This window comes from Haliotis cracherodii, unplaced genomic scaffold (genome assembly GCF_022045235.1).
Source record: "Haliotis cracherodii isolate W230 unplaced genomic scaffold, xgHalCrac1.p SCAF_4, whole genome shotgun sequence".
Lineage (NCBI taxonomy): Eukaryota > Metazoa > Mollusca > Gastropoda > Lepetellida > Haliotidae > Haliotis > Haliotis cracherodii.
Window position 1 is genome coordinate 57,642,067 of NW_027266297.1, and position 122,155 is coordinate 57,764,221.

The 122,155-nt window shown below is 39.9% G+C and overlaps 2 protein-coding genes across 7 annotated transcripts; one reads left to right on the top strand and one right to left on the bottom strand.

The window, feature by feature from the left end:
* The first annotated feature begins 4,033 nt into the window (after nt 1-4,033).
* LOC139478313 (uncharacterized) lies at nt 4,034-35,485 on the top strand. 2 transcript variants are annotated; one of them, XM_071260735.1, is made up of 15 exons: nt 4,034-4,253; nt 10,574-10,644; nt 10,807-10,942; nt 13,058-13,239; nt 13,601-13,740; nt 16,063-16,207; nt 16,432-16,523; nt 20,089-20,314; nt 23,116-23,264; nt 24,022-24,235; nt 24,451-24,606; nt 25,433-25,585; nt 27,556-27,643; nt 29,742-29,811; nt 30,009-35,485. In XM_071260735.1, exons 3-15 carry the CDS (start codon nt 10,812-10,814, stop codon nt 31,947-31,949), a joined length of 3,687 nt encoding a protein of 1,228 aa, XP_071116836.1. In that variant the 5' UTR covers nt 4,034-4,253; nt 10,574-10,644; nt 10,807-10,811; the 3' UTR covers nt 31,950-35,485. The 2 variants fall into 2 exon arrangements, with proteins under 2 accessions (XP_071116836.1, XP_071116838.1); XM_071260737.1 differs by lacking the exon at nt 4,034-4,253 and adding an exon at nt 4,337-4,407.
* Nucleotides 35,486-46,113: 10,628 nt separating this feature from the next.
* Nucleotides 46,114-119,830, bottom strand: LOC139479789 (phospholipid phosphatase-related protein type 5-like). Of its 5 annotated transcripts, none has more exons than XM_071262666.1 (9): nt 119,744-119,830; nt 74,435-74,644; nt 66,527-66,689; nt 62,311-62,428; nt 58,261-58,438; nt 57,060-57,117; nt 54,241-54,417; nt 51,204-51,302; nt 46,114-49,762 (listed from the first exon to the last, which is right to left on the bottom strand). In XM_071262666.1, exons 2-9 carry the CDS (start codon nt 74,626-74,628, stop codon nt 49,565-49,567), a joined length of 1,185 nt encoding a protein of 394 aa, XP_071118767.1. In that variant the 5' UTR covers nt 74,629-74,644; nt 119,744-119,830; the 3' UTR covers nt 46,114-49,564. The 5 variants fall into 5 exon arrangements, with proteins under 5 accessions (XP_071118767.1, XP_071118766.1, XP_071118764.1 ...); XM_071262665.1 differs by having other exon boundaries at nt 119,740-119,804; XM_071262663.1 differs by lacking the exon at nt 119,744-119,830 and adding an exon at nt 98,690-99,280.
* Nucleotides 119,831-122,155: the final 2,325 nt, after the last annotated feature.

The following is a 122,155-nucleotide window of genomic DNA, read 5'->3' on the forward strand; positions in this document are numbered from 1 at the left end:
ATACAATCATGTGTCAACCGTACAGATGCTTCTTATTACAGTCATCCAACATGGGAGAGGTGATACAATCATGTGTCAACCGTACAGTTGCTTCTTACTACAGTCATCCAACATGGGAGAGGTGGTACAATCATGTGTCAACCGTACAGATGCTTCTTATTACAGTCATCAAACATGGGAGAGGTGATACAATCATGTGTCAACCGTACAGATGCTTCTTACTACAGTCATCCAACATGGGAGACATACTACAATCATGTGTCAACCGTACAGTTGCTTCTTACTACAGTCATCCAACATGGGAGAGGTGATACAATCATGTGTCAACCGTACAGTTGCTTCTTATTACAGTCATCCAACATGGGAGACATACTACAATCATGTGTCAACCGTACAGTTGCTTCTTATTACAGTCATCCAACATGGGAGAGGTGATACAATCATGTGTCAACCATACAGATGCTTCTTACTACAGTCATCCAACATGGGAGAGGTGATACAATCATGTGTCAACCGTACAGATGCTTCTTACTACAGTCATCCAACATGGGAGAGGTGATACAATCATGTGTCAACCGTACAGATGCTTCTTATTACAGTCATCCAACATGGGAGAGGTGATACAATCATGTGTCAACCGTACAGATGCTTCTTACTACAGTCATCAAACATGTGTCAACCGTACAGATGCTTCTTACTACAGTCATCAAACATGTGTCAACCGTACAGTTGCTTCTTATTACAGTCATCAAACATGGGAGAGGTGATACAATCATGTGTCAACCGTACAGATGCTTCTTACTACAGTCATCCAACATGGGAGAGGTGATACAATCATGTGTCAACCGTACAGATGCTTCTTACTACAGTCATCCAACATGGGAGAGGTGATACAATCATGTGTCAACCGTACAGTTGCTTCTTATTACAGTCATCCAACATGGGAGACATACTACAATCATGTGTCAACTGTACAGATGCTTCTTACTACAGTCATCCAACATGGGAGAGGTGATACAATCATGTGTCAACCGTACAGATGCTTCTTATTACAGTCATCAAACATGGGAGACATACTACAATCATGTGTCAACCGTACAGATGCTTCTTATTACAGTCATCCAACATGGGAGAGGTGATACAATCATGTGTCAACCGTACAGATGCTTCTTATTACAGTCATCCAACATGGGAGACATACTACAATCATGTGTCAACCGTACAGATGCTTCTTATTACAGTCATCCAACATGGGAGACATACTACAATCATGTGTCAACCGTACAGTTGCTTCTTACTACAGTCATCCAACATGGGAGAGGTGATACAATCATGTGTCAACCATACAGATGCTTCTTACTACAGTCATCCAACATGGGAGAGGTGATACAATCATGTGTCAACTGTACAGATGCTTCTTACTACAGTCATCCAACATGGGAGAGGTGATACAATCATGTGTCAACCGTACAGATGCTTCTTATTACAGTCATCCAACATGGGAGAGGTGATACAATCATGTGTCAACCGTACAGATGCTTCTTACTACAGTCATCAAACATGTGTCAACCGTACAGATGCTTCTTACTACAGTCATCAAACATGTGTCAACCGTACAGTTGCTTCTTATTACAGTCATCAAACATGGGAGAGGTGATACAATCATGTGTCAACCGTACAGATGCTTCTTACTACAGTCATCCAACATGGGAGAGGTGATACAATCATGTGTCAACCGTACAGATGCTTCTTACTACAGTCATCCAACATGGGAGAGGTGATACAATCATGTGTCAACCGTACAGTTGCTTCTTATTACAGTCATCCAACATGGGAGACATACTACAATCATGTGTCAACTGTACAGATGCTTCTTACTACAGTCATCCAACATGGGAGAGGTGATACAATCATGTGTCAACCGTACAGATGCTTCTTATTACAGTCATCAAACATGGGAGACATACTACAATCATGTGTCAACCGTACAGATGCTTCTTATTACAGTCATCCAACATGGGAGAGGTGATACAATCATGTGTCAACCGTACAGATGCTTCTTATTACAGTCATCCAACATGGGAGACATACTACAATCATGTGTCAACCGTACAGATGCTTCTTATTACAGTCATCCAACATGGGAGAGGTGATACAATCATGTGTCAACCGTACAGATGCTTCTTATTACAGTCATCCAACATGGGAGACATACTACAATCATGTGTCAACCGTACAGATGCTTCTTATTACAGTCATCCAACATGGGAGACATACTACAATCATGTGTCAACCGTACAGATGCTTCTTACTACAGTCATCCAACATGGGAGAGGTGATACAATCATGTGTCAACCGTACAGATGCTTCTTATTACAGTCATCAAACATGAGAGAGTAGTGTGCAATATATTTCAAATACAAATTTCAAAACTTGATTAAATTTTGTAACAGGAACTATATAAATGCTCACAACAAATTACCTGAAACCTGCTCAATAATCATGATGAATAGATCCTCTTGCAGATATTCTGCAATTTCCTGAAACAACTGATATAGATTTGCAGCATTAATCTCAATAAGGGATTATTAAGTGACATCTTATTCCCTTTTATAATGCTCAAGAATAATTCACAAATATTTTTATAAAAGAAAATTGTATTTTATTTCAGAGATTAATGAGTCATTTTTACAGCAAACCTGAAAAAGTGTTTTAAGTTTGTTCCATTGCCTGCAGGCACCTTGGAGATGTTGACACATCCAGGATTGATGTTATGTCAGTGCTTGTCATGTGTACATCCTTCTCCATGATATATACAGTACAGGGAGTCAGTGAGGTAGCTACCCCATGGGGACACCAGAGAACAAGAGGCTCCCTGTATCCCATGCTTGTAAGAGCCAATGACAGAGAATTAGGGGGTCAAGTCCGAAGACTGCGCTGATAGTGTGCCATCATGCCCATATTGTGTGTATAGTTATGGTGAGGTGAGGTGAAATGGGGTTTAACGTCGCGTTCAAGATTATTGCACTTAAATAGTGAAGTATCTTTATGTGTTTTGGACTAATGCTGATTTTAAAGTGTTAGCCCACTGAGATACCATGCCACAGTTTAACATGAATACCCCACTCAGACACAGTATACCGACTCCAAACCGACCTGTCCTTGCCGAGCACCAGACAGGGTAACAAGTACCATCCTTAAACGTCTTTTGGTATGACGCCTGGGGATCAAACCCCCAACCTTCCGCTCTCCCGGCCGGCACTCTACCACTCGACTAAGGAGGCAGTCTATAGTTACTAATGCTTTCAGTCACTGGTTTTCCTCGTCCAGACTTGATCATTTTGGGCCGCCATGATGTAACAGGAATACTGCTGACCCTTACATAAAAACATTCATATTTGTTCACTATGTGTACAACAGTATGTACATGGTGTAGCTAGGGGAATTGTTAATGCCATGACAATCATTCAACCATTAAAGAATGCATGTTATTCAAAATACAATTCAAAAACATTCTTTCCAAATTCTAACTACTCAACAGGCCCAACAGGTTAATTTCAGGTAGATTTTATCATAATCAATTAATCAGTTGTCATGGCTTATAGGAGGAATACAAATACCCCTCCATCAAATTGAAAATAATGTAATTCAAAAATTATAAAGAAACAAAAATCAAGGCAGCAAGACCTGAAGTATATACATAAACATGGTTATTGAGTTGTCAGGTTTTTCAATAAAACCCTGGCCTCCGCGTCAGTTTTGATTCCAAATCAGACACAATAAGAACGAAATCCTGATACATCTTCATATTCCAGTGTTGACAGCAGGTAACCGATTGAACAAGATTGACTGTCCACAAGTTTGACAAACACTAAACCCCAAATCCTCTCATTGTATCCGCAGCACTCACAGGACACTGAGCACTCCATGACACAGGGCACTGCTCCTCACACTGAATATCAATGCATGACACTGTTGTGGATTTCACAGGTGAATGCATAATATATGACATGCTCCGCTGACTGTCGAGCTCCCGTACATCAATTGTAGCATACACACAGCTGTGTTTGGCCTACATATTCTCCATGCAAGTGGGACCAGACCGGTTTAACAGAAGCCGACATTAGTGTGGGTTTAGATCAACGTACCCAGGAGAAAGGCCCTGACAAATATGTGCAGAGTGCTACAGCTTGCCATCCCGTGGAACTGTTTGTTATATCCGATGTCTGATTGATCTACCATATTGTATCAAGGTAAGATGGGAGAAGGTCAGACAGGTGGGCAAGCAAGTCCACGTAAATTGGGAGTGTCATTTAAATATAGACAAGGCCTGCATGGCTTGCACTCATGATATACCATTCAAATACATGGCTGTCTCATATCCTGCTGCCAACAGGTTAATTTCAGGTAATTTTTATCATTATTAATTAATCAGTTGTCATGGCTTATAGGAGGAATACAAATACCCTTCCATGCCTTGTGTTCGCTTGTTTTTGGCCCAAGACAGAAGCCCGCCAAGTTGGGTATGGATCATGAAGTCTTCATGCTATGAGTGACATGTTTGTGAAAGGAGTTACTTTATTTTTTCGTTACAGGCTGACATTGTTGTTTTGTCAATGTTATTGTCGTACACAGAATTCTATTTCATTGCCTTGGTGTACATGGTCGAGTGGCCAGCAAGGCTATGGGCCTGATGCTGATAATCACACAGCATAGCTGAACCTGTACTCGTGTAAAACTGTGTGGTGTGTGACGATTCATTGTGACAGTTGTATTTGTCCAAACAATGCTGTGTGGGTGACATTTTATTGTGATAGCTGTAGCACATGGTCGGCCAGGCATTGATGTGTAGACTCCCTCACGGACTGGTACATCAACAGCTGTACACCTGTTGTCATGGTGTTTGCATGGAGAGAAGCAAGTCTAGATTGTACATGAAGTCAGGCTTATAGACCAGGGCTTCTTGTCAGTATTTCATTAATCTTCTCTACATATATTACCAAGATATGCTTTTGCTGCTCATGAATTTATATGATCCTACTACAGATATTATACAGTCCACAACTTTGTTTTCTTTAGTGATTACACAGATGTGTATATATTTGTTTCTGAGTGTTACTAAAGACAGTTGTGATCATTCCATTAAGAACCTCAAGATGTAGATTCAAAACAAGACATGTTCCCATCATGACCCATTGCCTTTATAATAGCAAACAAATACTAGAATGCTGTCTGTAGAATGAAGATATGGTTGTAGCCACAAAACCCATGGTTCTGACAGCAAAACACCTGACATTCTGTGGGACCAGTGGTTACTCTTCATAGATTTCACCACAGTTTACATGGTATTTTATACCAGGATTTGAGATAAATGAAATTTTACTTTCCCCAGTCCGCAAAAATAATCTTCTAAAATCTACCAAATTTCCAAATTTCCCTGAATTTCCCAAGCTTCAGACTGAATTTGTCAATTTTGAAGCCTGTATATCTGTGTCAGTAACTGACATTGGCCTGTATTGCACCCTGAGGCCTCATGTTTGAATAGGTCCCAAGCACACCATTGCTCATCTTTAGAGGTGACATACATGTAATTAGAATGGGAGGCCAGGTACAGTGACTTGACTTATTACGTGACAATGTGCCCCCATGTTATGGGTCATTGCTGATGTTTTCAGCCAACAGTTTGCCTGGTCAAGAATAGTTACAGGCTGCATGGATAGAGCTGCAATGTTGCAGACTATTACACAACACAACACCCAATGTCGTGTTTCAAAATAAGCGCCTGCCCGTAGGCCCGTGGGTGCTAGATCACATGCCGTGCCTTCAAATTTGTATAGGTCCTTAGGGCCTGCATTAAATTTACTTGACTTATTTGTCACAATAAGTTGTAGTTTTTTTAAATGAGGGCTTGAAGACTGACTCACTGGATCCTATATTTTATCATATGTACAGTCAATCTATGGTTTAACAAATGATAGGACTAAATTATAGAAGAAGATGAAGTTTTTGTTGCAGCTCATTGTACCACATTGTATCATAAGCCGGTGGGTCTGCATACAATGCCCAGCCAACATGACCATGGAGATACTCAAATCTTTTTAAAAGCATAAAGTATATGTTAAATACAAAAGCATGCTTCACTTAAAAACAAGTAACAACATCAATATTCATACTTGCATACTGCCCAATCCCTTCCCGCCCCAGCCATGCTTGCACAACAAACTACATACTTATCCACATACGTCCACTAGTACACGCCCTCATTCACACTGAATTATGTCTGTGTTTTAGACCCAGTACATATATCTTATGAATATTACACCTCGAAATCTTTTAGCTTCAACCATTTTCAAGAACTTTAAAAGATGGTAAACAATGTCATAACATATTTCATATTAAAGCAGTTTAAATTACTATTTTAATGCATCCTATTTGAAGAGCTTAGAGCCATAAGCGCCAATTTCATGTAGAGTCTGTTTTGAGAATAGTGATGAAAACATAATATTATGCATTTTAATAAACTTTTTTTTTACAGATAAATTCCTAGACATTAACGCATTCTGACAGCAGACATATAAATGTTGTTATAACAAACATTCAAAGAAGGAAGTAAACTCACGTTTTTAATTTGTGTAAGGGTGGAAAGGGCCAATGTCTGTATTTTGGCCCTTTTTGACCCTCAGGCATTTCCATGGGATTAATATGTGAGATTGATAAACTACTACTGAAAGTACAAACACATACTACTGAAGTACTCTTAAATGATTTAAACTAATGCTAACTTTGTTGAAATAGTTGAAATATAATAATGAGTTGTCCAAACTTTCAAAATCTCTCTCAGACAACCAGTTTCAACCACACAGGGAAAGGGGAGTTAAAAGGGCCAAAATCTAGTAAAGTGACTCTGGCCCTTTTATAGAATTTTAAGTAGCTATATTTCAAAAACGCATCAATGAAAACATACAATATTTTTTCTACAGATAGACAAGAACTCATAGATGTTATTCATGCAATAATTAGCTCTAAACTCTTCATTTGTGTAGACATGTTAGCATTTCATAAGGCACTCACTACTACTACTACTACAACTACAACTACAACTACTACTACTTCCACTACAACTACAACTGCTACTACTACATCGAAGGTCTCCTTGAAATAGCTGAACTTGCACAGCTGTCAATGTCTGTATCTTGAACAAATTAGATCTATCTATAGAGTTGGGTCTTAAAACTAGATAACTATATAACACTGGTAATCTACACTCTTTGGAAAAGGTCAGCTTCTCAATATCTTGTGGCCTTAAAAATGATCACATTCCATTTGTCTGCAAATGTACAAGCTTTAAGGTTGCTGTTTTTTCAGTGAGAATGCAAATGAATATCCAACGGATAATCGTGCAGGCATGGTAAAGAGAATAACCATACCAAATCACATTACTGTAGAATGTGAATTTTGCACTCCACAAATGAGGCAGAGGTATTATATAATTGCCATTTGAATTGTGTTTTGATGAAGGTAATGTTAGGCTCACATGTGTGGAGGTAATCGTGACTCCAGGGCGCAGACAGGTCATGTATTATGCCCCCTGTGTCCCTTTCTCATACAGACACGCTTCATATAGTCTAAGCTAAGGCCTTTAACATGTACTCTTTGAATAGAGCTTTCAGGCTTAGTGAAGCAGTGCTGAAAGTAAGAAACAGTCAAGGGGATCATACAACATGATAAAACTGACAAGGATGTCTCTATTATAAAAATACCATGGCCTGAACACTGCTACCCACACCTAAGTAGGGCAGGCCTCTATATTTCATAGAAGGCTGGGCTAATACAACTTATCTTGATATGTATGTTTATCTCTGCTGACCTATGTGTGAGCTCAGTTAAAATTAGTGTGTGTTTATAGACTGCTATATTAGCAGGGAAGTAGAACAGTTGGGGACACAACACCGGCTTCATAAACTGACCCAGTGTTGGAAACAATTTTAAAACCCAACAAGACAGGCACGTGACCAGCAGATGTTGCCTGCCTATCTTCAAAGTTACCTGCCTGCATTCAGACATAAATATTGAAAAATCACGAAAACTAAGAGATAAATTGTGTATTGATTCAATTGAATTAATGCAAACAATTACTTGAGAATCTACAAGGAGTTATAATATAACCATATAAGCATTCTTAAAATTATCTGCCAGACAGTCGGGCATGGGGAGGAAAATTTCATGCGCCCCGACAGAAAAGTTACCAGCCATGGGCAGCGGGCTGGCAGTTATTTCGGACGCCATTTTACAGACCCATGTTGAGAACAAACTCATACCATCTACTTGATGAAATATCACTCACCAGTAGCATAACAACGTTAATCTACTTTGGATTATATTAAATAGCCTCTGTGACTTCAGTACACCTGGGTTCTTTAAGGACATTAGTATTTAGAGCAGTGATTGCGAATATGTTTTTTTTTTCCCCATGGCCATATAGAGAGTACACTTTGAAGTTAAAGAGCTTGGTTCTGGACATAATGGTTCATTCTCAAACTGGGGCAAGCAGCCTGTTCCAGAAGGAATAGTCTTTGAGTTCATTTGAATTATTTATGACCAGTAAATATCATGTTGAATTGGATAAATAAAAAATAATTTATCGCTGAAATGTCATCTATGTTACACTTTATGAAATATTCAACAGGGACATAAAAGTAAATTATTCAAAATTACTTTTTTCAAATTTCAAGCCAAAGAGGAAAGTGTATCTCTTTTTAAAAGCTGCATGCTGGGTATTTCACAAAACCAATTTACAAATTTGAGTAATCAACCTTACCATTGTTTTTGTCAAATAGCCTCAAGGTCGGAAATCATTCAACCATTCAAATAGGCATAGTTGAGTTGCAGTTAATCTGTAACATTGTTGATTGTGTAAAAGGTTTCAGGTATGAAAGAGCACATGCTTCATTAAGCACATCCTCTCCTCCACATTCCTGTGTAATCAATGGATTATTTGCCCCTCTGCCAATACCTTTCACAATGACTTGAGGGTCAGTGCTGGTTGGATATGTAATACCATTGTAAATACCGCAGATTTATACAGCTTGGCACTTCTCTTGGTACGTTTTTCATATATATTTGAGTACATCCATACCACCAAAATAAAATATGCAATTTTATGTTTTCTTTACATAGCTGTTTAGTAGGTTTTTAATTTAGAGCATTGATTTTGAATTTGTTGTGTTTTTCCCCCATGGCCATATAAAGAGTACACTTTGAAGTTAAAGGGCTTGGTTTTGCACTTTTTGGTTCATGCCCAAACTGGGCATCCTGCCGAGGAAAGAGAGTTAACTGACTGTAAAAGTCCAGTTTCCACCCTTGCCCAACTAGGATGGAATTTTGGGGCTCAATTGTAGCACCACCAGTGACTATTATGAGTCATATCGCTTCTATTTCCCTCCTATTGACCAGTCAGATTCCACCTCTCATATCACTTGCATTTGCTTCAAACAAAATGGCAACGCCCAGTCAGTATGATCTGATCGATAATCTAAATCTATATTGTGATAAAACGGGTCTTCATCAAATCACATGAGCAGCTTGATTAAAAAGATGACAAGATTTGGAAAATATCTGTTGACAAGGAGTTGGCAGGGCACATGCTTTGCAAATCCTGCAATCGAACGAACTCTGCATGGCAGTTTACAAACCGGATGTCGATTTCATTGCATGATTTTGATTAGACTATGTATAGATTCGTTAGTCCAGCCAAAATATAACTCCATAATTTTGTCAGGAACATTTTAGCGGAGTGGATGGACTGGAGGTGTTTGATGTGTTTTGTGTTATCACGGCTGGAGTAGACACTGGATGAAGTATCCCTATTGATCTACCTGTCAGCGTATGAAGTCGATTCAATGCAGCTAACATGACCTGCTTGTTTCTGCTTCATGCAGCAGTGAATACCAGTCCAGCTGAATCCTGACACCATTAATAAAATCAGGGCTGCGCCGGTAACCAGTGGTTGATAGCAGGAGAAACGTCCCATGTTATTGAAGTATGACACACGATCAGTCAAGTCACAGAGTCTTACAACTCGTTGCTAATGTTAGTCAGCCCTTATACAAGCTTCATTAGACATTGGGGACCTATTCTGACCTGAAAAGCACAATCAATGTAACATCTCAAGGGTAAGAAGATGGTAGGCAATTTGGGCAATCACTGTCATTTTGAAATGCATGTTTCCTGATATTCCAAATGGAGTTGAATGTAAATTAGGATAGTGATTTTGTGATTCACAGCTGCTGCCATTTATCCGTAAAAATGGAAGTGATTACTGTTTGTTTGTTTGTTGTTTAACGCTGCACTCAGCACTATTCCAGCTATATGATGGCTGTCTGTAAATGATCAAGTCTGGACCAGACAATCCAGTGATTGACATCATGGACATCAATGCATGCAATTGGGATACGATGACATGCATCTACCAAGTCAGCGAGCCTGAGAACCCGATCCCGTTAGATTACTGATGATGATGATGATGATGATGATGATGATGATTGTAACTTTTCATGAGCATGATCTGTTTCAGATAGCCAATGTTTCAACCTAGATGTGACAACAACACACCGTACCTAACCTAGTCTTTCATCAAAGTGTAACGTAAGTGAATTAATCTAATATTCTCTGAAAAGATTCCCTCTTTAACAGTAACAGAAGAGGATAGGCAAGAGATTATTAGTTGGTTCCAACTTGATTTATCTAACTTGTGTTTTCACAGACACAATACAGTGAGTACAGTTTCACTATATTTTATGTTCCCAGGGAGAATGGAGCCGGTGACAAATGTGTCGTGTGTGGTGGACAACTGGGCAACCATGACATGCAGCTGGCCATGGGACATCGGTCCACAATCAGACTCAAATAATATTCATCTAGCTAAACTTAATTGGGGCATAAAGTGAGTAATACATGCAACTGTCATACATGTACCATTAATGACAACAAGAAGACTACAGATGAAAAACTTCTTTCTTACAGTTATTTCACATCTGTATTAGTACAATGTGTTTGTGTAGTTTCTTCTACCACGGGCAAGCATGACTGGCTTGGCTCCTGTTATCACAAACACCAAGGTACTGATTGATTAGGCTGAGTCATGAAACGGACATTTTGTGCAAGCTGTTTTCCATTATATTTTCGACCCGTGAAGATTCCAGGGTAGAATAGGTCTTCAGCAACCCATGCTTGCCGTAAAAGGTGACTATGCTTGTCGTAAAAGGCGACTAACGGGATCGGGTGGTCAGGCTCGCTGACTTGGTTGATGCATGTCATCGATCCCAGTTGCGTGGGTCAATGTTCATGATATCAATCACTGGATTGTCTGGTCCAGGCTCAATTATTTACAGACCGCCGTCATTTAACTGGAATATTGCTGAGTGCGGCGTTAAACAACAAACCAACCAACCAACCGTTATATTGTCATACTTTTGTTTTTGTAACATGTTCCTGGTGGCTGCCATGACCTGATGTGCAGGGCACTGACATTGTAATGGTGTTGACAGAAGCATGTGTTGACAGAATAATTGTTTACTCACATAGCCTTTGAAAACTGCAGCAGAAACCGGCTTATCATAAAACTATGTGTCTAATTAAAAGTATGATTCTTGTGGAAGGTGCCACTTTAACGAATCATCCATAATGTGTTTCAGAGTGACAGTGCTTAGTCCAACATAAAGTTAGTTTGTTGTTTAACGCCATACTCAGCAATATTCCAGCTATATGACGGGGGTCAGTAAATAATTGAGTCTGGACCAGACAATCCAGTGATTGACATCAAGACCATCAATCCATGCAATTGGGAAACGATGACAGGTCCCAACATAAAGACCTGCTACAGACACCTTTATGTTCGAACAGTTGAGAGTTGACGAGGCCTCAATTATTCCATATAATGGTTTACTGATATTTTTGTAACAAATAGCTTTGGGTAGGTCAATATCAGAATATCATTTGCTTTTTATAGCATAACCTTGTGTCGACTCTTCAGCGTCGACTCTTCAGTAAGAGCATTGCCGAGTTCCTGTAGAGTTGCCACAAGGACGGGGCGTCATGAGAGTGACTCAGGTGACGGGGCTGACCACTCCATGGGGACAGTGGTCTACTGCTCTAAGTAGGCATCAATGACCCTGGCATGATGAGGTCGTGTGTTATCATCCATGAGGATGAAGTTCAGTCAAATTGCACCAGCATACGGTCTCACATCCACATCCAGAATGTCATCCATGTTGCACACATCTGCTGAGATTGGCTTCTCCAGCTACGGCTACGTTGGAAACCTAAAATCTAAACAGTATCTCTATTCATCAGTGAAAAGCACTGGAGCCCATTGCTGGTCAAACCAATATAAGAGATCTGTGATGTAGGGTCAATGGGATGCGAATGCATGCCCTCCGTGACTGGAGGCCATCTCACAGCAATGATGATGCACTGTCTAAGTATAAATGTTTATGCCACTGCAGCTCTGCACGTCATTTCTGAGTGTGGTGGCAGTGACAAAGTGATGTGGTGGAATGCTGTCGACCACCTGCATGTCGCTGGGTAGCTGATCCAAATGTCTGGTATTGAATCCATGCCCTGCTGATCACATGTTGACACCAAAGATATTTGCAACGTGACGCTGTGTTGACTCAGTTTCAAGCATGCCTTTGCATCTACCTAATTCCTCGGTCCTCAAACAACATCTTTGATGCTGAGGATGCAAGAGTGCATTCAGTTATAATCCTCAGTAGCCAATGTTGTTGTGCTCTCTGATAATGATGTGCAACAATTTCAAGCACCTCATGCACTGCATGCCTCTGTCCGTCCATCATTAAATTGAGGTCCTGGAGGGGTTACCAAATCATTGTGTTCCAGGATATTTCAATCTTTATTTGTTGGATGATTTGTTAATATCATCAAAAATTGATCCTCAGCAAACTTTGACTGGTATATAATAGTAACAGGACAAAGTATTACCTGTTTTCACAAAATGATAAAATCTACCATGTCCCTTATGCCTGCCATATCATTGCAGTGGTGTTCCCAACCAGGATTGTGTTGACGACTCTGTACCTGGATCCTGTCACTGGCCAGCAGATAGCTTCAGCATGGGAAGCCTCTACACAATAGTTGTCACTGTCATGACTCTCACCAGCAAGGGAACAGTCAGTGACAATAAAGTGTCTGAACGTTTTAAGTATGACACAAATAACATTGGTAAATATACATTCTTGAATATTGTTATCATCTTTTACTTTTCTTTTCATATTTGATACTGTTGTCATTTTAGGGTGAGTGAGTGAGTATGGTTTAAAGCTGCTTTTAGCAATATTCCAGCAATATCACAGCGGGGGACACCAGAAATGGGCTTCACACATTGTACCCATGTCGGGAATCGAACCCGGGTCTTCGGCGTGACAAGCCAACGCTTTAACCACTAGGCTACGCCACTGCCCCTGTTAGAATAGAAACTGAATCTTTAAAGTGACTTTTATTCAGCAAAATTTCACCCTGATCTACTGCAACACCGATAACAAGATGTATATTGTACTAATTTCCCTGTTTATTCTCTTTACAGTAAGACCACCTGCTGTGACTGATATCAACACCACCAATCTCAACAAAACCTGTGCCTCGTTGTCATGGCAACAAGTGGATACTCATAGACTAAAGTGTCAAATGTTGTACAATTGCTCTGATTGGCAAGAGTATTGTGAGGTGGGTTTAAGTGGGGGTGGTGCACTTAGCACACAACAAGCAAGAGGAATGTAAATAATTAGCAAAACAACTTGTGTTTGGTATCCATGATAGTTTTGTGTAACATATCACCAATGGTTTATCACATGTCTTTTATAGGTTTAGGTGTTTAGTATTCTTCACAAAGAGGTGAAATTGGGTTTAACGTCGCGTCCAAGATTATTGCACTTATATAGCGACGTGCATGCATGTGTGTGTGAGTGTGGCTGCTTGTACTAGACCGGACTGATGCCGATTTATAGTGCTAGCCCACTGAGATACCATGCCGCAGTTTAACATGAATACCCCACTCAGACACAGTATACTGACTCCGAGCCGACCAGTCCTTGTTTTAGCCCCTTAATGCCGAGCGCCAGACAGGGTAACAACAAGTACCATCTTTTAAGGTCTTTTAGTATGACGCTGCCGGGGATCGAACTCCGGACCTTCCGCTCTCCGGGCGGACGCTCTACCACTAGACCACGGGAGAAGGCACTCAACCCCTCTGGATCTGTGTTTGCTTAAACCAATTCTAAATTCATTGCATATGTAATCTGTTTCAGCAGATATTCACGACTAATTATTCCCTAGGGCTGATGTTTTGATTCATGAACTTGCAATACAGCAAACTGTGTTTATAACGAACAAGCTTATAACAAACTGACGAATATAACAAACTGTTATTTTCCCGTCCATTTGCTGTATATATATGCTGTAAATATGTTTATAATGAACTACATTTATAACGAACTAACATTAGTGGTCCCTTTGACTTTGTAATAACTGTTTTCTGTACATCTTATTTTATTTGCTGTTGAATGCTGCAGTCAGCAATATTCCAAGTAGAACACAGCAGCTTGTAGATAATCTACAAAAAAGATGTATTATGAACAATGTCTCCTGTCACCAGGGTACGATGACACACAATAAATCATTGTGTCTGACTACCGGATCTATATAGTAACTGCCTACTACAAGCATAGGTTGCTGGGACACAATCAAATAGGAATCCCAAGGAAGAGTGAGTGAGTGAGTGAGTGAGTGAGTGAGTGAGTGAGTGAGTTTGGTTTAACGCCGCTTTTAACAGTATTCCAGTCATATCACGGCATTTCAGCTTAATGTGGGAGGAAAGCCCGAAGAGATGTAGGTCTCAGACGTTTACCACTTCGGTATGGGTATGGTGCTGACAAAACTTGAAACATAATCGGGGCAAATAGGGATTTGAACCCACAATCATAGGTTTCTGGCATGCCTAAGGGACGCAACTCTGCACAGCGAATCACGGCGCCTTAAACGACTGGGCCACCCGTGCCCCCCCACCCCCCAAGGAAGACCATACAATACAATTTGGACATCTGAACCACAGTGTTTAAGAAGCTGAAGACTTATATGGTCCCATACATTGAATACATGAAGATTTATGATCCTAATTTGCATTATTAATGATTATCTATGATCCAGCAAGTACTCCAGAAGATTTAGGTGAGCTAGATGAGCTACGGCCTCATTTTAATCATTCTTCTGACACTTTTTTCATACTGTGGGCACTAACTTGAGGAGTTCATGTAATTACTAAAAGAACATGTGTTTAGATACATTGTCTTCTTGCTAAGCCCCAAGGATAAGATTATGTTAAATGGGGATGATTCTGATTATAAACTCTTCAGGTCCTCATTTAACAAAAAACCTGCAGCTTATTTTTTCTGACAGATAAATCGTGTCATAAATTTACTGCAGGCCATGAGGAACACTACAAATTTCGAAACTACAGACCCGATACGAAATCTACCTGCCACAGGCCTATAGGCAGGCACTAATTTCAAACTCTGGACTGACATTGCAATGAACATTGTACCCGAAAACCCCACAGGCTCATTTCTTGAAATAGGGCCTCAGTAAAATAGCGAATGGATTAATGAGGTATCACAATGAATAAATGGGAATTATATTAAAAATATAGATTATATACAGGATATGAGTTACTGGGTATGTATCATCCTTTGTTTCCTGTGGACTCTCAGCCTGTGGACAATGTGTCTGATGGGTCTGCCTCAGTGTGTGGCCACACGACACAGGCCGCAAGACTCAAAGTCACTGAAACCATTTATGTAACAGACTTTCAACAGAACCAGAGAGAGCTAAAGTACACAATTTGAAACATCTGCTTAACAAACAACTATTGCAGTGACATCAAACGTGACATGTCAGGGTGACCTGAAAAGTTGGTTGAACACGTTATATCAATGATGACGTAAAGTAAATGTTCAGTGCTCAGTCTTTACATTGTTTCCTGTGGACTTTCAGCCCGTGGACAATGTGTCTGATGGGTCTGCCTCTGTGTGTGGCCTCCTGTCCGGAACCGTGTATCAGTGGAATGTGTCATGTCTGCCTGAAGGAGGGGGATTCTGGAGCAATGTCACCACAGTCCTCCACACCACACAGACTGATGGTAGGCGGCTTGTTACTGAGTTGTCATCGGTGCAGATATCACAACTATTGTCATTCTCTTTTATAAATATTCATAACTACATGTACATCAACACTCCACTCCAAGTATGACCTGACATAAACATTTTTAAATGGACAAAACCAGTTAATGAATTTTCCTGGCATCTTGAGATATATTGTCTTGACACACTCAATCATATTTTAATCGAATGGACTATTTTGTAGTTCCTGCATCTCAGCCGGAAGTGCATTCTGGGAGTTTTCTAGAAGTTGACTGTAACCAAGACAACTGCAGAGGGATCCTGCTGTTCTGGAAGGTATGATCACAGCCATCGGCTTCAAGAATTACATGATTTGATGGAAGTCATTTGTATTTTCACATCATGCTGAAGATAAGGATTCCATTGGAAGCATATTTTTGTTCCACCCAAATGTAATTCTGACCTGGAAAAAATATCAGGATCAAATACACAAAACTGAAGTGAAAATGTTCTGCCTGTGTAGTGAAAAGTTCCCGTTGAGCGATGTTCCTGTATATTATTAATGTGCAACATGAAAAACAGGAAAATTAAGACATATACAAATTAACATAATCTAAAAGAAAACAAAAGAATATGATGAAAAAGGAAAGCATGAAATAAATCCCAATAGTTAATTAACGTTAAAGGCAAATGTGAAATATGTTATTTTGAAAGAGAAGGATAGAATGCAGAGCCCAAAATGCAACCGAAATCGGAAGTACTGCTGCACGAGAATTCCATGAAATGATTATCAAGGTCTACCTTGCCATTATCAACATCTACATTGTCATTATCAAGGTTATCTTGTCATTATTGACATCTACCTTGTCATTATTGACATCTACCTTGTCATTATTGAGGTTATCTTGTCATTATTGAGGTCTACCTTGTCATTATCGAGGTCTACCTTGTCATTATTGAGGTTATCTTGTCATTATTGAGGTCTACCTTGTCATTATTGAGGTCTACCTTGTCATTATCGAGGTTACCTTGACATTTTTAGGTTACCTTGTCATTATCGAGGTGTACCTTGTCATTATTGAGGTCTACCTTGTCATTATCGATGTCTAACTTGTCATTATTGAAGTCTACCTTGTCATTATCGAGGTCTACCTTGTCCTTATTGAGGTTATCTTGACATTATTGAGGTCTACCTTGACATTTTTTAGGTCTACCTTGTCATTATTGAGGTCTACCTTGTCATTATCGAGGTGTACCTTGTCATTATCGAGGTGTACCTTGTCATTATTGAGGTCTACCTTGTCATTATCGAGGTGTACCTTGTCATTATCGAGGTCTACCTTGTCATTATTGAGGTCTACCTTGTCATTATCGATGTCTACCTTGTCATTATTGAGGTCTACCTTGTCATTATCGATGTCTACCTTGTCATTATTGAGGTCTACTTTGTCATTATCGATGTCTACCTTGTCATTATCGATGTCTAACTTGTCATTATTGAGGTCTACCTTGTCATTATTGAGGTCTACCTTGTCATTATCGATGTCTACCATGTCATTATTGAGGTCTACCTTGTCATTATTGAGGTCTACCTTGTCATTATCAAGTTCTACCTTGTCATTATGGAGGTCTACCTTGTCATTATCAAGTCTACCTTGTCATTATCGATGTCTACCTTGTCATTATTGAGGTGTACCTTGTCATTATCGAGGTCTACCTTGTCATTATTGAGGTCTACCTTGTCATTATCGATGTCTACCTTGTCATTCTGGAGGTCTACCTTGTCATTATCGATGTCTACCTTGTCATTATCGATGTCTACCTTGTCATTATTGAGGTGATCCTAGTCATTATCGCGGTCTACCTTGTCATTATTGAGGTCTACCTTGTCACTATCGATGTCTAACTTGTCACTATTGAGGTCTACCTTGTCATTATTGAGGTCTACCTTGTCATTATCGAGGTCTACCTTGTCATTATTGAGGTCTACCTTGTCATTATCGAGGTCTACCTTGTCATTATTGAGGTCTACCTTGTCATTATCGATGTCTACCTTCTCATTATTGAGGTCTACCTTGTCATTATTGAGGTCTACCTTGTCATTATCGAGGTCTACCTTGTCATTATTGAGGTCTACCTTGTCATTATCGATGTCTACCTTGTCATTATTGATACCTAGTCATTATCGATGTCTACCTTGTCATTATTGAGGTTACCTTGTCATTATTGAGGTCTACCTTGTCATTATCAATGTCTAACTTGTCATTATTGAGGTTACCTTGACATTGAGATTTACCTTGTCATTATTGAGGTGTACCTTGTCTCTATCAACATCTACCTTGTCATTATTGAGGTCTACCTTGTCATTATCGATGTCTACCTTGTCATTATTGAGGTTACCTTGTCATTATTGAGGTCTACCTTGTCATTATCAATGTCTAACTTGTCATTATTGAGATTACCTTGACATTATTGAGGTTTACCTTGTCATTATTGAGGTGTACCTTGTCATTATCAACATCTACCTTGTCATTATTGAGGTCTACCTTGTCATTATCGATGTCTACCTTGTCATTATTGAGGTCTACCTTGTCATTATCGAGGTCTACCTTGTCATTATTGAGGTCTACCTTGTCATTATCGATGTCTACCTTGTCATTATTGAGGTCTACCTTGTCATTATTAAGGTCTACCTTGTCATTATCGAGGTCTACCTTGTCATTATTGAGGTGATCCTAGTCATTATCGCGGTCTACCTTGTCATTATTGAGGTCTACCTTGTCACTATCGATGTCTAACTTGTCATTATTGAGGTCTACCTTGTCATTATCGAGGTCTACCTTGTCATTATTGAGGTCTACCTTGTCATTATCGATGTCTACCTTGTCATTATTGATACCTAGTCATTATCGATGTCTACCTTGTCATTATTGAGGTTACCTTGTCATTATTGAGGTCTACCTTGTCATTATTGAGGTTACCTTGACATTATTGAGATTTACCTTGTCATTATTGAGGTGTACCTTGTCTCTATCAACATCTACCTTGTCATTTTTGAGGTCTACCTTGTCATTATCGATGTCTACCTTGTCATTATTGAGGTTACCTTGTCATTATTGAGGTCTACCTTGTCATTATCAATGTCTAACTTGTCATTATTGAGATTACCTTGACATTATTGAGGTTTACCTTGTCATTATTGAGGTGTACCTTGTCATTATCAACATCTACCTTGTCATTATTGAGGTCTACCTTGTCATTATCGATGTCTACCTTGTCATTATTGAGGTCTACCTTGTCATTATCGAGGTCTACCTTGTCATTATTGAGGTCTACCTTGTCATTATCGATGTCTACCTTGTCATTATTGAGGTCTACCTTGTCATTATTAAGGTCTACCTTGTCATTATCGAGGTCTACCTTGTCATTTTTTAGGTCTACCTTGTCATTATCGATGTCTACCTTGTCATTATTGAGGTCTACCTTGTCATTATCGATGTCTACCTTGTCATTATTGAGGTCTATCTTGTCATTATTGAGATCTACCTTGTCGGTATCGATGTCTAACTTGTAATTATCGAGTTCTACCTTGTCATTATCGCGGTCTACCTTGTCGGTATCGATATCTAACATGTAATTATCGAGTTCTACCTTGTCATTATCAACATCTACCTTGTCATTATTGAGGTTACCTTGTCATTATTGAGGTTACCTTGTCATTATTGAGGTCTACCTTGTCATTATTGAGGTCTAACTTGTCATTTTTGAGGTCTACCTTGTCATTATCGAGGTCTACCTTGTCATTATCGATGTCTACCTTGTCATTATTGAGGTCTACCTTGTCATTATTGAGGTTACCTTGTCATTATTGACGTCAACCTTGTCATCTATCATCTTCCAGGCTGTTCCTGCCCACCTTCGTAATGGTCCCATCACAGCATATCACATCTTTGTGCAAGACACTGACACTGGAAATGAGACTGACATCACAGTGACAGACATGGCACAGATGTCACTAGAACTCCACCTGGAGCCTAACACTACCTACCAGATCCAGACCTTGGCCTGTACGGAGAGCGGCTGCTCCAATAGGTCCAAACCCATCACCATCGCACCACAGGGAAAAGGTACACTTGTTGGCATATTTTTCTCAAATCCTTTGTCACCTTGCACATACATTCACAATGGCTTCAAAAGGTAAAATTACTGCTATCAAATCTACATTGTAACACATTGTTACACATGTTAACACATAACACAGCTACGAAAGGTCATGTCCTTGATAATGACTTTTTGAGGCCAAAATCTGCCGAATTTCTGAAAACTGGCTGTACACTGAAGTACCTGTGTTGTATGACAAATCAAGGCATATTTATTTGCATAAAACTATGTCCATCCAATGGATACATAAAACAATCTTTGCTAAATAGAAGGGGTTTTCATGATATAGTTCTGATTTTGATTTTGACTTTGATTCTGATAAATGTTGTACTACTTGCTGTTGCTAGTGTAGGTATGGAGATTATCCCAAATGGCATTAAATGTTGTTGAAATAACCCTACTGAGGCTCCTGTGTCTCATTCTTGTCAACATGTCTAGCTTCAAATACATCAGACAGCTGAGAAAGGTTATGCATATATTCATTAATGTTAATGTTCTGACAGATAATGGCATCAAGCACTGTTATGGAAAGAAAAATTAAGTGTGAAGGGTTATGCATACAATGTTGTTCATAAAATGAAGAAATAGGGTAACACGTGACAATTTTCTTTCTGACATTTTAATATCATAGTAAAGTACTTTCCTGACCTGGAATATTAATGATCAACAATTTTAAAATAAGTGTAAGCGAGTGCGTAATGTGAGCAATATTCTAGCTACAACATGGTGGCCAGCCAATAGTCATGTCTGGACTGGCAAACCAGTGAATGAAAGCATGAGCACCAACAACATGATCAGTGTCACAAAGTCCTCTGTGTGATATGACAGTCAGCTAATCAGACATGGTGGCTCAGAGCGATGGGATCTACATAATTACTTTGTAGTCAATTACTGCGATGTGATCAGGCCGAGTACCGCATCAGATAGAAGTATCACATTGTGGTAGTTAGGCATCCCCTGGGGCTTTAACACACTTCCTGGTCAATATCAATTATTGTAATGCTTCCTTGCTCCGACCAGTCATTCGTGTAATTGCTTCCCTTACTTTTTTTAGTAACATCATTGTTACATATTCTGTAGCTCCCATGTTTTGTTGTTATTTTCAGCCATGTCTAGACTGACAGTTACAGTCTACAGCAATCTATGAAAAACCTTAGTATTTATTTGACACACCTTTAATCACCTTTCAATGATCGGCCAACTGATCTATGACGACTAACACATGTAACTATCACAGGTTCATTAACAACTCCCAAAATTTTTCCCATCACTTTTATCGTGTCGACCATTTTGACGCCTTGTACTTGATGTGTATGTATTACAACGCGCTGTCATTGTGACTGACTTACTGAGCTAGTTCTTAACAGACCTTTCTCACCCAATGATGATATTTTTTTAATACACTTCTTTTAAACAAACAACATGTGTTCCTGTAAAGCATGATGAGCACACCTACACTCATGCCACCTCTCTTTTTAGTGGAACTATTTTATTCCGCGATACAGTCATCATGGTTGTTGTATGGCTGTCAGTGTCAACATGAAGTCATACGTATAGATCTAGCGCTACATCCCTCGAGGTATAACATAGTGATATGAAAAATTAAAAAGAACTGACTTTCACGTTGTGTGAGTTCATTGGAGTAGGAACCTTTATTAGGTGAGGAGCTTGCAATGACCTTTGTACAATGTTTGGCCCTCACTCTATGAAGGTTCATACTCCAATAAAATCACACAAATTGAAAGTCAATTCTTAAATATACAAATGCTTTTAACAAATCCATTATCTTGAACAGTTGTAATTTTGAATCTTGATAATCATGGAAGGTTTTATTTCCATTTCATGGAAAACTGATTCACTAAAAATAATATGATGACAATTTACAGTGGTTAACTAATATTTGCTCCGTCAGATAATTGTTATTTGTTCAAATGACCGAATTTCAATAAGACTTTTTGTTTATTTTTCATTAGCTATAAATTTAGGCAAATTGAGCGTTGTTAATTTATTAAAATCATGTCTTAGTTCTCTCTACCACTAAAGAAAGTTCTGAGGACATCCCATTATATGTCCTTTCGCAAACTTTGATTGACAAATGAAATTACAAACAAGAAGTCAACATAAGCCAATCAGAAAGCAGCTTTTTCAAGCTTTATGACACTTGCTTCACACTAGCGAATTCCAATCCAGACTATGCTTTGAAAAATATGTGGACAAAGTTCTTGATTCAAAATTTGAAAACTTAAGCAAAGAAAATTCTGGAATGTCTGTTAGATGGCTGAGATTATATGAGAGCTATGAGAAGTCTCTTCCCTTTCAAATGTTATCCCATTGAAACGAGTCATAATACCCATAACTGACATTTGGAATACACTGTGTTAAACTTTTCAAGGTTGCATAATTAGAAAACAATTTCTTGATCTGAAATTTTGCAGAATTTAATTTTGTCATGAACTTTTTTTGTGTATGCTCTTATTTGTTGCATGAAGCCACACTCAGCAATATTTTAGCTATGTGACAGGCCTGTAACTGGAGCAGTCTGGGCCAGGTAAAGAAGAGACTGATCGATATTATAAGCAACATTCCACACTGTCAGGTACAACAACAGTGACATCCACCAACTCACGGAGTCGGACTACCTGATCAGTGGCCAGCATGGGTAATTGGGAACCTGTACTAAACAGAGAGGTCTTTGTATGTAACTATCTAGGATTAGTTAGGTTCACATGGTCAACTCTAGATCCCTCACGGTATTGATTCCCTGCAGGTGCGTCACCACCCCAGGACTTCACAGTGGAGTTCATGGCTGACGAGGACCCCGCCAACTTCAACATCAACTGGCAACCACTCCACACCCGAGTCGTGTCCTACACCACATACTGGTGCATGAAGGAAGACAACTCAACCAACTGCACAGTAAGCCCCTCAGTGCATAGTAGTAGTAGCAGTGGCAGTGGCATAGAGTGGATGAATGTTGTTTTATGTAAAACTCAACCAACTGCACAGTAAGCCCCTCGGTGCATCGTAGTAGTAGTAGTAGTAGTAGTAGTGGCAGTGACATAGAGTGAATGAATGTTGTTTTATGTAAAACTCAACCAACTGCACAGTAAGCCCCTCAGTGCATCGTAGTAGTAGCAGTGGCCGTGACATAGAGTGAATGAATGTTGTTTTATGTAAAACTCACTTTTACCAGCTCTTACGACTTGAGATGGTGAGGATTTATTCTGACCCTGAATCACTGACCTGTAACCTCAAGTCCCACACAGGTAGAGAAACAGGCAGCAGAAATGTACACATTGAAACAATTCCTCTGAAAATTTCCATTACAGGGTCAGAACTTAACACTAACCCAGTAGTACGAATTCCTGGATGACATAGAGTGAATGAATGTTATTTTATGTAAAACTGCACAGCAAGTGTATACTACTGGTGGTGTTGGTGAAACAGAACATTGGCAAATGTAACAAAACAGTTTACATTGTACACAAGACATGACTGCTACATTGGCATTATCTAAAAAAAATGTAATATTTATCTTACATGTATTCTACATGTAATTGTATCAACATTTTTCAGGTTTCAGAGGAGCATCATGACTTTACACGTTACATTATGAACCAGCCCACATTCATTGTAAATGCAGGCAATACTTGGCATGTATTTTTGACCACAGACCCCCTTGGACTGGAAGAGTGTGTTCCCCAACACCACAGAGTACAATCTGACCCTCCCAGGACTTAGTGAGAACACCACACAAGACTACATGGTGGGGATCTCTGCCGAGGCCATCATGACCTCACAGAGGTCAGGGAGATCACGGAGGGACACAGGTCTGGTGATCAGCAGTGGCATCTCATGGAGTCAATGCCTTCACATCAGTGGGAATAGTGAGTGACAAGTTTAACAATGAATGTTTCTTCTGTTGCCTTGCATTAGGTTTTCGCACCCCTGGGAAATCTGCATGGCCTCTACACCCTAAAGATTTTGCTAAAATAATCTGAGATTCCTATCCCCAAGTCACATTAAAAGATGAATTGAATATTTGTTTGGCAACAAGTTTCCAAAATTTTGAAAATATCAAGGTATGTTTTTATTTTCCCAGCTCCCACCACAGCGCCTGAGGTCCTACACATGTCCAGCCACCCCACGACTGCCAGCATAGACTTGGAGTGGCAGAAGCTGAGCTGCTTGCAGACACCAAGTGTACTGACTGGTGTACTCGTGGTGTACTGTGTAGTGGATGGAGATACTTGTTCAGGTAACTATATATAATGATTGAGCATGAAAACAATCTGACCACAATCTGGTAGCAATCGACTTCTTCCCATTTTCTGTTAAGACATTCACTGTAAGTAGAACAGTGATCTTAGGTGTTGCTTCTCACTGTCAAGGGATCCATCCCTTGACCATGCAGGAATCGCTTGTCATAGGTTAAAATCACGGATTGTCCAATTCTCCTTTGAATTCTATTTACAAGCAAAGAAAGTCAGAGACTTTTCCACTTTGTATTCTAGTATTCTCATGAAGAGATATTTCCAGGCACATTCATCACGTTTGTTAGCTTGGCATTGTTTTCTTTGTTTATAGGTCTGTGTCTCTTTCTTGAAATGCAAAAATGTTTCCCCAATTGGTTATAATGACTACAGAATGAATAACAACTTTGTTCTGAAATTGACTATTCGTGTGTGTGTCCATATGTTTTTATCTTGACATCTGGCTGGAAAACAACCTCAGTTGGTGGGTTGCCTTGTGGCTTGTGTGTTTCTTCCTCCCACAGAAGATCCAGAGTTTGATTTATAGGAAATAACATTTGTAATGGATGATAGGGGAACAACTCCTTAGTTGTGGGGGTTGGTGGGTTGCCTTGTGGCTTGTGTATTTCTTCCTCCCACAGAAGATCCAGTGTTTGAATTCTAGGAAATAACATTTGTAATGTATGACAAGGAAACCACTCCTTAGTTGTGGGGGTTGGTGGGTTGCCTTTTGGCATGTGTGTTTCTTCCTCATGCAGAAGATCCAGTGTTTGAATTCTAGGAAATAACATTTGTAATGGATGATGACAAGGAAACAACGTTTGTTTCCAGGACCAGAACAGAGTCAGATGGCTGTAGGTCAAGGGGTCAGCTACACCTTGAAGAACTTGGACACTGGAAACACATACCTCATCAAAGTGTGTGGTGTGTCAGCAGCAGGGAATGGACCATTCAGTCCACCGGTCAAAGTAGAGCTGGCAGCAGGTCAGTGATGCATACACCTCGAGCTTGTGTCCGGATTTGTGTTTTATATTGAAGTCATTTGACAATTGGCTAATTGGTTAATCAAGTATTTGAGAAGTGAATTTGAGAAGTGAATCTGAGACAGTATGTCAAAGAATAGACAAAATGATGAAATGTGAGTACAATAGCGGAGGGAACGTCATTATTCCAAGTAGCCCGAATGTTTGGCAAATATAAAAGTGTAAATTGTTGACTGTGGTACAAGTTCCATCCAACAGGTGGGGTTGCATTGAGACAAGGCGTCCTGAAGCATGGCGTCCTGTGAAGGGTGTGACCCTGACAGCTTACCACAGGCAGCAAAGATTGGGGTGGGCTAGGCAACACCAGTGAGGGGCTGTGCGCCAATGGCTTCACACCAAGGTTTTGCATCCGATTCACAAATGGCAGAAAACATTGTTGTTGATGTAGCCTCCAGCGGTATGCCAGAGCAACAATGCTCGACCATGATCGATATTGGGGTGGTATTGTCATGGTGTGGGGCAGTATCATACATGACAGGTAAACTAATTTTGTTATCGTGAATGGACATTTGACTGACCAGTGATATGTTGACGAAATCTTGCGAAGAGCCGTTGTTCCATTCAGCAGAAATGTTGAACTGCAAGATGACCATATCATGGCAAGGTCATCACCGAATATCTCTGACGAGAAGGCACACAGACATAGGACTAGCCCACTGCATCCCCTGACAAGTCCCCAATAGAGCATCTGTAGGTTGTTCTCGGGCAGTGAGTGTATGCCAGAGACCAAGCTTGGGTAGCTCTTCGGGAGGAAGGGCAGGCAATACCAAGGGCAACAATACGCAGGTTAATCACCATTCAGCCACGCATGTATCGCCCCACATGGTGGATCCACATACCTGATATTGATCTACAAGCCGAAATAAATTGTACAGACGTTTGGCCTCATTAAGCCTTCACTATCATTTCATCAGTTTGTATGATAAACATGATAAACATTCATAGTTTTGAAAAAAAGGATGTTGCAGAAGAATATGGCTGTTGCCAATGACAATTAATACACTATGTACATACAGGTAATTATCTAAGCAGCAAGATACCAGATACCCCTGCCTAGTTTTGGCATATCCATACTGCTTTAAAAAAACACAGGAATAAACTCTTCTTACAGTAGATAGAACAAGGGAGGAAACTCTTGTCTTCAGTGCTCAGTTTTTCATAAGTATCAAGCAGTCTTTGTGAGTTGCTGAATATGTATACCTCCCTCCCACCAAACACCTGGTCGATTCTCTAGTTCTATTGGGTACAATATATGTAAACCACAGATTTCTCTAGGATTCATCAGGCTAATTGGGAAGAAAATCGTGATAATTTTTAATGTTCAAAATTGGATTATTTTACTGTTCTTATTTTCATAAATTCTGAGATTTAGGGACATTTGAAATTCAAATTTGGAATGCTTACTGTCATTTCCTGCAGAATGGTGCCAAATATTGGCCTGTGAGCAGGTCTTTACTGTCATTTCCTGCAGACTTGGGGCAAAATATCGGCCAAAATCCCTGTAAACAGTCCTATTTTAACTACCAGTCTGAAGTCTGGTAAAATTTCTTTTGGTACAGTAAAATTGGCTTATTCTAGTCCAAATACTATGACTAAAATCTATTGAAAATAATGCCCAGATGAAAAAAAGCATTTAGTACACACTGTGTCATATAATTGCTCACTCAGTCAATAATTTCATTATTTCAATATGACTGATTATCTGATAATAACATACGTTGGAACCTTTATGACCAAAGTCTTCTAATTTTAGTAACTCTTAAATCTACTATTGTCATCTTGATATTATTGTCCAGGAAATATATAGAAATACCCCAAATCAAAAACACTTGCTCCAGTATTTGTACCTGTGAGGACACAGATGATGATGACAAGAGTCAGTCCTCACTGAGATGTTACGGTGTGTTTCAGACCTTGCTCTCATCTACACAGCAGTCATTGTGGCCAGTGTGCTGCTTCTCCTGTTGTTCATCTTCTTCTGTGTCATATGGGGATGTTGGTGAGTATCCTCGATCTGTTGTTGATGCTCCATGTCATAATTATGAATAACTGTTGACGCTCCATGTCATAATTACGAATAACTGTTGACGCTCCATGTCATAATTACGAATATCTGTTGACGCACCATGTCATAATTACGAACATCTGTTGACTCTCCATGTCATAATTACGAATAACTATTGACGCTCCATGTCATAATTATGAATATCTGTTGACGCTCCATATAAGAATTTGAATGATCTACCAAATAATGTTGATTGCAAGCAGAGATCAGCAGCCTACTCCAATTTAAGACCATCAGTAATATCAGTAAATCTTTGGGTCAATAATTAGTATTTTCAAAATGATATTAGCAATCGTGGGCATGATTAGAGTGATTGACTGTATTCTCTTGTCATCACCAGAACTTCTAATAATCTGTAGTCTATGTGATAATATAAGGGTAACGCTATTTTTCAGGGCATTATCATTTGCAGAAGCTTGAGGTCTTCCATTAACCATGGCCCGTTGAAAAGATCAAGGGCTTCTGCAAATGATAATGCCCTGAAAAATAGTGTTAACATTATTATTGCTAAAATGGATGAAATTTGTTATCAAATAAAAAGAAACAACAATATCGGTTTTGAAACATTTACTGCAATCAACACGAATGTCACTGACCCACTTTTTCAAATATGGAAACGTCATAGAACAAACCAGATGACGTCACTATTGAACGTGACGTTACCTATCCCTATCCCTATCACGTCACCCAACAGTGGGCGTGATAATGGCCCGTCATTAAGCAATATGAGGGCATTATCAAGTTACAGTGGCCCGCTCATTTCTGATAACATGCCGGCAGTTTAATGATAATGCTATCCAATTTAGCTGTAATGCATGTTATAATTTTCTTACTCCATGCATTACAGAGAAAAAAATGTTTTTGTTTACACATAGTCCTATCAATATGCTGGGTTTTTTTCAAACATACTACCTACATTTGCCACTATCAAGGGGGTAGTGAAACCCCAGGTAGTGAGATATAGAACCAGTCAAACACAGTGACATGTTTTTCTCAAAATCATAAGGGGGCACGGATGCCCTAGTCATCTAAGGCGCCGTGATTTGCTGTGCAGAGTTGCGTCCCCTGGACACGCCAGAAACCTATGATTGTGGATTCAAATCCCAGTTCACCCCGATTATGTTTCTAGGTTTGTCAGCACCATACCCGTGCTCGTGGGTTTCACCGAAGTGGTAAACGTCTGAGACCTGCATCACTTCGGGCTTTCCTCCCACATTGGTGACCGTGATATAACTGGAATAATGTTAAAAGCGGCATTAAACCCAACTCACTCACTCAAAATCATAATGTATTTCACTGTATTAGCTGATTTTGGAGCAAAATATCGTAATGATTCTACCCAAACATAATTGTTGGCATCTCTGTTAGATGTATGATACGAATGTTTGACTGAACGTTAATACTCTCTTGTTCCCAAGTACCGTACAAGGTCTCCCAGTATGGAACTGTTGCCACACTGTTGCCAGTACTAGGTTCATGAATGTAAATGAAACTGACAGCAAACTTGGTTATCTGTTATCTAATATGACATGATTTATTAACTTATCCTGCACTACTCCTTATTGCATTTACTGCTGTTCTCTCTGAATGACAGCAGTAATGTGATGATACAGGACGTCATCACTTCCGTGGTCATGTGGGAGCTGTGTGATGGGATTAGCCATACAACCAGTCGGAACAACTTATTTTTCAGCAAGACCTCACACAGCTGTTCTTTCTGCCAAGAACAAAAGAACAAGTAGTAAATGCATTAAGGAGTAATCCAGGAAAAGTACACAAATATAAAAAAATATCTAGATTTTACTAGAATTTTGTCAAAAGCGGGTTTGAATAAGCCTTCGTATTTTCAGATGGATTCAATCAAGTTTCAGTTTAGTTTACAAGAGCAGGAAGACTATGAGAGTCACTTGTAAGCAAAATGACGACAGATGTTCTTGAAAGTGAGATCTGCGTTAGAAACTGGCACTTATAACAGATACACCTATAGTCTATTGTTCATTGTTAATCAACTGAATTCTGTTTGTGGTTTCAGCAAAGGGCGCAAGAGTGCCAAGTTGGAAATATCTGTTCAAGATGACAAGTTACTGCCGCAAGAGCGTGAGGTGAGTTCAGGTGTACTTGAGAGTAAAATTGCTCATATTTTAATGTACATCAAACAGTAATTTAAATAAAATATATTTTTAGAAGCTCCTAATCATTACTCAGTTCCCTTGAAATGCTGAAATGCCAATTAACCAGTCCTCCATGGGGCTGTAATGATATCTAATTACGGTTGATAGACCATCATGTCTATTTTCAGTATGTTGATATGCCCACTACACGTCCTGAAAGCAGTACATCAGCCAAAAATGGAACTTACAGGAAAAGTGGAACAGACAAAGATCGAGAGGTAGACAAGGAACTAGAAGACACCAAACTTTTACCTTCAGAATCCTACAAAGAAAATGCAAATCCAAGATGGAGTGAATCATTGGGCCCCAAAAGAACCGACACTTGTTATATGGCCTCATCAGCTAAGAAGAACTCCCGACTTTTGGAACTTAAGGCTGAAAACAACAATAGAAAAAAGGCTGGTTGGACCGAACTCGAAGATGCATCTGACCTGCCTTATGCCGTAGTGGACCTAGACGTTGAAGGTGTTCCTCGGGAAAGGATTTCATCCTTTAAAAGTCGTCTCCCAATCAGAGATTATGGCTTTGCTGTAAAGGACGATCCTGAGTATGAGGACTATGTAAATTCTCTACGGGAAAGGAATAGTGCAACTAGTCCCCTTATTACAGATCCTAAAGAAGATAGAAAGAGTGGATCACATGAATCAAAACAGAAGCCACAAAAAGATAAGAAAAACAAGCAAAAGAGAGGCAGTACTGGATCATTTCATCTTCAACCTGATTTTGTGTTGCCAGCCCCTCCACCTGATCCCAGTGAGAATGATCGCTCACCACCCCCTTTTTTCCCTCCACCTCCGGCCAATCTTGAAAATTTTACATTTCCTCCTGAGCCACAAGATACCGAACCTACACCTGGTGTACCCCAAAAACAATATAGCCCTCCACCCCCAAGTCAGAATCATCCACCACCACCTCGGGTTCTCTATGCTCAGCCTCCTGTTCCTGTACCAGATAACACAGCCACAACAATGAGAAGTCCTCCTTCACCACAAAATTTGAAGAAGATCCCTCCTCCCCCCAAAGTGCGTTATTCTTCAACTTCTGCCCCTTTGCAAAATAACAGAACAAGCACACATTCTCAAGAACCTCCTCCACCTCCAAATCTGGATAGTCTTCCAAGGCCTGCAAGTGTTCGTAATTCTGGTACATTCCCCACGGTTCAAACTGGAGTTCAAACAAGCAAACCAACTACAAATGAACAAAATCATCCTCCACCTCCAAATCTTCAAAATCTTCCTCGTCCTGCAAGTGTAAGTAATCCAGTACCTGCAGAACCTGTACAAAATAAAGAAACTATTGATCCAAAATATCCTCCTCCAAATCTTCAAAATGAACCCCTGCCTCGGGACAAAAATAGTCCAATAACTGCTGTCCCCATTCAGAATGACAAGGAACAGAAACGAGAGAAAGATATTCCACATCCGCTGACTGTTATTACACCTGTGCAAATCCCCAAGCCTCGCACCAGTCTGCAAAGTCCAAAACCTTTCAAACCTGTTCCTCCAGAACCAGTGGCTCAGAACACTGGAAGAGACACAACAGATGGCAGAATCAAGAATGAACCTGAACAGAAACAGGAGGCCGAGCCCATGAGAACAAATGTTACACCAGGAAGTAATGAACCTATTAATAAGTCTACCAATGACAAAAAGCCCTCGCAACTGTCAAGTGAAATTCCAAAAAACAGAGGATCTGTAGACAAATCCACACAGGAGAACCTCCCTCCCCTGCCGAGACCAAGCAGTAAGACAGATGAAGACAATAATGTTCTTGATATTTCCATCCTTGTGGGAGAGCTACTGGGGGAAGGTTTGACGACTAAAAAAGATGAAGATGGTCCAGAAGTTACCATGAGGCCTAAAAAACCAAGAGGGTCCACATCTGCACCAGATGCTCGAGACTCTAAGGTGAAGTCCATTCCACCCAAAGTGGCACCAAAGCCAATGTTTGTGACCACGAGAGACAGCAACTATGGCCGTGTTGAGGCTAGTCCCACAGCAGTCTCACCTCCTCCAACAGTCCTGTCCAGAACATCTACAGGGAGTTCTAACTATGAGCAGCATATGTAGAGATTTAGGTGCACCTCCACATATGTTTGAACATGATCCATAGTTTAACTTGCTGAGTCATGGGCCATGTGCCACACCAATGCTGACTCAAATAAAATGTGAGTGAGACTTTCCAGTCGGAACAGAATCGTCTTTTTAAACAATCTCAGAGTGAAATATTTACAGGATTGTGTTATTTGATCAATTTTGAAAGGATCTATACAATCAGTAGTGGAGTGGTGATTCCATACACTGTATGTGCTGATAATAGGAGTCTGCCCTTATCTTTGAAGAGAATCTCATTCATCTCATAGTGAAATAGTCACCTGGTAGAAACATTCAGTCATTTCTATAGTCAAGCAGCTTATTGAATATTTAGCTTGGAATGACATTGATGAATAGATCTGAGAATGAGTAATAAGCTTATGGCTTATTGCAATCCAAACAAAATTGTTATGATAGTAACTGAGCAATTGGAGTTATGTCTGGGACTGCCTGGAATTCATGTGCCTCTTCATCAATTTCAATAGCTAGTTTTCATTTTTACTGCTTCATTTATTAGGAAGATGGGGAAAAGGTCAACTTCTGTTTACTCAAATTCCTGCACATGATACTAATCAGGAACTGGGAAGGAGGGCCACAGACAGTTCGACTCAAAATCCTCTTTGCTGAAAGGAAGTCCAGTGTCCTACATAATAACACATGAACATGATGAGGACATAAACATCATCTGACACTGCACTGAGAATGATCTGGTTGTGTGTACTGCTTAGGTCACTGACTGTGGACTATCAGGAACTCTTCACTTAAAGGGAGTTCATGTTTGTGGGATCTTGTGTCATGGACAAGCAATGTGACAAAATGTGTACATAACATCATTGGTGAAACAAGAGAGTTTTGAATACGATTGTAAGTGCAAATCTCTGTAAAATGACAAAAACTAACTTTCTTGAAATGGTGCAACAATATGTTAAAGATCATTCTGGTGCTTCATGCAACATCCAGTGGAGATATATACCCTGTGTTCTATTTTCTGCAATTGCAGTCACCGCAGATCTGTCATCGTGCATCTGATCTAAGACCTTGAACATTTGCATGATATTACTTGTGATATTTGAATAGACTGATCTAGATATGTGTCAGTACTACATGCCGTGGAGGGCTGTAGTTGGGAATGTCACTTTTACTTATTCCTTTCAGCCCTGATTGTCTCCTTTGTTGTTGTGCTGTGTTTGTGATTTCCATAAAAAGGTAAGGATTTGGTGGAGTACTCAAGATGTGGAATAGACCAGGCTTTCATGGGTACATTGGATAGAGAATTAAAGTATTTTTTGACATTGTGAAAACCCAGGTTTCATATCTCTATGGCAATACATCTAAAAACACAGACTGTACTCCTGAACCCAGGATTTAGAGGCATGTAGTAAACTTGGTTTAGAAAATGGTATGATTTGAAGACATATGACCATTGGCATTCAAGGCATATCATTCACATCCATAAGTTGAAACACTTTTGTTTTATGTATACCAGTCCATAGTAGTGCCTCAGATTGCCAGAGGGTCCAGATCATTACTGGTAGCCTCTAAAAAAAAAAGCCACATGCCGAATATATTTCTGATACCTGGTGCCATGCGCCCAATATATTTCTGATACCTGGTGCCATGTGCCGAATATATTTCTGATACCTGGTGAATGGGTCGTCATACTGAAGTTTGATGCCATGAAAGAACTGAAATACTGGTTAGTGTTAAACCCAATTCACTCTCTCACTCAGAAAGTGCGGCCTTAAAGCATATGTGTGTCTTCATCTCTGTAACATGTCATTTGGTTAGTTGCATTCAGGTTTTGTCGGTTCCTCATGCGCAAGTGGTATTTTGATACAGAAAAGCGTAATGTTGTATATTTAAGTTTCTGCCTGTTTTCTAACCATACACATTATCAGTCACGAACACATAACAGTCATTTCATTTAGCAAGGGTTAAAATGTGTCCTTTGATAGTTATATTTTGCATTATTTGAAATGTTTCTGATTTTAGTGTTCATTGAATGTACATCAACCACATGCAAGTCTTGACTGATTCAGGATATCAGCCTGCATCTGGAGCCGTCATACTAACTGGCTCTTGATAAAATTCCAACAATTCAAGCTAGACTGTCCAGTAAAATGTCGTTTGGTCTAGTAGACTAATATAGTCCACCATATATTACTTCAAAATCAACTGAAAATGATGCCAAGAGACAGTTTTGAGCAAGTAGACTTTCAAAGCATTTGAGACAGGCTGTGTTAAATTTATAAACCATATTCAACGTATTAAGCGCCCATGGTGCTCTCAAAATAAGAAATAGGGGGCTCTCTTTAGAATAAAATTTTGGTGAAAAAAATAGAGTTGAAAGATCGTAACATTTCGTGGTTTATGATGACAGCCTGAAATGATACAAAAGAAAAGTCTGTGTCTATTATACACGACAGATATTTTTTTTTCAGAATTTAATTGCCCATAATTAAGGGTGCATATAACACAAGAGTGCATATTATACATGAATAAATAAGTCTTGTGTACATTGATCAATCTGAAGGAATTGGGATTGTTCACTAGCCAATATTCTAGCAAAGATCGACGTGGGCGCTTATTACGTCAAATACAGTATTGCAATTTTTCTATTACTGCATAGAAGGCAAAGTCTGTGGTGTTGTTAATTGGTTACCCCGGCATATGATGGTGCGTAACATTGTGTTTGATCTTAACTGAATGAATTAGAGAACTTGATGATTGCTGAGTGCAGTCCTAGATGACCATGTCTTTCCAGATAACTTTGCAACGAGATAACATTTTACTATAAACTTTACATATTTAAATTGTCAGTTGATTTTTCGAGACAGAGACACTTTCATACAGGGTAGTGAACACGTCAGATTTCTGTAGTCATTTCATCGGTGCTTGCTTTTTAGTCAGTTGCTTAATTTGTAGCCTTGCCTCTTGCCAAATGTTTTAGTTCAAATATTCATCATAGATGACTTCTTGTGATATGCTATTTTATTGCTATGAGGCATAGGTATGTATTTATGGATCAATTTTAGCACACTGTCCGTGAATAAAAGAATGGTATTGCATTGCTCATGAACAATTTTTGTGGCATTATTTTTCTCCATGCTTGATTTTCTGGTAAAACCCTTTTTGTTTTAATGGATTTGACAATACTTACATAGGAAGGATATTGAGAATTGTAATTGCCCTGTAGGTGGTAAATGAATGAGTAAGTGTACACTTCTGGCTGGATAGCTGACCAGAGTATGTCTTCAGGAGGGTATTTATTTGGATGATTAGCTCTGATCTCGACCTGGTTTCTACTTGCTAGATCAAATAGATTGAAGAAGAAAGTAAACAAAGCTTGGAATGTAGATCTGTGGTCATCAGGGAATATCAGCTGAGACTGACATGCCTGCATCATGCAATCAGCAGCACAGAGTGTGTCCTGAACATGGATCTGTGGCACCATGTGTGTCCTGAACATGGATCTGTGGCACAATGGTTGCCCTGCCAGCACAGAGTGTGTCCTGAACATGGATCTGTGGCACAATGTGTGCCCTGCCAGGACAGAGTGTGTCTTGAACATGGATCTGTGGCACCATGTGTGTCCTGAACATGGATCTGTGGCACAATGGTTGCCCTGCCAGCACAGAGTGTGTCCTGAACATGGATCTGTGGCACCATGTGTGCCCTGCCAGCACAGAGCGTGTCTTGAACATGGATCTGTGGCACCATGTGTGCCCTGCCAGCACAGAGTGTGTCCTGAACATGGATCTGTGGCACCATGTGTGCCCTGCCAGCAGCACAGAGCGTGTCCTGAACATGGATCTGTGGCACCATGTGTGCCCTGCCAGGACAGAGTGTGTCCTGAACATGGATCTGTGGCACCATGTGTGCCCCAACAGCAGCAGGGAGCATGTCCTGAACATGGATCTGTGGCACAATGGTTGCCCTGCCAGGACAGAGCGTGTCCTGAACATGGATCTGTGGCACAATGGTTGCCCTGCCAGCACAGAGCGTGTCCTGAACATGGATCTGTGACACAATGGTTGCCCTGTAGGCAGCACAGAGTGTGTCCTGAACATGGATCTGTGACACAATGGTTGCCCTGCCAGCACAGAGCGTGTCCTGAACATGGATCTGTGACACAATGGTTGCCCTGTAGGCAGCACAGAGTGTGTCCTGAACATGGATCTGTGGCACAATGGTTGCCCTGCCAGCACAGAGCGTGTCCTGAACATGGATCTGTGGCACAATGGTTGCCCTGTAGGCAGCACAGAGCGTGTCCTGAACATGAATCTGGAGCATGATGTGTGTCCTGAACATGGATCTGTGACACGATGTGTACTCAGATCTGCCAGGTTTGTTTCTACACGAGGCAGGTTTCAGTGTTTTCAGTTCTTGTTTCAGGCTTGGATCAATCATGATGAAGCAAATTTTCCTTCTGAATATAGCAATAAAGGAACCTCATCTAAGAATCAAATAATACTTTCAGGTTCATAAAGTGATATCTTCTCTTAATCCTTAAACAAACAAACTGATCTCTTATCAATGCCTATATCTTTCTATGGATAAGTGTCGCTTTCTGCAATAGTTTCTAAGTGCCAAATCTGTTGTCTGTTATTTTCCTGTATAAATGCTCGTTTAACTACTACTTTCCTGTACATAGTATGCTCAATGTTAGATTTTAGTGATGATGTAGTTCATATATACATGTGTGTTCATTAGATTGTGGGACCATACAAAAGATGTGTATTTGAATTTGTCAGACCTGCTTTGTTTGTGTGTCTATACAATAGGTTATGCATATGAATATATTGCTGGGTGGGTTCTTAGTAAATTAGAAATGTCTTTCCACGTTTGATGCGATCAGACATTTAAAAACAGATTTTTTCAGATGCCTTTTACATGACAAATTCAGAAATCCACTTATAATACTGAATCTGAATTGTTATTTGACCCCCTGGGTAGACCATCCTTCATGTGATGAGATGACATCATGTTCCAGGCAGGTCTACCCAACCACACTATATGATGAAAGTTGACAGTATATCACAATTTATAGTTGAGTTATAAGATGGTTTACAGCACAGGTTGTATTCAATCTTAACCAATAAGGTTTATAAGCATGCATTCCTCTTGTGTAAATTTTCTTGGATGGCATATAGAAGAAAGGTGATGCATCAGTAGAAAGCTTTTTAAGGATCTGGACAGGTAAAAAACATGCATGATTAAAAAGTAAATGAATTTGGATGAGTGAGAGAACTTATTTCGGCACATTATATCCTATATATATATACATAAGTAGAAATCTTGCTTTGAAAGATTAAGTGTTGTTGGTATGTGTTTTTCATGCTGATATAATTGCAATCTCATTAAAATCAAATCTTATATCTCGCTATCACTAAACAAAGATCTGAGGACATCCCAGTAAGGGTCATGTCAGAGCGTCGCTTACCAGATTATGAAAGTGACAGTCGGAATGTGATTTCTAATCATGCATCCTCAAAAACTTTAACACGAGGTATTCCGAACCATAGATTAACGACTGAATCCATACAATCTAGACCATCTATTAGCAATTCCTGAATGTTCTTTTGTTCAGGTTTCAAATTTTAATCGAGAATTTGTCAAAATATGTTTCGAAGCGTAGTCGCCAATTTGAAATTAATGCTGTAAAGCACGAGAAAGCTGCCTTCTGATTGGTCATTCCATTGGTCGGTCCCGTAACGGGATGTCCTCAGATCTTTGTTTAGCAGCAGCGAGAACTTAGATCTGATTTTAATGAGATTGATATAATTGTTGCCTCATATAATGTTTTTGTAGTTAAAATCAATTGCTGATATTTGTTCACTTCACATTGCCTTACAATGAAGATTTAGTGTGCACTAAAAACAACCATAAAACAACTATATTTACAAATACTTTATAATATGTTTTTGTGAACAAATGGATATCAAACTTTATCAAATTATCTTGGTTTGAAAGTGTTTCCTAAAAAAGATTATGATTACTGGTTAAAATTATTTTCTTTGTACTCTTGTAACTATACTTTTGTTAAATAATTAAAGTCAGTGTACCAATTTAGAATGAAGTGCCCCCTGTCCAGATTTCATACTGTCAACTGTCCAGCCTAACGCCCACTGTAGGGTATTATCTATGCATAAATGGGTCACTGGTCAATTTACATGTATGCAGAACTTTGTAGCTGTTTTGGGATATGTATTTTTGATACTACTTGTAATACATATACACACATATATATATATATATACTGCATTTAGGATGTTTTCTTATATAGCAGCTGATCTCTGCTGACAGTAGGTCATTAGACGAAACACTGCCAGTTCACTTAATTCACAAGCATTTCATTGATGATGATATATCGTTAATTTGTAGCAAAAAATAGGTGATTTGTTTATGTTGAAAAACAAATATATTTATCTGCTTGTTAAATGTACAGTTTCTTTTACGAAATAATTCAAATAAAATATGCTGTCTTAAAGCACTACTCATGTTGTCATTTATCTGGCTATTTTCCCTGACCTGTTAAAAGAATTGCCACAATAAATTTCGATCCATACAGAGTAGGGCTGGGACGAGTCCAAATTTACTACCCTGGTACCCACCCACCCTATTACCCGACCCCAACTGGGTACCCGCTGTAGGTCTCAAGTATTGGGTAAATAGTGTCTGATTGGGAATAGTTTGACCAGAGCCCTGGCAAAAACTATTTACATGCACATGTTAAACGATCAGGTCATGCTTACACTGAAGTTTACTGAAGTTTCATCTTTATTCAAATATATAAAAGTCAGAAGAAATGGGTGCATAGTCAGAAAGAAATGCAAACATTAGTGACTTGTAGTGTAACCACATAGAATTCTATATAATTTTAAGTTATTAAACAATATATCTCAGGACTAACCATGGGTCGGGGTTGTCCTGTGGGTACCTGGATCCTACTCAATACCCACACGACCCGAGCACCCGTCCCAGCCCTAATACAGAGATTATTATATGGATGAGAGTATTACTGTGATGTACAGAGATGAAATAGTTTCGACATCTCTTCTTGTTCCACCATTCATTCAAGGTCTTCGTATACACAGGAAGCAAATTTTCCATCTTCAATACTGTTTCCAAGACATGAGCTCGCTTTGAAAGGAAAACTGTTCAGCCGATGGGCAAAGTTTGAGCCATATGACAGATCTTTGTTTTCAGTGTGTTTTCTGTTTGTTTCTTTGTTTCACGCCGCACTCAGCAATATTCCAGATATATGATGGTGGTCTGTAAATAATCCAGTCTGGTTCAGAAAATCTAGTAATTGACATCATGAAAATTGATCCACACAATTGGAATACGATGACATGCATCAACAAAGTCAGCGAGTCTGACAACCCAATCTCATTAGTCTCCTCATATGACAAGTGTAGTCGGCCTTTACGGCAAGAATGGGTTGCTGAAGACCTATTCTACCCTGGATCTTCACAGGTCTTTATCAGAGTGATATGGTGCATTTGATGAGATGTGGGAAGTTCCTGGCGAAGGATGGGAAACTCAGAAAAAAATATGGACAGCCCAATAATACATGGCAAATATTTACATTGATGTTTGTTTGAGCAAAGCAAATTAGAACATAAGAGACAATCTCCTACATTCTTCTGTGTAAGATCTCCTTTCACTAAAGTGTCATACAATTCACAAATGGTTCTTCCTTTAAATATTTAATTTAAATATTTATTCATAGCAGGAATGAATACTCATCAACAATCAATAATGACAGTAGCATGTGAACTCGCCTTGATAATCACTGCCATGCTAACTGTCATTCATTTCCCGATGAATGTCAGTATGTCGCGTGATTAAATTGTCAATCAAGCGGAGACATACAGAACTATTTTAGGGGAATTTCTGAATGTCTAAAAATAACGGCATATAGGGATGTTAACATCATACGATTCATTTTCAGAGTCATAATCCATTTTCAGAACCTGGTCTGGATTTCTTTCCGGTTCTAGCTTTACAGGGTGCAACTTCTTGTGACATGTGTTTGTTGCTATCTGGTCCACAATCTGCTCATGACAGATTGAGAAACAAGCAGCATTTGGGCAACAATATTCTGAAATGTGCCCACCTTCACCATGCCTATGGCACATAAACGTTCTGCACGTTGCAAACGTTGCATGGTCAATGCTGTTGCTTCTTTAATGAATAAATGTGATTACTAAAGTGTCTTTGAGGGTTTGGTTCCAAGAAAACAATATCTTTTAGCTCACAACTCAGTGTCAATGGAAAATCTGGCATACCACTCCTTGCATGTGCTGTTTGACTGTCACAAAGCCACATATGATCACTTTCATTGCCAGACACTGGTATATTCTGTAGTTTCACCTCAAAACAAAATATGCTCTACTTTTTTGCATAGTATATATGATACTTGTTGCCATGGAAACTCAAAAAAATATTTGTTCACTACTATGTATGTGCCAAGTTTGCCGAAGAAATAATGTACGTTATTTTACATCTAGATACGGAAACGAACACTACTGCCATTTTCAGTCTTAATCAAAGTTGTAGCCACTGAAAGTTCAAAACTCGAAAAATATTTGTTGAAAAAAAAAAAAAAATCACCCTGCTCCGGAATGAACTCCTTGCACGGACGCACGGACGGACAGTGTCCATTTTAATAGCACCCACACGACGCTTTGCGGGAATTAAAATGCATCACTAACCTTGCCAGTCTTATCTCTGCATTTGTGGTCTATCTGCTTCACCCAAAGACCGTAAGGCCGTTCGCAAAGGAGATAGCGTCTATCAATCCTCTGATTCCTTTGCGTTAGACTGGGCTCCTGACCATCTAAACTAGATCGCGTACCAACAGTGGAACCAGTTTACTTTCGCGTGTCGTCTGCTAGTCAACCTGGCGATCTCCATTTTAGAGTTGATCAAGGGGTATGTATGAATAGATCGATAGATAGATATAACTGGAAATAGACAACCGAACTTTAGTCTCGATACAAATGTAAATGTCATTTTAATAACAACTTTTAAGATAAATATTAATAATGGGTTGCATGATACGTTGTAAAAGCAACCCGATGAGGTATATATATTTAAATTTGAATTAGTATCAAAGTTGTCTCTATAGATACCCATTTCTGGTAGTGATCAGTCCATCATTCTTAAAACCACAACGTTAGGGACCACACGTTTTCATTGGTGGAAAGACCCGTGAAGATCCGGGGTAGAACAGGCCTTCAGCAACCCATGCTTGCTGTAAAATACGACTATGCTTGTGGTAAGAGGCGGCTAACGGGGTCGGGTGGTCAGGGTCGCCGACTTGGTTGATGCATGTCATCGTATCCCAATTGCGTGGATCGATGCTCATGATTGCCAGTCACTGCATTGTCTGGTCCAGACTCGATTATGTACAGACCGACGTCATGTAGCTGGATTATTGCAACAAACTAACAAACATTGGTTAAAAGTTTAGTCAACTAACTGTAACAAAGTAGCTAGTTGTATTTATCAGGCATAGAGTTGGACATAAAACCTGTAACATGTAGTCTGCGGTTGTGTAATAGCGTATACTTATCCACAAGTATGTTTGTTTGTTATGTTTGTTTGTTTGTTGTTTAACGCCGCACTCAGCAATATTCCAGCCATATGACGACGATCTTGCTTGTGTGTGTGTTTGTGACATCTGCCATCTGTGGGGCAGGATAAGCTCACCTTTTCGCGAACACCTGGTATCATTATTATTTGATGCTCACATGCTCATTATATAGTCGGAATCGTACAATCGACTCTGCTTTATGCAGAGATTTCTGTTGGATATGGAAAAGGTTTTGTCGCTCATCGGTACATCGGCTTGTACGTATATACTTCTATATAAGAAGGCTAGGCGATAAATCGCAAAGAAAATGAAGAACAAAGCGTCTTGACGTTATTTCTGGAGATTCGAATATGCACTCGCAACTTGAAGACGTCATATATATGACGACAATATTTTTGAGAGGGAATAGTCTTGTGAGTTGTTCCTCATAGATGTAACTGGGCTACGCAGATATATATATATATTATATATTATATATATATATATACACACAGTGGCCGAACGATAGCAGACATGTGGGAGAGATATGACAATCGGTATTAGGAGATATTTTCCGACATTTCCGAGGTCGAATTCTTTTCAAGGAGTTATCATTTTTAAAATGTGGGTAAATATTTTTAAAGCTTGTACATTTCATCAACATCTGTACATGGTGTTGATATCTCATATAAGAAATATACGGCTCGTGGTCGTTGTTTATCGCACAATGAAACGCTGCACCCTCATGGTTATTTTCCCAACTGTGTTTTATTGTACGATAAACAACTCCAATTTCTCGTATACTTATTACGTAAACAATTACTTTTACGTAAAAAATGACCTTTATTCGTAACATTTGACTATTATTGCCTACTTTTGTTCTTTATTTCAACTTTGTACTTTTGACCGGATGGCCGCCAGTAGCTGGAGAATGAATAAGTCAAATATGGCGCAAAATGACTTAGAGAACATGTGAAAAGTGACTCGGGCTCAACATGATAATTGAGGATGAATAAAGGCACTTTGTGAGTGATCAGCTGCCATAATGTGCTACTTGCTGTTACCCTGCTTAACGCTTGACAGTAAGAGAATAAAGCAGGGACTGTTTATTGTGACTAATGCTGGTCAGGAACATTTATCACCACGCGCATGTTTCCGTAACCGACAACAAGGTTTGTCCTGGAATGGGACGAGTTGGTCACGAATGGGTCCGGAGGTTAGGCTGGCTTGATTGGCGTCTTCATACCCCGATGATGTGGATCGTTGTCACATCGTTGACTGGACAGTTCAGACTTTATTGTTTACAGGCCGCAATTTTATGACTAGAATATTGTTGGTCCTTTAAGTATATCCTCTAAGGTGCTGTTACTCGGCGTGCAGAGTTGCATCTATTAGCCATCCAAGAAACCTATGGTCGTGGGTTCTAATCCTGGTCGCCCTGGTTATGTTTCTAAGTCTGTCAGCATCATACCCGTGTTAAAGATGGAAGGCCTGCATCACTTGACTTTTCAGCAAAGCCAGTGCAGGACACTGCCCTACAATAGAGAGGTTCAACAGGAACCCACCAGAGACAAGGTGAAGATCAAGATGTAGATCTCTATTCCAGGACGACAGTGCACTCTCCACCACGGGATGTGGACGTAGGTCTTTATCATGGGATGAAGACGGAACTCACAGGATGAGGACGTAAGTCGACTATCATGGGATGATAATGCTCCATCATGCGGTGTTGACGTACGCCTCAAATACAGGGCGAGGACGTAACCCTCCATCACAGAGCAAGGGCGTAAATCTCCATCCCACATGGGTGACTTAACTCTTCATAATGGGATGTAGATGTAAGTCTTGATCACCGTATGAGGATTTTATTCTCTATCACAGGATGAAGATGTAACAAGATTCAATTAATCAAGACATGACAAAAGTACACCATCTAGGAACTTTCTTCAAATACATATACTCATAAATAATATGTGTTGTCATATTAACAGGATTAACAGTAGTTATATATGTATACATATAGTGCTCATGAAAAACATGTGGTGATGATCTTGGTCAAATCAAGAAGACATACACCTTCAAACTCAAATGTTTTCATCCTGCAGATACTGTTACATGTGAACCGCTTGTGTTTGTCTGTACAGCTCATGAGTCCCCTGAAGATTCCATGTTAGAATTGGTCCTCATGCTTGTCGTAAGAGGCGACTAACAGGATCAGGTGGTCAAGCTCGCTGACTTGGTTTATACATGTCATGGTATCCCAATTGCGTGGATCAAGGCTCATGATGTCAATCACTGGATTGTCCAGTCCAGAATTATTTACAGTCCGCTGTCATATAGCTGGAATATTGCTGAGTACAACGTTTGGACAACAAACAAACAAACAAACTGTACAGCTAATGAAAAAGGTAGCTTCACAATGGAACACACGTAATAAACATGTAAGATTTTTTGTACACCTCTGACTGTGATCCTGGTAGAATAGATCTTCAGCAACCCATGCTTGTTGTAAGAGGCGACCAACGCTATCTTGATTGATGCATGTCATTGTATCACAGTTGCATGGATCGATGCTCATGATGTCAATCACTGGATTGTCCGTTCCAGACTTGATTATTTACAGACCGTAGTCATAAAGCTGGAACATTGCTGAGTGCGGTGTTAACAAACAAACAAAACAATCAGTTCTACACCTCTTCCTTCAAACTTCGTCAGTGAAGACAGTCAACATCTGATGTTCACTGAGCCTTAAACACAGCCTTGGTAAAGAACAAACAAACACGGTTTTCAGTTCAAACTTTAATACCATAGACATACTCCATTTTGTTCTTTCTCCAGGATTACAAACTCCAAGGAATATGAAAATGTCAAATACCATCAAGTCACTGCCAAACCTTTGTAATAAGGCAAATATTGTTGGCCCAATATGACATGGATGGTACAGGAGACAACATTGTCACGAGATATTCATAGATGGCTAATTATAAACTATGAATTAAATATAATTCAGCACTGAATCTGAGATCAACCAACCATGTTTGCAAGTTGATTCTGAGTGTAATTGTAAGGTGGAAACATGTTCAAAATGTTCTTCGGAGAGTGCGTAAGATAGGAACTATGCAGGACTGAGCTGTGGCTGTAGATGGATAACAGGGAAGGCAGTTGTAAAACAAGCCAGGGCTGAAATCCAGGACCCACTTTTACAAAGCGGTCTTAGCGCCAGGGGAGTGAGTGAGTGTGGTTTTACTCCGCAGGGGACACCAGAAATGGGCTACTTGCTACAGCTTTTCATCAGAATATATGTTGTCCATTCAGGCCCAGCGCCCCGTTACACAAAAGCGATCTTAGCGTTTTAGATGACCATAACTACCATACATTAGTAACAGGCGACTATGCTTGTCGTAAGAAGCGACTAACAGGATCAGGTGGTCAGGCTAGCTGATTTGGTTGATGCATGTCATTGTATCCCAATTGGTTAGATCAATGCTCATGATATTAATCACTGGATTGTTTGGTCCATACTTGATTATTTACAGAACGCCATCATATAGCTGGAATATTGCTGAGTGCGACATTAAACAACAAAGAAACAAGCAAACCATACATTAATACAGACTTAAGACAATCCTTGCGCTAACGTCACTTTGTAGAATGGGGTCAGGAAACAGGCATGCCTTACTCATTTAGCCAAATACACTACATAGATACAAACTGAACTCTCATGACTTGCAAACTGAAGCAATGCATGCACACACATGACAGAACAACATACCTTATATATATTTTGTGTGCAAGAAAGCCCCAAAGTTTGATAACTTGCCCGATGTGAGAGAAGCTTACCATCTTGTACAATGTGAGAGAAGCTTACCATCTTGTACAATGTGACAAGCTTACCATCTTGTACAATGTGAGAGAAGCTTACCATCTTGTACAATGTGACACAAGCTTACCATCTTGTACAATGTGACACAAGCTTACCATCTTGTACAATGTGATACATGCCAGTACAGCACATGTAATAATATAGATACATACAAGTCTTTGTACAAAACAGATATCAAGAGGTAATCCCAAGAATTGAAGTATAGATATACACAAATATACAATATAAAAGAGAAACCCTAATACAATTTAAAATTATTTATGATTTTCTTTTTTAAAAAAAACTGTATTTTTTTTTGCAGCTTGATTTCCATAGTCACAATACCAATGCTTAGTAAAATGATTATGTGTTTTCAGCTACCAGTACACTATATTGTACAGCATTATCCATATTAGGGATTTTTATAGCATATTAGCCAATCAAACCACTTCTTGCATGTCTTTCCAGCATGTATTCCCAACCACCAATCATTCCCATGTTTCTTAAGTTGGATATATATAAGGACTTGAGTAAAACTCAAAACAAATGATTTCTTTAAACATTAAAATAGTCCAATAGTGTATAAAAGTTGTTATTCGATATACATGTTTATACTAACCTTAATACATGTACTTATGAAATAAATAAGAAATGAATGATAAATAATACATATGAAATGTTTTTGATTTGGCTCAAGGTGGAATCAATAAATGCAAAATCCCTGTTAATACTCTGAAAAAAATATAACTTGATCTTCAAAAAAATTAAAAGTCTGTTTCATGATGAAAATGACATGCTCCTCTCTCTGTAGAATCACAGTAGTCTTTAATGAAGCTTGATGGATGACTAGACTAGTTGGAGTGTCTGTATATGTACATGCATACAACAGAGCAATGCAGGGGAGAGCTTTGGGTAGAATCAGTCCTTTTTTGAAAAATAATATTAAAAAAAAACAAGAAATATTTTCTTCATCACAGGCATGATCCAAATACACAAAACACTATTTTGAAACAGAGTATGAATTTTTGGAGCAATGTTCAAAATTATCATCTTGTCGTTTATTACATTAATATTTTAAGTGAAGACTTCTCCAGACTAAGCAGAGCTTCTGTTTGAAATTAATACTTATATGTCAAATGATCAATTTCTATGATATTGATGTGCCCAGCTTCAGAAGTATGCGGCCATGACCTACATGTATAGTTCAGAAATGAAGAGTAATTTGGGTTTTTTTATCCACCCAGACTCAGGAAATCTACACCACTGGAGGATTATTATGTTTCAGTGATTATTTTCATTGCCCATTCAAGCTTTAAAGTTTGGTCTGATGGTTTGTTAAAGTAATGACAGTAACAAATTTGGCTTTTTTTAATTAAAATGTTCCTCCAAATTAAGAATTGACAATGGTTTGGGTTCCATTAATAATTTCTAAAAACATTTTCTTCTCTTTTCAGTCGATAATAAATTATAAATGTGTGTGAGATGTGAAACAAGAAAATAAGAAAATGTGCCCTCATACCCTGACCCTGAAAGACAATTATTCATAGAATAAAGGTTACCAAGCTCAAAACACCTTTTGAATTAGAGCATCAACTTTATGGATAACCACTGGTCTACTGGCTATAGCGACATATTCCGATGTAGATTCTTACACCGTTATTAAGCTGGAGTGATAACATTCTTGGAGTGATAACACTTCTTCCAGCTTGATAACACTGTCAGAATCTACATCGGAATGTCACTATATGCAATAAACCAGTGGTTATCCATCAAGTTGTACGTTTTCTTACTTACTCACCAACTTCTAGAATACCAATAAAACAGTTACCTCTTGAAGGTTCAAGGGGTACCAGCTCTGCCCATCTCCAAGATAATGTTCAAAACACAGTTCCATGTACTTTTGTACACAACCAAGAGAAAGCTTTGGTGAAGGTCATTGAATGAGACAGAACAAAACAGTACATTGTATTTTGAGTTCGCATCTGTTAGTAGCTCTAAAACTCTTCATCATGTAAATATATATACTTCAGTTCAGCTAAGCTGGACGAACTAAATATTATTATTACACATCAGAGATCTGTGATATTTGGCATCATTTGGCTTGCTTCAGAAATGATGGAGCAACTGTTCAACGTATGTAAAGAGCCGTGTAGATGGAGCCTCGGTCAGGTCGAGATCAACATATTAACATGTACAAGCAGGCTCTAGGACTCCAAGTCCCCTTGGCAGGCAAATTGGTAAAAAACAGGTATCTTGTATTTAGTTAAAAAAGTGAGATGTTTTTATAAGTTCTTATTTTCAATCATTTTCAGAGGTAAAACTAAGACTCTTCCTCTTTATCACTCCTGTTATCAGTGAGATCCAAGTCACCGCAACCCAACTATAACATTACTGGGAACGTTCACTTGGCCTCTGAGCAGGACTAAATAAGTCCCTGGAAAAAGACAGTTTCTGTATTTCAATTACGTAATCCCTGTTCTCAAGGAGCTTATACTGTTAACTATCTTCTTGTTTATTTATAGATTGTCTTTAACCTATTTACAAAGGATAGCTGTCCCCAGGCTGACAAGTATTAGGTTAAAATAATAACAGTCTTGGTTCTCAGGCACTGCCCGCATCATCATAAAGTCCGCTGCATGTTTCGTTTTTATTTCCATTCTCCAAATCTTTTTTTAAAGAATTCTTATACTTTAAAACAATACAATCCAATATAGCATGCAGTTACTTCCCTTTACATGTGCACTGCTTTAATGCGCATCTCGTTATGGTCATGGCAGCAATAGGAGTTTGTATGCTTGTTTATGTAGAGAATCCATTTCCCAGGTTGATGGTACAAACTAGTTTGAGCATATTCATCATGATGCTGACACAGCATCTGCAGCCATTCAGCATTAGAAGGAACCATCTTTCATATACAGTCATGCATATAGTTATGTAGTGTCAGAAACAAGGGCACCTGTTCAGAGGGATGACCATTTTGATAGTTTCAACATGGATAGGATGAGTCGTAACACATGAGTTTCACAGATGCCCACAAGCATGGACAATGTATTTGGAACAAGGGAGGCTCAGTCTTGATAAGGTCAGCATATTGTCAACAGAAGCATAAACTACACAGAAACCTGTTCAGCACCTTTCTATGGGGAGAAAAGCATCAAAATATTCATCTGTTCTGTCAACTTGGGGCAGATTCAGCCCAAAGCATCAAGGCACACTTCTCAGCATCACAAATTCATGCTTAACAAATCTTTACCCAGCATCACCCCTTGAAGGCACTGTTCATAACCTCAACATCCTCATCTCAGTGTGGAGTGTTCAGTAGTAACTTCTAATTCCTCATCAGGCAACGTTCGGTGTCCAGAGCTACGACTGTCGTAAGCCTATGTTTAAGATTGGGAGTTACGATCATCTTAGTGCTACGATCACTTTGGGACAGGGCCGTGCTCAGTAGGGTCATTACACACCTTGTTTCCTTGTGGTGACCACAGGCCTCCTCAGTACACTACAATGTGTTGTCTGGTTGAAGTTGGATTTGTCTGATATGTGAGATGACTTTCTTATTGAACCATAAGGAAAAGTCCAGCTTCAACATTCTGTGTTTGATGATAACCTGTGAAAGTAGGCCATTTTGTATTTAAGCACATATGAGCATTTACATTAGGCACATGTTTTGTAGCAGGTAGGATGACCATTAACATTTGACCAGGAGAGATGACCATAAACACAGGTCCAGGTGAGATGACCGTTAAAGCAGGACCAGGTGAGATGACAGCTAACACAGGACCAGGTGAGATGACCGTTAACACAGGACCAGGTGAGATGACCGTTAACACAGGACCAGGTGAGATAACCGTTAACACAGGACCAGTTGAGATGACCGCTAACATAGGTCCAGTCGAGATGACCGTTAACGCAGGACCAGGTGAGATGACCGTTAACACAGGTCCAGGTGAGATGACCGTTAATCTGGGGTGAGATGACATTAGTCTGGGGTGACATTAGCCTGGGATGACATTAGCCTGGGATGACATTAGTCTGGGATGACATTAGCCTGCAGTGACATCAGTACAGGACCATGCTCTCTTCCTCCCTGAGACTTGATGGTAGGTAGATGCCCTTCCCCAGCCCCGAACTCCACGTCCATAGTCACATGTGTGATGAGGACCCCTGCATGTAGGAGTTCCGACGGAAGTTCTCCACTGTGTGGGTGAGGTCTCGCTGGAACGTGTTGTGTGGAGGGCGGCGTCTGTACTTGCTGTCACTGGAGTCGGAAAGCCGTTGGGGCATGTGAGCACGGGGGATATGGAGGGATGGGAAGTCAGTGAATCGGGAATGGTATTTGTCCTATAAAGAAAATAGCACACATCATATTCTATTAGGTAGCAATTTTTATTGAAGTGATTTAAAAAAGATTACAGTAAACTACGGTTATAACAGTAAACTACGGTTATAAAGAAGACACAGGGATCACTAATTTTAGTTCGTTATAACTGTAGTTCGTTATATGCATATATACAGCAAATGGACGGGATCAAAACGCATTTTGTTATATCCGTCAGTTCGTTATAAGCGTGTTCGTTATAAACGTAGTTTACTGTACTTTGTATAAGGATCCACTGTTTGCTGTACTTTAGAGAAAAAATTAAATCTCTTCACGAAAAAGAGGTAAAGTTTTAACCTGTCCTCATGCTTTAAAATAAAATCGTCAACTGGACATGCTAGATGATCTAAAATATATTCTTTTGTAGGTAAACAGACAATTGTTTCCTTGCTGATTTCAGAGAAAATATTTACATGTTTTGAAGCCATGACTAAACACAATATTCCACTTCAAACAAAACCCTAGGACCCCTTCAAATATGAGGTTGTCATCCCCTATGAGAACGAGTAAGGGCATATGGTCTTACAACACTGTAGCAATAAGACTTGAACCATATCACAGTGGGGACAGTAGGATGTATCCATGTGGGGAATCAAACCCTCAACTGCACAACCAGCAAACGGTTGAACCACTAGGCCACCCCATCACCCATTCCTAGTGTTCCAAACTGTCTCTATAGTTGGACTGCCTCTGTGGTCTAGAGAAAGAGTGCCTGCTCAGAGAGCGGCAGATCCCATGATCCCCAGCCGCGTCATACCAAATGACGTTAAAAGATGGTACTTGTTGTTACCCTGCCTGGCGCTCGGCATTTAGGGACTAAAACAAAGACTGGTCTGCTCGGATTCAGGATACTGTGTCTGAGTGGGGTCTTGGCATTAGTCCAGACTAGTACAAGTGGCCACACACACAGGTGCATGCATGTTGCTTGAACGTGAAGTTTAACCCCATTTCACCCCACCTCACCCATATTCCTTGAAGATTGATACACTTGTACCAACTAGAGATATCTCAATCATTCTTAGCATCCATGCATTGTTTTATTTAGGGGTCATGTATTAAATCAATTATTTAAAGATTTTATGGTTAAAATTTGTAGTTATTTTTAAATATTTCTAATCCATCACAGATTAAGCAGTCAGGCAAACAAAAATAAAAGCAAACAATTTATATTCTTTTTTTAAGTTGAAGATTTTGTCTCTGGTCATTCAAGCATGTAAACCGAAAAATACACAAAGTGTTCCTATATGAGGTTGGTAAGTAATTCTCAAAATTTGAATAGTGAAGTGAATTCAAAAGAAGTAACAGCATTTTGAATGGGCAGTGACCAAGACTTTGAAAAACATCCACCTCCACACAAACCTGTCATTTCAAAAATTCATGTGTTATATTTCAAGCTCAACTCACATCTAATGAATAGTAGTTGTCTGACAGGTACGAGTTGAAGATGTGCATCAGCCTCAGGTGGGACAAGTTCTCCTGGAAATGGTTCAATACAGCAACACCCTGGAAGTAAGAGAGCACTTGGGGGTCAGTACAAATCAATTATATATATTTTATCTTTTCTGTACCTACAGGAGACATTAACCCCAGAATGACATAAATCATAAATGAACAAAACTCTAACCCCAGCTTCTGAAACTATACAATTCAATGTTTGGTATTGCCTTGTACAGTTGGTAGTGACATGTTCTAGAACCACATAGATATTGACAATTTTATAAAGTGTTTGCATCACCATGTTTGGGGTTTTGTATACTTAAGAAAAATTTGTAGTTAACTCTCTAATCACATGAACTACTGAAAAACATCTCAATCACTTATTAAAGACAACTTTTTCTAAAATACAAGCCGTCATCTGAGTATTTACAATGTCTGTGTGATGCTACACCCCCAATATACCGCAATAAACGTGGCCCTCCATGAACATATGACATCCGAAAACCTAATATCCCACAATATATTTTAAAGGGATGTCAAAATTTAATAAATTAAACTTAACATTTGAACCAAGGCATTCTGTGAATCATAAAAACTAGTAATTGTTGCTTGTGTACACTTTGAATTGTTCTTATAATTATCAAGTGACGAACAACTTTTCTTCTAAATACCCTTCATAATGCACAACAATTTTTCTCTAAATTTGTAATATTCAAGTATCAAATACTTCTTCAACTAGTTGATTCTTTTAAATTCGAATGTTTGAGGTGATGATGATAACATCATCCATTAGTCCTCGTCAGGAACAGCCACAAGACAACCTTCTTCAACAATGAACTATCAGCAGCAGCAACAACATGAGTATTTGTACATTAAACAAGAACCTGTGAAGATCTGGGGTAGAAGAGGTCATCAGCAACCCATGTTTGCCGTAAAAGGCGACTATGCTTGTTGTAAGAGGCGACTAACAGGATCGAGTGGTCAGAGACTCGCCGACTTGGTTGATGCATGTCATCGTATCTCAATTGCGTGGATCGATGCTCATGATGTCAATCACTGGATTTTCTGGTCCAGACTTGATTACTTACAGGCCGCCGTCATGTAGCTGGAATATTGCTGAGTGCGACGTTAAACAATAAACAAACAAATGAAACAATAAACAAGACTGGGTTTAGGACTTCACCCTGTGGGACGCCTGCTTTAAAAACCTTCTTTTGACAAGGCCTTCTACCAAAGTTGTAATATCATGCTACTAAATCAATTTGTCAAAACAAGATGACATTAAGCCAAAGCTTTTTCATGTAGCTGTCAATCAATAGGCTGTATAAGAGTTCCCATAGAAACATATGCAGCTGTTGTGCAGGCTTAATTGATCAGTGTGAACGATAAATTGATAACAAACTGCCAAACCTAATGTTGTGTATCTGACAATGATAAAAACCTGACTTCAATCATTATTTTTATTTGAATTTTTTTTAATCCAGACAACTTTTCCAGAAACCAAAACATAGGTATATATGTGTCTGGATTAACAGGGTTTGACTATACTAAGTGACCCTGATTTGTGTGGTCATTATTTGTGTTCTATGACATGTTTTCACTGAGGCTGGTTCTCATGCACACTGGGGCGGTCGGGTAGCCTAGTGGTTAAAGCGTTCGCTCGTCACGCCGAAGACCCGGGTTCGATTCCCGACATGGGTACAATGTGTGAAGCCCATTTCTGGTGTCCCCCGCCGTGATATTGCTGGAATATTGCTAAAAGCGGCGTAAAACCATACTCACTCACTCACTCTCATGCACACTGAATACTGTCACTCCTGGCAAATAGAGACCAAGGGAGACAACTTTGCAGGGACAAACCTTTTATCTCATAGTCATAACCCATATGGAAAGAACAAGTGTTTATCTATAAGGAGAGCGAGAGCAAGTCGCAACAGTAGCGGAACCACAATTTGTCGAATGATGTTTCAGCTATATGACGTCGTTTCTTATGTGAAGTCATTTGTCACAATAAGATTTAAATTACGTCAACAATAGGGTCTAGATGACGGAAACAATACACTGTTGTCTTGTGACCTGATATGACCCTAGGGCACATATGATTTTTAAATTTATGAATCTGATATGATTGCCCTCGTAAGAAATAAAATTCAATATTTGCATTTTAATGAATATCAGTGCTTACTAGTTGCCACAATAGTAAGTCCTTCACATAACATCACAAACTGATGAAAGCATATCATCAGAACAATAGTTGACTTTCTGTGCAGGTTTGCCATTTCATACACTTTTCTTTGTTTTCTTTCTTTTTTAAGGCTAATAAAGCTAATATTCTTGGTTCTCAGGCATTGCTCCCATCATCTAAAGTCTGCCCCAAGTTTCGTTTTTATTTCCACTTAAATTTAAAAAAAAAAATTCCTAATACTTAAAAACAATGCAATCCAATATAGCACACAGTTACTTCCCTTTACATGCACAATGTTGTACTGCGCATCTCATGTTATGGTCATGGCAGCAATAGGAGTTTGTATGCTTGTTGATGTAGGGGGCCCTTTCCCAGGTTGATTGTACACAGCTGTTTATTTGGCTACACACTAGTTTAAACAAGCTAAAAAAAACAACCACCACCCACACTTTTCCAAAGTCATTTCCTGAGAACCAATTATTTTATTTTTTAAAGCCTAAATGACAATCGCTAACATATAGAAAAACCCATCAAAATTCAGAATAATGAATTATCTGTACCTCTGGAATGAGCGCTGTAAATCCCCTGTCACAAGGCTCAGGACTTACACTATCTCTTCCGTGGGTAGATTTACAGGTAGTTCCTTGTGACTCATTTCTTCCCTGAAGTTTCATTCGCATAGAAACTCTATAATACCAGATGCAAATTGATATTTTACATCCAACTAATCAGAGACAATCCCAGAGTTTCGTATTGTTGAAGTTTGTTGTCAGCACTCAAAGTCTGCGACAACTGTCAAGAATCACTGAGTATACTCACTATATACAGAGCCAGGACAAGCCCCATGGCAAAGCCCGTGGCAACATCGGTCCAGTGGCTGCGACAGAGGACGTACTCCGTGAGGCCACACAGAAGAGACAGCATTATAAAGATGAGAGACAGGAACGGACGCAGGATACGCACTGTGTGTGCCCGCATGGCGCCATGTATGTAGATCTGATCACAGACAATGCAGGACATAAGACGCAGCAATTCTTATATTTCTCTTGTATTTTAGCCAATGATTCAAATTTACATAAGTTCAAAACTGAAGCTAAGATTAGAATCATTGTTGGATTGAAAAAATGCCTTTCTTCAAAATGTTTTTATTATTGTTCCTTTGAAGTCTTTAATGATGTATAAGAAATTAATCTGGAAATATGCCCTGGCAACAGTTTTCCAAGAAAATCCTGAAGAAAAAGACATTGAATTGGTCTTAGCTTAATGTCATTTACAGTGACACAATAAAACAGCGTTATCATTATCCCAGCCATGGGGCACATTGGACTTTTGTTTGTTCATATAGTAGTGAATATACAAGGAGAAAGGGAGGGGAACTCTAGCATAATAAATTAAGGCATATATTTTTAAACTCAGCCTTGACAAGTTGACTGAAACTTTGAATGGCCTATCTGCCAGTTCTAAGACAAATTAAACCCTACTGCGAAAGAGTAGGCTGGTTCGCTTGCCTCTTGTAAATTGTGTTTTGTGGGTTTTTTCAATATTCACCATAAATTTATAATTAAATGTTCTCAGACAACCTTGCATAGATCTTTTTGTAGAAAATCCAAAGTAGCATGACAATTTCAGGACTCTATAAATATTTATTAAATTATGGATATATGATTCAGAAATGAACACTAGAACCCATCTGGTTTTTAATTTACACTCTGGTAATAAAAGCATCCTGCATTTGAGTTAAGTCCAACTTGTTGCCAAGGAAACAGCAAAAGGCACAGTTCAGCACATATTTGATACATATGTAAAGTTTCATTATTAAACATTTAATGGATTCCGAGTCATGCTCCAGAAAAGAATGCTATGTGCATTTGAGTCTAAGTCCAGTTCAATGTCAAGGAAACACATTTTTTTTTAATAAATACCAAAACATCAAAAGGCACCAGTTCAGCATGTGTTTGATACATATGCAAAGTTTCATAATAAACTACATAACGGATTCCGAGTTATGCTATGTGTATTTTGTTGTCCAGTTAGTTGTCATGGGAATACAAAAAAAATTTTTTTAAGAAATATGAAAAAATGAAAGGGACCAGTTCAGCATGTGTTAGATAAATATGCAAAGTTTTGTAATAAAATATGATTTATGCTCCAGGAAAAGAAAGTTATTTGAGTCTCAGTCCAGTTTGTTGCCATGGAAACACTAAACATATTTTTTTAAAATATGAAAATACCAAAAGGTACTAGTTCAGCATGTGTTTGATACATATGCAAAGTTTTCTAATAAAATATTAAACGATTTCCAATTTATGCTCCAGAAACAAAATGTGACGGATGGAGGGACAAACAAACAGATGCACCGACGAACAGACATTATAACACTGTATTATAGGTCCTAGGTTCATATCCATATAACTATAACACAGCATTTCTTAGACTACGAGATCACCTCTGTTGACTAGTGTTAGAGCGTCCACCTCGAGAGCGGAAAGTCCCGGTACGATCCCCGGCCGCATCATACCAAAATATGTTAAAAGATTATACTTGTTGTTACCCTGTCTGGCGCTTGGCATTAAGGGGCTCACGGATCAGAGTCAGTATACTGTGTCTGAGTGGGGTATGTTAAAAACTGTGGCATGGTATCTCAGTGAACTAGCACTAAAAATTCGGCATCAGTCCAGACTAGTACACATACACACGTACATGCACATCGCTATATAAGTGCAATAATCTTGGATGTGGTGTTAAACCCCATTTCACCTCACCTTACACACCAGCGACATGAGTCTGGGTTAAATGACAAGGCCAAAACATATAAGATAATAAAATGACACTGTTTTTTCATGCCTTAAACACACAGCGATATCATCAGAAGTACTCCACTACTGTCAAATACAGCTGAAACAACGCCCCTCCCCTCCCCTATACTCAAGTGTTGCTGTTTCCGGCTTAGCTTACGAGAAAATACACAGGGTAATCTTAATCCCTGCATGTAAACAATGCCTAGGAGAACAAAAAATACAATTTAAACTGTAAATCAACATGTCCGGTGTTTTTTTATTACAAATTTCAAATATGTACCAGCCAAGTTTCTTATCTCCTGTTGTTTACAGGAATTCGCTGAAGGGGTACGGTGTAATTTTTTTCTGCACATAATATTCAATTGTTTTTTCTCAAAAATACTCAATCCCCTGGAGGGGGCTGCGCATTATACTTGGGTGCACACTATACTCAAGAAAATACGGTAAGCATCTTTTCCAGCTATGAATTCTTTCAAAACAACAGTCTTTTGATTCAATTAAATATATCAAGGAATTTCTCTCACGAGAATGTAATTTTGAAAGTAGATTTACGCTGAACTCATGTTCAGAAGAGGCATTTTGATGGTTGTTGATTTCAAAGTCAGGAGTGAGAGAAATTCTGTGTTAAGTTTGGGATAAGAGAGATGAAGCTGGTCACGTCACTTCCTACAAGAAGCAGTGGTTGCGAATGGGTCCAGGGTATTTCTCACAATAAGATGGAGATACCCTGGGTAATTGAGGATACGGTGCAATGTGTTAAGCTCATGCTTGGTCCTCCTTGTCACAATATTGATGAAATGTTGCAAACAGTGGCATTAAACACATTTGCTGGTGACTCACTGCTATAAAGATGGCGGAGTAGGACGTCAGAGAGGCGTTGAGGGATGGAAATGAAGTCCTGAAACAGTGAGATTTTCGCACATGAAACAACATGTCAGTGTGAGAGAGACAGATGAAGATGTTGATGTGATAGTTTGTTTGTTGTTTAAAGCCGCACTCAGCAATATTACAGCTATATGATGACGGTCTGTAAATAATCAAGTCTGGACCAGATTAAACAGTGATTGACATCATGAGCATTAATGGAAGCAATTGGGATACGATGACATGCATCAATCAAGTCACCTGATTCTGTGTTGGAATGACAGACATAGATGTTAATGTGAGAGTGACAGATGAAGATGTTAATGTGAGAGTGACAGATGAAGATGTTAATGTGAGAGTGACAGATGAAGATGTTAATGTGAGAGTGACAAATGAAGATGTTAATGTGAGAGTGACAAAGATGCTAATGTGAGAGTGACAGATGAAGATGTTAATGTGAGAGTGACAGATGAAGATGTTAATGTGAGAGTGACAGATGAAGATGTTAATGTGAGAGTGACAAAGATGTTAATGTGAGAGTGACAGACGAAGATGTTAATGTGAGAGTGGCAGATGAAGATGTTAATGTGAGAGTGGCAGACAGATGTTAATGTGAGAGTGACAGATGAAGATGTTAATGTGAGAGTGACATAGATGTTAATGTGAGAGTGACAGATGAAGATGTTAATGTGAGAGTGACAGATGAAGATGTTAATGTGAGAGTGACAGATGAAGATGTTAATGTGAGAGTGACAGACAAAGATGTTAATGTGAGAGTGACAGATGAAGATGTTAATGTGAGAGTGACAGATGAATATGCTGAGTTTACTTGTGGATCACGACCACCAGCATACACAATTATTAATATGATCTTTCGGAAGTTAATGAAGATATCTTTTTTACATTTTCTTTCATGGCATTTCCATCTGACTTCATTGTTCTAAATACAACCAAAACAAAACCTGTCAAATAACATACACATTTCAGACTTTTACATAAGAAATATAGGCTATTTTAATTAGTTTTCCAGAGATATCCAAATCCTGATATCCAAATTCATACATAAGAAACTTTCCTCCAATTTTCTTGGACTGCTATAATAATTCCTATAATTCTATGGAAAAAAAAAGAAGAAAAAAAGTGCAACTTGAGGACAATAAGGGAGTGATAAACTCACCTGGCCTCTCTGAGGTCAAACTTGTCGGTGTTGAGACACATCTCATCCCCACCGGTTGTGATGCAGCGGGTGTGGTTCAGTTGACACACCTCGAGGAAGTCGGGGCGCAGTCGGCCCACAATCACCTTGATGATGTCCACAAAGACCATCAGAGCGAAGGCTCCAAACAGAAACACTCCTGGGAGTGGGAAATAGATATTTTTATATTTCCACCACATTGGTATTATTTTTGTATTTAATCCCGGTAATCACATTTGGCCCAAAGAATGATAGATGGATGCCAGTTCTTCAATAGCCCTGTGTAACAAATGTATGAGGTACTGCATGTCAGATTGTATACTGCCCAGGGAGCTGAGAATGATTGTTGAGTGCACACTGATCCAGTGACCGGGGTAATAATGGCGCTTTGAGCATGCCCATGTGTGGTGAGGAAATATGTGCAATATAAATAGCCTATTATTATTATCATGTAATGAAGTCTTAATTCTAACAGACTGGTTCTTGGTAGTGTTTGTCCTGCGTCTTATTTACAATGTGTTAAAGAGAGAGAGTATTTTCCTCGAGTTCACACCATCCTAGCACAGCATTGTGCTATATTTAGTTATATGCTTGCTCATGTCCAACAGAACTGTAAACAATTAATCGAAAAAAAGTCACTGGTACAGAATTTATAATAATGCAAATATATGCTTCACAAGACGTCTTAAGAACACGATAACACATTCAAATTTCTTTAATCACAATACAGAAAATTAAAAAGCAAAACCAGAAAAATCTCTTGCAAAACTTAAAGGGAAAAGGCACTCCAAGTTTGAAAGTACCGTATTTTCTTGAGTATAGTGCGCACCCATGTATAATGCGCACCCCCCTCTAGCGGGTTCAATATTTTGCAAAAAAAGAAATTTCAATATTATGCGCAGAAAAAATTTACACCGTACCCTTTCAGCGAAGTCCGGCAAACGAACGGGTGCTGAGAAACTTCGTCAGTACAAATTTGAAATTTGAGATAAAAAATCACCAGACATGTTTATTTACCGTTTAATTAGTATTGATTGTTCTGCTAGGCATTGTTTTATATCTAGGGATTAAGATTACCTTGTGTATTTTCTCGTAAACTAAGCCGGAAACAGCAATCAGCTGTACACACGTTTTCTTGGAATCGACCGGTGATTCGATCAAGACACACCCAATGATATAACTTTATAGGATTTTTAATGCAAGGATCGGCAACAATTGTATCTGAAACTATTTTATTTATCAGGAATAATATATTCCATTATTTTCTTAATTATATGCAGCCTTTACTAAACATATTTAAAATGATAATAACCCTAAGCGAAACAGCTGATCGCTATTCCCGGGTATTATTTTTTACATGGAACATGTCTGACCAGTCACCGTCAAGGCTCACGCGCACGAGATCACGTGAGCGCGAGAATTTCATGTTGACATAGAATCGTCCAACAAAAACAAATATGACTTTTAACGAGTCAAAGTATGTCATTTATGATATATGTTTCCATTCTCTGTCAACTAAAGTTTGTTTCAAAGCGTCAATAGCGGCATTCTGACCGTGGTTGCTGTTAATAACGGTAAGTTGTGCGATCTTCCGATCGCTTCACACACAATTTCGCCGAAATTAATAAAAACAATATTATAAGGAATTTTGAATAAAATTAATAAACTAAGTTACAAACATAAGTCCAGAAATACAAAGAACACTTTTTATAGACAGACAGTGTAATTACATAATTATTTTGCGTACTTCAGTATGGATTTGTTGACATGGTATTTCCGGTGTTTCGTGCTCACGGTAATGTCTTTCCATGGGGGAAAAAAACATCCAAACTCATAATTCGTGTATAATGCGCACCCCCTTCTACACAGCTGTGTTTTTTCGAAAAAAAGTGCGCACTATACTCAAGAAAATACGGTATTGAAATATGGATCGGCTTTTTCTTCGCAGATTTAAACTTTGTTTATAATGGACTATAATTTCAACTGGATTGAGTTGTGTTCGGCGCAATTCTCACTGTGCTGTCCAAAGCGACACCTATCGGAGGATGGAAGAATGAGAAGCTGTATATCATAACAAAGGTATACAATAAAGAACTGCAGCCAAACTGACATGTGTTTTGTTGTTGATTAATGCATGTACGACTTGAAAGGGTGAAGCTTTAGGTCAATATCATATCATGCACAAAACAAACCTACAAAGTATCCCTTCAGAGAATTCTGATTAATGAACAGGAGATAAAAAAAATATCCCTTTTCATTGTAATCCCTTTCACAGAATGTTACATATGATTACTGTCTAAACGATTCCTTTCATGAACTGAAACTACCGTATTTGATGTAATAAGCGCCACAGCGATATTTGCTAATATATTGGCTAGTGAACAATCCCAATTAGCACCCCTTTCGATTGATCAATGTACACAAGACTTATTTATTCATGTATAATAGGCACATGTGTGTTGTATGCACCCCCAAATATGGGCAATTAAATTCTGGAAAATATATCTGTCGTGTATAATACACACAGACTTTTCTTTTTTATCATTTCAGGCTGTTAGCATAAACCACAAAGTTTACGATCTTTCAACTCTGTTTTTTTATCTCACCAAAATCATATTCAAATAACAGCCCCCTATTTCTAATTTTGAGAGCGCCCCGTGCGCTTATTACGTCGAATACGGTACTTGCACAAAACTATCTATCAAAGTACAGTGATCAAAATGTCACTGTCATAATATGGAATATTTCCGATTAGTTTGTGAAGGATAGTCTGGTTGTGGGTTCATGTCCCAGATTGAACCCAGTATGATCCTTGGTTCAGCGAACCATGCTTGTGATCCTGGGTTTCACCGAAGTGGTATACTTCCTGCCTTCCCCCCCATAAGCTGACATGCAGTGCTGTAACTGCAGTACTGTACAGTGAGTGAGTGAGTATGGTTTTACGCCGCATTTAGCAATATTCCAGCAATATCGAGGCAGGGGATACCAGAAATGGGCTTCACACATTGTACCCATGTCAGGAATCGAACCTGTGTCTTTGGTGTGACGTGTAAAGCTTTAACCACTAGGCTAACCGACTGCCCCACAATACTGCACAAACCCAACTCATTCACTTATAATTAGTAATTGCTCTTTGAGCACGTGGGCCGCTACCCTCAGCCCTATTCCAGTTTAAACTCTTACTTCTTCACTGTGGTACTAAATCCCACAGTCTCTCCACCCACACCACAACACAGTTGTCTCCCTTGTCCTCCAGCCTCAAACCAGTTCCCACTCTTGTCTTACTCTAAAGGAATCCAGTCAATCTCGGGTCCGACCAGTTCACTCTCCGCCCTGCCTCCAAACTACCCCGCCCTGAGTACGCTTTATACCCAAATAAATGGCACCCTCATGTTTCTTTGTAATGTAAAATTTCACCTCAACTTTTAAATATGCTGAGGTGACGTTATATAATTATACTCCATTCCTAAAACACTTGTCCCCAACCTATCCACCCTCAGTAACCCCCTAAACCCCCCCCCCCCCCCCCCCCCAACCTTTTGTTTTTGGTTGTTGTTTAATGCCACACTCTGCAATATTCCAGATATATATGATGGCAGTCTGTTGATAAATCTAGTCTGGACCAGATAATGCAGTGATGGACATTATGAGCATCAATCTATGCAATTTTAGATGTGATGACATACATCAACCAAGTCAGCAAGCCTGACTACCCGATCCTGTGAGTCGCCCCTTATGACAAGCATAATCGCCTTTTACGGCAAGCTTGGGTTGCTGAAGACATATTCCACCCCGGATCTTCACGGGTCTCTCATCAACCTACCCACCCTCAGTACACATGTCCCCCGACCTACCATTCAGTACTCCATGCACCCCCAGTAGCCCCACCCACAGACCTTTCCTCTTCACATATACTCTACCCCACCTCTCTTGTGACCTTTTCCTTTCATCCCAATCCTCTCCCACCGCGTGTTTAGCCTTTACCCTTCACCTTCACCCTGCCTCCAAGTCCAGGTGTCATGGCCGTATTACCTATAAACCGCAGCAGACGGCGGCAGACCTGTGGCATGGAACAGTGTTTGCTGAGGAGTCTTACTGGCTTCTGTGGCTCGGAACTGAAGGTGTACATCCCAATTTCCCCGATTAACACCTGCAAAAGAGGATAAATAGCCAATATTTGAAACCTGCTGGCCGTCAACATCAGTGTTTGGCAATCACGCAAATCACAACAGACTGAATCGCATGGCGGCTCGCCAGCTGTACTTTGATTGTACCAGGGCCATTCTCTGCCCTGAACCTCATCTCCCTGTGAGTCAGTGTTTGTCAGTCTCCTCGGAACTCGGTTTCCTAACATGCCAACATCATCTGAGTCAGGTACACGTAACAATGTAGATTAGGGTGGATGGCAGCGACTGGTATCGGTTGACAAAAATGTGGCGCCCATCTTGTCATGAACTGCTGCACATCTGCATCCCCCTTCCCCCTCAACCTCCCCCCTCCCCCTCAACCTCCCCCCTCCACCAGCAAGGTGACTACCTCCACCAGTGTATGAAACCACTGTGTCTGATGTCAGCAACCACTGTGACGCTTCTCTCTGTCATCCCGTTGTATTTATGTATCAACATTTTAAGAAACGAAATTGTTTCAATATTTATTATATCTTCACTGTTAAATGCTTTAAGGCAACAAATAACAAATAAATGAAGGAACACAGAACAATTAATTAGCTTCTTAGCTATTTGCTTTGTAATAGTTTATGCTTGAATATCTCCTACTGCGGTTGGTCAAAAGGGGATGAATTAAGAAAACTACAGGATTTTCCTCAGGATGAGGAGCCACATAAATGCTGGTAAAGATACATACCGTATTCGACGTAATAAGCGCCCCGCTCTAATAAGCGCCCACGGCGATATTTGCTAATATATTGGCTAGTGAACAATCCCACTTAGCACTTATCTATTCGCGTATAATACGCACTCGTGTGTTATATGCACCTTAAATATGAGCAATTAAATTCTGGAAAAATATATCTGTCGTATATAGACATTTCAGGCTGTCAGCATAAACAACGAAATTTATCTTTCAACTGTTTTTTTTCCACCAAAATACTATTCTAATAAGAACTCCCATATTTCTAATTTTGAGAGCGCCCTGGGCGCTTATTACGTCGAATACGGTACTGCAATCCATGTATGTGTGTGCATATCCTAGCTGCACATCCCCCAAAACAACTCAAAATACTAAAAATTAATTCATATCGTATCCAAAGCATAAACTAAGAAAAATACTTAACTAAGTCTTTTGTGACATATTTTAAACATAAACAAACCTTTACCCTCTTTTTCCTAAAAGATGTATCCTCGCTGAAAATAGGAAGAGAAGGAATGGTCAAGCTGCTCATTGGAGGCCAGACATATGTGGGATAGACATGACCACCTCGGTGGCTGAGTGGGTTTATGGCTGACTTTGTGTGCTGGTGATTAGGTGCCTCACTCTGGTAGTGTGGGTTCGAATCCCGGATGGGACTCAACCCCAAAAAGTACTAGAATCTGTACTTTACTAAGAAAGTGTTATCCCAAATATAACATTTGTGATAAAATGTGGATTAAAATGTGAATGTGAACTGTGTTGATACTGAGTGGCGTTTTTGGCAAGTGGTAAGCAGTCACATTAATTTGGAGAGGCATTAATTTCAAGATTTACAGTACACAAATAATCTTCTACACCATCATGAACGCTCCATGCAGGTGTTCAGCATTCCAACAGTTTAAACTAAACCCTGTTGTTAAACTCCATGTTTTCATGTCGACCTCCACTTGTAGCTGCTAATGACTTGTGCCACCATGTTCTTTCTTCTCAAAGATCCCCTGAATCCTTGTGCCTCATCTGACCCAGCTCATAATCTCTTCACAGCATGGCTGCCAATTAAAAACCTCATCCAGTAGTGAGAGGACATTGTAAGCCCTTGCATCCACAGGGGTAAGATGTGTTAAACCTGATGCAGTGGGACCAAACATGTCTCCGTACCCTGCTAGCACGTGCACCATGCTGATGTCATGCTGACTGCTGCTTTAAGTGAAGGTGTCCTTGAAGACAGTGGAGGCTAACCCTGCTGCAGACACAGGCCTACAGCCACAGGGAGTGTGAGTGAATGAGTTGGGTTTAACACCACTTTTAACAGTATTCCAGTTATATCACCACGTGCCAGCTTAATGTGGGAGGAAAGCACGAAGTGATGCAGGTCTCAGACGTTTACCACTTCGGTGAAACCCACGAGCACGGGTATGGTGCTGACAAACCTAGAAACATAATCAAGGCGAACCAGGATTCAAACCCACAATCATAGGTTTCTGGCGTGCCCAAGGGACGCAACTCTGCACAGTGAATTGCGGCACCTTAAACGAATGGGCCCCCCGTGCCCCCCAAAGCCATATGATGTCACAGTGCTTCCCTGTTGAGAAACATACAATGTAATGTCATCTATTGTTCGCGATGTCACAAACTGATTACATACCATAATATAAATGGTTCATGTTGCAGTTGGAACATTTTCCCCAAGACAATAGAGTTAACTGACTATAAAAGTCTCCTTTGGACCAATCAGATTCCACCTCTTGTATCATTTGCATTGTCTTTAAACAAAATGACCGCGCCTAGGCAAGACGATCTGATTGATAATAAAGATCTATATTGTGATAACACAGGTTTTACATTGTGCAGTGCATCAAATCACGTGAGCACCTTGATTAACAACACAAAAAGATTTGGAAAATATCTGTTGACAACGAGTTGGCGGGGCACATGACTTGCTGCAATCAACCGAAATCTGCGTGACAGTTTAACACCCGGATTTCGATTCTGTTGCGTGATTGTGATTGGACAATGCATAGACTCGTTAGTCCTGTCAAAATGTAACTACATAATACCAGCCCAGTTCAGCAAGGGTGGAAACTACACTCTTATAGTCAGTTAACTCCCTTGCCCTGGGAAGATGAAGTTGGAATACCATGACAGACTTCAATGAAGTGTAGAGTTCAACTTCACTTTTCAAATAGAACTAAGGGCACATAGCTGTCAAAAGGTCAAAATGCTTCATGACATGTTATAAACTGTATTGTTAACTAAAAAATAGTGCAACAGCAATGTAGCTCACCTTTACACTTACACTAAAATCTCATGATGCAAACAAAATATGATGTCATAATAAGGAGAAACAGACATGTTGATGTTCAGCTACCTCTGCCTGGCAATTTCAGTAGAGAAGACGTTTACACAGCCATATATGCCATTTGAGAGAACATCGTTAAAAAACATCAAAATTTAAAATACTGCAAAAAATAAAAAAAACAGTGACAAATATCTTGAATCACACAAAAACAAAATTTCAATACATTCTGAACAAACATGTCGGTATAAGACCCTAAGAAGTTTCATAGCGGAAATCAGATTTGCACCTCTTCAACAAATTCAGGTATCATCATTAGTGGTTACAAGCATGTGAAGTTTCAGCTTCAGCTCTTTCACAGGAGATGAAATTTACATTGCAAAGAAATGAATTTTGAAGCACAATCAAAGTGCAAAAGTTAACAACAGGTATAAGGAATTCATTCTCCAGCCAAAAAAATTATTTCCCTTCCAGGTGGGATACATAGTATTTTATCACCAATCAGATCCCATCATTCTGACATGGAGGTATGGTTATCTAGTTTATCTGGGACAACAAGCGTAGTATTTAATCGATCCTGATGCTCAATGGGGTTTCTTGTGATCACTGGATTTGACCCTCAACCCTTTACCCCTGACCCTTGATGACAAGAACCATGCAAGGAGTGAGTGAGTGAGTGAGTGAGTGAGTATGGTTTTACGCCGCTTTTAGCAATATTCCAGCAATATCATGGCGGGGGACACCAGAAATGGGCTTCACACATTGTACCCATGTCAGGAATCGAACTCGGGTCTTCGGGGTGACGAGCGAACACTTTAACCACTAGGCTACCCGACCGCCCTACCATGCAAGGAAAAGTAGTTAAAAGATAATGCTGATCCCAAAGTAAGACCATACCTAACTGATGCTAACTGACTGATGATTTGTCAATTGTAGTAAAACAGTTACTTAATCTGAAGATTTAACCCCTATCCTAACACTAAATAATTATCAAAATAATCAGATGAGCTGTTCAAAGCCCAGCAAATCACTTGTTCATCCTACTGGCACACTAAAGGACATACTGTGGGCACCAATACTTACAACAAATGGCGGTACACAGAAGCTGAGAGCATACACTGCCTCGTTGGGAACCTGGGCGTTGAAGGCAAAGTCGGCCATTAGGGCTCGCGCTTCCTTTGAGCAAGAGATCTCAGGATCTGTACAGGAAAAGTTCTGTCTGCGGAGTGGGAAGATGTCCGTCCATCTGCAACAGCATAATTACATATTACACACAAGTAAGTGAACTGAATTACAAGTGTTATGAAATCTTTTGCATTAATCCATCAAAACTGAAAAGTTGGCATGAAAGTAATAGCAGGTGATAAAAAAATTGACCAAAAAATGTGATCAGGAAATAGTTGTCTCCCTTTAATTAATTCCGACCCCTGACAACAGCACTTTAACCATGCGATCCTCCCCTCATGTAGGAAGAGCCTGTGTCAGAGGATGTCCAATCTCATTAAAATCAGATCTTAGTTCTCGCTACCGCTAAACAAAGATCTGAGGACATCCCATTAGGGGTCACGTCAGAACGACCTTTCATCCGACCAATCAGAGCGTCGCTAACCAGATCATGAAAGTGACAGTCCGAATGTGATTTCTAATCTTGCAACCCTGACAACTTTAACATGGGGTATTCCGAATGATCGTTACAGGCTTAACGATTGAATCCATTCAATTTAGACCATCTATTAGCCATTCCAGAATGTTTTTTTGTTCAGGTTTCAAATTTTTTATCGAGAATTTGTCAAAATATGTTTCGAAGCGTAGTCACCAATTTGAAATTAGTGCCGTAAAGCACGAGAAAGCTGCCTTCTGATTGGCTAATGTGGACTTCTTGTCAGTCATTTCATTGGTCGGTCAAAGTTTGCTCAAGGTCGGTCTGACGTGCCCCGTAATGGGATGTCCTCAGATCTTTGTTTAGCAGTAGCGAGAATTAAGGTCTGATTTTAATGAGATTGGAGGATGTCCAAAGTACCCCACGGTCCTCTTTGTTGGATCAGGAGATCAGCTTTGTCTGATTGTGCGCCATCCAACCCCAGTATTGTGAATTGAAACTCATGGTTTCGGCCACACGATTTGCCTGGGTCAGATGATTTACAGACCAACTGCCTTATACAACATTCCCTCACTCACTCACAGCCATGGTCTACACAATGGATATTTTGCATGTGTATTCCACACGTCTTACAGTAAGTATCCATCGGCAACTGACATCAGCAACATCCCGCTTTGCAGCAGCAGCGTCATAAGTCCAATGGAAAGAAACCAAACACAGGACGCTCTCCTTCTGGACAAAGTGACTTGTGACAAGGTTCCCATACAGCTCTTTAAAAGTGGAACCCGAACAGAGCAGTACCATAAATGAGAAAAAATGCTGACTTTGCAATTTGCACAAAATAGCATCTATCCTCTAAATTGCTGGATATTACACATGTTTGTGTTTGCTTGATCTATGTAAATAACCATAATGAGGAAAAATGCTGACATTGCAATTTGCACAAAATAGCATGTATCCTCTAAATTGCTGGATATTGCAAATGTTTGTGTTTGCTTGATCTATGTGAATAACCATAATGAGAAAAAATGCTGACATTGCAATTTGCACAAAATAGCATCTATCCTCTAAATTGCTGGATATGGCAAATATTTGTGTTTGGTTTATCTATGTAAATACCCCCAACTATGGATTAAACTCATAACATACATGTATTCATTGTCAAGTCATCCTTGTCTTATTTTTTTAATCAAAAGCTATTATTATGGGAAGTAGCATAGGCATGGTATGCTAACATCCCTTTCATTCCAAAACTTTAAACATCACTGCCTTAAAAAATATAACTCAAAATATGATTTTGTCAATTGAAAGGAAATCCCGGGATAACCGGCTCTCCTTGGCAAATTGGCCGAAATAACAAAACACGTGAAAGATGTCACCTCTAAAGAAGATCTATTCCAACTTCTCTAGACATAAACCTTTGTTTATCATACATGGTCAACATACAATCTGGAACCCGAAGAAAAAGGATCTGGTTTGTGGCCTTGTGAAAGAAACGTGTTTAAATAAGTGTAGATTGGGGAGGTTTATGAGTCTGTTGTGTGAACACAGCACATTTCAGACAATGTGTGACTCTTCCCACTGTTAGCAGTCAACTGGCAATCCCCATGTCAACAGAAACACAATGTTCGCGTGTTTCTATTCTCTCAATATTAACATGCCACGTTCCATGTGTCGTCTTTTTGATGACCTTCTCCCGTCACCGACTTCAAGCAAACAGTTGGGGATATCCTTTTTATATATCCTTTATTGAAAGGATATTTATTTCAAATAGTTTATAAACGGGAAATCCTTCAGGCAAATAATTTGAAACAGCTTGCCTGAAGCATGGCTGAACAAAGGCATCTTGTCCAGGTCGTCACACTTCACCATGTGCTTAGTGCTGAATGTGTATGGGAGTTTTCCTCGCCATCATCACAATCCCGACCTCCTCATCATCACCAAGACCTTTAAGTTTTCACACATCCTCACTCACTGTGTTTTTAAAAAATGAAAATTGTGTGCGTAACACGTGATACCAGTCGACAAAGAAACTGATTTTCAGTGATCCATTCATAAAATTGTCATCACTGTTTTACCTTCTATGATATTCGAGACTGACCATTCCATCATAATAATTTCCCTATAGAATTTATTAATGATTTTATATATCTATATATATATATATAGATATATATATCTATATATATATATATAGATCTATCTATCTATCTATATATATATATATATATATATATATATATATATATATATATATATATATATATATATTCAACATGGAAAACCACACTACCACTAATCCAACCAATATATATATATATATATATATATGGTTGGATTAGTGGTAGTGTGGTTTTCCATGTTGAATCTGTGATCTATGTATAGTTTTTTTTCCTTATTGGATCTTCTGGAACATATGGACAATATCCAGCATCGTCTTCATCCTGCGTGTATATTCCTTCATCACATGTGGGAGTTTCACACAGTTGCGAAAACGTGACTTTCCCATGTATGATTATTAAATGTGTATCTTTTTTATCAAAAATTGAGGACAAAGTGATTTAATTATGAAACATCATTTGACATCCTCCGATACAGTACGGGACATTTCTTCATTACATGTGGGAGTTTTACAACTGTTGTCAATTCGTGACAAATCTGATATATGAACATGAAATATGGCAGAGTAATGTTTCCATAGTATTGTCACACTAGGGTTTCCAATACATCACGGTGCAGTGGCAGTATTATTTTGTGATATATGTCTACGATGGAAAGTTCTAGACGATAAAATCTTTCACCATGACCTTAACACAACAAAGAACCCTAGATTGCTAGAGGAACAGAAAAATGAGGCACAAGACTAAAAGGTTGACATGATGTTATGATTGTGTATCTGATAACAGGCAGTATTTCATCTTCCCAAGGCAAGGGAGTTAACTGACTTTAAAAGTCCAGTTTCCACCCTTGCCGAACTAGGCTGGAATTCCTGGGCTCGATCGTAGCACCACCAGTGGCTGTTATGAGTTAAGTCCCTTCTATGCCTCTCCTAAGGAAAATCCGATTCCACCTCTCGTATCACTTGCATTTGATTAAAACAAAATGGCGGCGCCCAGTCAAGGCGATCTGATCGACAATCAGGATCTATATTGTGAGAAAACGGGTCGAACATTGCGAAGTGCATCAAATCACGTGAGCACCTTGATTAAAAACTTGAAAAGATTTGGAATAATATCTGCTGACAACGCATTGGCGGTGCATATGCTGTGCAAATCTGCAATCGATCGAAATCTGAATGACACTTTACGAACCGGATTTCGATTTCAGTGCGCGATTTTGATTGGACCATGCATAGACTCGTTAGTCCAGCCAAATTGTAACTCCATAATACCAGCCTAGTTCGGCAAGGGTGGAAACTGGACTTTTATAGTCAGTTAACTCCCTTGCCTCGGGAAGATGGCAGTTTTTCTGCCATGACGGTCTGTCACAGATTATTGCCTGCGATAGATCGGGGTCGAATGATCTTCACCACTCAAAACTGTCACGCTTTCCTGTATGTGCATAGCTGGGATGAAACCATATTTGATTAGCCCAGGCATACAGCTATAGGAGAGAAGGTTAATTTATACTGCCTGTCCTAATGTTTAGAAAATACAAATAGCTTGCCTGTTTTAATTGACAGAAATGTGAAATTCTCAGTATCATATAAAGGATGATGACTGTTTTGCTGCATCCGAACGTGTACACACCCGAGACACTATTTCAATCCTGCCAGATTTGTGTTGGATCTGAACACCTATCACACCTTACTTTCGCAGCAACCTTGAAGTCATGTTTGAAACTCAGCCCAAACACGCCATCAATGCCATCAATGTGAAGTTCAATAGGAGGCTGAAAGTGTAACAGTCTATACAAAGTGCTTATATTGGCAGAGGCGGTAGTCTGACCTGAGGGAACACATGCCACAGTGCAAGGTCTAAGCCTCACAGTAATCTTCTATTGCATCCTCATGATAATGATGCCACATAACCCAACACAATGGTTGGCTGGGAGAAAATACGATTTGTTGAACAGAATGGAGAACAATAATTTCGCCTCAGGTTTTGCCAAAAAAATAATATTGTACACTGGACATGGTGGTTGTCATGAAAACGAAGAAGTTGTTTGTTGGGCTGGGACTGGTAACTCAGGAACTGAGATTAGATGGGTCCTCAGTAGGACCCAGGTACCCACAGGACTACCCAGACCCGTGGTTAGACATGTGATATATTGTTGAATGATAAAAATTACTTTAACTCCATGGTTACAAAACAAGTAATTCATACTTTTTGTTCTGATTCGTTAAAACAATTTCCAATCTGACATTCTGTACCCTCCTCTTGAGACCTAACGCATGTATTCGGGTAGGGTCAGGTAACAGGGGGTCAGGTACCCGGGTAGGGTCGGGTAACAGGGGGTCAGGTACCCGGGCAGGGTTAGGTAATAGAGAGTCTGGTACCTGAGTAGGGTCAGGTAACAGGGGGTCAGGTACCCGGGTAGGGTCAGGTAATAGGGAGTCAGGTACCTGGGTAGGGTTAGGTAATAGGGAGTCAGGTACCCGGGTAGGGTCAGGTAATAGGGAGTCAGGTACCTGGGTAGGGTCGGGTAACAGGGGGTCAGGTACCCGGGTAGGGTCAGGTAAAAGGGAGTCAGGTACCCGGGTAGGGTCAGGTAATAGGGAGTCAGGTACCTGGGTAGGGTCAGGTAACAGGGGGTCAGGTACCCGGGTAGGGTCAGGTAATAGGGAGTCAGGTACCTGGGTAGGGTTAGGTAATAGGGAGTCAGGTACCCGGGTAGGGTCAGGTAATAGGGAGTCAGGTACCTGGGTAGGGTCGGGTAACAGGGGGTCAGGTACCCGGGTAGGGTCAGGTAATAGGGAGTCAGGTACCCGGGTAGGGTCAGGTAATAGGGAGTCAGGTACCTGGGTAGGGTCAGGTAATAGGGAGTCAGGTACCTGGGTAGGGTTAGGTAATAGGGAGTCAGGTACCTGGGTAGGGTCAGGTAATAGGGAGTCAGGTACCTGGGTAGGGTTAGGTAACAGGGGGTCTGGTACCTGAGTAGGGTCGGGTAACAGGGGGTCAGGTACCCGGGTAGGGTAAGGTAATAGGGAGTCAGGTACCTGGGTAGGGTTTAGTAATAGGGAGTCAGGTACCCGGGTAGGGTCAGGTAATAGGGAGTCAGGTACCTGAGTAGGGTCGGGTAATAGGGGGTCAGGTACCCGGGTAGGGTTTAGAAATAGGGAGTCAGGTACCCAGGTAGGGTCGGGTAATAGGGGGTCAGGTACCTGAGTAGGGTCAGGTATAGGGGGTCAGGTACCCGGGTAGGGTCAGGTAATAGGGGGTCAGGTACCCAGGTAGGGTTGGGTAATAGGGGGTCAGGTACCTGGGTAGGGTTTAGTAATAGGGAGTCAGGTTCCTGAGTAGGGTCAGGTAATAGGGAGTCAGGTACCTGGGTAGGGTTTAGTAATAAGGAGTCAGGTTCCTGGGTAGAGTCAGGTAATAGGGAGTCAGGTTCCTGGGTAGAGTCAGGTAATAGAGAGTCAGGTACACAGGTAGGGTTGAGTAACAGGGGTCAGGTACCCAGGTAGGGTTTGGTAATAGGGGGTCAGGTACCTGACTATGGTCAGGTAACAGGGGGTCAGGTACCAGGGTAGGGTCAGTTAAAAGGGAGTCAGGTACCCGGGTAGGGTCAGATAACAAGGGGTCAGGTACCCGGGTAGGGTCTGGTAACAGGGGTCAGGTACCCAGGTAGGGTCAGATAATAGGGGGTCAGGCACCCAGGTAGGGTCAGATAATAGGGTAGGGTCGGGTAACAGGGGGTCAGGTACCCGGGTAGGGTCAGGTAAAAGGGAGTCAGGTACCCGGGTAGGGTCAGGTAATAGGGAGTCAGGTACCTGGGTAGGGTCAGGTAACAGGGGGTCAGGTACCCGGGTAGGGTCAGGTAATAGGGAGTCAGGTACCTGGGTAGGGTTAGGTAATAGGGAGTCAGGTACCCGGGTAGGGTCAGGTAATAGGGAGTCAGGTACCTGGGTAGGGTCGGGTAACAGGGGGTCAGGTACCCGGGTAGGGTCAGGTAATAGGGAGTCAGGTACCCGGGTAGGGTCAGGTAATAGGGAGTCAGGTACCTGGGTAGGGTCAGGTAATAGGGAGTCAGGTACCTGGGTAGGGTTAGGTAATAGGGAGTCAGGTACCTGGGTAGGGTCAGGTAATAGGGAGTCAGGTACCTGGGTAGGGTTAGGTAACAGGGGGTCTGGTACCTGAGTAGGGTCGGGTAACAGGGGGTCAGGTACCCGGGTAGGGTAAGGTAATAGGGAGTCAGGTACCTGGGTAGGGTTTAGTAATAGGGAGTCAGGTACCCGGGTAGGGTCAGGTAATAGGGAGTCAGGTACCTGAGTAGGGTCGGGTAATAGGGGGTCAGGTACCCGGGTAGGGTTTAGAAATAGGGAGTCAGGTACCCAGGTAGGGTCGGGTAATAGGGGGTCAGGTACCTGAGTAGGGTCAGGTATAGGGGGTCAGGTACCCGGGTAGGGTCAGGTAATAGGGGGTCAGGTACCCAGGTAGGGTTGGGTAATAGGGGGTCAGGTACCTGGGTAGGGTTTAGTAATAGGGAGTCAGGTTCCTGAGTAGGGTCAGGTAATAGGGAGTCAGGTACCTGGGTAGGGTTTAGTAATAAGGAGTCAGGTTCCTGGGTAGAGTCAGGTAATAGGGAGTCAGGTTCCTGGGTAGAGTCAGGTAATAGAGAGTCAGGTACACAGGTAGGGTTGAGTAACAGGGGTCAGGTACCCAGGTAGGGTTTGGTAATAGGGGGTCAGGTACCTGACTATGGTCAGGTAACAGGGGGTCAGGTACCAGGGTAGGGTCAGTTAAAAGGGAGTCAGGTACCCGGGTAGGGTCAGATAACAAGGGGTCAGGTACCCGGGTAGGGTCTGGTAACAGGGGTCAGGTACCCAGGTAGGGTCAGATAATAGGGGGTCAGGCACCCAGGTAGGGTCAGATAATAGGGTAGGGTTGGGTAACAGGGGGGTCAGGTACCCAGGTAGGGTCAGATAACAGGGGGTCAGGTACCCAGGTAGGGTCAGATAATTTGGGGACAGGCATCTGGGTAGGGACAGATAACAAGGGGTCAGACACCTGGGTAGGGTCGGGTAATAGGGGGTCAGATACCTCGGTAGTTTATTTGGCTCTGCTCACATATCCCTCCTCCCCCTGAAACTACTGAATGGTTGGTTCCTTATAGACGGGTTCTGAGGAGACATTTCCTTGGCTTAATACAGACAGATGCTAAAGTCCCCAACATTGCAAGACAAGCCACAACTTAATTTTCTAAGCATTCATTGTGAAAGTGTGACTGACCTTAGGAAGTACTCCAACACGATGACAAAGGTGAGAATGAGAAGTTCAAGGACAAAGGTGGCACACAGGAGAATGTTGCGGTACCCATCTTGTCGCACAACATAGTCCGAGTTTCTTTCGGAATTCATATATGGTCTTCCATGGATATCTGTGTAGTCTTGAGAGTCCATCCGCTCAAAATGGTCATCGGCCATTCTTCCATGCCCTCACCTGTAACAGAGAACAATGTGTCTAAACTGATTCCTCGGCGGCCTTGTAACCCTGGGCACATCTGCCCATAGCTTCACAAGAGTGACATCGCCATCTCCAGCTGTTAGATTTGGTCAGACAACTATTTTCACACTCGAGATTTGTCCTCTTCCCTTTTTCCTTATTTTGTAAACATTTAAAAAAAATATATGAAACATTGTCTTTAGTGATAAGTCCTGAAAATCTGGTAACATATATCATGACCCTCCATTATGCCATTCATATTCACCCAACATTGCCCAGCTGATTACTGGTTTTTGTCAATCTGTTTCTTTTCAGGTGAGGTGAGGTGAGGTGAGGTGAGGTGAGGTGAGGTGAGGTGAGGTGAAATGGGGTATGACATCACATCAAGGATTATTGCACTTATGTAGCGACGTGCATGTACGTGTGTGTGTGGCTACTTGTACTAGTCCGGACTAATGCCGATTTATGGTGCTAGACCACTGAGATACCATGCCGCAGTTTAACACGAATACCCCACTCAGACACAGTATACTGACTCCGAGCCGTCCAGCTCTTGTTTAAGCCCCTTAATGCCCCCCTTGTGCCTGACAGGGTAGCAACAAGTATTATCTTTTAACGTCTTTTAGTATGACGCGGCCGGGGATCAAACCCCAGACCTTCCACTTTCCGGAGAGATACAAATATGAATATCTATACAATTTAAGAAAGAGCATACATACTGGAATATAGGCTAAATGTAATGTTATCATTGTTTGTCGTTCAACTAATTAAATAAATCAAAACCGAAGGGTTACATGTATCAGTCTTGTCTGGTCGAAATAAGGACATATCAAAATGACAAAAACATTATTTTTTCAGTAATGTCTTGAAATTGTTGTTTTTGGCATGTGTAATAATATTTTCATGACTGAAATAGGTCTACAGACTTGAAGAAACAAAATCACAGAATTGGTATTTTTTATTCATAGATGCATCTGATAATGAAACACGCTATTCACTGCTACATATTGCTACACACCGAACCTTACCGGTTATGAAAGATGGCAGTGGACAAACATATTTCATTCCAATAGATAGAAAACTCAATACCGTATTTGACATAATAAGCGCCCACGGCGATATTTGCTAATATATTGGCTAGGGAACAATCCCATTTAACACCCATTCCGATTGATCAATGTACACAAGACTTATTTATTCGCGTATAATATGCACTCGTGTGTTATATGCACCCTTAATTATGGGCATTTAAATTCTGGAAAAATATATCGGTCGTATAAACATTTCAGGCTGTAAGGATAAACCATGAAATTTATCTTTCAACTCTGTTTTTTTCCACCAAAATAATATTCAAATAAGAGCCCACGATTTTTGATTTTGAGAGTGCCCTGGGCGCTTATTTTGTTGAATACTGTATTCTGTTTATAAGCATGCTATTTCTGATGCAAAACAAGTCATTTAATAAAAATCTAAGGCAACTCGTACATTGATGTCTTTTTGCTCCCAGTTATTGATCATACATGTTATGTAGCTCAGCATTTAGATTCCCTGCAAAATTACTTTATAAAAACATTAATGCTGCACGACACACTATACTTCAAAGCAGCTAAACTATTGATAGGATCTCATATTTACTTTGCCAATCAACTCCAGTACAAAGAGTGTTTGACATACCTCGAAGTGCTGAATATGAAACATGTTGACAAATGTTTATACACCTCCAATTCATTGTCCTGATAATGGAGACACCATACCAGGTGAAATCATTTTTATTTTGCGTGATGATCAGATATTTTCTAGAATTTGTGATGTTTGCTCAGTGTGAAACTCATCTCAGCTGAAAATTGCTACATATGTTCTTACAGCTGCCTTTTGAATTCCTGTATGGAACCTGCTTATACAGAATATTTCAATTAAATGAATCGAAACCCGAAACAATGAAACCACTCAAATTCGCTTGAAAAGGTGTGAAGAAAAAAAACGTATTTTGAATGTGTAGCAGGGCGTGGAGTCATCCCACAGATGACATCCTTACCTTGTCAGCTTACTGATGGGGTTAACCTCTTTGGTTTATGTGGACAAGGCGTCCAATCTCTGATCAGAAGGTCCGTTATCCCATCACGGGACTCGGAAATTTTATGGACGCTACATTGGCGCCCAACGTGGGGCTGAGCACGTTCATATCAAATTTAAGCAAAGTAAGCCTCAGTACCCTACTATGCGGCCCCAGACGTGCCTTCCGTTGACGAGGGAGTATGTAGCAGGGCGTGGATTCATCCCACAGATGACATCCTTACCTTGTAAGCTTGCTGACGGGGTTAACCTCTTTGGTCATGTGGACAAGGCGATCTCTGATCATCAGGTCCATGGTTTGAATCCCATCACAGGACTCGGAAATTTTATGGCCACTACAAATGCATTATAATATTTATTGTCCTTGTAAGATTGTTATTCTGGAGTGGAGTTTAGGCTGAAAGAGTCTAAACCGGCCCATCATGAATGGTCATCTGTTCAGCCAGGGAATCATTAATTCAACACATGCATCTCTTCTGCCAGGATGGACAGGTTCTATTTCATGAAGCTATTCATGTTAGTCCCTAAACCCATTAACGGGACAATTATATGCCCATATAAAACGTTTGTTTCCGAAATATATCAACCATTTCTCAGAAATTAAATGGTTCTTGAATTATCGGCTTGCATGGACTCCAGATTTGCCCTCTTCCCCTTTTCCATTTCTTTTGCAATTATTTCAAAAAGTGAAAGAAAAATTTCTGTGTTTAGTGTGAGGCCTGAAAGTCTAGCTACATGATTTCATGACCCTCCTTCATGTCATTTATATTACCCCACAACCAATGCCCAGCTGATTACTGAGATTTGTCAACAACAACCATATTTGTTTTCAAAAGAAGATGGCAACGAACTACAAGACCTACACCACAATCACTTCTAAACCTTCCGGTCAATAACACTACAGTTTTATTCAATTTTTGTTCAGATAGTCAAAGATACGGAAATTCTAATGGTAGGTAGGATAAGTTCCCTTGTTTGACCCGCTTGATATGCCCAAATTGTAAAGTCGCAGAAAACATTCACATTCAAATTCAACACAGGCGACTATGCTTGTCGTAAGAGGCAACTAACAGGATTGAGTGGTCAGGCTCGTTGACTTGGTTGATGCATGTCATTGTACCCCAATTGTGTGGATCGATGCTCATGATGTCAATCACTTGATTGTCTGGTCCAGATTTGATTATTTACAGACCGCCGTCATATAGCTGGAATGCAGCGTTAAATAACAAACAAAGACATTCAACTTTTGGACTCCTGGGCCCACTTGCACAAAGCGATCTTAGCGCTAAGATGATCGTAACTCCCATACTTTAGCATAGGCTTACAATAGTCTTAGGGCATGAATGAGTACAGAGGAATTCATGGTTAACTTTATAGTGAAAACATTGATGTTTCATACTCCGAGAGAGAACCTCACGATGACCTAAACACACGAAGTTTCATCTAAAAATATGAATCAAATCGGGAAAAATGTGAAACATTTGTTGATGCCAACATTGCAAATGGATGATGGACAACTTGCCACCCTATAAGCTGTCTGGCCCTCAAATAATAAATAATCTAAAAGATACTAGAAGGATTCTATGCGACACAGATGTTCATATTGTCAGCCATAACAGTTCACATGAAAAACAAGTATATATGATGTCATTAGACCTTTGTCGACAATCCACCGGGATTAACCTACAACAGGCAACCTTCAGCATGCCCATGCAAAGCCTAGGAGCAACAAAGGAACTGATGTTTAACGAAGACTTGCTATTTGAAAATAACCTACGAGTAGCCTGAGTTCCAGGGTCCAGTCCAGTCCAGTCCAGTCCAGTGTGTTTAATCAGCGGCTGAACCAAACTTTGGCCACGGCTTATGCCAGATTTAGGCTGACCAACTGACACCAGGGGGCGCTTTACAAACATCAGATAGGGGGACGGTAATTTCAATATTGACCGTCGTGGGTACAACACTGACCATTGAGCATGTGGGGAATTTCAAAACTCAAATAGTCAAAATAGCTACAAGAAAAGACACCAAACTACAAAATGAGCATGAATATTGGGGAACAGTAGCCTCAAACAGAATCCTGGTATGGAGAAAACTTTGAAAGATGGGAACATCAACATGGAATTATTTATAAGAGTTACATTAAATTGGTCTTCTTGATAAATGGAAGTGTGATAAAAGCAATCCTAAAAAGATTTTAAAAAGTTAGAACCGGGTTTGGTTTTAAATGAAGGTGCTGAATATACAATGCTAACATCATTTCAATAGATAAATATAATTTCATTAAATAATAATCTACTGAAGATCAGCTTAAGCATGTGAAGTAAAGGAACTGTGATCTAAGTGTTAGCATAGTAAAAATACATACCGTATTCAACGTATTAAGTGCCCTGCTCTAATAAGCGCCCCCTGTGATATTTGATGATATACTGGCTAGTGCACAATCCCAATTAGCAGGGGTGGGGTAGCCTAGTGGTTAAAGCGTTTGCTCGTCACGCCGAAGACCCAGGTTCGAATCCCGACATGGGGACAATGTGTTAAGCCCCTGCCGTGATATTGCTGGAATATCGCTAAAAGCGGCGTAAAACCAAACTTACTCTCACTCCCAATTAGCATGATTAGCACCCCTTCCGATAATGCACACTTGTGTGTTATATGCACCCTTAATCATAGGCAGTTAAATTCTGGAAAAATATATCTGTCGTATGTAAACATTTCCGGCTGTCAGCACAAACCACAAAATTTACGATCTTTCAACTCACCATTTTTTTCACCAAAATAATAATCTAATAAGAGCCCCTATTTCTAATTTTGAGAGTGCCCTGGACGCTTATTACGTTAAATACGGTAAGATGAAAATATTAATAGCTTTTTGACAAAGTGGTTATTGATTAAAGTTGATACATTAACAAACAAATACCACTCGCCTTGTTTTGAGGCAGTACAAAGTTACAATTAATTGAATGAAGTCAATGCTGTATTACAAAAGAAGAAACTAAAATATTTCAAAAGACAAGTTCTATATGTTTTCTAACAAAAGTCCAACAATTCCCCTTGTATTCCTATAAACCCTTTCATGTTTGCATTTTTCAAATTTGGCAAAATGTTAAATCAAGTTACACTCCTTGACACAATCATTTAACTTTGATACAATAAATGTTCTTGGCAAACTGATAAAATGACAACGTTCTTCAAAACTGATCACATCAAACCCTCCATTGCTTAAAGGATGAAGGAGGCTTGCAATGTTCAAAGCAGCATTGATGCTGGATGGTGACGAAGAGGTCATGATGCCAAAGGGTTCAGTGGCTTTGTTTACAGGTGATGCTGAGGTGACAACCAGACTTGCAACTGACCACTACATCGCAGAAAGCAAAATCTCAGAGTATAGGATGAAACACAAGTAAGAAAGATAATCTACACCGACTATCCCTGTTGCCACGTCTCAAAGAGACGGGTTTTCCCACAACTACTCAAGGTCGTTGGTTGTGACAGGAATGCTGCTAATCTCAAGAAAATCATCTAATCTTAAAGATCTCAATATTTGATATTTTCTTCTTAAAGGATTTTCATATTTTTACATTTCCTCACATTTTGGCTTCTGGGTGGATCTAGGAGCATTATTCATGATAGAATGTATGGTAAATATTTGAACCGTTCTGTCCCTGAAGTAAAGTGTTTGATTTAGATGCCTTATGTTTCTTGATAATGTAAATGTTTGAACAGAATCATTTCATCTTATCTTCTGCTGACAATTCAGTCCTTAGTCAATAGTCAGGGGAATTAAGAAACTAAAAACAATGAAACACAGAAAGTGTTGGATTTAGGATCCATTGTAATCTATTCTAATCTCACAGCAAGTGTTGATAATCCTTTTGGACACACTAGGGCTGGCAAAAAAGATCGATAATTGGAATTATCATCGATGGGAAGAAATATTAACCATTATCAATATGAAAATTGTGTCATCGATAATACCTTACATAAACTATTGTGATGAAATATAGTTTAGATTTACCCAAACAGACTTGTTATTGTCAGTAATGTTAATTGCTGGAGATGGTAAGTAACTGTTTTTGTTGTATCTCAAATGTCCACTAAGTAATCCCTGAATACATGTGCCACCACTCACCAGTAGCGTGATTGCTTTAGGATTTTTTGTTGCGTATTTGCCCAAAGATACTTCTCCGATATTTATCAATAATTGAACGATACTTAGTTAACAATTATCGATCTCTATGATCTGTATCGATAGACCATACTAATCCCATCTACAGTAAAATATGTTTATAACGAACACGTTTATAACGAACTGACAGATATTATGAACTAAATTTTTGGTCCTGGACATTTGCTGTATAGATGCATCTTCCCGAGGCAAGGGAGTTAACTGACTATAAAAGTCCAGTTTCCACCCTTGCCGAACTAGGCTGGTATTATGGAGTTACATTTTGGCTGGACTATCGAGTGTATGCATAGTCCAATCAAAATCGCTCACCAAAATCGAAATCCGGTCCGTGCAGATTTCGATAGATTGTAGCATTTGCAAAGCATGTGCACTGCCAACTCGTCAGCAGATATAATTCCAAATCTTTTCATGTTTTTAATCAAGGTGCTCACGTGATTGGATGCAGTATTTTCGCAATGTAAGACCCGTTTTATCACAATATAGATCTTGATTACCGATCAGATCGTCCTGACTGGTTGCCACCATTTTGTGTGAAGCAAACGCAAGTGATATGAGAGGTTGAATCTGATTGGTCGGTCCACAGGAGAGGCTTAGAAGGGACATAACTGGCAATAGCCACTGGTGGCGCTACGATCGAGCCCAGTAATTCCAGCCTAGTTCAGCAAGGGTGGAAACTGGACTTCTAAAGTCAGTTAACTCTCTTGCCTCGGGAAGATGGTATAGATGTTGTACGAGCAACTCGGGTACTCTGGTCGGGTCGGTCCTGAGTAGGACACGGGTACCCACAGGGCTACCTGAAACCCATGGTTAGTCACATGACATATTGTTAAATGACAAAAGCTCACTATAGGTCATTGGTTACACTACAAGTCGCTAATATTCGCATTTCTTTCTGACGACACACACATTCCTTTTGACTTGTGAATGTCTGAGTAAAGATAAAGCTTCAGTCAACTTCAGTGTACGCATGATCTGATCGTTTGATACATGTATCTAAATAGTTTTGGCCAGGGCTGCGGTAAAACAATTCCTGATCAGACATTTTGTTCCCAACTCTTGAGACTTGCAGTGGGTAGGGTCGGGTAATAGGGGATCAGGTACCCGGGTAGTAAATTTGGACTCGTCCCAGCCCTAATATAACAATAGTTTACTAAATTTAAAAACATTAAAAAATTTAAAAAATTTTAAAATTGCTGTTTTTGATTGAAAATATTCTTTTTAACAACTTTGTGTCTTACGGTAAGTCTTGTTTCAAGAGCTTTTTGTCAGTAAATTAACTTCAAATCAATATCGTGAGAATCTGTTTTTAATCTATTTTGACTGCAGGTCTCTGTGGCATGTTTTACACTACATCCCTATCACAAACAGCACACTTGTACATTAGATAACAACCTGCTCGGGTTGTAAAACAACATTACTTTCAAGATAGCTCAGTGGGCAGCTGTTTGGTACATAACATTTCCATCAAGCCATAAAACACTTATAATGTATCTTGGGAAATTTTACAGAGCTGATTAAATCTTCAAAAAACATGTCTTAATATGAACCAAATGTCAGGTTAGCTTGACATTGGAAGAGATTCAAGACACAAAGTCAAATATCTGCATCCTGTCTCAACTCATATCACATGGGACTCGGTCTTGAAACTTTGATCTCATAACTGTGAGAAAGAACAAACGTTACATGACATTACATGACATTATCTGTATTAGCTCAAGGATTTTCTAACTCTTGAAGAGAGGATCTTGAAGAGAAATGCAAATCCTTAATCAAATTACAGACAATCAGTCAGCATTTCACATCATCTCTACATTACAACATAGGATGGCTATAACAAATTAACCTATTTTCTTCTTTGATGGACAAGCTTCTCTAAAGTTTGCAATTTGAAAATCAGATGATGTTAAAGTCCTGTATCTATTGAAAATATATCTGAAACATCTTGTGTTTTTTTTATTTGTTAATTTTTTTATTTCAAAGCTGCTTTCAGGGACTTCTCTCAAAAAAATCCTGACATTTTTTTTCCTTCAGGTTTTTGAAAAATTATTGACCAAAAAGTCCATAGAAGTTGCAAAAACTTTATCTAGAATACTGAGACATCACACATATAAGATACATGTAATAGATTTACTGTTATATGTAAGAAAAATAAACAGCATCTGACCTCTTATAATTCTTTGCAATCTGCCTTTGACAAACTATTAACCAGTAAAAAACTAAAGTTAATCAAACTTCTAAAGTCAAACATAAAAAGTACTACAACTCTCAATACCCTCTCACAAGAACAATGGGCGCTTTATAAACGTACCTTCATGTCAAAGATTAAAAAATGTGTTAAAACCCCACAAAACTGCAGAAAAACAAAACATGTAAAAAAAACATTCAATACTCCAGTGTTTTAAGATGTAAAAAAATATTCTTAAGAACAAAAACGTTTTTAAACCCCAATACTCACAGAGCAACTCCCTGTTGGTCACACATGCTCGTCACACATGCTCCCTGTGACTCTGTGTGTGTACATGTGTGTTTTATGCAGCATCCACCCAGAGTCTCCACGACAAGCACTCACTGTTTCACTGTATTGAGTGTTTGTGCAGAGTCGGCCAGCCACCTCTCCCTTCCTTCCCCCTCTCCCAAGCTCACACAACAGACGACTAATTAGAATGGAATTTTATCTTTCACTATTACCACATGAAACTTGAGTGGATGTTCCAGTTCTCCAATATACATAAGCTTCCGCTTCAGACTCTAGAATCCTTTAAAAATCTAATTAATAAGTCTAATAAAATGTCCGTCTTGTGAGCTCAGGCTGTATCGACAGCCCATATATTATCACTTAAATCTGTTGAAAATTATGCCAAATGACAAGTTTGGGAAGGCAGGAATTTGTTGGAGTGATCAATGTCTGCCTCTGTTGAGTAGAAGAACACAGAAACCTAGAACTGTGGAGGGAGAGAGATATGTTGACTAGGGCCATTTAGTGTCTGTAGGGTAAGGGTCATTTATTAAAGGGCGGGGAGGCCAGTGACATTAAGGAAGGAGAGAGATATGTTGACTAGGGCCATTTAGTGTCTGTAGGGTAATGGTCATTTATTAAAGGGCGGGGAGGCCAGTGACATTAAGGGAGGAGAGAGGGAGGGAGGGAGAGAGAGAGAGAGAGAGGGGCGGGAGAGAGAGAGGGAGGGAGGGAGAGAGAGAGAGAAAGGAGAGAGAGAGAGGAGGAGAGAGAGGAGGAGAGAGGAGAGAGAGAGAGAGAGGGAGGAGAGAGAGAGGAGGAGAGAGAGAGAGAGGAGAGAGAGAGAGAGAGGAGGAGAGAGAGGAGAGAGAGAGAGAGGAGGAGAGAGAGAGAGAGGGAGGAGAGAGAGAGGAGGAGAGAGAGAGAGAGGAGGAGAGAGAGAGGAGGAGAGAGAGGAGAGAGAGAGAGAGGAGGAGAGAGAGAGAGAGGAGAGAGAGGAGAGAGAGAGGGAGAGAGAGAGGAGGAGAGAGAGAGGAGGAGAGAGAGGAGAGAGAGAGAGAGGAGGAGAGAGAGAGAGAGAGGAGGAGAGAGAGAGGAGGAGAGAGAGGAGAGAGAGAGAGAGAGAGAGAGAGGGAGAGAGAGAGAGGAGGAGAGAGAGGAGGAGAGAGAGGAGAGAGAGAGAGAGGAGAGAGAGAGAGAGAGGAGGAGAGAGAGAGGAGGAGAGAGAGGAGAGAGAGAGAGAGAGGGAGGAGAGAGGAGGAGAGAGAGAGAGGAGGAGAGAGAGAGGAGGAGAGAGAGAGGAGGAGAGAGAGAGAGGAGGAGAGAGAGAGGAGGAGAGAGAGAGAGGAGGAGAGAGAGAGGAGGAGAGAGAGAGGAGGAGAGAGAGAGAGAGAAGGAGGAGAGAGAGAGGAGGAGAGAGAGAGAGGGAGGAGAGAGAGAGGAGGAGAGAGAGAGAGGAGGAGAGAGAGAGGAGGAGAGAGAGAGGAGGAGAGAGAGAGAGAAGGAGGAGAGAGAGAGAGAAGGAGGAGAGAGAGAGGAGGAGAGAGAGAGGAGGAGAGAGAGAGAGGAGAGAGGAAGGTCATGTAAATTTGACACAGCAAAGGAGGGGGGTGTCAATCAAATCTATCACTACTGCAATAGGAAGGAGGGGATGAAAAAATGGCAAAGTTTTATATATTTACATAATTATATGGGCACTGGTAATTTAATATAGTATTATTGGAGTGTGTGTGTGTGTGTGTGTTTATGTGTGTGTTTGTGTGTGTGTGTGTAATTATTGGAGTTGGTGTGCGTGCATGCGTGATAGGAAAAAATGTAACTTGTATATTTGTTTGTTGGGTCGGGGGAGGGGGCAAAAATATGTTACACAAAAAGGGGGGGTGGGGACGAAATGTCATACAGTCCTAAGACTAATCTCACTCCCCAATAATTAATGACCAGTCTGAGGTAACATGACTATATATACAGCTGAGCCAGTCCTGCAGGTAAGGGGGCTTGTACTGATCTACATTGTGGCAGTTCTAACTCCATCAGCAGTACAAGCATATCTTAGAGGGGCGGTGGGGTAGCCTAGTGGTTAAAGCGTTCGCTCGTCATGCCAAAGACGCGGGTTCGATTCCCACATGGGTACAATGCATGAAGCCATTTCTTGTGTTCCCTGTTATGATATTGTTGGAATATTGCTAAAAGCGGCGTACAACTCTCTCACTCACTCAAATCTTAGATATCAGTAGTTCAGTATAATAAAATCTCTTGCTGCTTTTACTTATGTGCTGGGGGGCGGTCCGGTAGCCTAGTGGTAAAAGTGTTCGCTCGTCACGCCGAAGACCCGGGTTCGAATCCCCGACATGGGTACAATGTGCGAAGCCCATTTCTGGTGTCCCCCGCTGTGATATTGCTGGAATATTGCTATAAGCGGCGTAAAACCAAACTCACTCACTCACTTACTCACTTATGTGCTGGTAATGAATTTCTCCACAGAAAGTATTCCTAAAATACAACACCTTTAAAATATTGCACTGTTTAATCTGAGCCTTTACTTTTCATGAAAGTTCCTAAAACTTTAGTCCTGTCAAATACATTGTTAAGAAGGACTGCACCTACAACTAGTATTATGAAAACAGTGCTCTGGTTGTTCAAATGCCAAAAGTGTGGTAGCGGTGGCACAGTGGTTAATGTGTTAGCCTGAAGAAGGTTTAATCCCACCAAGGGCAGAATGTGTTTGTACCTGCCACAACAAGATTCCCTGTCATTACAATAACACTGCCAGAGGTCCTACTCACTCAAATGAACCGTGAAGATCCGGGGTAGAATAGGTCTTCAGCAACCCATGCATGCCGTAAAAGGCGACTATGCTTGTCGTCATTGGCGACTAACGGGATTGTGTGGTCAGGCTCGCTGACTTGGTTGATGCATGACATCGTATCCCAATTGCGTGGATCGATGCTTATGATGTCAATCACTAGATTGTCTGGTCCAGACTTGATTTATTTACCGCCGTCATATAGCTGGAATATTGCTGAGTGCGGCATTTAACAACAAACAAACAAACAAAAACTCATAATATATCCATGAAAAACACATGAACATGTCCTGGTAGTTAAATAACAATTAATTTAAAAAGAAAAATCTTAAATAATAACTGTTTATTAAATTACTTTAATGCAACTATTCATCATACAGGTATGTCTGCATTTTATTTAGTTTCAGCCAAAACAAAATCCCTATATCTGTCAATGTTTTACTGATGCAAGCAATCAGTGAGTGCAAGGCATGACTATTTGGTATAAATCCCAACACGCTTCTCCACTCTGTCAAGATTGTGTACTAGAATAATGATACCTTACCATACTCTCCCCTCCAAGACGACCCATAATTCCTTGTGAACGCCACTTCCACCATCTACACTGACTGAAATGATCGACTGAGATTTGGCCAAATTTACCTCATAAGGGTCAGTTTGCCAGAGGTACCTTGATGTAGAACAATTATATCAATAAGAGAACAAAACCAAACCCGTGGGCCTATTGAAGTACACACAATACAACTAGGGTTCAAAAATAGGATTAATTGTCCAACATTTTCACTCATGCTGGTTACTCAAACGATGCATGCAATCTTACGAAGAAAGGTTTAATCTAATTGAGTAGGATATCTTGATGAAATGTTAGGCTAGGATATTGAAGGAAAAGTAGTTGCCATAGACTCCCGGAGCGCACTATTACGATGGCTGTTCCAACAAGGCTATTATTGACCTTTTATAATTACGCTGTATTGGAAAGTCAGTTAAATGTGAGGGTATCAATGGTTCGTAAACACAAGGCAGGTAATCCCAGCATGCCGAGCGTCCCACGAGCGAACCGGGATTAGGTTAAACAGTGCACTTAAGCAAATACTTGGATGGCTTGTTGGCTAAGATTTGTTTAAACAAAACTTGGATGAAACTTTTTTGTAAACAAAGAATATAAACATGGTTCTTAAATGGACAGTTTGATGAACTGTTGATGCAGATTTAACAAACTCCAAGGAACTATTTTTATGATCGGCCCAAACAAGTAACTAACAGCAATTTCACGGATAGTTTGATGGTGTGATGGAGGCTAGGTTTGAGAATTCAGTATTAATCAATACTGCTTAGCTGAACACTAACATTACCTTTAATACATAATTTGAATATCTATTGGCAAATTTGAACTCTAACTTTTGAAAAACCTTTTCTCTAACATTAACCAAACAGCTACAGCCATGAACAGCATAAAAATTCTATATATGATAATTTTTTGGTGATAGAAACAATTATTACACACCTACTCTCTTATGTCAAAGAATAGTTAAAATGAATATCATTACATTGATTGTTTGTTATTTTTTGCCTTATGGACACATTTTTTGGGGTTATAAGTTCAAAAGAAGCATGTGCGATTCGCTGTGCAGAGTTGCATCCCCTGAGCACACCAAAAACCTATGATTGTGGGTTTGAATCCCTGTTCGCACCTGATTATGTTTCTAGGTTTGTCAGCACAATACCCGTGCTCGTTGGTTTCACCGAAGTGGTAAACGTCTGAGACCTGCATCACTTTGGGCTTTCCTCCCACATTAAGCTGACACGCCGCGATATAACTGGAATACTGTTAAAAGTGAAAGTGTTAAACCCAACTCACTCACTCACGTAACTGTACAGCGAATCGCGGCGCCTCAGACGCCTGGACGGTGCCCCCGAATCCTTGATGAATAAAAAGCACAAAATACATAAGTCCAACTAAACATTCCTGATTCATATTTAATATGTAATCATAATCAGACATCTTTATTAGTAAAATGTTTGGGCTTGGATCAGGTCCTATAATTTCTGGCAGCACTACGGAAATACCGGCGCTGTCCCAGACCATTTCTCCACATGAGCACACTTCCTGATATCCAAACATACATTAGTATTTATAGTTTTGAATCCATATTTTTTATGACAGCCAGATGCAGTCAATATACACTTCAATGCTCTGATGTTACACACACATGGCCCTAAGACTGAGTCTTGAACAGCGCCACCTATACACAGAACTGGTCTTCCAGCTCCGCCCCATATATCAATAAAAAGAATTTATCTTAGGTATTTACAAAACATATACATCATTGGCAAAACACTTATGTCAGGGTCAGTGGAAAGTGTGAATACTTCTTGCGCTGGAGTTGTATTTACATGGACATAACAGGAATAGTTACTTAATATTGATCGGATATAAAACCTGGATCAGTGTGGGGAGCAGACAGGGAGTGCTATAATGCTGACTGGATTTTTTCAGAGTTTCCCATCTCCCACCTGCCCTGAATTTTCAATCCAACGTGAAATAATGAAAAGTTTCCATATCTCAACTTCCCCTGCTGCTGTTGAAAATTATGATCCAATGTGATTAAAAAAAAGTACTTCTACCAGGTCAACTTGATCTTTTTTCAGCTACATTTATTAAAAATTTGTTTCCAAAGCAAAGTGATTCGATCTACCTCATACATCAAAGACTGGAACCAAGTGTTTAAAACTTTAAAATATTATAAAAAAAGTTACATATTTGGTGAAAAACAGTTTTTTTAAATTTATTTTTTAATCTATTTTTTTTATTATGCCCACCTGCCCCCTTGCTGGTTGAGAATGGAGATAGGAAATGTAAGAAAAAATATAGAAGGCCTAACGGGGGAACGTCTGGGTCCAGTACAACCATAATCCAAAGACAATATTTCCAACTTGTGCCTCAGAGAATGGGGGCAAAGGTGCAGCCTTGTGATGAAGCGTTCACTTGTCACACTAATGACTTAGGTTTGAATCCCAAAATATATTGTCTGATGCTCCACACAATGATATTGGGGGCATGGACGTGGCCCAGTCGTCTAAGGTACTGCAATTCACTGTGCACAGTTGTGTCCCTTGGGCACGCCAGAAACCTATGATCGTGGGTTCGAATCCCGGTTTGCCCTGATGATGTTTCTAGGTTTGTCAGCACCATACGTGTCCTTGTGGGTTTCACTGAAGTGGGAAAACATCCGAGAATTGCATCACTTCGGGCTTTCCTCCCACATTAAGCTGACACGCCGTGATATAACTGGAATACTGTTAAAAGCGGCGTTAAACCCATCTTCCCAAGGCAAGGGAGTTAACTGACTTTAAAAGTTCAGAAAAGTTCAGGAATCTCTAGATTGATGAGGTTCCACTGTAAATAACATTTACTGTGTTATTAGGTCAAGTGGTTTCACATGCCACAATGGGCAATTATGTGATGAGGGTCCTCGACTCACTTCCGCCCCCACCACTGACAGGTGCCCCACCCCTGGCCAGCTGGTGTGACCGGTAGTGCCAGCCCATGCATTGCTTGCACACATGTAATTAGTCCTGTGTCTGTGAAGACATTTTTTTTTCACATCTGCATCCTCCCACAGAGAGAACATAAAAACATTGAAAGGAAAGAACCATTGAACTGTTGGCTTATTAGTGAGTTGCTTTTTATGCCCCTTTGAACAGTATTTCAGATATACCATGGCATGTTGATTTAATGAGGTGGGTGAGTGAGTGAGTAGGGTTTAACGCCGCTTTTAACAGTATTCCAGTTATATCACGGCGTGTCAGCTTAATGTGGGAGGAAAGCCCTAAGTGATGCAGGTCTTAGATGTTTACCACTTTGGTGAAACCCATGAGCACGGGTATGGTGCTGACAAACCTAGAAACATAAACGGCGTGGACCAGGATTCTGTTGTGCCCCAGGGACGCAACTCTGCACAGCGAATTGCGGCGCCTTAGACGACTGGGCCACCCGTGCCCCCTAATTTAGTGAGGAAGGAGAGCCCTAAATTGACACTGCAAGTTGTCAATCTTTACTACTTAGGGGAAACTAGCAAGCGTTGGTAAAAGGCTGACAGATTACACAGCATAATCAGAGCAAATGTGGGATTCCAACTTATGATCAGCATATCCTGACATTGCAAAGGGAAGCAACTCTGCACAATAAATCAGACATGTTTCTAGTATATTTGATGTACAATATACAAACATATTGTATCACTACATATATATTTATGAAAAGAATTACTAAGGAATCAAGTGGAGAGAAGTGAGTTAGAGAGAATTGCTATTGTCAGCTTGATATTGAAGGATATTCCAAACTGCTAGCTGTTTTCCACTCTGACGATACCCATGGGAATATGGGAATTGAGCTGATAATTTATTTGGATCCAAAACAGGATGAATCTCCTGAACCAAATAACTGCGGATCCTTGCATGGCCAAGGGACTTAACTCTGGACAGAGAATAGAAGCACCACTGGACGAAAGATGAAGGATGATAGGTCAAGGTCACTGTTCACCGAATCCATTTACTTTGAATTCAACAGCAACAGATACATAAATTTTATCAATATTTGTGTCAAATCTAGGACATTATCAGGAACTTTTGTTCAAGAAGTATTTCGATATGGCCTCACGCCACAAAATCCTGAACACTTCCACACAGACATGGAACAATTTATTGGCGTGGCACTGGCGGTGTCGCTGACACACCTGAATAAAAACAGAGGTGTCAAATTACTTTTACGAGAACAGGTTATCAAATATTGAAGTACCTGGCCAGGTAGGAAAATTAATGCATGATGGTTGAAGCCTGTTCCCAGAATATATTTATATCACACAGAAATGACCTTGTTTCTCATCCTTATTGACTAAAGACACTACTGTTCATGTTATTATCATACTGTCTGATATTTATGAAGTAAAAAAAGAATCAATATTAAACAAGAGTTTGCCACTAACGTGGCTATATCCCCCGCCCCTGTTGCAGAATTTATGACATAATTAAATCTAAACAAACCCTAACCTTTTTTAACCGAGGTGGAACTTGTCATGGAAATTGTAAAAAAAAGAAGAGTTTGGAACCTTAAAAAAATAAAAATTTCTAAAATTTCTAAAAAGCAAAAGCAACCAGTTCAGCATGTACCTGACAGACCTGAAAAGTTTGATGAAAAAATATTGAACGGTTTATGAGTTATGCTCTGGAAACGAACCCTACCCTCACAGAACCTAAGTCCATCTTGTTGCCATGGAAACGTAAAAAATAAAAAATTCTAAAATTTCTAAATAGCAAAAGGCACCAGCTCAGCATGTACCTGACAGACCTGAAAAGTTTGATGAAAAAATATTGAACAGTTTATGAGTTATGCTCCGGAAACGAACCCTACCCTCACAGAACCTAAGTCCATCTTGTTGCCATGGAAACGTAAAAAATAAAAATGTCTAAAATTTCTAAATAGCAAAAGGCACAAGTTCAGCATGTACCTGAAGGGATCTGCAAAGTTTGATGAAAAAATATTGAACGGTTTAAGAGTTATGCTCCGGAAATGAAACGTGACGGACGGAGCCCGTTTCTATATCCCTCGCCAACTTTGTTGGGCGGGGGATAAAAACATCAGCATTGATCATAAGAAAATGCTTTAAAAAATAGGTAGAATCAAATGCTGCACTATCTAAGTAAAATACACATTCACATGTAGAGAGGGGCGGTCAGGTAGCCTAGTGGTCGAAGTGTTCGCTCGTCACGCCGAAGACCCGGGTTCGAATCCCAAAGTGGGTACAATGTTTCGTGAAGCCCATTTCCGGTGTCCCCTGCCATGGTATTGCTGGAATATTGCTAAAAGCGGCATAAAACCAAACTCACAGACTCACTCACTCAAAGGTAGAGAGGTGGACCTGGCTAGCTGGTGGATGATAGGGCATGAGTGAAATGCCGGCAGATCTAAGAGACTGTCAATTATCATGAAGGGAAAGGCCAGTAAGGTTCCATCTTTGGGGAGGCGTGACAACAACCACTCTGTCATCCTCATCATATACTTATCTTGGTTTGATGACCCACCCTGTGACAAGTCGCCATGACACACAAATCTTGCCAGTATTTATACAGTAAATTGACTGTTCCCCTTTGCCTTAACCTTAATTCCCCCAAACGAAGATGTGTGTCTGTCTGTCTGTCCATGTCGATTTCGTTACATGATTTTGATTGGACGATGCATAGACTTCTTAGTCCAGCCCAAATATAACTCCATAATTCCAGCCTAGTTCGGCAAGATGGAAACTGGACTTTTACAGTCAGTTAACTCTCTTGCCTCGGGAAGATGACAGTGGTTGGAAGCACTGCTCTACCATACCCAAGGGTAATATAAGTCACGTTGAGATCTGTTATCCCATATCAAAGAAACCAGATAATTATTTTTAAATATCATCTTCCATATATATAATTTTCTTTGACATACAAACCAGACCTCTTACCTTTAGCATGAACCAGCAACGACTGACCAAGATGATGTAAAAGAACACAGGTACTTCTGTTTTCTTCGCTCAACTAACAGATTAAAAAATATGCTGACTTGTGAAGTACGATGACATTTTATATAATCATACACTCAGGAATAGCAAGTGACTGTTGGCCCAAGCTTGTGGTATCTGACCTGTCATTAATCAAATCGGATGTTAATCATGAGAAGAGGATAAGGTGGGACGTCAAATACCCGTATCGAGATGACGACTTGGGGCACCACCCAGCTGCTATGGAGTGCGAGCCTTACTGTGTATACACGTCAAATACCTTGAAGACAAACTCGCGATTCTGTTGGTTTTCAGTCTCAAACATCGTTGTCACACGCAGATAATGAGAACAAACACACCGTAAAATGATGCTCGGGCTAATCTGTGGGAGGATTAAAGCTTTAAGTTTCACATGGCGACGTGGTCCCATTTGTGGATTAAAGTTTTAAGAATCATGGGTAGAATATTTCCTTGTACTTGTCTGTAGGTTTCACGAACTACATTTCCTGTGTGAGAAAGTACTGGGGTGAAAACTAACTATGTGTAAGGGAGGTGAAGTGTTCTGTTCTGTTTTACCTTAAGCTATGCTGGTACACTAACAAAAGGTTGTAGCATTACTTTGTGTGAATGAGTTCATGTACTAAACACTTGGCAGTTGTGTTCAAGGATAGAGTATCACTGACTTAATTAACAGATGTCTTGTTAATTATTGGAAACAAACATTTCAAGTATAAATTATATACAAAAACTCAGACAATAAGAAGTTTACGCTTCCTAAACTTATACCCCCATTACCTATTGATTTTAATGGCAATATTTTATTCTATTTGAACTTCACACATTGTGCCTAAGTGAGGAATCAAACCCAGACCTTCAGTATGACAAGAAACTGCTTTAACCACTAAGCTACCCCACCGCCCCTCCTGTCAATGATTGCCCCTCCTGGGACCTAAGATCAGTGACTGCCTCTCCTGTCAATGACTGCCCCTCCTGGGACCTAAGATCAATGACCGCCCCTTCTGGGACCTAAGATCAATGACCGCCCCTTCTGGGACCTAAGATCAATGACCGCCCCCATCTGGGACCTAAGATCAATGACCACCCCTCCTGGGACCTAAGATCAATGACTGCCCCTTTTGGGACCACAGATCAATGACTGCCCCTTCTGGGACCTCAGATCAATGACTGCCCCTTCTGGGACCTAAGATCAATGACTGCCCCTCCTGGGACCTAAGATCAATGACTGCCCCTCCTGGGACCTAAGATCAATGACTGCCCCTTCTGGGACCTAAGATCAATGACTGCCCCTACTGGGACCTAAGATCAATGACTGCCCCTCCTGGGACCTAAGATCAATGACTGCCCCTCCTGGGACCTAAGATCAATGACCACCCCTCCTGGGACCTAAGATCAATGACTGCCCCTAATGGGACCTAAGATCAATGACTGCCCCTTCTGGGACCTAAGATCAATGACTGCCACTTCTGGGACCTAAGATTAATGACCTATCTATAGACACTTGTAAATGCTTATGAAGGAGTGAGTGAGTAAGTATGGTTTTACGCCACTTTTAGCAATATTCCAGCAATATCATAGCAGGGGACACCAGAAATGGGCTTCACACATTGTACCCATGTCAGGAATCGAACCCGTGTCATTAGCCTTACGAGCGAACGCTTTAACCACTAGGCTACCCGACTGCCCGCTTATGAAGGATCTGGCCACCTGTTATCAATGTGTTCACAGATTACATTCCCAACAATATCCTAACACTTGCCCTCAACAAAAAGTCATCCATGCAAGATAAATAAAAGTGGCAAAAAACATTTCCATAATCATACAAAACTCCATTGTACGATTCATACTATATCCTGAACAAATGTATGAAGAAAATCTATGCTATTCTGTTTAGAATAAGGCTAGGAAAATATAACTTCATACAGACAGGTCAAATGTTGGAGGATACTATCCCAGTTATCTCACTGTATATTAATTTCTTCAAACAACTTGACAAGAGCTATTCATGAATACGACATAGATACAAGGGCTGGGACAGGTAACAAGGGTACCCGGGTCAGGTGGGTACTGAGTAGGACCCGGGTACCCACAGGACTACCCGGACCCGTGGTTAGTCACATGATATATTGTCTAAGACTAAAATGATCTGGAACTCTATGGTTACACTACAAGTCACAAATGTTTGCTTTTCATTCTGATTTTGCACCCAATCCTTCTGATTTGTCATATGGTTGAATAAAGATATAACTTAAGTCAACTTCTGTGTATGCATGACCAGATTGTTTAATACATGTATCTACATACTTTTGCCAGGGCTATGCTAAAAATATTCCCAATCGGACATTTTGAGACATCTTCTGAGACCTAGAGTGGGTACCCCGGGTAGGGAAGGGTAACAGGGGGTCGGGTACCCGGGTAGTAAATTTGGACTCATCCCAGCCCTAATTGATACCTTCTCCTAAAGCCTACATTCATGTAATACATTTATTAAATAAAATAAAAATATGTGGTACAACATTTGACTAGGTAAACAAATTGTTATGACACTAAAATATGTTTTAGGTACATGAAAAATGAAGAAAAGGCATACCTTCTGAAAGTGTTATTCATAAGTAGATATCAGATAAACTGACGGAGAGAAAGAAAGATTTTGTCTGCTGTTTTGTTTTTGTCCAAGTCAACACCCAACTCGGTAATATTCCAGCGATATATGAATATATAATTGAGTCTGGACCAGATAATACAGTGATTGACATCATGAGCATTTGATCCACTCAATTGGGATAACAATGCATGCAATTTATCAAGACACTTGACTGCTTGATCCACTTCGCCGCCTCTCTTGACAAGTATAGGTTGCTGGGGACCTATTCTAACCCGGGATCTCCACGTCATGAAGGTGACACCTGTCAGGTTGAATGGTGTTGTCCCAAATACCTGTTGACATTGGCAATAGGGTGGCTCTGTACCTAGTGTGTTTACTTGACTTACACAGCTGGGCTGGGTTTTAATCTACACAATGTAAACTTTGTGATTCTAGTTTTGGGGTTAACATAAGGGAGTTCGTCATTAAGTTTGTTCCTACTGATTAATTTTTGCTTAGCATGACATCTCTATGAAAGCCTTTTTTCTTTCTTTTTTCTTTCTTGAAATATCAAGATAGTAAGTTGAAATTTCGAGATACTTACTAAATTGCAACTTCAAGATAATGATCTTGAAATTTCAAGATAATAAATTTAAACGTTAAGATTTTAATTTGAAATTTCGACTTATTATCTTGAATTTTTAAGATACTAAGTTGAAATTTCAAGATACATAAGTTGAAATTTCAAGATACTAAGTTGAAGTTTCAAGATGCTGAGTTGAAATTTCAAGATAATAAATTTAAACTTTAAGATTTTAATTTGAAATTTCAACTTATTATCTTGAAATTTGAGGATACTATGTTGAAATTTTAATATTCTATGTTGAAATTTCAAGATACTAAGTAGAAATTTCAAGATACATAAGTCAAAATTTCAAGATACTAAGTCAAAATTTCAAGATACTAAGTTGAAATTTCAAGATACATAAGTTGAAATTTTAAGATACTAAGTTGAAAGATTTAGTATCTTGAAATTTTAAAAAACAACCACAAATGGCCCTAAAACGTTATCCGTACATCTCTGTCTCCATACATTCTGAACAATTTGTAAAAAAATGAAAGCAAATGCCATCTGAAATTTACTGAGTGAGTGAGTGAGTGAGTGAGATTTTACGCCACTTTCAGCAATATCATGGCAGGGGACTCCCCAAATGGGTTTGCTACATCGTACCCACGTGGGGAATAGAACCAAACATGATGATATTACACTCCAACCGCTCTGCTACCCCACCACCCCTAAACAAGGCAAATGTGACCTGTAAACACAGTCGTCTGGCTGACAAAAGGAGCCTGTTACCTCTGCTCCTAAAGTTTTTCCAGGAATCATACCATCCTGAATGTCTCAATCCTGCTGCCTTACAAATTGATGGAAAAAATGCATTCCTAAATAACCTAATGTAACACAAAAGCTTGCCGGATAATTGACCCGAGCATTTTCATATCAGGTGATTTATTAAAGATTCTAAACTCGTCCACATGAGCCTTTTTCATGTAACTAATATTGAACTTGATCCCATTTTTCCCAAGGACTCTAAAGACTCCTATAATTGCTGTCACCTAGCGGCGGACTGTCAATATGTGGGTGTGTTGATGTGTTGCTCAACCCGTGCATCGGGCAGGGGGGGGATCAATGTCTCCCGCATCAGGGACAGGATGTCATTACTTGGAGTGGAAAATCGAAATCACAAGAATATTTGAATTGCTGAGATTTGAAAAACCATCCATGATATATAGATTGTTGGTTATTGAACTTAAAACATTATTTCCAAAGCTGATTCTTGCTGACGATAACGTTGTTTGATTTGCTAATCTATTTCAACATTTTAGTAAAAGTTTTGAGAGGATATCGCAAGTTTATAACCTTGATTCATCGGATAGATCTACATCTCAAATATCTCCAGTAATATGAAAAGCCCTTGCTTCCACTGTTATTTCTACATAGTTAAATCAGAGCTCGAGATAAGCTGCGCATTTGCATAAAATATGCATTAAATAAAATGAAAAATGCAGACAAATCAAATCCTAGCGTATCAAATACACAACAAAATCTCTAAATACGCTATTGATACAAATTTATGCATCTATTACAACTATTAGAAAAAAGGATTGTGTATATCACAACTGTTAGATAAAATGATTGTTTCAGCCGATCACCAAATTCACTTACCAACAGTTACATTCGGAGAAGCTTCTGCAACAAACATACTGATAGATGCCAAATGAATCTTAATTAGTCGCTGATTGGTAATTGAAACAATAGCGTCTTTCTTACAATGCTAGGTTTTGGAAACAAAAAATGGCTTCCCAGAGAGGGAGCCACAAGCAGACGCAGACGAGTATACTACTATTTATATAGTTTAAAATGATTTATAGGGGTTGCTAAGCAACAGGTTTTTAGTTAAATACCAAATGTCAAGAAACAGGTGGGTAAAAAAAATTGAATACCCTCTAAAACTTGTGGATACCCAATCAAAATTAAACCCTGGGTAAAATATCCAGATAACCAAAAGCTTATCTATAGCTCCGTAGTTCCCAGCATTCATAGACACAGACCCCATGTTTCACATGGTCACCCAAACAGCCATCTTGTATCTCGTATCCATATTCACCTATATAGAGAATTTATTTCAGGTGGTATCTTATTTCTATGAAACTTTCTATTTTCTTTCTAGGCCAATATGTGAAGTTCATATCTTCCCCTCAAAGAAATTATATTCTTTTATCAAATAATTACACACTATTCTAAATGATTCTTTACATTTCTTGAAAAAACAGCTTTTTTCAAAAAACTGATTAACATTAATTTAATGTTTCTCAGTGATTAATTATGTGAAAATGTTTCTTTAATCTTGTCATACAAAATATGTATGTAATAAATAGTATAGAGAAATAATTTTAGTAGAAGTGTGGGGTTATAATCGGTGCCCATTAATCAGTGCCTGTCATACGAGGCGGCTATAGGCATACAGTGGTCAGGTGTCAAATTACAGTAACAGCATGCTTTATTGGTCCGGAGATCAATGACTGGTTTGTCTGGTCCAGACTTGATGGTTTACAGGTCAATGTCATATACCCGGAGTTTGGCATTACAACAATCAACAATGACTAACAAATCTTATGTACAAATTTTGTAAAATACTGTATACAAGAGATCCAAGCAGTGCCAATTGTCTTCCTTTCTCGTTTTTTAAACAATGTTTTTGTGAAGTTTAGAAAAGGCTTATACCTTGGCTACATGCCAATGTCACAGCCAGTGGTGCTTGACTTGCCAAATACGTTTTATGTGATAAAATTCTTCAAAACATCAGTAGAGATTGAGTCATTTATACTCACCAGATGCCCAGAGTGTTGACTGTGGGTAAGTTATTAATCCTTCGGGGCATATCCACAACAGGTATTGAGAGTGTCAGTTTACAAAAGTTTAAAATGTCCCATCAAAGAGGTGCCAGGATGATGCTAGGCATTGGTCATCTTGCCACTATCACAATGTCAATGATACTTCCACTATGTTAGAGCTGAATCCAATATTTATATTCTAAAATCAAATGACCACTCCAACTGCTGCTACCAAAAGCACTATCTCATCATTGCAGGTATGTTATTATTATTATTATTATTATTATTATTATTATCATCAGTATCACCATCCACTAGCTCCGACCTTGATCACAATTCAACAGATTCAACCACTGCTTTCAATTCAACAGTTTCAACCACTGGTCACAATTCAACAGTTTCAACCACTGCTTTCAATTCAACAGCTCCAACCACTGATCATAATTCAACAGCTTCAACCACTGGTCATAATTCAACAGCATCAACCACTGGCCACTATTCAACAGCTTCCACCTCTAATCCACTGTTGCAAGTACTGTCCCTGCAAGTATTTCAGTGCTGCCACTTATTTCAACGCTGCTGCACAAAGATCGTCCCAGCACTGCCCCAGGCGACGACCATCTGCCTCTTCCAGCGAGCGAGTGAATGAGGAGATGTAAGACCCAGCATCCAGAGCAGGATGAAGCTGTCTGCACGGCCAGGCCTATTTGCCCATGCTGGGAATGACATAGAAAGTCTTGTGTCAACACGTTAAAATGCTGCACGTTAGGACTATTTACTCCCTAATCTGGCTCCCGTAACAGACCTATGTTTGAGGAGGTATACTCGTGCACGGTGCAGCGATGTCGCGGACGCTGTCCTACTGGACAAATATGTCCCCTAGGTTAAACACAGACTTCTTTCAATCCCGGTCTCTACACACTCTTTGTCCTCATTAGCTCTAAACAAAACACATCATCGCAAAATAACGTCAGACCGACCCAGTGATGGTTATTTTAAGTCATCAATTAGTTCTGTAAGCAATTATTTTGAGAAGCAAGAAACTGTCACCATCAGGGTTTCCATGTAACAATGTGTGTCTTGGAGTAGAATTTGTCTCATTTACTGTCACATCAGCATCAATATGACCTGGTCCGTGTATCATGACTTTTAAATGTAGAATTCAGAAAAACATAAAAGTGGATCCCAACTTTATCTTAACTTGTCCCTTCAGGTACATCTAGGCTGCCCAGAATGGAGACATCATGGACAATTTCTACAGGTGTACATGTTTAAGAGCTACTTGTTTGTTGTCAGAGCCGATGAGTGAGTGAGTGAGTACGGTTTTACGACGCTTTTAGCAATATTCCAGCAATAACACGGAGGGGGACACCAGAAATGGGCTTCACACATTGTACCCATGTCGGGAATCAAACCAGGGTCTTCGGCGTGACGAGCGAACACTTTAACCACTAGGCTACCCGACCGCCCCCAGAGCCGATGAGAAGGGGCTTGTCACAGTGTCACTGGTGTTCATGTCATTAACTATCTGGCAAAAAACACTCACTCACTCAACCAATGGGTTTCGAACCATGTTAATCATCAGGACATCATCAAGCTATGTATTTTAAGTATCTGCTGTTCAATTTGTTGTCTTACAAAAACCTAAAGCATTCATTTATAATCAATTGTCTTCCAATTTGTTTTATTTTGTTTTGATTAATGCCAATCATTGTTTGAAGTTATGTTTTCAATTGGTTTTGACTTTTAATTTACTTAAGTTTTGGTTTGAAGTTTGTAAGACTTTTAGAGAATTTCTTAAAGGAATTAAACATCTAAATATTTCCAATTCTTTACTTCTTATTTTGCCTCTCTGAGGATGGAATGTCATCAAAGGCTATAAAAAAACAAGGAAATACAATTGGTCCAGACAAAATGAAAACCAGTCAGTATGTTTACAAAAGTTACAAAATCTATTCAAATCAATAACTGAACCAAAATTATTATGAAAGTGAGGACCATTTGATATTCCAGGGGTGGGGGACTCGGATTTTCTATGGAGACTATTTTTTCAGCTACCAAATATTTTCTTAATCAAAACTATGGGCATAAATATTATTTTCTGAAAAAAAAACTTGCAACAATGTAAATTTCTTTGATCCCCACCAATATGACACATAAATTTTTTTCAAGCATTTTCAGAGACAAAGTATTTTGTTCTACAACAACTAAGCTCCTCCCAGAATATCAAATGGTTGGCCACTAATGAATTACATAGATGAATGCACACATCCCAGAATATCACACATCACAAGCATATCATACAGACATGTCTCCCTGATAGACACGTGCACCATCTCCATCTATTGCATCCATTAAATAGAGTACCAGTGTCCTCTGAAGCACGGTTTGTTCTGTGACATGAAAGTGACGAGAACACTATACAACACAACATTAAAAACATAATGTTGGCAGGAGTGTGAGTCCACCATGACATTGGCATGTATCCATATTTCAAGGCTTTTCAAAGCTGCATGGAAGCGAGAAGAGTTGGAAGAAGTTTTGTCAGGCAGTATTTTCTGTCAAGTTCAGAAAACTAAAGGTGCAAAAACAATGTGTTAATCAATATGTATGATATTTCATCAGTGTAGAAGTTAAGCAGAATAGTGATAACACATAGCAACACCCCCAAAAATGTTTGAAACTCTACTAGCCCTTAGTAACCTTAACATTATCAAGACAGGTCTGGGCTAGCCATCTCCCAAGGCAAGTGTGTCCACTAGCCTACCGCATTCGACGTAATAAGCGCCCAAGGCGATATTTGCCAATATATTGGCAAGTGAACAATCCCAATTCGCACCCCTTCCGATTGATCAATGTACACAAGACTTATTTATTCATGTATAATACGCACTCGTGTGTTATATGCACCCTTAATTATGGGCAATTAAATTCAGGAAAAATATATCTGTTGTATATAAACAGTCAGACTGTCAGCATAAACCCCAAAATTTATCTTTCAACTGTTTTTTCCACCAAAATAATATTCTAATAAGAGACCCCTATTCCTAATTTTGAGAACACCCTGGGCGCTTATTACGTCGAATATGGTATATCAAAGCCTAGTTTCTACCATTGCCACATCAAGGCCACTTTTCTGGCTCGACCCTGGAGGGTAGAAACAACAGCTTTTTCAAACATTAAATATAAAATTGAACAGATGGAAAATAAATTGAATTAATTTAGATTATTAAGGCCAGACTAATTTTTCTCCCCTTGTATTAGGGACCCGCCGATCTGATTTCTCCCTGATGTTTGAAAAAGTAAATAATGAAATAAACTATGTATTTTAAAGAAACAATTACAGTCATGGCTACACTATAATATCGATTGATTTCCCAATGGCAGGGAAAATCTCTTCTGCAATTGTCACTTGCGATCAGCAGAATGCAAATAACTTTCACTGGACATCTGTTCTGTGAGAGCTAAAAATGAACAGATGGAAAATTTTAATTATTAAGGCCATACTAAAAGTGGTTTGGTCTGATGTCTGACTAATGCTCCCTGCAGTACTTCTTCCATGCTGCACTCTCTCAGAGCTCCCAGCACATTCCAGCATATCCCAGACTATCCAGCATATCTAGCACATTCCAGCATACCCCAGGATATTCCAGCATATCTAGCACATTCCAGCATATCTAGCACATTCCAGCATACCCCAGCACATTCCAGCATATCTAGCACATTCCAGCATACCCCAGCACATTCCAGCATAACTAGCACATTCCAGCATACTCCAGGATATTCCAGCATATCTAGCACATTCCAGCATACCCCAGGATATTCCAGCATATCTAGCACATTCCAGCATACTCCAGGATATTCCAGCATATCTAGCACATTCCAGCATACCCCAGGATATTCCATCATATCTAGCACATTTCAGCATATCTAGCATATTCTAGCATATCTAGCACATTCCAGTATACCCCAGCACATTCCAGCACATCAAGCACATTCCAGCATATCTAGCACATTCCAGCATATCTAGCACATTCCAGCATACCCCAGCACATTCCAGCATATTCCAGCACATCAAGCACATTCCAGCATATCAAGCACATTCCAGCATTCCCCAGGATATTCAAGCATATCTAGCACATTCCAGCATACCCCAGCACATTCCAGCATATCTAGCACATTCCAGCATATCTTGCACATTCCAGCATATTCCAGCACATCCCTACATATCTAGCACATTCCAGCATATCTAGCACATTCTAGCACATTCCAGCACATCCCTACATATCTAGCACATTCCAGCATACCCCAGCACATTCCAGCATATCTAGCATATTTCAGCATATCTAGCACATTCCAGCATATCTAGCATATTCCAGCACATCCCTACATATCTAGCACATTCTAGCATACCCCAGAACATTCCAGCATACCCTAGCATTTTCCAGCATATCTAGCACATTCCAACATATCTAGGTTATATAGACAAGGGTAAAGGGATCTGGAAAAAAGTAGACATTAATTATGCAAAAAACCATAAATATTTGTTATTTGGGTTATTAATGCATATCCCCCACCCCCCCCCCCCCCCCCCCCCCCACACACACACACACACACACACCACCACCACCACCACACACATACACCACACACACACACCTCATATACTACATGACATTACCAGTCCCAAGATACATTATATTGAATTTGAAATATTCATAGTTAATTCTGTCCACTAAAGAATGTTTTGGGAGAGCAATTTTGAAACGACCATTTCTCATGTTTCATGTAATCAGACTGTTGCATCTGGACATGATCCATAGGATAACCTGGTGCTTTACAAAAACTCCACACAGCCAAACCAAGGGAGATAACCACGTGGCGGGTCCGGTCATTGCCCATCACGACCCTTGTACACCGGTTGTACAGCTCAAACAGGTGAACATTTATTCCAACTATACGGGGTGGTCGGGTAGCCTAGTGGTTAAAGCGTTCGCTCGTCACGCCAAAGACCCGGGTTCGATTCCCGACATGGGTACAAAGTGTGAAGCCCATTTCTGGTGTCCCCCGCCGTGATATTGCTGGAATATTGCTAAAAGCGGCGTAAAACCGTACTCACTCACTCCAACTATACAAACAACATGTCCGTACCAATGACCAATGTTTAAAACCAAACACAACCACATTGCGAAAATATTTAATAACACTGTTCCAACAATTAATTTTATTGTAAATTTCACAATTTTTAAACCAAACACAAATACGTTTGTTTGTCAACATAACCTGACCACAAAATCCTGTTTTCTGGTTATCATTTAATACTTTAAGCATTAGGCTTCAGATTTTGAAAAAAACAACCTTCATATAGAGCCAAGTCCCCACACAGCTGCCACTGGATCAACTCCAGGAGACAGGGCACTGTTATAATCTGGCCCAGGAGGAGTCCAGACATGGTGTGTTTTGTGTTTCGAGTAAATGCAGCTAACAGGTCGTTAGTATCAAGCCTCTGTAAAAATGTCCGCGATGTTAATGGAAGGCATTGTGCTGCAATGGCTATTTCAGAAACCTCTATCCCCCTATTTCATTTCCACATTGATATGTGGTTGCAGTGTGCACCAGCTGTTTTTCAAGGCATGAGAACTTGGAGCATTTTAAAGAGATGTCCCAATACGAACATGTGTTCAGCATGTACGCGTATCAGACTTGAGATGGGATTAAAGATTCGGCAGCTTGAAGCAGGAATTTTATCAAGAACAGCTGACAGCAACACACTCACGTCTAGGTAATAAAGTGCAGACATGGAGAACATATATTCCTGGAACTAATGGGTTCTGAAACTGTTACTTGGGAGGTATTGCAAGAAAACATAGGACTGATAGTGCACTCTTTCTTCAATTTGTCATTTCCTACTGACAATCTGTGGAATTTTGAAAATGTCTTAAGTCATAATGTTGGATAATGTTTCCTTACATGTCCTGCCATCAAGGACCCATACATGCTGGGAAAGTGGACCGACAAATCAGAAGACAACCCAATGAGAAAATGTCAATAAATCTCTAAATGCTCAAATGCGAAATGTTTTTTACCCACAAACCAGTTTGAAGAAATTGAGGTTTAAACATGCACACGTTTATTTCTGTAAACTTACATCATCACTGTCACTGAAAAAACATGTATCTCGACAACAAACATTTCACTGTTTGTAGAATGTTTAACAGTGTGTTTACCATCTATGACACCTATGTGCATCCTCCCGAGGCAAGGGAGTTTACTGACTATAAAAGTCCAGTATCCACCCTTGCGGAACTAGGCTGCAATTTCTGGGCTTGATCGTCAGGCTATTGCCGATTATGTCCCTCCTATGGACCAATCAGATTCCACCTCTCATATCACTTGCATTTGCATCAAATAAAATGGCGTCACCCAGTGAAGACGATCTGATTGATAAACAAGATCTATTTTGTAATAAAACGGGTCTTACATCATAAGTGCATCAAATCATGTGAACACTGTGATCAAAAACATGAAAAGATTTGGAAAGTATCTGTTGACACCGATTTGGTGGTGCACATGCTTTGCAAATACTGTAAATGACTGAAATCTGCACGGCATTTTACGAACCGGATGTCTAGTTCGTTACGTGATTTTGATTGGACAATGCGGACTCCTTAGTCCAACCAAAATGTAACTCCATAATTTCGGCCTAGTTCGGCAAGGGTAGAAACTGGACTTTTATTGTCAGTTAACTCTCTTGCCTCGGGAAGATGACCTGAGTAGTGAATGAGTGAGTGAGTATGGTTTTACGCCGCTTTTAGCAATATTCCAGCAATATCACGGCAGGGGGACACCAGAAATGGGCTTCACACATTGTACCCATTTTGGGAATCGAACCCGGGTCATCGGCATGACGAGCGAACGCTTTAACCACTAGGTTACCCGACCGCCCCCGAGTAGTGACATACAAGACTTACGTCTGCTGACACTCAGGCAACAAAAGTCGTTACTGGCCTTTAAAATCTACACAAACAATCTCTTCATTCTCCGTCCATCACCAGCTTTATCTGAACAGTCTCATATATTGTTTCCAAGCCTTTTTAAGAAAATAACTTTTATTCTTCAAGTACAGTAAACTATGTTTATAACGAATGCACTTATAACGAACTATTTTTTTAGTCCCGGCCATTTCCTTTATATATGCTGAATATATGCTTATAACGAACTACAGTTATAACAAACTAAAATTAGTTGTCCCTTTGAGTTCATTATAATCGTAATTTACTGTATGTCAACATCTCGCGTTTAGGCAATAAGTTGTTTCCGAAATTCCACTAGTGCTCTGAATATTATTTAAAATCCTTTTTTTGTTTGTAAATTTGATCATGCAATAATTTTATTACATTACACATTTTAAAGGACTGGGATTAGACATCTGTTCCTGAGTGATGTGGCCTTGGATAAGTTCCGGCCCTGACTGAGATGCCCTGTGCAGCCCAACAACATCAACAAATGAAAGACAGCTGTTTAGTCTTCATCTTTTTGTCATTTGTACTGACATAACATTAAACATGAACATACCATATTCGATGTAATAAGCGCCCAGGGTGCTCTCAAAATTAAAAATAGGTTGCGCTTATTAGAATATAATTTTGGTAAGAGAAAAGACAGAGTTGAAAGATCGTAAATTTCGTGGTTGATACTGACTGCCTGAAATGATACAAAAGAAAAGTCTGTGCACATTATACACGAGAGATAAATTTTTCAAGAATTTAATTGCCAATAATTAAGGGTGTGCATAACACATGAGTGCATATCGTACATGAATAAATAAGTCTTGTGTACATTGATCAATTTAGAAGGGGAGCTTATCGGGATTGTTCACTTGCGAATAGTAATATTAAAGTGTTCTTTTTTGTAAACAAATTCAATATCATTAATGTATGGGAGCGGTGGGGTAGCCTTGTGGTTAAAATGTTTGGGTTCGATTCCCCACATGGGAACAATGTGTGAAGTCCATTTCTGACGTCTCATGCTGTCATATTGTTTGAATATTGCTAAAAGGGGTATAAAACAATACTCACTAACTAATGTATGATTGTTCAGGGTGTTCAGATGTCATTACTGTCATCGTGATAAGTGAAAGCAAGGGTGGGTCCAGCATTTTTAAAAGGGAGGGATCCAAAATATCAAAATCCTACATCAACATACTACATTTTTTTTCAAAAGTGGGGTGGGGAACCCCTGGCACCCCCCTCTAGATCCGCCTGTGGAAAGAACTGTCAGGAAAGCTTTGTGACCATCATCGTTCCATGTTCATCTCAGAGTGAGTACCATTTCTACCCTAATACTGAGGGAGTGGATTAACATCAGCTACATCTGTGTATTGACTGTAAGGTGAGGAAACCAGGGGTTGATAGTGGGAGCAACAAATAATGACATCTACAATGTCAGCACTTAGCTAGGACATATCTGGAGGAGAGTCTATCTGTCACAGACCCAACCTTGTACTATGCAGCCATTTTGACCACTACAGGTGGGGATCCGGGGTAGAATAGGTCTTCAACAAACCATGCTTGACATAAAAGGCGACTTTGCTTGTCGTAAGAGGTGACTTATGGGATTGGGTTGTCGGGCTCGCAGACTTGGTTGATGCATGTCATCGTATCCCAATTGCGTGCTCATGATGTCAATCACTGGATTGTCTGGCCCAATTATTTACAGATAGCTGGAATATTGCTGAGTGCGGCGTTAAACAACAAACAAACACTCACTAACTCACTCCAAATGTTATCAAGCATACATCAGGGTCTTGTTCCAGCTGTAGAATTCCAGAAAAGATAACGCTGCTTTCAAATGCATGAGTCTGACAGAGATGACTAACCACTTACATGAATCATTTAGAAAGTTCAAACATGTACATGATATTATATCTAGTGATGTTGTCATGGGAACAAGAAAACATTATCTGCAAGAATTTCATTTTTGTCATAAACTGAAATTGAGAAAGTTTAATCATTCCTGTTTTAAGCTAAATGTGGACATATCTATGAGACTTCAGATGAACAAACTGACTTATCAAATGTCTTGATAATGATGCTAAACATTACACACTAATAAAGATCAGTAACAACAGTCATGAGACACTAAGTGGGCACTATTTACAATGGGAAATTTAATAAAATATGTAAAAAAATATCACAAATTCTATTATACATATCTTAACACACGTGACAATACCCTTTCCATTCAATGATAAGATATCTCCATTGTCCATTGTACGATTCTGACTGAGTATATGATGAGCATGTGTTCATGAATCACTATCAAGCAGTGATGTCCCACATGTGGCATCTGTCACAAACACATGCAAGGGCAAGTCAATTATTCACCTAAAATAACATGAGAACATACATGGTACAGGCAGACAGTGATGAGAGCCCATTGGATGTTTTGCATATGATATTTCTTGATGGTCAAAAGCAAAATTTCTGGAGCCAACACAATTCCACGATGAGTCAAATACAAAATGAAAGTAAACAAATGTAACTTGGGCTTCAGATCCATGAAATAACATAAAGTGTGTTAGTTTCAACACAACTTTGAATTTCAGTTATATCATAAGGTGTCAACTTACTGTGGGGAAGTGGGCTTGAGGTGGCCCATTCGTCTACGTGCTGTACAGAGTTGCCTCCCTTAAACATGCCAGGCACCTATGATCTGTTAGCCCAGATCAATTTTCAGCATGGGCGGATACAGAGGGGGGAAGCGGGGGTGCGCACCCCCCTTTTTATTTCGAAGAAAATCTTTATTTCTGTATAAATTAGCAATAAAGACAATAAAACGATCTTAATTGTGCACCCCCCCTCCGTTTTAAAAAAAGCTGTATCCGCCCATGTTCAGTACTATGTTCCCAGGTTTGTCAGCACCATACCAGTGCTTGTGGGTTTCATGAAAAGGGTAAACATCTAAAACCTGCATCACTTTCCTCCCCATCAAGCAGACACTCTGCGATACAACTGGAATACTGTTCAAAGTGGTGTTAAACTCACTCACTCACTCACTCACTACTGTGAGAGGAAATCCTGAGAGGTGCGGGACTTAGATGTTGTGTAAATCGGTGGCATGGTTTTGGAGCTGACAAAACATCATAATTCATTACCACAATGCAACCAGCATGAACACAATACAAAGCTATCTTCCACATGACAACTGCCATTAGTAAAACAATAAAATTGACCAATCACATCTCCAGATGAGTGGGCAATAACTACATCTGTAGAACATACTTAATCAATCACTCTGATTCCAAACACACATCAATAACATGCCATGGAATAGTTGCATTTATGTTGTTGATTATCACCCAAGCACACAAACAGTGTGTATTCTGATCAATACTATCTTCTGTGCTCCAGACAGGAGCTTGCATTATCAGCTCAATAAACATGCAAGAGGTGTATCTTAAAATCAGTAAAAAATAATTTAGACTAAAAATAATCTATTTCCATGAAATTACAATCCATAAAAGCAAGTTGATAAATAATTACACGGGCAATGAAAACTCTGGGCATGTTGCTTTTTCATGTTAATTTTTATTAAGTGATTCTATTTAAAACTTCTCTCTTTATTTAGTGAATATTTAAAGTGCTAAAATTTAATGGGCGTTCTTTTTCATTTCATCTTCCCTTCACTAACCCGCTAGGTGCGCTGACCCGGACGGTCCTACATTTGACTGACGGCGCATGTGGTATGCGCGATACGAGCACTAAATGTTACTATGACGCCTATACACAGTTAACTAGTACAACCTTCACCTCTGTCGGCAACGGTCACGCTTGTGTGCGGACAGTATATCTTTTCGCCTAAACAATGATTTATCCATTGTCATGTCTGGAAATAAATTTTCCTTGATTTAATGATACATCAGGGATGACCATGACTGATTATATTGTAAGTTAACCACTAGATAGGCGTTCGAAGTGATGCGGTGAGATCAGCTGATCGTTCATTCCGGGTCTCTTTGTTGACGTTTTGCAATCAGCACTGAAAGTGTTGCCCTTGATGTATGAATATCACACTTTTAAAAGCAAAGTAGATTTTGTATACGTTCCTATATCTATGTTGTAGTATCGCCGAGCAGGCTACATCATGTGCATGCATTTCAGTATGTACAGTGGTTAGGCGATACGGTAGCGAAATGTGAAGGTCTTATGCAACGTAAAGTTGCCTGTAGCCTAAATGTTAGTCCATGGTAGTATTTGTTGAGATTTGAAAGCTTCGAATTGTGGTAGAAAATAACACAAAGGCTGATAAATAAAATGAGTCTGCATTATTTCATCAACGTAATGTGCTAGTCCGGACTGACATAATGCCTCGCTGTTTTCTGACGTAGAAAATACCATGGCAATATACTGTTTTTCATCACATTCTTCCCACTATCTTCCATTGTGACAATTCGTCTAGTAGTTGAAGCTTCAACAAATGTTGATATTATAAACTAATAATCACTACAAAATATCTGCTTGTTGAAAATATTCAGTTGTAAACAACCGTTTTGAACGAAGGTGCCACAGGGTAACTCTTCAGCTTGGCTCTGTCTCTACATGTCACTAATTGTCGCAGCGCGCATTGATCCGGGAACCAGACCGGAAGTGACAGGCTTGGACCGTCGCTTATATTACTTTAAAAAGAGAGTTATCGCCCTTTGGAACAAAAAGATCGCCCATTGGGCTGAATATGGACCAAATAGATGTTTTAGAGCTAATTGATTTAAAAATTTAAATTTCAATAAAATTTCTAACTAAATTCTGACTTTATTTTTTTGTGTTCTTTGGATAAGCAATTGTGAAATTTCTGGGTTTTTTCATTGCCCATTAAAGCTAATTACAGTTTGAAAAGGAAAGAAAATTCTGAGACCTTTTCACTTTACTGTTTTATTCATTATTCCACTTTGACAAAGTATACTCACACGCAAAAGAAACGCAAGTCGAGTGTGCAGTATACATGTTATTTATTTTTAACAGTAAAGACAAGAAATACTAATAGGGCAAGATTGACAAAAAATGACCACCATTAGCATTGATCACTGCCACACATCTCCTGTACATTGAGTGGATCAGACGATTTGTGAAGGCCCTAGGGATCCTCCTGCACACATCCAGAGCAGCTGTGTGTAGTTCATCAGCAGTTGTAGGGACTGGGCGCACATTGTGCAGACGCCTTTGAACCTCATCCCACAAGTGTTCGATGGGGTTCAGATCAGGGCTGAGGGCTGGCCACGGTAGAACACGGATGTTGTGTTGTTGCAGAAAAGCCATGGTAGCTCTGGCAACATGGGGACGAGCGTTGTCCTGCTGGAAAATGTGTTGTTGATGTGCAAAAAATGGAACGACGTTGGGTCTGATCACTTGCTCGATATACCGCTGAACAGTGACGCCGTGTCCCCGACCTTGACCAAAATTCAGAAAGCACATGGGTCCAAGTCTCACATTAAGTCCAATCCCTGCCCATATCATGATGCTAGTTCCACCCCATGGATCCCTTTCCACGTTTCTATCAGCGAAACTATCACCTTGACGCCGCCAAATTCTGACTCTTCCATCGGCATGGGAGACACAAAAGCGACTTTCATCAGAGAAGATGACACACCTCCACTCACGATGACGCCAATTGCGAGGATCCTATGCCCACTGAAGTCGTGCTTGTCAATGCCGTGGTTTGAGAACAGGACAACGTGCTGGTCGGCAACATCTGAGGTTGTTGGAACGGAGACGTCGGATCACAGTGTCCCGTCTAATGTGTCGATTATGTGTTCCTATGGTCTGTCGAGCACTTTCACATGCAGTTAGGAATGGATGTTGCTGGAGTTGACGGGCAATCTGCCGATCTTGTCGAGGTGTGCTGACCCTAGGACGACCTCTCCGAGGAAGGTCATCTGTGGTCTGTGTAGCATTGTATTGATGCAGGAGACGGTAAATTGTGGTTATGTTAACGTTGAAATGACGGGCAACATCTTGGACAGACTCTCCAGCTTCCAAACATCCCATAGCCTGGTTTCTCTGAATTTGAGTTAGGCGTGGCATTGTTGACCAAGGAGTGGTAGGTCCAAGAATCGGCCACAGTTTTATACCCACTACAGTTTGTGCATTTTCAATTTTGAGAGAAATGGGTGCATGATAACCCAAATATTCATTGAAATGGTGCGTTTTGGCAATTTGTTTTTTATGTTGCCTTTTTACTCGGGGCTTCTAAAATGCAACCAAAAATATTGATAACACCATCAGGTTCCACTACAGGGGTCCGGAAAATTTTAAATCCCAATCGGACATTTACATTTATGCCACGCCCCCTTCAAACAGCGTGTTTTAGTACGACTTTTTACACACAAATTACAAGTTGTTACGTATTCATAATATGATGAATTATGAATTGTTTCAATTTAAATTGTTTAATTCACAGGACAATTAATAACAAATAATATCATTTTAGATATATATGGAAAACATTCGTTTGTTTCTGTTATAATAACGATCTGTCAACGTCGTGAACGGTCTAATTAATATTCATGAGTCTGCTAGAGTGTACGCGTTGTAACATTTGGATCGAGACTATTATCCCATATTTGGTTATCACGTGACCTCACGGGAAAAGTTTTTTTTTTAAACTAAAGATTATTTAAAACAAGACAGATAATATAATCATAAATCCTAAACTATCGTTGATAGCAGTAGTTATTTGAATACTTTTTCATCTGTACTTAATTATTGACCATAAAAAAATTTGTTATCGATCGTCACAGAAAGCAAAATGGCGGTCAATCAAGATTCAATATACGACTAGCTACTGAAAACAATAAAATCTGCAAATCCTCGTTGTATGTCAACCAAGTGAAAGTCGTTAGCCACGACTTACAAAATGATCATTCAGACTTTGAGGGTTTGACAGATCCGCTCGACTGATCTGCATCGGTCGACTGGCTGTCGTCACGCTTTCGCTTCTTGACTGAGGTTACGTATCATAGCATTGTGAGGATAATGAGGTACATCGATGATGCAAGGTATTTATGTACAGTTGTAAATACATTTTACTCAAATTAACAAGATGTTCTCAGTAATAAATCCTCGATTAATCAGTGTCAACTCAGTTTATTGCCTATTACAGTGATTGACCGATTGGACTATCATTCTAGGTACGATGTATTTACAGCAATCAAAACAAACAAAGCTTGTCAGTGTAGATAATCTTCATTGTGTACAACTGCAGACAGAAATTGCTCAGTCCTAACGGTTGATCATGTCCGGTCAAAATTTAAGAATGTCCGGACAATACTTTTTAAAATGTCCGGACAGAAAAATTTAAATGTCCGGTAAGCAATATTTTAGACCGGACATTTGAGATTCCCAATCGGACATGTCCGGCGCATATGACGGTTTCCGGACCCCTGTTCCACTACATGCTAAAACTCGTATCAATTTTTGGTTCTGTGTTTGTTACCTATTTGCTTAAAACCACTTGCGTTTCTGTTGCGTGTGAGTATAGTTTGTGGCATAGAAGACTGTACAATCTGGCAAACCACATCGTCCATATGACATTAAATTTTGGATTAAACAAATTTAAAATAAAAATTCCATGTGTGTCCTTTACACATGCTTTAGAGAAATGTTGGTTATTTCCATTACCCTTAGGAGATTTACCACTGTTTGAAAGCGTCAGACAATTTGAAATGTGACTTTTATTGGACCGCAGTACTTAAGATGGCACCTAGATTCAATGGTCTGTCTTGACAAGTGGTTTGTTGCGTTCTCAAAATTAGTCAATTTGTGAAGCCAAATGGTCTATGTCCGCATAGTTATTATACATTTTCTATTATCAATAAACTAACACCATCTCAGTAACTATTGTTGAGTACATTTCAACAGTGAAAGTATTATTGCAGCATCTTCCGGAGGAAAGAGAGTTAACTGACTATAAAAGTCCAGTTTCCACCCTTGCCGAACTAGGCTGGTATTATCGAGTTACATTTTGGCTGGACTAACGAGTGTATGCATAGTCCAATCAAAATCGTGCACGTAAATCCGGTTCGTAAACTGTCGTGCAGATTTCGGTTGATTGCAGGATTTGCATCGTTGTTATCGTTGTTAACAGATATTTTCCAAATCTTGTCATGTTTTTAATCAAGATGCTCATGTGACTTGATGCATTTCGCGATGTAAGACCCGTTTTTTCACAATATAGACCTTGATTATCGATCAAATCGTCTTGACATAGCGCCACTGTTTTGTGTGAAGCAAATGCAAGCGATACGAGAGGTGGAAGCTGATTTGTCTAAAGTAGAGGCTTAGAATGGACATAACTCATAATAGCCACTGGTGGCGCTACGATCGAGCCCAGGAATTCCAGCCTAGTTCGGCAAGGGTGGAAACTGGACTTTTAAAGTCAGTTAACTCTCTTGCCTCAGGAAGATGAATTACAGAGGCCAATGTCTATATCTCACAAGACCCTAATGTCTACACCTGGAGTGCAAAAGCATGAACGACAGTGGAGTTTTTAAGATTACGTTTCCAAGTCCAATACAATAAAATGGACTATATAAATAGTTTAATACTTGTAAGTGTCATGTATGTTAAAATTGTTTTAATCGTCATCTAGTTTGAAGGGCCACAGATTTTTCTTAAAAATATTATTTGTTAACAAAATACAAAATACCTGATGAAGGAGTAAGCATATACTCTGAAAGGTTGTGTTCCTCATAATAAAGAAGTTGACATCCATATATTGTCTTCCTTATGGGAGTCACTTCTAAATGCCTTTCAAAGACAAAATACAAATTGACAACAATAATCTTGCCTCCGACTTTTTCACTGAAAGCCCTGACAAAAGTTGTGTTGTGGATCCCCCAAAGTTTGTCTCAGAGGAAAAATAATTGTTGGTCATAAAGAAGTGAAAGAAATAATCAACTGAAGTAAACAATGACAGCTACAGAAGTTAAAGAACACATTGATGAACACATTGGTTAAGGAAGAACACATTGGTTAAGGAAGAATACATTGAAAAACATGTTGATTGAGGAAGACCATTGGTTGAAGAAGAACACATTGATTGAGGAAGAACACATTGGTGGAGGAAGAATACATTGTGAAGGAAGAACATTGGTTGAAGAAGAACACACTGATGGAGGAAGAACACAGATGGAGGAGGAATACATTGGTTGAGGAAGAACACATTGGTGGGGGAAGAATACATTGATTGAGGAAAAACACATTGGTAGGAGAAGAATACATTGATTGAGGAAGAACACATTGGTGGGGGAAGAATACATTGATTGAGGAAGAACACATTGGTGGGGGAAGAATACATTGATTGAGGAAGAACACATTGGTGGGAGAAGAATACATTGATTGAGGAAGAACACATTGGTGGGAGAAGAATACATTGATGGGGGAAGAATACATTGATTAAGGAAGAACACATTGGTGGGAGAAGAATACATTGGTGGGGGAAGAATACATTGATTGAAGAAGAACACATTGGTTGGAGAAGAATACATTGGTGGGGGTAGAATACATTGATTGAGGAAGAACACATTGGTGGAGGAAGAATACATTGATTGAGGAAGAACACATTGGTTGTGGAAGAACATTGATTGAGGAAGAATACATTGGTGGAGGAAGAACACATTGGTGGGGAAAGAATACATTGATTGAGGAAGAACACATTGGTGGGGGAAGAATACATTGATTGAGGAAGAACACATTGGTGGGGGAAGAATACATTGATTGAGGAAAAACACATTGGTAGGAGAAGAATACATTGATTGAGGAAGAACACATTGGTGGGGGAAGAATACATTGATTGAGGAAGAACACATTGGTTGTGGAAGAATACATTGATTGAGGAAGAACACATTGGTGGGGGAAGAATACATTGATTGAGGAAGAACACATTGGTGGGAGAAGAATACATTGGTGGGGGAAGAATACATTGATTGAGGAAGAACACATTGGTGGGGGAAGAATACATTGATTGAGGAAGAACACATTGGTGGGAGAAGAATACATTGATTGAGGAAGAACACATTGGTGGGGGAAGAATACATTGATTGAGGAAAAACACATTGGTAGGAGAAGAATACATTGATTGAGGAAGAACACATTGGTGGGAGTAGAATACATTGGTGGGGAAAGAATATATTGATTGAAGAAGAACACATTGGTGGGAGAAGAATACATTGGTGGGGGTAGAATACATTGATTGAGGAAGAACACATTGGTGGGAAAAGAATACATTGATTGAGGAAGAACACATTGGTTGTGGAAGAATACATTGGTGGGGGTAGAATACATTGATTGAGGAAGAACACATTGGTGGAGGAAGAATACATTGATTGAGGAAGAACACATTGGTTGTGGAAGAACATTGATTGAGGAAGAATACATTGGTGGAGGAAGAACACATTGGTGGGGAAAGAATACATTGATTGAGGAAGAACACATTGGTGGGGGAAGAATACATTGATTGAGGAAGAACACATTGGTGGGGGAAGAATACATTGATTGAGGAAAAACACATTGGTAGGAGAAGAATACATTGATTGAGGAAGAACACATTGGTGGGGGAAGAATACATTGATTGAGGAAGAACACATTGGTTGTGGAAGAATACATTGATTGAGGAAGAACACATTGGTGGGGGAAGAATACATTGATTGAGGAAGAACACATTGGTGGGAGAAGAATACATTGGTGGGGGAAGAATACATTGATTGAGGAAGAACACATTGGTGGGGGAAGAATACATTGATTGAGGAAGAACACATTGGTGGGAGAAGAATACATTGGTGGGGAAAGAATATATTGATTGAAGAAGAACACATTGGTGGGAGAAGAATACATTGGTGGGGGTAGAATACATTGATTAAGGAAGAACACATTGGTGGGAGAAGAACACATTGGTGGGGGAAGAACACATTGGTTGTGGAAGAACATTGATTGAGAAAGAACACATTGGTGGGGGAAGAATACATTGATTGAGGAAGAACACATTGGTGGGAGAAGAATACATTGATTGAGGAAGAACACATTGGTTGTGGAAGAACATTGATTGAGAAAGAACACATTGGTGGGGGAAGAATACATTGATTGAGGAAGAATACATTGATTGAGGAAGAATACATTGATTGAGGAAGAACACATTGGTGGGAGAAGAATACATTGATTGAGGAAGAACACATTGGTGGGAGAAGAATACATTGGTGGGGAAAGAATATATTGATTGAAGAAGAACACATTGGTGGGAGAAGAATACATTGGTGGGGGTAGAATACATTGATTAAGGAAGAACACATTGGTGGGAGAAGAACACATTGGTGGGGGAAGAACACATTGGTTGTGGAAGAACATTGATTGAGAAAGAACACATTGGTGGGGGAAGAATACATTGATTGAGGAAGAACACATTGGTGGGAGAAGAATACATTGATTGAGGAAGAACACATTGGTTGTGGAAGAACATTGATTGAGAAAGAACACATTGGTGGGGGAAGAATACATTGATTGAGGAAGAATACATTGATTGAGGAAGAATACATTGATTGAGGAAGAACACATTGGTGGGAGAAGAATACATTGATTGAGGAAGAACACATTGGTGGGAGAAGAATACATTGATTGAGGAAGAACACATTGGTTGTGGAAGAACATTGATAGAGAAAGAACACATTGGTGGGGGAAGAATACATTGATTGAGGAAGAATACATTGATTGAGGAAGAATACATTGATTGAGGAAGAACACATTGGTGGGAGAAGAATACATTGATTGAGGAAGAACACATTGGTTGTGGAAGAACATTGATTGAGAAAGAACACATTGGTGGGGGAAGAACACATTGATTGAGGAAGAACACATTGGTGGGGGAAGAATACATTGATTGAGGAAGAACACATTGGTGGGGGAAGAATACATTGATTGAGGAAGAACACATTGGTGGGAGAAGAATACATTGATTGAGGAAGAACACATTGGTTGTGGAAGAATACATTGATTGAGGAAGAACACATTGGTGCGGGGAAGAATACATTGATTGAGGAAGAACACATTGGTGGGGGAAGAATACAATGATTGAGGAAGAACACATTGGTGGGGGAAGAATACATTGGTGGGGGTAGAATACATTGATTGAGGAAGAACACATTGGTGGGAGAAGAATACATTGATTGAGGAAGAACACATTGGTTGTGGAAGAACATTGATTCAGAAAGAACACATTGGTGGGGGAAGAATACATTGATTGAGGAAGAACACATTGGTGGGGGAAGAATACATTGATTGAGGAAGAACACATTGGTGGGAGAAGAATACATTGATTGAGGAAGAACACATTGGTTGTGGAAGAATACATTGGTGGAGGAAGAACACACTGGTGGGGGAAGAATACATTGACTGAGGAAGAACACATTGGTGGGGGAAGAATACATTGATTGAGGAAGAACACATTGGTGGGAGAAGAATACATTGATTGAGGAAGAACACATTGGTGGGAGAAGAATACATTGATTGAGGAAGAACACATTGGTGGGAGAAGAATATATTGATTGAGGAAATAAACGTTGGTGGGGGAAGAATACACTGATTGAGGAAGAACAAATTGGTGGGAGAAGAATACATTGACTGAGGAAGAACACATTGGTGGGAGAAGAATACATTGATTGAGGAAGAACACATTGGTGGGAGAAGAATATATTGATTGAGGAAATAAACATTGGTGGGGGAAGAACACATTGATTGAGGAAGAACACATTGGTGGGGGAAGAATACAATGATTGAGGAAGAACACATTGGTGGGAGAAGAATACATTGGTGGGGGAAGAATACATTGATTGAGGAAGAACACATTGGTGGGGGAAGAATACATTGATTGAGGAAGAACACATTGGTGGGGGAAGAATACATTGATTGAGGAAGAACACATTGGTGGGGGAAGAATACAATGATTGAGGAAGAACACATTAGTTGCGGAAGAATACATTGATTGAAGAAGAACACATGGGGGGGGGGGGGGGGGGGGGGGGAGAATACATTGATTGAGGAAGAACACATTGGTGGGGGAAGAATACATTGATTGAGGAAGAATACATTGATTGAGGAAGAATACATTGATTGAGGAAGAACACATTGGTGGGGGAAGAATACATTGATTGAGGAAGAACACATTGGTGGGGGAAGAATACATTGATTGAGGAAGAACACATTGGTGGGAGAAGAATACATTGATTGAGGAAGAACACATTGGTTGTGGAAGAATACATTGGTGGAGGAAGAACACACTGGTGGGGGAAGAATACATTGATTGAGGAAGAACACATTGGTGGGGGAAGAATACATTGATTGAGGAAGAACACATTGGTGGGAGAAGAATACATTGATTGAGGAAGAACACATTGGTGGGAGAAGAATACATTGATTGAGGAAGAACACATTGGTGGAAGAAGAATATATTGATTGAGGAAATAAACATTGGTGGGGGAAGAATACATTGATTGAGGAAGAACACATTGGTGGGAGAAGAATACATTGACTGAGGAAGAACACATTGGTGGGAGAAGAATACATTGATTGAGGAAGAACACATTGAAGAACACATTGAGGAAGAACATCGGTTGAAGAAGAACAGATTGATTGAGGAAGAAAGTGAGTCTAGAACCAGTGGCTGATATCACCAGCAACTGGGTGCCACGCCAGTCTACCAAGTGTAAGCACCTGATTCCCATGTAAGTTCACTGATACTACAAGCAGGAAATACTGAGGACCATTCCTGTCAAGGCAGAAAAAAGCTGGACTGAGAAAGAATATATACGTTACAAACTCACACCATGTCCCGGCCCTAGAGTCAACTATATACTAACAGTACATCAGGAATATTGAACTTACAGTATGTACACTGGTTTCCATTATTAGCTCAAGGAACCCAGCCACAACCTATCCAACTCCTTTGTGCATATGGTAATTAAATGACCATATGTTGTCACTAGGATTAAAATGATTTCAACTCACCTACCAACCAGCAGCTGTAGCAGGTCCTATCCTTATGAGAGAGTGATGGTATTCTGCCTCTCTCCCTCTCTCCTCCCTCTCTACATCTCTGCCACAGGATCAATACCTACCTGGCTGAGACGCGCAGACCTGCTGCAGTGATAACGAGTAGGGCTTTGATTGCAGGTAGCGCGCAGCTGAAGAAAGGTAAATATATGATACTATTGACATTTGGAGCAGGATCACATTTAGCAATATATTGACAAAATAACAGCAGCAACGAGGAAGCTAAATAAAGGGCTGACACTGGCTGCAGCTGAAGGAAATGGGGATGCTGGTGACATTGTGGTTGTGTGGTTCTCATTGCTTGGGATCAGCATTAATGTGCTGGGTGTCGGGATGGGTGGGCTTGATAATTGGAGGGGCTGGAGGTCAGGGCTTGGGCAGTGGTGGGTGGTGGGTGGTGGGTGGTGGGTGGATCTTTTCTAATTTATGGGAGGCAGGGTTCTGCTTCCATACAAAATGTTCTTATCAATTGCAAATATGTATGTTTTCAGAATGTGATTTAGTCTCTTACTTTATAGATCAATGCATAAAGTTAATTCTAAACCAAACAATCTGAAAACAGACATCATTGTCCAAGACCTCTCGCTGTATAATGGCTTTTACGTGTTGATACCTTTAAAGTTATTTTTCTGATTTTGATAATCAAAATATTGACGCACATAGAACGATTTTCGAGCATATGTTATGAGATCAACATGATTTCAGTGGAATGTAAGCATTACCGACGCACGGTCAACAGGTCAAAAGCACTGCAAGTTGCTGTACACAGTTGCCTCCTTTGGCCGGCTCTGACCTGCGCTAATCCTTGGTTTGGTTCCCTGATTCGCCCGATGCTTGGTCCTTCGGCACAATACCCGTACGCGCTCGTGGGTTTCACCAAAATGGTAAACGAAAACGACCCGTGTCACCTTAAGTCTTCATCCCACGTCAAGCTGACACAACTTGGTGAAACTGCAATAAAACTTGCTCTCAAATATGATGGAGTCGACGGAAACGAGTCAAATTGTTCTGCTCATTGTCAAACTATGCAGGAGCATGTTCGTAGATTTTACTGGTGCTTCATTTATACGAATCACGAGAATATTAAAACAACGCGGAGCTTGTGCAAGTAACTTTGCTCATATTCTTGCTATCTTTTTTTTGAGTGGGCCAAATTTCTTTTCAGACATTATATACCCTGTAGTTTGTGAAATCGTTTGCCAGACAGGTAATTAGTACGGCGTTAAAGCGTTTCCATGGAAACCAGCCATTTAGTGCATGGACGTTAACACGATATACCAAGCTTAACAATACACATACCGCATTCGCCTTATTAATCGCAATGCTTTAATAAGCAAAACACATACCGTATTCGCCTTATTAATCGCCATGCTCTAATAAGCAATACACATACCGTATTCGCCTTATTAATCGCCATGCTCTAATAACCACCCTTGACCAACTTCTAGACCAATCCGAAAATAATCTTTATAAGCGCCACTTCAAAGACCGAAATTGACACGACAGTCCATATTTTCTTGTGTATGTTACAGTTTTTCTGTTTCATAAAACAACATAAGAGACATATAATCGCCTTTAGCTATTTAGTTTTATCGACATTTGGACGAAGTGTCGTCACTACCGCTTGATCCCTGAAAACAAATTTAACTCGCCGTGTATGGTTTCAATAAGAATCCCCTTGTTAATTTTCTAAGCGATTACGGCGAATAAGGTACTGCCTAAAATCTCTTAGATACGATAAAAGAGTGATTTTTAAAATGTAGGTTTATTTACTATGTATGAATATATTTGGCGGCCATTTGAAGTTTTGTTTGTTCATGTTTGTTGTTTAACGCCAATATTCAAGCTACATGAAGGCGGTCTGTAAATAAATCGAGTCTGGGCCAGACAATCCAGTGATTGACATCATGAGCATCGATCCACGCAACTGGGATACGATGACATGCATCAACCATGTCAGCGAGCCTGACCACCCGTTAGTCGCCTCTTACGTCAAGCATAGCCGCCTTTAACGGCAAACATGGGTTGCTGAAGACCTATTCTGAACCAGATCTTCATGGGTCCGGCAATTTTTAAATCAGACAGGGCCGTGATATATGAACATTGTTTCATATTACCCAAGGTTTTCATCTTCAGATCAATTGAAGATAATTATGGTTGTACGACTAGAGATACCTTTTCGTGTGTCTTGTCCAAGGCAGAAAAACGACACCGAACCAAGATCTTGTGATTTAGATAATGACTCCAAGCAATAGGTGATGTTACCAGACCAGACCGAGATCCTGACCCACACCTTGACTGGGTCAAATGAAAGCAGAACGCTTTCCGTAAGTACAGCAGACGGATGTATCGATCTAACGCAACGTCGCGC

Excerpts from the sequence above, each read along its gene's own strand:
- LOC139478313 (XM_071260735.1), top strand. The coding sequence starts at position 10,812 with ATGGAGCCGGTGACAAATGTGTCGTGTGTGGTGGACAACTGGGCAACC. Across the intron at positions 16,208-16,431 it reads CCACACCACACAGACTGATG|TTCCTGCATCTCAGCCGGAA; the intron begins GTAGGCGGCTTG and ends ACTATTTTGTAG. Across the intron at positions 20,315-23,115 it reads CATCGCACCACAGGGAAAAG|GTGCGTCACCACCCCAGGAC; the intron begins GTACACTTGTTG and ends GATTCCCTGCAG.
- LOC139479789 (XM_071262666.1), bottom strand. The coding sequence starts at position 74,628 with ATGGCCGATGACCATTTTGAGCGGATGGACTCTCAAGACTACACAGAT. Across the intron at positions 54,418-57,059 it reads ACTCCGCCATCTTTATAGCA|ATCTACATACATGGCGCCAT; the intron begins GTGAGTCACCAG and ends GTCTGTGATCAG. Across the intron at positions 49,763-51,203 it reads ACAACTACTATTCATTAGAT|GACAAATACCATTCCCGATT; the intron begins GTGAGTTGAGCT and ends TTTTCTTTATAG.